The following is a 130,445-nucleotide window of genomic DNA, read 5'->3' as shown; positions in this document are numbered from 1 at the left end:
CCAGCAGTCACAGTGATTCTTCTAGAACATAAGTCAAATCCCGTCATGCTTCAGCTTAAAACCCTCACTCAGAGAAAAAGCCAGTTTCCTGCTGAGGCATACAAGGCCCTAAGTGATCAATCAGCCCCTGCCACCTCTGTGGCTTTCTCTAACATCTCCCCTCACTCTGCAATAGCCCCCTTGGTCTTGGTTCTCTTCCTGATACGTGCCAAACATAACACCTCAGGGCCTTTGCACTTGCTCTTCGCACTGCTTGCAATGCCTTTTCTCCCAGTTATTTTTATGGGCTGCCCCCTCGTTTTGGTAATGGCTCAAATGCCATTAAAGAAGCCTTCCCGGGGCTTCCCTGGTGGCGCAGTGGTTGAGAATCTGCCTGCCAATGCAGGAGACACGGGTTCGAGCCCTGGTCTGGGAAGATCCCACATGCCGCGGAGCAACTAGGCCCGTGAGCCACAACTACTGAGCCTGCGCGTCTGGAGCCTGTGCTCCGCAACAAGAGATAAATAAATAAATATTTTTAAAAAAAAGAATAAGGCCAGCCCTTTCTCTATTCTCTGGGTATAACTTGCTTAAAATGGGGAGGAGATCGGGGGTGGTAGAATGAATGGGTTCCACAGAGGTGGATATGGATTTTTTTTTTTTAAAGAATTTTATAGTAATCTTTTTTCTTTTAATTTTATTTATGTATTTATTTATTTTTGTATTTATTTTTGGCTGTGTTGGGTCTTCGTGTCTGTGCGAGGGCTTTCCCTAGTTGCGGGAAGCGGGGGCCACTCTTCATCGCGGTGCGCGGGCCTCTCACTATCGCGGCCTCTCTTGTTGCGGGGCACAGGCTCCAGACGCGCAGGCTCAGTAGTTGTGGCTCACGGGCCTAGTTGCTCCGCGGCATGTGGGATCTTCCCAGACCAGGGCTCGAACCCGTGTCCCCTGCATTAGCAGGCAGATTCTCAACCACTGCGCCACCAGGGAAGCCCGGATGTTTTTCGAACAAATATCATCTTTGGGAAGAGCAATCTTGCAAAAGCCGGTTTTACCATTTGAATTTTCCAGATACCTGCCCGGGCTTCGTTATTGGTGCTGATTAATGCCTGGCCATTAGTATGAAGATCTTATAGAGCAGCTGTTCCTCTAATATAACGCCTTTCCTGCTATTCTAGCCAATACCCACTACACAGACCGGAAGTCCAGGCAGCAGGTCAGGAGGAGGAAACTCCGCTATGGACTCGGCTCCATGTGCCTGCTATCTGCCAGCAGGTGTCAGCAGAGGCTGCTGGGCCTCAGAGCCACCGGGGCAGAGAGGGCTGAGGCGTCCGTCAATGACTGTGCTTAGTGGGGAGGTTTGTACACCTGTTGAGTCGGCCCTGCAGTCCATCAGCTGAAAGTCAGAGCCTTCGACCAATAAATGACATGTTGTACTCACGGACAAAGCGATTGTATGGTTTCTACTGCCTAAAATTTTGATTTGTTTCAAAAACCAGTACCTAATTATTTCAAAGCCAATGCCTTACTTTTAGTCGGCTATACCTTTATAATCTTGTTTATTTCTACAACGAATACCAATAATGTGTTAACGCTTCAGAAAATGCTCCTACTTATTTGTTGAGGAGGATTATTTTTTAAAGCTAAGGACTGAAAGGCGGCAAGCAAGTTTTAATAGAGGCTTTGTTAAAAGCTTCCAAGTACGGCAAGTCCCTCACATGCGAACGAGTTCCATTCCGAGAGCACGTTCGTAAGTCCAATTTGTTCTTAAGTCCGACAAAGTTAGCCTAGGTACCCAACTAACACAATCGGCTATATAGTACTGTACTGTAATAGGTTTATAATACTTTTCACACAAATAATACATGAAAAACAAACACAAAAAATAAAAACATTTTTCATCTTACAGTACAGTACCTTGAAAAGTACAGTAGTACAGTAGGACAGCTGGCATCCAGGGGCTGGCATCCAGTGAACAGGCCAGAAAAGTTACTGACTGGAGGAGGGAGAGGAGGTGGGAGATGGTAGAGCTGAAGGGTCATCAGCAATAGGAGACGGAGGGCAAGCTGCAATGTCACTCACGCCTGATGTTGATGGCACAGGTTCTGGTTCCTTGCTGGATTCAATTCTATCTACCCTCTTGAAAAAACGATCCAGTGATGCCTGGGTAGTAGCTCTTTTCTTCTCGGCATCGATGACACGGTAGCACTGGATTGCATTCTGAACGGCTGCTGCATCCTTCGTGTACCGTTCTACGTTCGGGTCCTGTGCCTCAAAAACTAACAGTGCCTCCTCAAATAAAGAAAATCCCCTTGCCATTTCCTGCGTCGTGAATCTCTTCGGTTCTTCAGTTACTTCTTCTTCCTCTTGTCTCTCTTCGTCCTTTCTCTGGGCCTCCAATTCCTGGCCCTTCTTAGCAGTACCAGCTACATCACTGCTGCTTTTACGCTTGCTTCAGGACATCCTGGGCTTGAAATAAAGATACTGTACTACTGTACTCTATACAGTACTGTACAGTAAAGTACACAAAAGCACAACCACTTGTAGAGGATGCACGCACGTGACAATGTACGCCAGACATGTTATCTAACTTACGTGATTTGACAAGCGAACGCATGTTCGCATCTTTGAAAGTTTGCAACTTGGAGGTTCGTATGTAGGGGACTTACTGTATACGGCATTATATACAACTTCCTTTGTTTGGCTGAGGTGAGATACTTGAACCAATTCCTTCCCAAACCAGTGATGTTTTTGCATACATTCCACTTGGTGGAAGGCCTTGGAAGCTCTCTTTTTGCGAGCTTTAAAGCAGTGCCCACAGCTCTGGGAGCAAAGACTCCCACCTCAAGGACACAGGAATTACTTTGCACGAGGGAGGTGGTGTCTCTCTTCCCTTCTGAAGGCTGGATGTTCTCACACGTGATTAGGCAATGCCATTAACCCTGAATAGTTTACAAAAAACCCTGTGGTTTTTTTCTGAATTATTTAAAAAACTTTAAAACCTCACTTTAAGTTAGTGAACAGAATTAAAATCCAATCTGCCGTGGTGCAGAATTGCCTCCGTGGGTTCTCTTCATGGTTTAGCTTCAATCTGGCTATTAGAAGAAAACTTTTTGGGCAGACAGAGGGCTGAGGTGGTGCGAGGAGTGGGGCCTGAGAGTAGGTTTGAGGTAGCAGGGTCTCTTTACAGCTTTGGGGACTCTGTTGATGTCTAATTTCAGCCCCAGTGCTGTCAATGCCACTCAGCTCTTTAATGCATGTACCACAGCTGGTAGATGCTTCCAGACTAAGATGCTGATGAAAGACCTGGTCAAGTGTAAGATGAAGCACAGAGGCTGGAAAGGAGGAGAAGATTTGATGTAGGAGCTAGTCCAACCCTTCCCCAGCTCTCCCTTTTCCAAATTCTTACAGCCCTGGGCTGAATGGGACTCCCCTGACCCAGTGAGCATTCTGTAGTCTTAGGTCTCCCATATTTGATGGAAATGTGTTGGGACCTGTTGTGCAAAGGCATGGTGACTAGCCTTCCTCAGAGTCTCCAGCTCAAGAGGACAGAGTAGTATAGAGACAGGGATTTGTGTGTGGTCCTCTGTATCCTCCCCTCCGCTCATTCCAAGGTCGTCAGACTCTTTGGTGTCCTAGCCCAGGGTGCTTGAAGGGTTGAAAGCAGAAGCAACTTGAAGATAAATTCTTTAAGTCTTTCCTGAAAGCCTTAGCTGGTCAGGCAGATTTTGGAAGGGAGGGTGGGTGAGACTGGGGAGCTGGAGTGATTCCCCAAGGCAGGCGAGGATGGAGGCCTGTGGGTTCTACCATAAGCAGGTGTCTGCATTCTCGTGGGGGTCTGGCCTCAGAGGCAAAGAGCTAGCCCTAAGCAGGGGGAGCACTCCACCTCCACCCAAGACCCCGGGCCTCCACTCTTCCTGTGAGCAGCCAAGTTGCTCAGCCTCTCAGAACCACAGGGATTGAGACAACAGGCATTTCTGGGAAAGCCACTGTGAACTGAAGACTAAGAGTCCCTGGAATGCGTTGCCCCAGGACCTTTGCATACCCTCAGGCAGAGAATAAGGAAGCTCAATAATGACTGAGGTTGAATTTCAAGCCAGATAGGGACTTGGAATCGGACTTCAGAAAATCAAAAAAACATGAAATTTCTTTTACACATATGTTTGCAATTGCAGATTCATACCCACTATACCAAGTTGACCCAACCTAATATTTAAGGAAGGGCAACATAGCCTCTTCGTTACCAACCAAAAGGATAATTTAATAAAAAATGGAGTACAGAATTAAATTCTACTCCTAAATTATCAAAAGAAACATCTCTCTTTTGGAGAATTAAAAAATATATTTATTTTATTTTTACCAATTTAAAAAAATGTCCAATGGTACTGAAAGCATTATACTAGCTTCCTGACCTAACTCCTCTCCCTAGTCTCAAAACCCAAGAGCAACTATTTTAAACTCTTATATTAGTTCCTTCTGCTATCTGTCTCCACAGTTCATCTTATATGCTCCTGTTCCTTTCCTTGATTTGTCCATTTGTGGAAGAATCTATTGACTTCCTATTATAGAAGGGAATTGACTCACCTATTACAGGTAGGTGAGGATTTAACTCTTTTATGCTACTTTCACATTTCTGCCCCCTGTTTTCACACTGTATTTGAACAGTTTTTAGTTAGATCAACATTCAGTGTTTACACTGTTATGGCTGTATACCATGATTGTGCCTTTTCTTGGGAATTTGTAAATGCTTTCCACCTTCACATGTGTAGTTGTCTGTATACATATACATACGTTTCCCCATCAGATTGGTCTAAGCCTCTTGTAGTTTTTCCCAACTATTGAAGCACATCAGATAACCTCTTCTCCCTGGCCTGCTGCTTTCTGAGACCTGTGTCCTGCTCCAACCAGGATGGGCTGCTCCTTGGGTCTGCTGTAAAAATATTACAGGGGGCTTCCCACTGTCATCATCTGGGACTCCCCTCCCTTGCTTTCCTGTCCTCTTTGTTCCCTGAATACTTTACTGTTTTCTTGTCTCACTTGTTGTGCTGTAGCACAGCTTCTAGTAGTTTCCTAAAAATGAGCACACAGAAGGTCCATGTTTTGAAATGTTTGAAAATGTCTTTGTTTTTCTCTCAGACACTGTTGGTGGGTATTGAAATCTAGGCTGAAATATCGATGCTCAGAATTTTGAAGGCACCGTCCCATCGCTTTTAGCTTATAGCAAGCCGTTGAGAGGACCCGTGCCATTCTAAGCCTTATTTTTTTGTAGGCAAACCATTTTTTTCTCTCTAAAAGCTTTTAGAACATTCTCTTTATCCCAGGTGTGATAAAATCTCACAACCTGGTGCTTGTGTTTTAAGGCTTTGGGTTGGGCATTTGGTGGACCATTTTAATCTAGAAACTTGTGTCTTTCAGTTTGGGGAAGTTTTCTTGTATAGGTTGATGATTTCTTTTTTTCCTCTGTTGTTTTCTCTGCTTCCTGGATTTCTCCTCTAAAGCCTTTATCTTTTGTCTTCTGGTTTGCCTTTCTGGGAAATTTATGAAGTTTTATCTTCCTACTTTTCTATTGATTTTTAAAGATTTCTGCTCTCATATTTTTGATTTTCAATTTTTAATTCTCTATTTCCTTTCTATAGTGTCCTTTTCTTATTTTATGGGTGCAGTATCTTCTCTTTTCTCTCTAAAGATGTTAGGTGTAGTTTTATTGAAATGTTTTATTCTTTTCCTTACATTGTTTCTGTTTCCTCTGGGTTCCTTTTCCCAGTTTGCTTTAGTTTCTTTCTTGTGTGGTAGAGGTATTCCTCAGATGACTGTCCATTTATCTTAAGCTTGATGTGCTAAACAGCTTCTTAAAAGTGCTCTGTGGGTGGATGGGACCTGCTGAATGGTGCTGCAGGTCCCAGAGTCCAGAGGATAAATGTCCAGTCTCCTGCCTGGGAACAGCCCGAGGTTCCCAGGGTCCAGAAGGGTGAGTCAGCCAGCTTCTTAGCACTTGCTGTGAGCACTTTACTCGGAGCTCCTTCATTCTGGCAATTCCTACTCCTCTATTAACTGTCCATCTTCAAAAGTTGGATGAACTTTCTTAATCTCTTTGTCTTCATGGGCTTATACCTCTGCTACTCCTTTATCCTCATTTTATTGGCGTTTCCAGAGGAGATGATATAATGAATATGGTCGGTCTATCATGTTTAACTGGAAATCTGCTTGCATGCTCTTTCCCTGTTTCCTTTTTAAAAATTGAAGTATAATTTACGTATAGTAAAATGCAAAGACCTTAAATGTACAGTTCCATGAGGTGTGACAAATGTGCAATCTACATCCCTACCTGTATCTTTACAGAACGTGCCCATGCCCCAGCAATTTCCTTCATGCCCCTTTTCAGTTCCCTCCCTGCCTTTCCACCATGAAAAGCCACTGTTCTGATTTCTGTCACTATAGATAAGTTTGGGATCCTCATGTTTGAATGTTTGAGGGAAGTATTTATATGGTACAAATCACTCTCCCAACTTATCTAACTGAAGAACAACTCTATTATTATAAGAAATCGAAATTTAAGTGAGAGCAATTCTGTTTTATTAAAAAAAAAAAAAAAAAAGCACAGAATTTTGTCCAAATCTTGCATCCTTCTTCGGGAGTGAAGAGAGATTTATTGTTACCTAGAAAGGCTTTTGAGGAAATCAGTTTCCTCCATAACCACCAGAACTTCACATCACATGTTTAGTTTAAAACTCAAGTAGTCAAAAACGATCCTTAATATCTTTGAACAAACATCACGCCCTCTTTCCAGATCTTCAAGGTCACACTCCCCTTTGTTCTTCTAAACAAAAACCAAGATTCCCCTTGTTTTCAAATGGATATCTGACCTCTTATCAAAACATATATGATGAGCCATCCTTTCAAATACCTTCTGAAGTGTGTGCACTTGTGGCACAAGGCCCTCAAGGCAGGGGTGGCAGGGAGGGTGGATCCTGGATGGTGCCGTGTGTGTAGAGGGGACCTGTGATAAGGACTAGGGTGTTCTAATTGCCTAGCTTCTGCCTGGGGGTTGTTCGCTTCATGTAGACCTTCCACGAATGACAAAAGCCATATTTTAAAATGCTAAGTCTGAGTGTCTTTCCCACAACAAGAGTCAGAGACCTCTGTAGGACAAGCTAGGCCATCAGAAGAGAGACCCAGCAGGTCCAAGAGCAGCTAGCACTTAGTGAGTGCTACTAGATTTACGCACTTAGTTACCCTGCTAGTAAGTGATGTAGCTGGGGTGTAGAGCCTGCTCACGAGCAGCTATCACACTGTCTTTGTAAGGAAGCCAGGAGGGACTCTAAGGGTAAAAGAGAGGTTCCTTAGACTCACCAGCTGTACTAGAAAAAATTTCCTAATTGTAGCTGGAGTGAATGATATCCTTCTTTGCCTTTCACTGCTTTCTGATACCTCCTCAAGATGAGTCAGCTCAGAACTCCCGGAATTAACATTTCACGAGACCGCCCTCCCCTTCTCTTTCCACTTCCACTGCCCTGCTTTGGGCCCTGGTCATTTTTATCTTGACCATAGAGACACTCCTGTCTGGTGTCCCTACCTGCAGACTCTTGTGCATCGAGTCCATCTGTCATGTGTGCTACCAGAGTAATCTCTTAAAAATGTAAGTCTGACTATGTCCAAGTCCACACTCTAGTGTGGCGCTGGGGACTTCTTGGTTTAATCTCGTGGCACATCTCTAGAGCCCGCATGCCACAACTACTGAAACCCATGCACCCAGAGCCCGTGCTCCACAACAAGACAAGCCACTGCAATGAGAAGCCCGCGTACCACAACAAAGAGTAGCCCCCACTCGCCGCAACTAGAGGAAGCCAGCACGCAGCAATGAAGACCCAACACAGCCAAAGATAAATAAATAAATAAATAAATAAATAAATAAATAAATAAATAAATTTATTAAAAAAAAAATAAAAATAAGAAAAAGGGAGACAGGACAGAGCCTGTGGGGAAAAAGCCCCATTAAAGCCAATTACTAAGACGTTCCTCCAAAGTCCCCAAAGATGTCTGCACATAGCCACAAAGAATCCATTCTGAGTTGCATGCCCCTGATGAGGGTCTTCCCTCATCATATGACTTGTTGCAATAAGAATAAGGAAGGAACTTTGAAGCAGTTAAGGTCACTTTGTACTGAGACTATGGCACTCTATCATGTTAAATCAAAGGTCATTTGACAGTTATTGTGTCATTCTTTTCGAATGATTTTATGCCCAGTAGATGGTTTTATTATATATGTATATATAGGTGAATTGGATTTGACTATTGATTTTTAAGAATTTCATAAGAATATGCAAACAAATGTGTATATCTTATTTAAAGAGACCCAAGAAGGAAATTACAAGAGTACTGATGTTTAGTGAAGACTGTGATGGGTATTTTGGATATGAATAACCTTACTTGATCTTCTCCACAATCCTGGGACAATGATATTAAATCCCTTCCTTACAGAATAAAAAACCGAAGCTCATTAATTTGCTGGAGGTCTCTACAGCCACTAACACACACCACCTATAGACAGTTAAATCTAAATTCATTCATGTGAAATTCTGGGTTAAATTCTTTAGAAAATTGTCAGCCATAAGATTCTGTTGGCAAATACAGTATATTTATTTTTATTTTTTATCCATGTATATGTTTTCTAAATTTAATTTAAAAAAATTTTATACGATTTTTACAGGTCACTTTCCATTTACAGTTATTACAAAACATTGGCTATCTGCCCTGTGTTGTACAATACATCCTTTCCATGTATATGTTTTTAAGTTTCAAACATGAAAAATGTTTTAGCCATTAGGCTTCAAAAAAAAATGCATAGTATAGAAAATGAATGTGGGCTGATGTACATCAGTATTTCCATATGGTAAAAGCCTGAGAAAACCTGGAGCAGTATTTTTGGGGTGGAGGTAATTTGACAATGTATACCTAAATCAATGTTACACAAACCCAATGACCCATTGAGGCCTCTTTGGCGATTCTATGTGACACAGTGACACAATAGTTAAGATCAGAGGCTCTGGGGTCCATATGACTCTGGGAAATTTACTTTGAGCCCCATTTTCCTCATCTGTAAAATTAGGCTAATGGTGCCTACTGCATGGGCTGTCATCAAGATTAAATATCAGCTGTCTGTCCAGTGCTTAGCACGGTGTCTCTTAGTGGTATGGCTCGGCAAGCGGTAGGTAGCTCTTGTCATTGGCTGGAGATGCACTCTCCTTCACATCGGTTAGCAAGGTGCACTCTTCTGGCTCTGCAGATTGCGAGGGTATGCAGAAACTGAGGTTGCTGCTGGGTAATTATGGAAGGCTTCTAGGAACTCTAGGAGGGAGCAAAGATGTCACTTAGAGGAGGGGTGAGCATGAAGTCTGAAACCATTTTCATATTATGGGTGAGCAGAAAGGCCAGATTCTACCAAGAAGCCAATACTGGATGTCTTAGTTGTGCTCCCAAATGTCTGTGGTCATTTCACTGTGTAAATAGGGCTTGTATTCTGGACTTCCTGGGACGTCTCAGTTTCCAAGAGTTTCAGTCCTATCGTCAAAGGCCAATTTCTGAATTTTTGGTTTTGATAATATGGAACCTAGAAGTGGAAAAATCCTCCAATGTCAGTCTTTCAATACTGTAAATTAGATTTGGGACATGGAAAAGAGAAAGGGGAGCAGGTGGGAGGGGTACAGGAAGGACAGAGGGAGGAGAAAGGCAGGACCAGGGCAAATCCTGGGCTGGACACCCAGGAATGTTGGGAGAGTGGGTTGCTGCACTGGGGTCGGGTGAGCACATTACATAAACCAGAGACCGGGAGGGCAGGGTGATGCAAGCAGAGACTGCTGAGTGCTGACCCTTGTACCATCCACTTGCCCCTGCTGCCCCTTGGTGCCTCCAGGGGCATCCAGCCTGCAGCCTCGAGGGAGGAGGTCACCAGCAGCTCTCTGGAGCCCTGGCCTCCTGCCAAGGGCCCTGTGGAGAGATTTCCCAGGTTGGGAGGTGGGCCTATTAGGGCCTCACTCAACTGTGAATGCCCCGTTAATTATTGGAGACACTCACCTAAGGTGGCCAGCTTTCTACCCCCTCCTGTGCTCATTCACAAAGAGAGAACCTCCGAAGTGGACACTCTTTCCGAGGGACTTGGAAGAATTCTCCCAAGGGCAGGAATGCCATCTCCTACCTCAGCCTTGATGTTTTAAAAGAGTGAAAGGAGAGCATTTTGTGATTCTGGGCTTCATGCTTTTACCCTATTCCCCATTTCATCACACCGCTCAGTGCTATGAAATTTGGACTATTTTTTAATCTTCCTTTCCCATTGTTGCTGTTTTGGTGTTGAACTGATTATGCAGAGCTGCGTGTGGATGTCTCTTAGCACCTTGCCTCCAGGGATGGAGCTCTGCTTTCTAAACATCACCTTTAATCCTTTTATGGAGGGAGCCTGTCCAAGGTGCTCCTCGCCCCATCCATCAGGGCCCATTGAGACTGACACTTCACAGGCCTTTGTAACCTGGCCTACACAGAACAGGAGGTTCGGAGGTGCCAAGATCCCAAATCTATTGCTGCCCCTCTAGCCATCCATCTCAGGTGACACTGGTGCTTAAAAGAATAAATACATGGAAATTAAGCCTGCTGTGCCTGCAAAAGAGAAGAGAAGGCAAGTTGGCTGTAGGCTGTCACCTGGCATCACCTACTGAGAAGTGCTGAGTCACCTCAAGACTAAGGATGGAGAGGAGGCTTGAGTGACAGTCCCACTGGCGGCACCTTGTACAAAGAAGCTTCAGTTCAAAGTGAAAACAGATTCTCTGCACTGGAGCCAACCTACCAGTGTAAAATGTTTTACTCTCAATACGGGGATGTTTGTGATAAATAGATCGACACGGGAATGCCTGCTTTCATTTTTCATTTCTATGTTCTCCTCAGGGCACCTCTCACTTTCCATCTTAACGGCCTTTCCAGAACTTTCCAGAGCATATACAGCCTATTCCTGGTGCGTCTGGGGATGATTTCTGGTCATGGCACAGTGAGAAATTTACTCTTGTTTCACTTCCCCTCCTGGTCGTCTGCTGGAGTGGAGAGGAGGCCTCACTCTGGTGCTGGGATGTCCTTAAGATTTCCCTCGCCTCATCCCCTCCTGTCTGTTTTATATTTTTAAAGATACGAAGGCCACCCCACTAAGCATTGTAGCAGGTAGATATCTAGCTAGACTTCAGTAAACCTATTTTGTTTTTAAGGTTTTATTTGTTTTAAGATTTTATGGCGGGTAATACTGGTTTTCCGTTTACATTAGAGGCGTTTATTTAGCAGACACTCATATAGCACTTACTGTGTGGAAGGCCTTTTTCAAACACTTTACAAAGAGACAGTCCTATGATTCTCACAACTTGATTGTAAACCTGTGTGATAAGAACTGTAATCACCCTCATCTTACAGATGGGGAAACCGAGGAACAAGAGGGTTCAATCAGGTTAGGCAGTGGGGGAAGCAGTGTTGAAACCAGGGCAGCTTGGCACCAGACTTTGTGTTCGGCTGACTAAGCACAGGACCTCAGACACAGACACTGCACACTGACCCAAAGGATCCCTGGAGCTGCAGATAAAACTTCTTGCAGGTTGATTCTGTACTAGAGATGTCCTGCTGCGGCAGAGGATGTATTTGTAATAATACGTATATACATCCACAGATACACGCACATACGCATGCACACGTACATGCAGATGCACGCTGCTGCTTTCACTGCCGTTATGTACCAGGAATGGAGCCCCACAGCTTTATCAGCACCATTCTTTCTTTTCTTTTCTAATTGAAGTATAGTTGATTTACAGTGTTGTGTTACAAAGACAAACAAAACAAAACAAACAAAAAATACAGTGTTGTGTTAGTTTCTGGTATACAGCAAAGTGATTCAGTTATATATATATAGATAGATAGATAGATATACACATATATATGTATATATATATATTCTTTTTCAGATTCTTTTCCATTACAGGTTATTACAAGACATTGAATATAGCTCCCTGTGCTACACAGTAGGTCCTTGTTGTTTATTTTATATATAGTAGTGTGTATATGTTAATCCAAAACTCCCAATTTATCCCTCCCCACCCCTTTCCCCTTTGGTAACCAGAAGTTTGTTTTCTTTGTGACTCTGTTTCTGTTTTATAAATAAGTTCATTTGTATCGTTTTTTAGATTCCACATATAAGTGGTATCATATGATATTTGTCTTTCTCTGTCTGACTAACTTCACTTAGTATGATAATCTCTATTATCCATGTTGCTGCAAATGGCAAGATTTCATTCTTTTTAATGGCTGAGTAGTATTCCATTGTATATGTACCACATCTTCTTTATCCATTCATCTCCTTGTTTTCTTTAACCCATGTTATCCCTTTAAATTTTCATGACAGCCTCTGTGGTGGTTTTCATGCCCACCCCAGGATGAGGAAGCTGAGCCTGGGATATGCTGTGGAACTTGTCCGGGCCACTCTGCCAACAGGAGTGGAGCTGGCCTGGGAGGCCAGGCCAGGCCACTTCTGACACCCAGCAAGGTCTCAGCCACGGCATTACACTCTCAGTTACTTGTTAGTGCAAGCTGAGCTCAGTCTTCCTACATTCTCTTCCAAAAAAAGTTGGGTCCGAACATAACTCTTGACCACAAGTCTCAGACTCTGGCATTTAAATAATAAATAACTTAAATCTTAGAGGTTGATTTGGCTTTGCCAGCTCTTTATTTCACCAAGTAAACATATTACTTCCCTAAGTAGTAGCAAAATCCAACAATCATTCTTTATCATTGTCAATAAATGATAAAGAATGAAAGGAGATCCTGATCCAGAAACATAGGGAGGACATAAGCTCAGAATAATCTCTGTGTGTGTGTGTGTGTGTGTGTGTGTGTGCAAGTGCATGTGCATATATGTGTGTGTATGCAAGCATGTATACATATGTATAGTGTATTTTTAAGACAAATGAAAACTTCTTCATGGAAGCAAATTGGCAGTGTTGGGGAACCACTGTCTTGGGGTGCCTCTCTGCTCTTTCTGCTGGCTTCTGTGGGCTGCTTAATTAGAAAAAAATTTTTTTTAAATTGAAGTATAGTTGATTTACAATGTTGTGTTGGTTTCAGGTATACAGCAAAGTGATTGGGTTATACATGTGTATGTATATTTATTCTTTTTCAGATTCTTTTCCATTAGAGGTTATTACAATATATTAAATATAGTTCCCTATAAAGTAGGACCTTGTTGTTTATTTTATATACAGTAGTGTGTATATGTTAATCCCATACTCCCAATTTATCCCTCCCCACCCCTTTCCCCTTTGGTAACCATAAGTTTGTTTTCTATGTCTGTGAGTCTATTTCTGTTTTATAAGTAAGTTCATTTGTATCATTTTTTTAGATTCCACAAATAAGTGATATCATATGATATTTGTCTTTGTCTGACTTACTTCACTCAGTATGATAATCTCTAGGTCCCTCCATGTTACTGCAAAAGGCATTATTTCATTCCTTTTTATGGCTGAGTAATATTCCACTGTATATGTATATCACATATTCTTTATCCATTCATCTGTTGATGGACACTTAGGTTGCTGCCATGTCCTGGCTATTGTAAATAGTGCTGCAATGAACATTGGGGTGCATGTATCTTTTCGAATTAGAGTTTTCATCTTTTCCAGATATATTGGCAGCTTAATTTTAAAATGACCTCCTTCAAGTGATGCTAAGAAAGTATCTCCCAGTTATCCTGAAATTGATTGTTCTGAGGTTGTCCTGGCTGTTAGTTCTGTAGATTTTTAAAAAGCTGCTTCACACTCAGCACCATCTCCAGTGACGTGATAAGTCCTAGGAAGTTGTGAGCTGCAAGAGGAGAACAGCAGTATCTGTTTTGTTCACTGCACTGTCCTAGAACTTAGCACAGTGCCTGGCATAGAGTAGGTGCACAGGAACCGTTTGTTGAGTAACTGAGTGAATGAACAAATGGTGGATGAAAGGGAGAATTACATTTTTAATTTTTTATTCTTTGTGTGCGGATCTGATAAACACTTCATATAAACATATTTGTAAATTAAGAAACAGTAGTGGGAAGTACACTGTTAACCCACTACATAGCTTCGGAAAAAAGCTTGTGGATACCTTCCCATCACTTCCCTCTAAATAAAAACCACCCTGAATTTTGTGTTTCTCATTCCCTTGCTTTTTAAAAGAGTAGTTTAAAAAAAAATCACATATGTATGTATTCCATCCTAAATCTTATGTTTACCACCCTTACTTCCTTAAAATAGTTTTTCAAATCACATATGTATGTATCCCTAAACAGTGTATTGTTTAGTTTTTGCTTGGTTTCTGAAGTTTATAAAAATGATATCATACAGCTTATTGTTTTTTGCTACTTGCTTTTTCACTCCACATTATGTTTCTAAGTTTCACTGGAGCAATAGGTGGTTTATTTTCATTGCTGAATAATAAATAGGACATCATCTGAATAGTACAATTTTTTCATGCAGTCCCCCGTCAATGGAATTTAGGTTGTTTCTAGTTTGGGGCAATTATGAACAATACAGCTATGAACATTCTTAAAACATTTTTTTGAACTGTTAAAATAACATTATACACACATACATATAGCATAAAAAATGAAAAGTTCATGAATTAAAAAGCAAGCCCCTCTAAATACCACATGGCAAGGAGACTTGACTCTGACTGCAAAGGCAGCAGTGCTCACATGCCCTCCCTCCTCCAGCCTGACTTTTGTGCTAATCAGCGCTTCACTTTTCTCTGTTGTACTGTCGCCATTCCTAAACACTACAATTTAGCTTTGCTTGTTTTGTTTTTCTTTCTGCAGATGTCTCTTTTAGATCTCCTTTAATCTGTAGGCCCCCCCTTCCATCTCCTCTTCTTCCTCTTGCCATTTTGAAATATTAGGCTATTGTTTTCATCTGTGCATTTCATCTGGCATGCTTTGATTATCTGCTGGGATGTTATTCTGCTCCTTATTTTTTCTTTAAATAACTGCATGGGATTTGACTTCAATCCTTTTCTGTTACTTATGCGTACATAACATTAGATTTCCCTAACTTACAGAAAGGAGGTATAATTTAAGAGTTGTTCTACTTTTACAGCTTTAGAATATCCTCTTCTGTGGTTGTTGTTAAGTATTGAAGAACTATGGCACCTCACTTCCTGAGATCTCCTGACTACTTTTAACAGGATCCACTTTATCTTCCCCCCTTTTCTCTAGTTTCCTGACCTGCTCCCTTTGTATTCTATTCCTGGCAGTCCCTCCTCAGTTGGGATTTGTCCTGATGGGAGCCTGAGCTGGTCAGCTCTGAGTGTTTCTCAGGTCCAGTCTCCACTGGTCCCTTCAGACTCCGCCCTTGTACCACTGCTCTGGGGGTAAGCAGACCCCCTCCCTGCATCTAGTGCCCTTCTACAGTTGGCCTGCTGGATTACTTATTCGAGGTTCTTAGGTCTGTCACATGCTCTGTTGCTTCCTCTGACACAGCTGCTGTGATGTGCAGGTCTTGTAGGTGTGTCTCCAACCAGTCAGGTTTTAGGGTTTGTGGCTTCTGTGTCATTTAGTTTGTAGTAGTGATTGCCCTTGGGTTTTCAGTTTTGCCAATCCTGGCTGCTCTGTGTATCCTTATGGAGAATTTGAAGAGATTAAACAGTTACACTACCAAGGTTACTGCCTTCCCAGAATCCCCATGAATATTTTTATAGAGTTTATTGTTGTATACCTATAAGAATTTTTCTGAGTGTACTTATGGGAGAAATTACAGGTTCTTAGGGCAAATATTTGATATTACAAGGTAATTGTAAATTGTTTTCTAACGATGTTGTATCAATTTATGCTGTCATTGTCGGAATACAAAAGTCCCTGTTGATCCACATGCTAGCCAATACTTGGTATTGTCAGACTTCTTGATTTTCCATATCTGCTAGATGGAAATGGTTCATCTTCATTGGCATTTCCCTGAATCATAATGAGGTCAGACATCTTTTCGTATGTTTATTTATCCTGCATTCATTCTTTTAAATGAATTGCCTTTCATGTCTTTTGTCCAGTTTTCTTTTGGGTAGTCATGCTTTTAAATTAATTTTAGTTCTTAGAGAATATACTTTTCTCCGTTTATATTTCACATATTTATGGTGCCTTTTTGATAAGAGTTCTTGATATTTTACTCGGGTAAAACTCATATAACATAAAATTCACCATTTCAACATGTGCAATGCAGTGACTTTAAAAATTTTACTATATTTGAATATATCACTATTTTCTATTATGCTTAGTGCCTTTTGTGTCTTGTTAAAAGAATCTTTCTCTGCCCCTTTGTCGTAAAGATGTTCTGTACTTTCTCCTTTGAAACTTGAGTCTTTATCTGGAATTGTTTTTAGTAAGTAGTGTGAGGTGGGATTCGATTTTTCCCTATATGTGTAACCAATTATCCCAGCACCATTTATTGATAATTACCTTCTTTTTTCCAGTAACCTGTGATGCTACTTCTGTCATACCATATTTCACTGACTCTAAGAAGCTATCCATGTAAGATGTAACATTATTTTGGTGCAGCTAAAAAAGAAAAATTGCTGTCAATTAAAAGATGACATAATGCTTTCTTATCACTTAACATGGTTTATTTTATACTTTTTTGAAAAGCATTTTTATCATCTATCACTCTTTTGAATCCACATAAGTAAAATATATGTGAATTAAATTGGTTAAAGTAGTCCTAAAATTTATTCACATTTACTTCTGAATCACTTTCTTTTAATTGGGACATAATTCACACACCATAAAATTTACCCCTTAAAGGGAACAACCCAGTGGTCTTTCAGCACATCATAAGGTTGTATGACCATCACTAACATCCAATTCTAGAACATTTCCATCACCCTGAAAAGAAACCTTGTACCTATTTGCAGTCATTCCCCATTCCCACTCCCTTCAGCCTAGATTTCCATTCTGGACACATAATATAAAAGGAATCATGTGGTATGTGGCATTTTGTGTCTGGCTTCTTTCACTCAGTATAATGTTTTTTAAGGTTCATCCATGTTGTAGCATGTACCAGTACTTCATTCTTTCTTATGGTTGAATAATATTCCATTGTATGGTTATACCACATTTTTGTTTATTTAGTCCATTTGATGGACATTTTGGGTGATTTCCACTTTTTTGCTATTATAATGCTGCTATGAGCATTCATATACAAATTTTTGTATAAACATGTGTTTTCAATTTTGGGGGGTGTATACCTAGGAGTGGAATTGCTGGGTCACATGGTAACTCTGTGTTTAACTTTTTGAAGTACTGCCAAACCGTTTTCTAGATATCTAGGTCTTTTACCTATTTAGATCCAAAAAATTGGGTTATTTGTCTTTTTATTGGTCAGTTGAAAGAGCTCTTTATAGGGGGCTTCCCTCGTGGTCCAGTGGGTAAGACACCACACTCCCAGTGCAGGGGCCTGGGTTCGATCCCTGGTCGGGGAACTAGATCCCGCATGCATGCCGCAACTAAGAGTTCGCATGCCGCAACTAAGAGTCTGCACGCTGCAACTAAGAAACCTGTATGCCACAACTAAAGATACCGCGTGCCGCAACTAAGACCCAGGGCAGCCAAAATAAATATAAATAAATATTTATAAAAAAAGAGTTTTTTATGTATTCTGGATATAAGTTCCACATCAGTTAAATTACTTGCAAATATTATCGCCCATACTGTGGATTGTTTTTTCACTTCTTGGTGATGTCCTTTGAAGTACAGAAGTTTTTAATTTCAATTCATCTATTCTCTTGTGTTGCTGTGCTTTGCATGCCATATCAAAGAAACCATTGCCTAATCCATGGTCATGAAGATTCACATGTATGTTTTGTTCTCAGAATTTTATCGTTTAGCTCTTTTCTTTAGGTCTTTGATCTGTTTGAGTTAATTTTTATCTGTGATGTGAGGTAAAGGTCTAATTTCTTTCTTTTGTGTGTGACTATCCAGTTGTCCCAGCACCATTTGTTGAAAAGACTATTCTTTCACCATTCAATAGGCACCCTTGTTTCAAATCAATTGACCGTAGGTGTATGGGTTTATTTCTGGATTCTAAATTCTATTTCACTGATCTATATGTCTATCTTTATGCCAGTCTTGTTTACTGTAGCTTTGTAGTAAGTTTTCGAAAGTCCTCCGACTTAGTTCTTTTCAAAATTGTTTTGGCTATTCTGTGCTCTTTGCATTTGCATATGAATTTTAGGATCTGCTTGTCGATTTCTGCAAAAAAAAAAAGCTGGATGGAATTTTGATAGGGATTGCATTGAATCTATAGATCAATTTGGGGAATACTGTCATCTTAAAAACGTTAAAGTCTTCTAATCCATGAAGATGGGGCGTCTTTCTGCTTATTTAGGTCTTCTTTAATTTCTTTCAGTAATGTTTTATAGTTTTCAGTGTACTTAAGTGTACTCACACCTTTTCGCTAAATTTATTCTTAAGTATTTTAGTCTTTTTGGTGGTATTATTAATGGAATTGTTTAATTTTTGTATTGTTCATTGCTAGGACATAGAAGTACAACTGATTTTCACATATTGATCTTATATCCTGTAACTTTGCTGAATTCATTTATTAGCTCTAATTTTTTAGTGGATTCCTTAGGATTTCCTATATACAAGATCATGTCATCTGTAAACAGAGGTAGTTTTACTTCTTCCTTTCTAATCTGGATGCCTTCTATTTCTCTTCTTGCCTAATTGCCCTGGAGAGAACTCCAATACAATGCTGGTAAGAGTGAACATCCTTGTTTTCTTTTTTTTTTTTTTAATAAAGGATTTTTTTTTCCCAAAGGAATTCCTTTATTATTTATTTATTTATTTATTTATTTATTTTTGGCTGTGTTGGGTCTTCGTTTCTGTGCAAGGGCTTTCTCTAGTTGCGGCAAGCGGGGGCCACTCTTCATCGTGGTGCGTGGGCCTCTCACTATCACGGCCTCTCTTGTTGCAGAGCACAAGCTCCAGACGCGCAGGCTCAGTAGTTGTGGCTCACAGGACTAGTTGCTCTGCGGCATGTGGGATCCTCCCAGACCAGGGCTCGAACCCGAGTCCCCTGCATTGGCAGGCAGATTCTCAACCACTGCGCCACCAGGAAGCCCAACATCCTTGTTTTCTTCCTGATCTTAGGAGAAAATCAAGTAGTCTTTCATCACTGTGTTAGCTATGGGTTTTTCATAGATTCCCTCTGTCAGGTTGAGGAAGTTCCCTTCTATTCCTAATCAGTTGTGTGTTTTTATCATGAAAGGATGTTGGGTTTTGTCATATGCTTTTTCTTTTTTTTAAATCTAGTGAGATAATTATGTGATCTTTGCCCTTTATTAATATGGTGTATTACACTGCTTTTCCACTTGGTCATGATCTATAACTCTTTTTTATATGTTACTAGATTCAATTTTCTAGTATTTTACTGAGGATTTTTTGTGTCTATATTCATAGAAAGGATACTGGTCTGTAGTTTTCTTGTGATATCTTTATATGGTTTTGGTATCATGGTCATACTGGCTTCACAGAATGTGTTGGGAAATATCTAAGTTTGCTAGAGCTGCTGTAACGAAGTACTACCAACTGGGTGGCTTAAACAATAGAAATTTATTGTCTTATAATTCTGGAGGTAGAAGTCCAAAATCAAGGTGGCAGCAGTGTTGGTTCCTTCTGAGGGCTCTGAGGGATGGGTCTATACTAGGCCTATTCTTTGGCTTGTAGATGACCATCTTCTCCCTATGCCTCTTCATATTATCTTGCTCCTGTGTGTATAACTGTGTCCGAATTTCCCCTTTTTATAAGGACACAATGATATGTTACATACAACTATAATATGTAATCCACACATATTGGATTAGGGCCCACCCTAATGACCTCACTTTAACTTATTACCTCTGTAAAGACACTATATCCTAATAAGGTCATATTCTGAGGTCCTAGGGGCTTAGAAATTCAACATGTGAATTCTGGGGGGACACAGTTCAACCCATAATAGGAAGCGTTCACATATTTTTTATATCTGGGAAGAGTTTGTGAAGGATTATTGTTAATTTTCTTTAAACATTAGGTAGAATCCACTAATGAAGCCTCCTTGTCAGGGGCTTTTTAAAAAAAATATTTATTTATTTATTTATTTGGCTGCATCAGGTCTTAGTTGCGGCGTGCAGGATCTTCTGTTGCGGTGTGCGGGCCCTTCATTGCGGTGTGCGGGCTTCTCTCCAGTTGTGGCGTGCAGGCTCCAGAGTGCGTGGGCTCAGTAGTTTCAGTGTGTGGGCTCTCTAGTTGTGGCGCAGGCTGTAGAGCACATGGGCTTAGTTGCCCCACGGCATGTGGGATCCTAGTTCCCTGACCAGGGATTGAATCCATCCGCGTCCCTTGCATTGGAAGGCGGATTCTTAACCACCGGAACACCAGGGAAGTTCCAGGGGCTTTTCTTTTTTTTTTTGTAGGAAGTTGTTTTGATTACGAATTCAATCTTTTTACTTGTTACAGGTCTGTTCAGATTTTGTTTCTTCTTGACTCGGTGTCAGTAGTTTGTGACTTTCTAGGAATTTGTCCTCGAAGGCTATCTAATTTGTTGGCATACAGTTGCTCATAGTATTCCCTTATAATTTGTTTTATTTCTGTAAGATCAGTAGTAATGTCCCTGCTTTCATTTGTGATTTTAATAATTTAAGGCTTCTGTGTTTTTTTTTGATCAGTCTATGTTTGTCAATTTTGTTGACCTTTTCAAAGAGCCGATTTTTTGGTTTTGAGGATTCTATTGTTTTTCTATTCTCTATTTCATTTATTTCCACTCTAGTCTTTATTTTTCCTTCCTTCTGCTTTTTTGGAGTTTTGTTTGCTCTTGGTTTTCTTGTTTATTCAGATTATTGATTTGAGAACTTCTTTTTAAATATAAGTATTTACAGCTATAATTTTCCTCTGAGCACTGCTTTAGCTACATCCTATAAGCTTTGGTATGTTATGTTTCTATTTTCATTCATCTCAAAATATTTTCTAATTTCCTGTGTTTTTGTTATTGATTTCTAATTTCTTTCCATTGTGGTTGGAGAACATACTTTGTATAATTTTAGTCTTTTAAAATCTATTGGAACTGGTTTTATAGTCTAATGTGTAGTCTGTCCTGGAGAATATTCCCTGTGTACTTGAGAAGAAGGTGTACACTGCTGTTGTTGGAGTGTTCTATAGCTACGTGTTAAGTCTAGTTGGTTTATAGTGTTCAAATCTTGGATTTTCTTATTGCTCTTTTGTCAAGTTTTCTGTGGGCTATTGAAGTCTCCAACTATTATTTTTGAATTATCTATTTTTCTCTTCAATTCTGACAGCTTTTACTTCATGTATTTGAGGGGTTGTTAGGTGCATATATGTTTATAACTGTTATATATTTTCAGTATATTGACTCTTTTATTGTTTTAAAATGTTGTCTCCATTAACTAATTTTGTCTTAAATCTATTTGTCTTTTTCCAGAGAGTCATGCTAGTTCACTTTTGGTTACTGTTTGCATAGAATATCTTTTTCTATCCTTTTACTTTCAACCTATCTGTGGTTTTGAATCTAAAGTATTTCTGTTGCAGCCAACAGATAGTTGGGTCATGTAAAGAAAATCCCTTCTGCCTTTTAATTGGAGTGTTCAGTCTTTTTACATATAATGTAATTATTGATAAGGTAGGATTTATGTCTCCATCTGGCCATTTGTTTTCTGTATATCTTCTTTTTGGTGCCTCAATTTCAGCATTATTTCTTTGTTTTGTGTTAAATAGACCTTTTCTAGTGTACCATTTTAATTCCCTTGTCATTTCTTTTACTATGTATTATTTTCTTACTGGTTGTTTTTAGAATTGTGATTAACATATTAACTTACAACAGTTTAGTTTGGGTTAATACCAACTTAATTTCAGTATTATACAAAACTTTGCCCCTATATGCTCCTTTCCATCCCCCCTCCTTTGTGCTGTTATTGTTGTATAAATTACATCATTATACACTGTGTGCCCATCAACTCAGATGATAGTTATTGCTTTACACGTTGTCTTTTAAATCAGATGGGAGAAAATTACAAATAAAAAATACATTTATATATTTACCTCTGTAGTTACCTTTATTGGTGTTCTTTATTTTTCATCTGGGTTTGAGTTACTGTCTAGTGTCCTTTCAGTTCAGCCTGAAAAACTTTAGTATATCTTGTAGGGCTGGTCAGCTAGTGATGAATTATCTCAGTTTTTATTACCTGTGAATGTCTTCTTTTTTCCTTCATATTTGAACATATTTATAATAGGTATTTTGAGGTCTTTTCTGTAAAATCTGATATCCAGTTGTTTCCAGAGGCAGCTTTTGTTGCTTTTTTCCCATGGTGGATGGGTTACATTTTCCTGTTTCTTGCATGCCTCATCACTTTTTGTTGGAAACTGGACATTTTAGATAATATATTGTAGCAACTCTGGGTTCTGGTCTCCCCCTTTCCTCCACCAAGATTTGCTATTTTTGTTTGTTTTTTAGTGACTGGATTATTTTAGTGACATTTGTTTTCTCCCTCCCATAAAGTGTGAAGCCTCTGACGTTGCTCCTCAGGCAGTGAAACCGAGCAGGACCCTGCAGGGCTCCTGGGCACAGAAGCCTTTCTGTGTCCCCCATTCCTTGTTTGTAGGGAACAGCCTCCAGCCTCCATGACCTTCCCTGAGTCCCAAAGGGCAGATTCAAACAGTTGCTAATCAGGGAAGGGAGGGGATGCAGAAACAAGGGAGGAACAGACAAGAAACAATAGTGCAGCCTAGGGGCAGGGTCCTCAAGAGATACACATAGCAATATCTTTATAGAACTGAAACCCCCAACAAATGGAAGATGTCAGCATTCTTCATTCCAGAGAAGACCACCTGAGGCCAGATTAAAGGAACCAGAGAAGCTCATCAAGAGATTACCTGAGACCAGATTAAAGGAGGGCAGGCCCTGCAGACACCCTAATCTTGTCAGGAACCCCACCCTTGAACTATTTCTATAACACCCCTCACCAAATCCTCCCAGGTTGGGACACAGAGTTTTCGAGGGCAGGAGCCCCCTGCGTCCCCCTTTGCCTGGCAAAGCAATAAAGCTATTCTTTTCTACTTCACCCAAAACTCTGTCTCCAAGATTCAGTTAGGCACTGGTGCACAGAGGCTGAGTTTTCGGCATCAGGAGGCCCAATTTGGGTATTCCCACAGTCACCTTGGGATGATAGTGGTATTGGTAGGGTTCTCCTTCTCTCTTTCCCTGACCACACCCAGTTGTTAAACCCCACTAATTGCTAGCTTATTGATCTATTGTTTCCAATAATGCCCCAGGGCATAAAGGTTCTACAAACGAATCCAATCAAAGTGTGGCTCCTTTGAAAAAATAGTTCCTGAGGTCTGTGTTTGATATTTGTTCTGACTCCAAGAGGGTTCCTCCCAGCAGTCTTATTCCATAGTTCCCTCATAAACTAGCCACCCTACAGTCTAGGTTGTGTTTTCTTTTAATTTTTTAAAAATATTTATTTATTTATTTGGCTGTACTGACTCTTAGTTGTGGCATGCGGCATCTTTTTTTTTTTTTTTAGTTGTGGCATGCGAGCTCTTTAGTTGTGGCACGTGGGATCTTTTTAGTTGCAGATCTAGTTCCCTGACCAGGGATTGAACCCAGGCCCCCTGCATTGGGAGCACAGAGTTTTAGCCACTGGACCACCAACGAGGTCCCTAGGTTGTGTTTTCTTAAAAATCCATGAATCTCTCCCTCTTTGCATTTCACCTAAACCTTCACTGTTCTTGACAGTGCTCTTAGGTTTGAAGTTTTCCATGCTCTGTTGAAAATAAAATCAGTCCCTTTGGGAAGAGATTCAGAGCTACCTATTTTACAGCCTGCTTCTCCACCCAGGCAAAATCTCTGAGCCAGGGCTCTAGAGCTGCAGGTGGGGGTGATGACAAGCTTCTCTTTGATCATACCCCTTCTCTAGGAGCTGAGCGATCACTGGAATGTGATGGTGGCAGCCTGAAGTCCCTTTGTCTTGTCTCTCCTGGCATGAAGCCACCCACCTCATCAGTTGGGGCAAGAGCAATTGGGCCCCAGTGTTCTCAGCATGCCACATCCAAGGTACAACCTCTATTCTATAAGTGGGGGCTGAACAGAAGAAGGGAGCTCCCACCTCTCAACGACACTTGCTTGGAATTAGCCTCAGCAATAGGCAGCTGGGGATAGGCGGAGAAACACTGAAGTTCCTTCAACTGAGCTTGAGGAGAGGGAGCCCTGTGTCCTTGGCTGCAGGAGTCTGGAGTCTTTACCTCACTGAGCTGGGAGAGGGAGGGAGGGAGTGGTCTTTGTTCAAGGACTGCACATTCTTGCCTTTCTTACCAACTTTGGGGGGAAGGTTTTCTTAAACATATGCTTCTCCATTTGCTATTTGCCTTTAGGACCATTTCCAGAGGCTTTACATGCTTGTTTAAATAATTTTCACAGTTTCACTGGGGAGTGGGAGCTCCTCACACTGATGCTGGAAGTTGATCTCCTTCATTTTTCAAGGGTAGTTTTATTGGATTTAGGATTCTTGGTTGACTGTCTTTATCTTCTAGCAATTTAAATATATCATCTTTCTGCCTTCTTGCCTCCGTGGTTATCTCAGTAAGGTCAGGCTTCCATAACGAATACCATAGACTGGGTAGCATAAACAACAGAAGCTAATTTTCTCATAGTTCTGGAGGCTGGAAAGTCCAAGATCAAAGTCCAGTATGGTCATTTTCTACCTCTTTGTTGATACTATTTGGTGAGATACAATTCTCATGCTTTCTTTTAGTTATTTAGACATAGTTTCCCATTAAAAGAGAGTTAGCTATTTAAAAATAGCTAAATTCTCTTATTATAATTTGTAGATTCTTTTGGGTTTCCAGTATATGCAATTATATTATCTGTAAATAATGACAGTTTTGTGTCTTCCTTTCCTGTTCTATATGCCATTTATTTCTTTTATTATTTTCTTCTTTTGCACTGGCTAGTACCTCTGGTACACTCTTAAATAGGAGTGGTGATAGTGGACATCCTTACTTCTGATTTTAAGTGAACTGCTACTAACATTTCACCATTAAGAATGATATTTGCTATAAGTTTTAAATAGATTACATTTATCAGGTTAAGGAAGTTCCCTTCTATTCCTATTTTGCTAAGAAGTTTTTTTTTTTAAAAATTAAATCATGAATAGGTATTGAATTTTATCTTTTTCTGTATCTATGGAGATGATAAAAATTTTAATGCAGTGAATGATATTTATAGAATTTATATTAAACTATACTTGTATTCCTGGAAAAAGTCAAACTTAGTCATGATGTATGACCTTATTATATATCACAAGGTTAAGTTTGCTAATATTTTAATTTAGGAGTTTTGCATTTATGTTTAGGAGTGAGACTGACCTATAATTTTTCTTTCTTATATAATTCTTGTCTATTTTTATTACTACTCATTCCCTCTTAGAATAAGTTGGGGAGTAGTTTATCTATTTATAATATTTGGGAGGGTTTATATAAGATGGAATTATTTGTTCCTTGAAAGTTTAGTAGAATTTTGCTGATAGATCATCCGGGCCTTGGGTTTTTTGAGGGGGTCTTTTGGTGTGGAAAATTTTAAACTACTGATATGAATTCTTTAATGGCTTTAGGAATATTCAGACTTTCTTCTTTTGGTAAGTTATATTTTGTCCATTCTAAGTTGTCCAATTTAATCACATAAACTCTGTAGTATTCTTTTATCATCTCTTAAATTTCTGTTTCATTTATAGTTTTGTCTTTTTATACCTAAAATTATTCCTTTGAGGCTTTTCTGGTTTCTTTTTTTCCATGACCAGCCTTATCAAAGATTTATCTGTTTGATTAGTTTTATCAAAAAATCAACGTTTGGCTTTGTCAGTCCTCTTTAATGATCTTTTTTTTTTCTATTTCACCAGTTTCAGCTCTTATATGTAGTATATTTTTCTTTTTACTTTTTCTGGGTTGGATTCTTAGGGCATTATTTCCTACTGAGATTACTGATTTCCTTCTAAGTAATATTTTTTGCTGCATCCTCAAATTTTTGGTATGGAGATATTTAATTACCGTTTAGTTTTAAATTTTTGAAAAATTTCCATTATAATCTCCTCTTTGATTAATGATTTATTTAGAAATGTAATTTCAAAATGTGTGGGTATTTAAAATATAGCCTTTATTCTTGATTTCTAACTTTTTTGCACAATGTTTAGAGAATGTAGTCTATATGATATTTATTCTTTGAAATTTATTGAGATTTGCTCAGGTCTAATATGTTTTCAATTTGTTTTCTTGAGGGGAATATAAGTTCCCTATTTTTTATATGAAGCTTGTTGTGTTGTACACACACGTACACACATAATTTTTTGTATGATGATGGATTTGTCCACAGCGTTTTTCTTCTTTATGATTTTGAAGCTATATTATTAAATGCATACAATTATAAAATATTTAATTCTTCCTTTTATCATTCCATAGTGACTCTTTCTATCCCTAATAATGTCCTTTGTCATAAAGTATACTTTATGTGATAATAACCTAGCTACCTCAACTTTCCTTTAGTTTGCTTTTGCCTAACATCTCTTTTATTATGCCTTTATCTTTACCTAAAGATAAAAATAAATAGCATATAACTATATTGAAAATCCAATCTAGTCATCTCTATCTTTTAATTCAAGGGTTTAATTCATTTATATTTATTGTGATTATTGATATATATGTGGATTTGTTTCTAACATCTACTTTTTGATTTCAACATGTCCTGCCTTTTCTATGCTATTTTTCTCTTTTCTTGATCTTCAAGAATTGATTTTTTGCTTTCTTATTTCATTTTTCCCCTCTTAAGGTTTTGGATGTTATATTTTTAGCTTTTTAGTGATTTCCCCTGACATTTTTCCAGGCTTATTGAACAAAATCTAAATTAGTCCATAATTTGCCCCTGCTCCCAAATACAAGGGTCTCAGAACATTTTAACTCAATCCTTTACTCAATCAACTTACACGTCATTTTTATCTGTCTTTTAGTGTGCCCTTAAAAAAAAACTACATAAATAAACATTATATAATTTAAATAGATAAAGCTTATTTATATTTACCTTCACAGTCACCATGTCTTTACTCGTCATACCATCTTGCTTTTCAGATTCCCCCTTTGGGATCATTTTCCTTCTACATGAAATGTACTTTTTAGAAGTTCTTTAGATAAGAACTATTGGTAAACTCTCTAAATTTTTGTATTTTTCCTTCTTTCTTGAAAATCAGTTTTTCTAGATTTACAATTTTGACAATTATTTCTTCTCTGGACTTCCAAGATATTAGATTGCTATTTTCTGATTTCCATTAATTTGTTAAGAAGTCTGTTACAATTTCACAATTTTAAATGATCTGTCATTCTTCTCTGGCTGCTTTTGAGGGCTTCTTAGTGTGTCTAAGTGTGGTTTTATTTTTAAAGTTTGCTTTCCTGCTTGGTGGTATGCATTGTTTTTCCTGGTTTTTTTGGATTTCAGTCTTTATTACTTTTGGAAAATCCTTAGCCTTTATTTTTTAAAATTTGCCTCTCCTCCATTCTTTCTTTCTGGAGCTCCAGTTATTTTCATGTTAGTCTTTTTTATTTTAACCTCTGTCTTTTAACCTTTTATATTTTTTAATCCATTTGTCTCTTCTTTTGCAATCTGGGTAACTTCTTCAGCTCCGTTTTAGAATTCATTAGTTTTCTTTAGTCTGTTGTTAAATCCCTCAAATTAGGTTTGTTTCCAACAGTTTTTCATTTCTGAAGGTTCTATTTTTCATCATGCCTGGTCCTTTCATAGTGTCTCATTGCTTACTTATTTTCATGACTCTACTTTTTAATTCCTTAGATATTTAGTATATCATTTTTCTATTTTGATAATTCTATTCCTTGGAGCTGTGTTTCTGCTGATTCTCCCCTGTGGTTTGTTGATCTTAGATATTGAGTTCCTATTTGGTTAATCTGAACTGAGTTTGCTTTTCTCCAGGACTTAAGTTTGCTTCTGGCAGTAGCCATGGAGAGCATTGTTTTGTTCATTTATTTGCATGTGCGTGTGTATTCCCATTTATTTTCTGCCTGGTGATTTCCCTTACCTCCTGAGAGTTCAGCAGTGTATTAAAAAGTATGTTGTTTTTTTTTTTTTTTTTGTCCAGGAACTAGTTGCTTTATAACAGATAGACTCTTCAGGAAGTTAAGCCCTAATAAATTCTTTAGTTGGGGAAAAGTTTCAACTGTTGGGTAAAATTAGATTTTCAAGAGTAGGCTCTGCATATGATGGATATTATAGAAATAAGCTAGGTTTCTGATCCAATAAATAAAATCAACACTCAATAAACAAGGGGTTGATTATTCACTTTATGGGAGGATTGGCAGTGGAAGCTTTTGGTTGCCAGGCGCATCAAAGGTTCCATTTATGACTGTTCATTTCTGAACAGAGAAAACAAAAATGAAGCCAAAGCATTTTGAGTAACTACTGGAGATCAAAGTGAACTAAGATAAACTGTCTGGAACTATTACAGAAATTGGTGGGGGAAAATAGAATTTAACTGAACAAAAATTCTACTTTGCACACTCTCCAGGAAACACAATTAGTATGTTTCATCTTAGACAAAAACTGTTCTAAACAAGGTGTTTTGTTTTAGGTTAATCCTACCATGTTTCTCTGGTCAGGTCCTCTTTCACTTTTTCCAACAACTACTTTTAAACTTCTCCTCCCTCTTCAACCCTCAGGGCCAAAACAACTTCCTTCCCTGTCACTCTCAACAGATGGCATTGACTACTTTTCTACGAAGGGTATAGACATCATCAGAAGAGAACTTCCACACCTTACATCGCCAGGAGTAAATCCTCCCCTCATTGGCCCCTATTCTTTTCTCCTAATTTTAAAAGACAAGTTGGCACTCCTCCTCGCTAAAGCCACCTGTTCTCTGGACCTCATCTCTTCCCGTACCTTCTACGACTTTGATCTTTCTCTCTCTCTCTCATCTTCAACCACTCCAGTTCATCTTGTTCTTTTCCAGAAACATTTAAAACAGGTTCAGGTCAGAACCATGGGAAAAAAATAACCAGCTCTCCTTCTAACCCCCTATATCTACAATCCTCTCTTCCCCCACTTCACAGCCAAATCTCAAAAGAGTATCTAGAACTAGCCTCCATTTCCTTACTTCTCACTCATTCCCAATCTTGATTTTATGCCCAACATTCCACTGAAATTCTTACCCTAAAGTTTCCGTATTTCCAAATTCTGTGGACTTTTACCGGTCTTCACCCTACTTGACTTCTCCATAGGATCCAACGCTGTTTCACACACTCACGTGAGCACACACACAGTCTCTTACACTTCTTTAGCCTTTATTTTAAAATGTCAATTATAAAGAGGGTCAACAGTGTTTAGTTGAATATCGTTGTATTTCTCTCAATACCAACTTATTTACTGTAAGATTATTACTTATAATAATTACTACTCATTATTAGTATTATATGCACGTTAGTGTAAATTAGACTTTGGATTTATTTATGCTTTATATTTGAATCAAGACCTTACATTGATTAAAAGAACTACACACATAAGTAGGTTATATTATTTCTGAATTTCATCTTAGGTTAGTAGAAAGGAATTTTCAACATATTTGTTAGAAAAAGTTGGTGCTAGTCTGGTGGGATTGAGAGTTTCTGCTCTAGTGATGCCAACTTCTTCTTTCTAAAGAGATCCAGGGCAAGTGGGCTTCTGTACTTCCAAGGGTCCCCCTTCATCGCTTTTGAAGCAGATGCAGCTTTTCAAGTAGCTGAATGATCATTCTTCTCTTTAACTAATATGAGTTATTTTGGTTGCTCTTAGTTCTTATGTGAACTACCAAAATAATGGATACTTTGTCATTGATTTTAGCACTTCTTTTTAAACTTAACTCTCCCAGCATTATGCGTGGGAGGATGCAGAGTAGAAAAACAAACCTTCAAGCACAAGATTTTTTTTTTCTTTTTGAAAACTATTTGTTGTGAAGTTTTTTTTCTGGCCATGTTTCTTATTTTGGAAAACTCCTTTCATGGGCTCAGAATGGTTATTGTTCCCAAGAAATGGTTTTTAGTCACTAGACTGCTTTCTGCATGGAGGTTTCCTTTTCATTTCCCAGTACAGTAAGACATTTCTGGTTGCTTCAGTAGCAAAGCTTGACTGCATGACAGGGGGTTGTTCTGTGAAGAGTTCCTGTTTTCCTGATGGACCCAGGGCTGATGTGTGGGACTACCTGGAGGCGTCCTGCACGGAGCACGCAGAGTGCAAGGCTGTGGCTCTGGTGGAGTGTCTTCTCCCTCTGCCTTTAAGAGAACAAGGGGCTTGCAGCAGCACCAGCAGTATACAGAGGCATATCTCACCAGGGCAGCCAGGGCACCAGAGTCCAGAGGAAGCTTAATGCGGCAGAGATGCACTGGTCTGTGGGCCATAGACTATAGCACAGCAGAGACAAAGGAAGCTGTCTAAGCCCTTGTTACTCTGTCTGAGGATCAATACCATGTGTGTAACCTGGGAACTTTATTAGAGATGCACAGTCTCGGGCCTCACCCCTGACCCACGAATCCAAACCTGTGTTTGAACAAGACCCTTATGCAACTCCTGTGCGCGTGATAGTTTGAGAGGCACTGCTGCTCTAACCTACATTAAAGCCACAGCGTTCAGACCACAGCACAGACGCTGCTCCCTCCAGGAAGCCTTCCTGGTACTCCTTTCACATACCCTGGCACTTTGTCACCTGGATCTCGTCCATATCCTTACTGGCCTTGTCACTGCAGGTCTGCAGGTCCCTTCCTCAGAGGTGAGCTCTAGCCCAGATCATTCTGTGCTCACTTTGCACGCTGCCTGACTCAGAGCAAACTCCAATCGGAAGGCTCACCAGGCCAATGAACGAATGATCATTGCAGGTGATCAGTGCAACAGAAATAAAAGCCTGAAATTCACGGGAAGTTAGGTGTTTATTTTTGCTGCTTCTCAGACAAGCTCTACAAGGTAAAAACAAAATACACACACAGTTCCAATAGCATAGATTTTAAACATTCAACCTCAGACCATGGCATTTAGGGTTTCCAGAGCACTTTGGTTCAGGCACTTTTGTACCCAGAGGCACATAGAATTTCCCAGGCTGTAAGGGAGAGACTTGCTCTCACGGGGGTGCTGTTGCCAGCTGCCTGATGAGGTAGGGAAGGGCAGCAGCAGACACCAGGTCAAGGCCAAGCACACAGCCCACCCTGCCTCTCATGAGCTGATTGTCCAGTTTGGGCGTGGCCAGCTCCTCTGCTGCACCTGTCCCCTCCTGGGTGGGGAAGGGGAGGGAGCACATTAAACTTGGCTCTGGGTCAGCATCTTTGGTAGAAGGAAACATCCTGGGCCTGGGGAGGGCCAGAGAAAAAGGGCAGCCAATACTGACCGGGGTTGATAATCCTTGGTGGGTTCCAGCTGCCCATGTTCTCCCTGCTTCCTATCAGCAGGAAATTGATGGGCCCTCATTTTGTCAAGCAAATGCCGACATGTCTGCTTTGCCTGCCTCCTTTCCAGCAAGCCTCTCTGAGGCCAAGGCTGCCACTCCATCAGGGCCCATCTGGGAGGCAAGCTTGTGCTGCTCAGCCTTTGAGCTGCAGATGGAAAACATCTGCAGGAAGCAGGCAGCTTTGCCTGCACTGCCTTCCCTCCATCGGTCACTGGCCCAATGAGATATGCTTGCACTTGGCTCTTTTTTCCCTTTTCGCTAAAGGACCCTACTGTGCTTCACAGCCATGAGCCAGCGCAGTCTCTGTGGGGAGGCGGGACCATCCGCTCCTGTGGCGCTCTTGGGTCAGCTTTTGCCAGCTGACTCTATTCCATCCTAAGATGCCCTCTGGCCCAGGAGACCTAAGAATATGACCGTGACCAACACCCCCATCCTGGGTACGCCTCACTGATGTCCTCCATCAGGACCGCATCCCTCTGTGTTCAAAGATGGCACATCGATCATCCTGATTCTGCCCTGGGTTGGGGGCTCAGCCGAGAACAGCTGATTCTCTCTACAGGGGAAATGAAAACAGTTTCAGTATGAATCAGTGTGGGATGGCGTGTGATTCAAGGATACACGCCCTGCAGCCTCTTGTGCTTTGGAGCAGCAGTGTTTCAAATTTGTGGCTTTGGAGGAAAAGACCCTTCCAGCTATTTTGAAACATAACCCTGCATTAGGAGGAACCTGGAGCCAGTGTGGTTTTCGGGGTGCTTGGAAGGCAGGTTCTCTGCCCGGTAGCAGCAGAAGATATTTGAAGAGGTCCCCGGTGTCCTTCCGCAGAACCAGCTCAGTGAGGACAATCCATCCTTCAGCCCGCTGGATGGGGTCCCAAGAAAGGCGGGGCTGTCACGCTGAGCGCTCTGGGTCTTGTGTTCCCTTCCCCCTGAACCAACTTTTAAAGGGTCTGCTCTAGGCCTTCCTGGGAGACATTCAAACTAATGATTTACAAGGTGAGAAGGCACAGCGGTTTAAAGAACGGTCATCACCAACTTAAAGGAAGGAAAGAAATTACACTTGTTCTCAAGACAGGGTTCATTAGTGGTTCTGGCAAGGAGATGACTTCACACTCCCACAGGAGGATCAATTTGCAGCTGCCGTGGTGACTTCTGACTTTCAGGAAAAGATCTCCCAGCTCAGGGAGAATTAGGGGGAGCAGGCTTAGCTCCAGTCCCTCCCCCTTCCCACCCCCCAACCTGGCAAAGGATGGACCTTCAGGTGGCACCCAGGACAGACACAAGCTCACCCCCAGTGCCCTCAATCCCGCCTGGCCTCCTGCTGCAGCCAAAGACGGAGCTGCACGCCCTGCTCACTGGAGACTTGTCAGCCCTGTGCACCCAAACTGGGCTCCAGGCAGAGCTCTTGTCTGTCCTGCCACCTTGGAGCCCCAGTTCTGCAAAAGCCTTGGGGAAGTAGCAAAAAGGGGCGGGCGGGGAGGTGCACAAATGGATGGAATCCACCAAAGTGCAAGCCTCTCACTGCCTTTTCTGTGCAAAAAGTCTGTGCATCTCTCTGTAAATGTCACAATAGTGTGAGCTGCTGCTCTCCTAACATCTGACACTTGCTTTTAAATCTACAGGCTGAAATCTCAGGGACTCAACTTTTTAGCTAAGTAAGTATAATTGCAAATCCTGTTATATATATGAAATACATATGGACATACATATCACACACAGGTGTGTCATTCTGAATATTACCACACACGTCCCAGGAATTCAGACCTCAACCCACCAATCTGTGTGTCATTCTGTTGTCCTGCATGATCAAGGCGAGAAGTCCTGAGAGACTCTGGGCACTGTCCTGCCTGTGTCTGGCTTCCGGAGCCGGGTGCAGGCACCTCACATGTGGCTTGTCTTCTGGGCCAGGGCGCGGTCCACTGGCAGCGTGAACTTGACGGCGCCATCCTTCTCCCAGCCCCTCCGGATCTTGGAGAGTCTGCGGCTGAAGCAGGGCAGGAGAAAGAGGCCTTTGGCCAGGATGACCACACAGGGCACCAGCAGGGTGAGTGTGAAGGTGGGGGGCAGGTAGAACTTGTAGCGACTCTCCTCGAAGGCGCGGGTCCAGCCGTAGGTGAGGGTATGCACGGTGCTCAGCACCAGGCCCACAAAGCCCAGAGTGGACTGCCGGAGAGAAGAAGGCTAGAATGAGGGTCAGGGTGAGGATGGACACAGAGATCCTACCAATGGCTTGTCTGCTTACTTGGCAGAGGGGAAGGAAGGAGGGCAGCTTTAGCAGGGCTCTGGGTTCAAATCCCAGCCCCGTCACTCACTCTCTGTGCGATCTTATTACTATCTAAACTCTTCTGAGCCTCAGTTTCCCCAAGAGAACAATGCTCGTACGTCAAAGTATATAAGGATTCGTTGATTCATAAGGATTCTATAAAATAACAATGCTTGGGGACTTCCCTGGTGGTGCAGAATCCGCCTGCGAATGCAGCGAACACGGGTTCGCGCCCTGGTCCGGGAGGATCCCACATGCCACGGAGCAACTGAGCCTGTGTGCCACAACTACTGAGCCTGTGCTCTAGAGCCCGCGAGCCACAACTACTGAGCCCACGAGCCACAACTACTGAAGCCCGCGTGTCTAGAGCCCGTGCTCCGCAACAAGAGAAGCCACCGCAACGAGAAGCCCACACACCGCAACGAAGAGCAGGCCCCGCTCGCTGCAACTAGAGAAAGCCCGCGCGCAGCAACGAAGACCCAACGCAGCCAAAAATAAATAAATAAATAAATAAATAAATTTATTAAAAAACAAAAACAAAGAAACCCAATGCTTTTCCCCAAACTGTATTATTCTTACCTCTGGTGGCTGCCAGAGGACTTAAGATGGAATTAAATTTAAAGAAGTTTAAAAACATGTTACTAGTTTTGTGTATCTTTTCATGTGTACAGAGTAATGTGTCTGTTAGCATATCAAAATCATAATTTCACAGATAATATTTGGCATAAGATACGGCCAGGTAAAAGGTGAGTGGATTTCAAGTTGATTTAAAGATAAACACAGGGGGCTTCCCTGGTGGCGCAGTGGTTGAGAATTTGCCTGCCAATGCAGGGGACACGGGTTCGAGCCCTGGTCTGGGTAGATCCCACATGCCGCGGATCAACTAAGCCCGTGTGCCACAACTACTGAGCCTGCGCGTCTGGAGCCTGTGCTCCGCAAGAAGAGAGGCCGCAATAGTGAGAGGCCTGCGCACCGCGATGAAGAGTGGCCCCCACTTGCCACAACTGGAGAAAGCCCTCGCACAGAAACGAAGGCCCAACACAGCCATAAATAAATAAAAATAAAAATTAAAAAAATATTAAAAAAAAAGAAAAGGTAAACACAAAGGAAAAATTTACTTGGCACATGGATTTGGCACCAATAGTGAAGGTGACTCACAGGGGCTTGCAGGCTAGTTGTCCTGACACTGTATAGAAAGCCCACAACATCACATAGATGCTTTCTGTGGGTGCTGGTCCCTCACCTCCTGCCCATGCTCTGAGCTATGAACACGCCAGGTGCAAACCCCACCAGGATTACTCTCCTGCCTGGAAGGAGATTAGTGATGCTGGGGAGATCAAGACCATCACAGATGCAAATGGAAATGGTCCGAGCCGTCGTACAGCAGAGCATCTTGCCCCTTGAGCCAGGTGTGGGCTTTCGTGGGTCACTTCCAGCCGTGAGCAGTTCCTCGTCACCCCAAGTGCTATACAATCATGACTTTCTATGGGAAGTGTGATGTGAAAATAGCCAGGAAGTGACGATCTGTACCTCTAGCCTCTGGGAATCTTTTGCACGTAGGGTTTCTTGCAAACTACAAATGATGCCTTCCGGATTCTACTGTCGGTGCTAGTCTCAACTGACACTGTGACCCTCGGCAAGTTGCTTAATTAGCCTCAGTGAGAAGGAGGTGATTACAAAAGTGAAGTCAGAACTGTAGGGAAAGTGCTGTATAGCTGCAGCATTCTCCAGCCCCCAGGCCTGGCAGGCAGTGATGCAGAGCAGAGAGCACCCGGGGTTAGGACTTCGTGGAGGTTCGGGAGGAGGGGCACAGGGCACAGGGCACCAAGAGGTTCCGGGCGGGAGAGACCCGTGTTAATTACACAAGGAATGAAGACAGCAGTGGCCCATCGAGCAGTGAACACATTTGCATTTTCTCCAACGAGACACTGCAAGGGTTTAATTGAAATGTGGCAGCATGACGATACCTCAGCGTGCTTTTTACAGGTTGGTTTTGAGCTTTCCACAGAGAAAGTGTAATCAGGCCTCCTGGATTTCCTTCCAGCCCAGCCTGTCAGCATCAATCCAGGGGCTTGGCTGAGGGACGCTGTCTTGTTTGCACTCCCCCCAGACACGGCGCTAAGTGGGTCTGATTCTGCCACCGTGCCTCATTCTCGCTCCTCCCTAGCATGGGGGGCGCTTTGCTTATACCTTCTCCAGTATAAACACCAGGATGGTGAACCTCAGCAAGTGGAAGAACATGGTTCAGAAGAATTGTTTGTAATGCTTTTACTAAAAATAGTAATAGTATATATTTTCTAATGGCTATACATACAAGTTCATAGACAGGTTCACAAGTGTAACATTTTTGACCCTAAACAAAATACTAGCTGCCAGAAGATCCCCAGTCTCTATCCTTCCTAGCCATCTCTGGTTCTCTTTGGCTTTGTGACCACTTCGAGGATCTTTTTATTACATCCTTAACAACTTCCTGGCTCAGCACAGCCTGTAGGGAAAGGCCATGGTTGGCTCTATGCTACTACCCACAGCTACTTCACGTGTCATGTGCAAACGGTCAGCCCCCAAATGGAAGCCTCTTTGACTGTGAGTCACGTGTAACCAAATCCTTGTCACCTCCAGACGTGTCTATCAAGATTCCAAATCTCGTAGCAACTTCTGAACCACACCAACTTTTTCCAAGTTCTGATCTATTGATAACGAAGACGGGGGTTAAAAAAGTCCCCAGCACTGAGAAAATATTTGGGATTAATATCCAGACTATATAGAGAACTCTTAAACTCAACAACAACAAAAACAAACAACCCAATTCAAAAATAGGCAAAGGACTTGAACAGAAATTTCTCCAAAGAAGATACATGAATGGCCAATAAACACATGAAGAGATGCTCAACGTCGCTCATCATGAGGGAAATGCAAATCAAAATCACTTCACACCCATTAGGATGGCTACTATTAAGAAAAAAAGAAAACAAGAAAACAAGTGTTGGCGCGGAGGTGGAGAAATTAAAACCCTTATGCACTGCTAGTGGGAAGGTAAAAGGGTGCAGCTACTGTGGAAAATGGTATGCAGGATCCTCAGTGAATTAAAAATACAATCACCGTGTGCTCCAGCAATTCCACTTCTGGTATATACCCAAAATAACTGAAAGTAGGGTCTTGAAGAGTTATTTATACACCAGGATTATTCACAATAGCTCAAATGTAGAAGCAACCCCAGTGTCCACTGACAGACAGATAAGCAAAATGTAGTATCTCTGTACAATGGAATACTATTCAGCCTTAAATAAGAATACAATTCTGTCACATGCTACAATATGGATGAACCTTGAGGACATCATGCTAAGTGAAATAAGCCAGTCACAAAAAGACAAGTACTGGAGAATTCCACTTATATAAGGTGCCTGTATGAGGTAGTAAAAATCACTGGGCCAGAAATGTAGAATGGTAATTGCCAGAGGCTGGGAGAAGAGAGGAATGGGGAGTTAGTGTTTAACGGGGACAGAGTTTCAGTTCTGCAAGGTGAAAAGAGCTCTGGAGATAGATGGTGGTGATGATTGCACAACAATGTGAATATACTTAATATTACTGAACTGCGCACTTCAAAACGGTTAAGGTGATAACTTTTGTTATGTTACTTTACCACAATAAAAAAAAATTGGGGGCAGGAAAGGTCCCAGCACTGACCATCAGGAATAAATCTTGAACTAGCCTGACAACCACCTTGTTATTCCCCAACCAGCTTCCACGTCCCAAACTGTTGCTCCCCTTACTCAGGCGAATTTACTGGGCTTTGCTGAGACGTCTGGGACGTGCCTTTTTACCCCTGAGACTTTAGCGGCCTGAGGCGTGGTTTTCAAATCTGGCTACATGGTCAATGGGGAAAATCTTAATGCCCAAGCGCCAGTCCCAGAAAATCGGATTAAATTGGACAGGGGTGGAGCTCAGGCATGGTAGCCTTTATCAGAGATTATGCTGACATGCAGACAGGACTAAGAACCACTAACTTAGGAGACTCTGATCACCTGAGCCCTTCTAACTTCAGGTTGAGAAGTCTTCAAGGTCCCTCTGCCTAGGCTATTTGATTGGGGTGGACCCGGTCCTTTCTGTTCCTTAGACAAAGACCCATCAAGGGCCTGAATGGGCTCACACGCTGCATCGTGAAGCTCTCCCAGATGCTGCAGCAGCGAGAAGCCACCCAGACCTGGGGACTGAGTCCTGGTGGCCCCAGAAAGGCCTCAGCACCTCCCTCGGTGACGTGCCCTGGGGCTCCAGTGTTTGGCCCGTGTTCACCACTGTCCCCTGCCCTAATCTGGAGAGTGATGGGCTGTGCTGGGCAAACAAGACATGCCCTGGGAGAGTATGAAGACCCGCTTCTGCTCATATATCCTCTTCCCTTTGCCATCCAGAATCCCACGGTGACAGATGGCAGGAGGCCCCAAAGACCAGTCAGTAACAAAGGGCCTTTTGACTTTCCAATTCCAATGGGAAGCCTGGATGATTCCAGCAAGTTTGTTTCCCTAAAACTCTCTCTCCTTGGGAACAATTTAAAAAATCCCAGAACAGTCAAAGGAAGCCAGAAGAAAGGGAGGCATCATCATGGGGCAATTAATAACGCCCACCACAAGCTAGGGCCATTTTTATTCTACGTAAGCTTGTTAGCAGACAAGACACAGCTAGGTTGCTGGTGGCTCCTGCTGGCGCTCAATCACTGTGGCGGGAGGGCCTTTGGACAATTGCTCACAAAGCTGGGGTCAGGACGGGGCTCTGTTATTATCTCAGGCAGGTGGCTGGAGTGGGCAAGGCCACAGGGAGCTCCCCTAACGATGGGGCAGAGCCAAGGTGCTAAGAGCCGAACACTCATTTCTCTGTCCAGGGGCAGCTGCCCCGACCTGGGTATTTGGCAATCTAACAACAATGTTTAACTGGCTTAATTCGGAGCAGTTAGCACAGCCCAAAACAAACCAAACCAAAACAATAGCAACAAAAACACCCAGACAAACAAAACCCCAAATTAAAAACTTCGAAAACAGCCTCAGGAACAAAAGGATACACGTAAGCACGAGTCACCTCTGTGGAATCCACACCCTGTTTTGATGGCTTTCTAGCTCAATAAATCATTACAGACCCAGGGGTCAGGCCAGGCCCACTGAGAACCACGGTGTCTCCACAGCCACTTTCTAAGCCCTGGTGACCTGTTGCAGTCGTTCGTGGCTGGGAAAGGAAATGGGGTCCGGGTAGCTCCTCGTTGTAAAGCAGCGCTCACCTTACAGGAGGAGGTTGCAGCTCACCTCAAAAACTGCACAGCCTCTACTGGGTACATGCATCATGCGCTATACACGTCCTCCACACAAATCCTCCCAATGACTACAGTAGGTGGACGCAGACAGGTCAGGACGCAGACGCTTGAGAGGCTAAGGAACTGTCTAGTGGTGCAGGGCTGCTAAGTGGTGGTCTTGGGACTGAAACCCAGGTCTGCTGCCTCCACAGCCTGTGTCCCCCACCCCGGAGACTGTCACACACTGCATCACGTGCACTTACTAAGTCACCCAAGGAGCCTATAAAAACGGACTCCAGAGCCAACCCCGGGCATCTGAGTCCACAGGTCAAGGGTAGTCCTGGGTATCTGCATTGCTCCAAGAGCCCCGTGACTTCAAACTTTTTGATGGCAGCTCACATTAAGAATCACATTTTCATTACTGCCCAGTACACAATGACGTATGCCCACATATGTGTATGTAACTACTGAATTGATACCACTGAAAAAATGTCTGTGCTTAGAACATGTAAAAAGAACTCTGACATTTTTGGAGACGTTCTACTCTATTTCATGTTTAAAAAGCTTGCTGTGGTCCACAAAATTGATTTCATGACCCACCGACAAGCGTCAACTGCAGTTTGCAAACACTGCCCCGGACCATTCTGCAACTCTGGGTGGGAGTCTCTTGCCTGTCTCTTGCTGCCTCCTACTGAACTCAGAAATGGGTGGCTTAGTCAGAGATCATGGAAATGTGGCTACATGCCCCGAGAATCACAGCAAATTGCTTTGTATTTTTCTTTTACACGTAATCTTGCACAGTGGCTCACAACACGTCTGTAGGGAACTAACTGACTCCATTTTACAAGTGTGTAAAGTGAGGCTCGGGGAGCGCACGTGATCTGCTAATGGTTACAGAGCTGCGATGTGCCGGTCCCTCCTCTGTGTCAGCACTCCGGGGAGATAGAGCATTTGTGGACAGAATGTGGGCATTTGATTTCCTCACGTAAAACCCTGTCCTTCTACCCGTCTCTCGGCTTTGCACCCCCCTCTTCTTGCAGCAGCATAAGGACTTTCCTGTTTGTACTTCGACTCTTCAGTATGTAAAGTAGAACAGCTGCTGAGTCCCAGTCAGCTTTTGCTAACAAAACCAAATCCCCCGGCTTTCTCTGGCAGCTGGAGCTGGGCCTTGTAATCTACAGCTGCTTAAGGGAGCAACTTTCCGGTGAGGGGAGCGAACTGCAGTCTGTTTTAATTGTGAATAAACTAGGCACCTCAGCATACACCAGGCAGGAACACGAAAATCCCAGATTTGGGTGTGCGACACGTGAGGATTAGTGGCAGATAAATAAAATTCTTTCTTTCCCCTTTTGCCGGCATGTGTCAGGCCTGAGCACGCCTCCAGAGACCTTCCGAGATGAGCAGAGCCAGTGAGATTCAGAAACAGACACACTTAAAAAACCCCCAAAAAACCCACTACTCTGTTTTGTTCTAGGGTATGCATGCATCCCCAATGAGGGATAATTAATATGGATTACATAAGAGCACTGCCCTGTTGGTGTCCCTCTTGGAATCCCGTACTGTGTCCTCACTGCACAGAGAAGATATGGGACAGATTTTTTGTTGACATCGGGGGTGGGTGTGATGTCTCTTCCCTGCCCTGATACCATATCGATGGCAGAACCCAGTCTTAGTCAGCGCCCATCACTGGAGGGGATGAGTTAATCTGCCAGCACTTGGGGGCTGACCACGTGCTCTGTATGGAGAACAGTGGGAGATGCCAAAGGAATGTAAAAAATGTCCCTGTCCCAGTGGTCCTTAGAATTAAAACGTGGCTATACCTGTCTCGTTCCCTCTTGCATCCCAGGTCTAGCATGATGCTGGGCATGCAGTAGGTGTTCAATAAACATTGAGTGAATAAATGCATAAAGAACCTTTGCCACTAGTAGCATCTTCCAAAGTGTGTTCTGTGGAGTGTAGACAGTGAAAGAAAAACGTGGGGCGGGGGGGAGGGAGGACGCTAATATTGAAATAAGTCTGCTTAACAAGGTTTGCTTGTTGTAGACAGTACTTGATGTGCCAAAGTGCATTGTGACTCGCTGAGCGGGAAGCAAATCTCTTCCCAGATTTATTTGACTCTACATGTCCTTTTACATAGGAATGGTGTCCTTTGGGAAATGCTGTGTTTTATTTCCTATAAACTGAAGGTCCTACTCTCACCTCCCATCCACCCTGCATGAATCAAGAGGTTAAAGGAAACAACAGGGCCGGGTTCAGCTGAGGGTGCTGGCTGGGCAGTTTGGCTCACCCAAGGGCTCACTGACGACCCAGCCAGATCAGTGACACGTCCAGTGACTGCGTATTATGGGATTTTGTTTGGGAAGCCCAAGAACTGTAGATACTGAGAATGTGTAGTCCAGGGTTCAGCATTCTGCTGTCTGATTTTTACACATGCCTAAATCTGGCATCCCCAGGTGCCACGAGGCTGAGCTTGTCCCAGGCAGCCCCTTTATCAGGAGACTTGGATGAGCCTGCCAGGCTTGGGGAGGCCTGGGCATCTGACTGAGAGGTTCTGTAGCACAGATTACGAAAGCCCAGGCAGCGCGTGGATGGCAAGGTGCTTGCACAGGAGAGGCAGGGCCAGGGCCACGCCGAGGCTCACCAGCAGAGGCAGAACTACTTTACCTGAACAAAGCTGAACTCCCTCCAGTTGAGGGAGTTTGCGATGGATGGCAGTGAGGTGACAGCCAGCAGGGACAGCGTGCCCAGGGCCAGCACTCCCAGGGACAGGTAGATCTCCATCCGCCAGACTTCCTCCTCGATCCAGAGGTGACTTTTATTGGTCAAGACCTGGTGTGGATGGAAAGGAAACCATGAACACTGTGGCCAAGGTCGATGCCCTGGGATTTGGGCGAGCAAGGAATTTAGGACGGGAAAAACGCAGTAACGACCAACATTCCCACTTTCCACTCCACGTAACATGTGTCTGGCTCTGTTTTAAGCGCTCCTCAGGTATCAGCTCACCTGATCCTTACAGCAACCCCGTGAGGCAGAGGTCACTGTTGTCCCCATTTTCCAGATGAGGGAAATGAGGCACAGAGATCAAGTGACCTTTCCATGGTCACACACAGCTTAGCAGATGGCAGAGCTGAGATCAGGACCCAGGCAGCTGGCTCGGAAGGCATGGCTCCTCCCTCCCCACGGCTTTCACAAATCTGGGGCCGGTCGACCAGAACAGTCACATAAGCCAAGAGTAAGGAGCCAGAGAATTTGACAGGACATAAAGAACCTCCAACTATGACCATCTCACAAGGTTTTCTGGTGCCCAAATCCCCAGCAGGACGGAGGCGCTCTCTTAACTCAGAATCCCTTCAGCCAGACAGGCTGCTGCCTCTGCTGGCTACCTTCCTTCCCAGCCTGTCTCACCCTGGATCCTTGGTCCCCCAAGCTGCCCCTGTCACTGGCTCATATTCCAGACACACACACACATACACCAAACCCCTCAACTAGCCCCCAGCTCCCATCTTCCCACCCAGCTCCCCATTTCTGTCTGAGGAATGTAGCTTTGAGTCAACCACTGCCAGGCAACAGAGGCCGACATCCATTCACCAAGCGGGCCCGTGAGCACTTATGAAGCACCTAGCACACAGTAGGTGCTTATGAAGCACCTACTGTGTGCTAGGCGCTGGGCTGCAGAGAGCAAAGATACCTGCCCTCACAGAGTTCTGGGATCCCCCAGTGAGCCCCAGGCACACACCAATGGGAGAGCCCCTGCAGGCCCAGAGGTTTCTACCCCCTCCCTCCCCACTCAGAGACCCCTTGCACCTCAGCCCCACCCTTTCCCGCCAGCCTGGCCGACGCTCACTCGTACCGTGCACACGAGGAAGAGCTTTTATCAAGATCCTTCTAACAGAACCATCATTTCCGAACTAGACCGCGTTGCAGAGTTCCTGGAAGTCAAGATGTTTTCTGAGAAACACCAGGAAACGCTGCTGCTTCAATTCTACCCGCACAACAAGGAACAGCATTTCCATTAGGAAATGTGACTAGGCTTTAGTAGGTAGGTCTCTGCTTCGCAAAACAGAGTGACTCATACAGGTTTTTGAGAAACTATTTCAGCAGGAAAAAAAGAACCCAAGTGCAGTTAGAAGATATAATATTAAACATGAATCTAGTGGTCTGAGCAAAAATGCTTGAAAAGCTTACGAGAGAACGTTGAAAGAAACTGAGAGAAGGCCATCCACTGGGTACTTCTGCAATTTGAGAGAAACGAGGCCCTCTGTTCTATTTCAGGGCAGGCTGGCTCTCCCTGGTGCCTTTAAGCCACAAAAGGACCAGGAGTCTGGGGACCCAGGTTCTCACCCTGACCATGAGTTCTGTGAGACTCCGGGCAACTCCATCTCTGGGGCTCCGTTTCTCCACTGACAGAGCTGGAAGAGGTCACGTCTAAAATCCTGTGATTTTGCTGTGTGCCAAACGAACGTCAGCGCTGGCGAGAAAGGCGGGGCCGACGGTACCCTGCAGAGGGCAGGGAGGTCTCCCACGTAACTGAGCCCAGAGAAGGCTAACTCATACCTTCCCTGCACTAACGACTGCCGCTCAGCGGGTCATCCCCGAGTTGTAAGTTGTTTGTTCTTCAAATATACTTTATTAGTCACTCCTTTCTGCATTTTGGTAAGATCGGGCAGTTAATGTCACAAGTCAGAGCTTGGATGATTACATACACCACATCTGCTTGCAAAATGTCTTGTTTCTTCCTCTAATAGTTCCACCCAGCCGCGACACTGGGAAGGGGTGGGGTGAGGCACCTGCATAGGCATCTGGCTCCCGGCCACCTTCAGTAGCCTGTGGGAGCCTCACCCAGCTGACTGAACTACAGTGCTGTTCCCAGGGCTCCCCAGCGACCAGTGTCACAGACGGCAAACTGGGACACAGGTTAAACAGCTCTCCACTCCCCTAGTGATTCTCTCACGTTCGGAGCTAATCAAGCCGGCCACCTTGAGCACGACCAGGATAGCGTTCGTCAACAAGAGATGGAACGCTGCCATCCACGTGTGGGGTTTCCTTTCCCCGCAGGTTGCAAGTTAGAAGCCGAAGGGCCCAGGGGCAGGAGACTCAGATCTGAGATTTAGACAGTTCTCTCTGACAGCCTGGACTAGATTTGGGGTGATAGGGCGGAGAAAACAGTGTGTGGGTAAAACATTTTCTTCGATCTTTATCTTGATTTTGGATTTTGATCTTGACATGCGTTTCTAAGGCACCACTGATTTACTTTTTGGCTGCCCACCCCTCTTCTGGGCTGCTCTGCTCTGTTAATCCCTCCCCCCCCATTTCCACTCCCGTCCCTGAGAAGCCACATCAGCCCTGGCTCTGCCCTCCAGAACTCTGCAGAACAAGGTTCAGCCCCTTTGCCTGACAGGCCTTGCTGTCTGTCTCTGATCCTGTCCTGTGGGAGTGATGGTTGCCTGGCAACCGCCACGGGGGCCTGCAGCCTTAAAGGGCTTTGGAACTCAGGGAAAATTACCTCACACGGGCCCCTCTGTGCCCTGGTATTTGCATCATGGCAAAACTATATAAACGTAATATCAAGGAGAGCCTTGGCAGGGTGGAGAATTTGGAGAATGGCAGTCAGAGGGTGGGCAGCGGAAGGAGCGGGCAGGGGTTTTGCCTTGTGCTCTAGTGGGGAGGGGGCGTTACCTTCTTCCCCATCCACTGCCTGGAACACCTGCCACCTCCTGGGCAGCAAACATTGTTCCACTCTCCGAGGAGCCACGCAGAGCTTCCTGCCCAGCGGGCTGACTCTTCTTAGAAGTAAGAAAATATCATCAAGGAGCATCAAAAACGTTAGCACTGGGTGAGACCTCCATCTACATCAGGAAACATTAGCACTGGGTGAGACCTCCATCTGCATCAGGGCCCTGAGGACCAAAGAGGGGCTGTGACTTGCTCAAGGTCAAGATCTTTGTTCCAGTCAGTGATGCTGGAGGACAAGAGTCTAGGGCTCTGGCCTGCAGGCCTCCACGCCACCCCACGCCAGCTAAGGTGAGGGACGAGACCGTCTTATTTCATCCTGTGGCCTCAGGGCCCGGTACAGTAGAACTCAGTGAATGAATGAGTTCTGGGATCATTTATTCAACTGTTAATTTGGACTTGTTTTCCCTGTAGAAGGCAGTATGGGCATGAACACGGATCTGGAGGAGATTGGCTGGATCTGGATCCCAGCTCAGCCACTTACTGGCTGAGTGACTTTGACCAAGTTACTTAAACTCTCTGTGCCTCAGTTTTATCATCTGTAAAATAAGGGTAGTACAGCACCCGCCTTATAGGGATAAGAGTTCAATGAATTCACACTGGGTATGTAAAGCTCTTAGATGGTACCTGGAACACAGTAAGCTCTTTTTAAGCGTTAGTGACTATTATTTTCTCCCTTCCTCTCTCATTTCCAGCAGGTGTCTTGCTTCTTTGCCTGAAGTCTGGGGTTCCTCTTTTCTCTTATGAAAGCCCAAGCCTACAGATGAAATGGTGCCAGGTGTCCGTGGGTGGGGAATGACGAGGGCATTTGAGAAGCTGCCAGCAGGGAAGCAGGAACTAGAGTGAATAGGGGCTGAGGTCTGTGGTTCCCAGGGAGCGGCCCAGCCTTGCCTCCTGGTCCTGCTCTGGGAAGTGGTCAGGCCTCCGAGGGGACGGCCGCATGGTGGGTGAACCTGGGGAGGGCCCAGCCTCAGTAAGATCCCTGCTTCCCAAGCAAGAACAAAACTGCAGCTGGAACCAGGGGTAGAAGAGAAGTGTCTCATTGGGTGACTAAGGGTCCTGGAGTGGGTAGGACCCACGCTCCAGGCCAGAGGCTGAGGACTAGAGGTGGAATTAAGCAGGTTGGGGAAAATAAAGAAAGGCAGCGTTGCTTGCAGACCTGAGCCTGAGACTCAGGATCAGGCCCCGTGAGCTTGGAAACCCGGAGGAAGCATCTGGGGGGGGACTGTTTCTGTGGGTACAGGTGCCAGGGGATGCTGCCTGTGACACCACCTGGCTTGGCCCGAAGGCCCTCCATTCCCAGGAATCCTGCTGGCAAAAGATCACCGTACGGCTTTCCTAAATGAATAATTACTGTGCCCTGCCCCTCCCTCAAAAACACATGCTCCTGCAGCCTTTCCCGTCTCCGGTGATGGCGACTCCAGCCCTCCAAGTGCTCAGGCTGAAAACCCAGAGCCGTCCTCAAACACCTCATGAATCCCATGTCTGTTACAGCAGTTCTGCGCACTCTGGCTTCAGAACATGCCTTCAGCACCTTCTCGCCTCTCTGCCGCTCCCACCCCACTCCGAGCCCCCACCGCCTCTCCTCTGGGTTCCTGCACAGCCTAACTGGTTTCCCAGCGTGTGCGTTTGCGCTTTGATTGTCTGTTCTCCACCTGGCAGCAGAGGGAGCCAGTTAAAACCCCAGACAGATCATCACTCCTCTACTCAACACCTTTCCTTGGCTTCAAGTCTAAGGTCAAAGCCCTTCCTCAGCCTTTAAGGCCGCTCTCGTGTGGCTTCCGCCTCCCAGGCCCCGTCCCTTGGCTCCACCAAGAGGGCCTCCTTGCCGATCCTCAAAGGTGCCAGGCAGCTCCTGCCCTTCCGGCCTGGGCTCACATGTCCCCCGCTCAGCCAGGCCTCCCTCACCGCCCCTTAATACCGCACCCCACCCCCTCCTCTGCTTGACTTCCCTCCTGAGCACCTCACTACCCTCTGTAACTCACAGCTGCGCTTTACGTCTCCCTGGCTTGGGAGCATAGGGCTTTCCATGTTTTGTTCGCTGATACGCCCAACCTCGGACAGCAGGATGTGGGCGGGACCCAGTCCAGGCAGGATCGGCCGATGACAACGGCGGGCTGCACCCACCGGCACCCCCGGCCCTGTGCTTGGCGGGAGGCAGGCGAGCGCCGTACCTGCTTGACGGCCAGGTTGACCAGCTCGTAGCGGTGCGAGCGGCGCAGCGGCAGGCAGAAGCTGTAGAGCGCGTGCAGGGCGGCGCAGAAGAAGCTGAGCAGGCCGATCTGCTTGCGGTGCTGCAGCCAGTGGCCCAGCCAGTCGGGGAAGCGGCGGTACTTGGTGCCGCGGCGCAGCTGCAGGGCCGCCGCCACCACGCCGGGCAGGTACACCAGCGACAGCAGCACGTAGGCCACGCAGGGCAGCGTGGTGTTGACCACGGACACAGGCAGCTGGTAGAACTTGTTCTTGCCCTCCTGCAGGTAGGGCTGCAGCACATCGCGGATGAAGTTGTAGGTGTAGAAGAAGACGAAGAGCCCCAGGGCCAGGAGAGCAGGCACCTTCCAGCCTGGGAGGAGGCGCAGGGGCATGGCCTCCACCTCCCGGGCCGAGGCCAGGGACCCCATGTCCACGGGGGTGAAGCCCATGGCCTGCGCCAGCTCCAAGACGGTGCGTTTGGCTTCTGGCTGGTCACTGCAGATGGGCACCTGTGGGGAGGAAGGTGGGGGGGATCAGGTGGGGTCCCCGGAGGGTTGAGCGGGGCCTCGGAGAGGATCTTGGCCAAGCTCCTCACGGAGCAGCGGAGGAAACCGAGGCCCAGCGATCTGCCGGGTAAGGGTACGGCTGGAGCGGAAGGGGGCCCTGAATCCCAGCCCGGGGCCTTTCCTCGGCTCCCTGTGGGCCCCTAGCCTCTGGCCCAGCAATGCCCGCTACTCGAGGAAAACGGCCAACGCTCATCCAACAGTGAGCATGTCGCCCAGTTCATTGCCATCAGCATCCACAAGCAAAATGCCCATCTAGGCAGCCCCCGGGGGCCCTTGGAGTAGGTGCCTCAAAGGACTGTGGCCCGCCCTGGGGGTCGGTCAGCACCTGGGCTTTGCAGTATGGCCCAGAAAGTGCAACTGTGGCTGCAGCTCCATCCCTCAGTCCAGAAGTGTCCCCTTTGACCACGTCCTCTGGCCCCTTACAGCCCTCAGCCTCATACACAAGGCCTTCCACAAGCCAGCCCCAGCCTCATAGCCCACTGCTTCCCTCCATGAGCCCCAACGCAGGCCCACTGGTGTCCTCTGATCCCTGAACACCTCTTGGGTCTTCCTGACACCGCTGTGGTCAGGTGGTCTACCAACACTGACTTAGCACCCGCTATGTGCCAGGCGTTTCACATGTGATCCCTCAGCCTCGTCACAAGCCTGCAAGTAGGTACTATCGTCCCCATCTGGGAACATCGTTTGGAACACTGTTCCTCACCTCTGTGCCTCTGCGGGTTGTCCCCTCAGCTTGCAACGCCCTTCCTGTTCCCTGTGCCTGACGACGTGAGGTAGGGCAAAGGCCGAGGCCGATCTCGAAGTCTTCCCCAGCCAGCCTCTAGCTCTGCTCCCTCCCAGGCCCTGCTACCCTACACTCCCCCGCTGTTCCTTGCCTGTCCAAATATAGGAGTCCCAAGATGCAGGCTGCATGGAGGGCCCTCCAGTCAGGGGTGGCTGGGTACCTGTGGGCTCCCCACAGCCTGGCATGGAGCTGGGCAGAGAAGGCATCTGAGCTGGACTCATGGGTGGAAGTTCTCATACACATGTGGAGCCTGGCATGCTTCCCTGAGGCAAGTACAGGTTGCCTCTCGGCATTAAAAACCACCTTGTCTTGGTTAGATTTCCTCTTGCCAACAACAGTGTGCAGCAATGGCTGTTTTCTGGAGCCACTTTCCACCCTCAGAAAAACCTGCTGTTGACTATTCTGAGAAATCCACGCAGTTTTTGGAAGCCCTTGGAATAAATGAGATCAAGTTTGGGACATGCCTGCTTCCTTAGGACCTGGCACATGAGTGTGTTACCTTCTTCTTTCTAAGTCCAATCCTAAAAGCAAAATCTCTCCTCTTCTTGACTCCAAATAGTAAAAAGAAAGCCATCAACCTTTTCCTCCTTGTCTTCTTGGAAATCAAATTACCATAGAAGAAAGAACATGATTTCAGGTTCCTATGAACTGGGTTCAAATCCCAGCTCGCCAAGCTGTGGGACCTAGTGTAAGTAAGTTCATTAACATCTCTGAGCCTCAGTTTCCTGCTCTGTAAAATGGAACTTTGCAGAGCTGTGAGATGAGCTGAGATAATGTACGTAGAGAGCCTGGTACACCAAGGGCCCTCAATGAAAGTTAGCCGTTTACATTTATTGTTATGATGACTGGCATTCCTCCAGCACCTACCTGCCTGTTTCCATCCCTTGGGCCAGACTGCAGGGTCCAGGCAGAGATGACATTGAAGGCCTTGACCACTGTGCAGGCGGGGAAGAGGGAGGCCAGGTACTCAGCATTGGACTCATGGTGCCAAATGTGCTCCTGCTCTGTGGGGTTGCTCACGTCCACCAGGATCTTGCCGGCCAGCTGGTCACTGAGACCACATAGTGTGGAGTAGTGTTCCCGGAACATGGCCACGAAGATGACCTCTGGGGACCCCACTGCCTCCTCCTGGAAAGTCACTTGTGCTGCTGAGGGGAACAGCCCAGCCGTGCGTTTGGGGTTGCGGCTCCCCACCACCACGCTGAAGCCGGAGCCCACCAGGCGTGTGGCCAGGGAGCGGGCAAAGTCCCCGCTGCCCAGGATGCCCACTTTGGGAACCTCACTGGGGGCCTCAGCAAGGCTGCCATCACTGTCCACCAGGTGGCAGCTGATGAGTGGCTTGTCCATCTCTCCTGATGTTCTGGTGGCTAGAAGAGAACACAGGAACTTGATGAGTGGAGAGCTTTTGGACTGCCCCTCCTACCAGCTCCCTCTCTTGTGCACTGGAGCTGCACGGGGGTCCAACATTCACCCAACAGGGCTTTATGAGTATTAACATGTGCCAGCACGGGGGCACAAGCTGAACAAGACCCAACCCCTTCCTGAGGCGGACACAGCCTCCAGAAAAGGAGAGGAAAGGACCTCTGCCCTCCACACTCTGTCCTTTGTCCTGAGTTATTTCCTTGGCACAAATTTGCAAGAGTGAGAGTGCTGAGAGAGAAGGGTATGGAATTTCTATGATAAATGCTAGTGACCCAACCTCAGCATCACCGGGTTTATCTGATTACCAGGAAGGGTAGACACGTTCCTGTGCTTGTTTACATTTTGCATTTGGGGATGGTATCTCTGATGCTCTTCCTTAAGTAGATGATGAGCAGCTTAAAGGCAGGGACCTCATCTTATTTGACTTTGGATCTCACCATTTGTCCCAAGGCCTGGCACAGGGCTGGTGTTCAATGTTTGCTGAATGAATGAACACTGAAATCCTACTCTCTGAGGGTGGGATTGGAGTGCGACATGACAGTGAATGGGGCCCTAAGCTTGGGTGGGTGCCCTGGGAGCTCCTTTACTAAGTCTGAGATATGAGCGGACATGGAGGAAACCCTGGACTTGGGCCACGAATTTATAGTAAACTTGGGTGGGAAAATTATTTGTTTTAATGGTCACCAACTTCTAACTGAAAGTTGCTATTTTCTTCAAGTATGAATGTAAGCAGCAACACAGTAGTATTAGCCTACCTGTGAGTTTGTCACCAATAATGACCAATGTCACATCACAAATTTAATTGTCAAAGAACTCTCCAAATACAATTTAAACTCATCAATAATTTAAAATTATGGTAGGTAGAACACTTAAGTACATAAAGCAAATATTAACATATCTGAAGGGAAAATAGACAACATTATAAATAACAGTAGGGGACTTCACTACCACTTTCAACCATGGATGGATCAGACAAAAAAAAAATCAGTATGGAAACATTGAACTTGAACTATACTTTAGACCAAATGAACCTAACAGACATATAGAGAACGTTCTATCCAATAGCAGCACAATACACATTCTCCTCATGTGTCACAGAATATTCTCCAGGACAGAGCATATGTTAGGTCATAAAACACGTCTTAACAATTTTAAAAAGACTGAAATCATATCAGGTATTTTTTCTGACCACAATGGTATGAAACTAGAAATCAATAACAGGAGGAAAATTAGATAATTCACAAATATGTGGAAATTAGTACACTCCTGAACAACCAATGAGCCAAAGAAGAAATCAAAAGGGAAATTAAAAAAAAACTACCTGAAACAAGCAAAAACTGAAGTACAACATACCAAAAAGTATGGGATGAAGCAAAAGCAGCTCTAAAAGGAAAGTTTATAGCTTAATGCCAAAATGAAGAAAAAAGAAAGATCTCAAACGACTTAACTTTACACCTCAAGGAACTAGGAAAAGAACAACAAACTAAGTCCAAAGTTAACAGAAGGAAGGATATAACAAAGATCAGAGTGGAAACAATTGAAATAAAGGCTAGAAACACAACAGAAAAAAAAAAAATCAATAAAACTAAGAACTGGTTTTTTGAAAAGATAAAACTGACAAACCTTCAGCTAGATTCACAAAGAAAAAAAAAAAGACTCAAATAAGATAAAAAAAGAGAGACATTACAACTGATAACACCAGAAATACAAAAGATCATGAGACTATTATGAACAATTATATGACAACAAACTGGACAACCCAGAAGAGATGGATACATTCCTAAAAACATACAATCTACCAAGACTGACTCATGAAGAAATAAAAAATCTGAACAGGCCAGTAATGAGTAAGGAGATTGAATCAGTGATGTAAAAAACTCCCCCAACAAAGAAAGGCCTAGGACTGGGGGGCTTCACTGGTGAATTCTTCCAAACATTTCATGAAGAGTTAATGCTAATCCTTCTCCCACTCTTCCAAAAAACTGAAGAGGAGGGAACACTTCCAAGCTCATTTTCTGAGGCCATCATTACTCTGATACCAAAGACAGATAAGGACACTACAAGAAAAGCAAATTACAGGCCAATATCCCTGATGAACATAGATGCAAAAATCCTCAATGAAACACTAGCAAACTGAATTCAACAGCACATTAAAAGGATCAGACACCATGATCAAAGTGGGGTTTATCTCTGAGATGCAAGGATGGTTCAACATAAGCAAACCATTAAATGTGATACATCACATTAACAGAAGAGGGACGAAAATAATATGATCATCTCAATAGATGCAGAAAAAAACATTTACCAGAACTGAACATTCTTTCATGATAAAAACTCTCAACAAATCAGATACAGAACTAGGAATGTACTTCAGTATAACAAAGGCCATATATGACAAGCTCACACCTAACGTCATACTCAATGATGAGAAGCTGAAAGCTTTTTCCTCTAAGATCAGGAACAACACAAGGGTGCCCACTCTTGCCGCTTCTATTCAACATAGTACTGGAAGACCTAGCTTGAGCAATCAGACAAGAAAAAGAACAAAGGCATCCAAATTGGTAAGGAAGAAATAAAATTATCTTTGTTTGCAGTTGGTGTGATCTTATATATAGAAAACTCTAAAGACTCCACCAAAAAACTGTTACAACTAAGAAATTAATCCAGTAAAGTTGCAGGATACAAAATCAACATACAGGGCTTCCCTGGTGGCGCAGTGGTTAAGAATCTGCCTGCCAATGCAGGGGACACGGGTTCGAGCCCTGGTCCAGGAAGATCCCACATGCCGCGGAGCACCGAAGCCCGTGCGCCACAACTACTGAGCCTGCGATCTAGAGCCTGCGAGCCACAACTACTGAAGCCCTCACGCCTAGAGCCCGTGCTCCGCAACAAGAGAAGCCACTGCAATGAGAAGCCAGCACACAGCAAGGAAGAGTAGCCCCCGCTCACCGCAACTAGAGAAAGCCCGTGCCCAGCAACAAAGACCCAATGCAGCCAAAAAAAAAAAAAAAAAAAAAAAAAATCAACATACAAAAATCGGCTGTGTTTCTATATACCAACAATTAACTATCTGAAAAAGAAATTAATAAAACAATCCCATTTACGATACCACCAAAAAGAATAAAATACTTAGGAATAAATTTAACCAAGGAGGTGAAAGAGCTGTACACTTAAAACTATGGAACATTGATGAAAGAAATTGAAGAAGACACAAATAAATGGAAAGACATTCAGATTCAAAGCAAGCTATATAAAAATTCCAATGGCATTTTTCACAGATATAGAAAAAAAATCCTAAGATTTGTATAGAAACCACAAAAGACCCCAAAGAGCTGAAGCAATCTTGAGCAAGAAGAACAAAGCTGGAAGCATCACACTTCCTAATTTCAAATTGTATTACAAAGCTTTAGTAATCAAAGCAATATGGTACTGACATAAAAACAGACATAAACCAATGCAACAGAATAGAGAGCCCAGAAATAAACCCATGCATATACGGTCAGTTAATCTTCAGCACAGGTGCCAAGAATACACAATGGGGAAATGACAGTGTCTTCAATAAATGGCATTGGGAAAACTGGACATCCTCATGGAAAAGAATGAAACTGGACCCACATCTCATACCATACACAAAAATCAACTCAAAATGGATTGAAGACTTAAACTCAAAAAAAAGAAAAAGTAAGACCTGAAACTGTATTACTGTCTTAGAAGAAAACACTGGTCTTGTCAATGACTTGTTTTGGATTTGACACCAAAAGTACAGGCAACAAAAGTAAAAGCAAACAAGTCTAGTCTGACTAAGTCAAACTAAAACGTTTTTGCACAGCAAAGGAAATAATCAACAACATGAAAAGGTAACCTATGGAATGGGAGAAAATATTTGTAAACCATATATCCAATAAGGGGTTAATTTCCAAAATATATAAGGAAATTATACAACTCAATAGTTAAAAACCCAACTAATCCAATTAAAAATGCAAAGGAACTGAACAGGCATTTTTCTAAGGAAGACATACAAATGGTCAACAAGTATTATAAAAAGATGCTTAACATCAGTAATCATTAGGAAAATGTAAATCAAAACCTCACACCTTTTAGGATGACTAGTGTCAAAAAGTCAAAAGATAATAAGTGTTGGCACACATGTAGAGAAAAGGGAACCCTTGTGCACTGCTGGTGGGAATGTCAATTTGTACAGCCATTATGGAAAAGAGCATGGCGGCTCCTCAAAAATATCAAAAATAGAACTACCATATGATTCAGCAATCCACTACTGGGTATTTACCCAAAGGAAATAAAATCACTATCTTGAAGAGATCTGCACCCCATGTTTATTGCAGCATAATTCATAGTAGACAAGATATGGAAACAACCTCAGTGTCTGTCGACGGATGACTGGGTAATGAAAATGTGGTGCATACGTACAATGAAATATTATTCAACCTTAAAGAAGAAGGAAATCCTGACATTTGCATCAACATAATGAACCTGGAGGACATTACACTAAGTGGAGTAAGCCAAACACAGAGAGACAAATACTGCATGATCCCACTTACATGTGGTTCTGAAAAAGTCAAACTTAGAAGCAGAGAGTAGAAAGAATGGTGACCAGGAGAAATGGGGAGATGTTGGTCAAAGGGTACAAACTTTCAGTTATGAGAGATCTAATGAATATTATGGTGGCTACAGTTGATAATACTGTATTACATACTTGAAATTTTCTAAGAGAGTAGTTCTCAACTGTTCCCAACACACACAAAAATGGAAACTATGTGAGGTGACGGATATGCTAATTAGCTTTATTGTGGTAGTGATTTCACAATGTATATGTATATCAAAATATCACATTGTATACCTTAAATATACACAATTTTATTTGTCTTTCATAACTCAATAAGGGTGGGGGGGAAATTAAAAACTAAAATTATAGTAAGTATTAGATTTTGTCACTGGATCTTGTTACTTAACATAAAGAATCGTGCATGTTACTATTACACGTCTTTTAAAAATATATTTTAGGGACTGTGTTTCAATATAGTAGGTATTCTTTGTAACCCTATGTAATTTTATGTATGTAAGAAGAGCATTATTCTGAGCAGAAGTTTAGGGGCTTCACCAGCCTATGAGTTCATGGGGGTCCTCGGCATACGAGGGTTGTTAAGAACCCCTGCCTGGAACCAGTGGAGCTGCAGGGATGGCTTTTTAACACCCTCTTCCCACTTTCCACAGAAGCCTCCTGGTGTGTGCTACACACCGGGTGAGGTGGGAGGCACAAGATCTAACACAAGGGGGCACAGGGGAACCAGGAGGCTGCGTCCTGGCTCTCCCACGAACCAGCTGTGTGTCCTTGGACAAGCCCCTGTGCCTCTCTGGGCCCCAGCTTCCACCTTTGTAAATGGAGGTCACAATCTCTGCTCCGAGATGGCAGACAATACAATCTTAAAAGGCTTTGAAAACTGACCGGGACATTTTACAAGGGGGCAGCAGCAGCTCCTAGCTATGGGACGGCCGCCATGTGCCAGACGCTGCTCTAAGGTGATGTATGATGCGTGACGAGTTCAGGTGGCACAGAGGGGAAGCGAGGGAAGGAAGAATGGGACGCAGGTCTGTTGGCCTCTGTAGTCTGAACTTCCCCAAGAGTCTTACTGCCCAGATGGAGGACAGTGACCTCCAGCAAGTGACAGAGCTGGGACCACGCTGGCTGAGAAGAGAGGGTCAGCACGGAAGCGGACGCAGTGACCGAGAGTCAGGGACACGTGTTGCTGGCCTGCGTCCGCCAAATACAGGCCACTCCCCTAGCCTCTCGCGCCTCTGAAGTGGTTTCAGAGCATCGCCCTGTCTCTATCACAGACACCAGGGACCGGCTGAGCTAAGCCCCTTCAGGGTCAGTTTTGGGGGACGCACAAATGGAGGGGCCATGACCACACGGACATACAAGCCCAGCCGGGGCCTCCACGCTGCTCGGGCCAGGTTGACTGTGGGCTCAGACGGGGATTGCCACTCCCTGAAAAATGGGAAAGAGCGTTTTCTGCCTGGCCTGGGTACAGGATATTTTTCCAAGTGGTGATGATCTGTGCTTTGTAGATGCAAATGGGCCTCCCGAGGATCCCCAGAGCCCAGGCTTAGTGTCATGTGTCCGTGGGCTGCTTTAGCACCCGACTTACAGTTGCCTGCGTGGAGAGCCAGCTCCGGAGTCCGTCTGCCTGGGTTCTAATTCTCACTCTGCCACCTTGGGCCTGTCAGTGCCTCAGTTCCCCAGCTATAAACGGGAGAGATCACAGTTCCTTCCTGACGGGGAGGTTGTAGGAATGAAGCCAATGTGGGTAAAGCACTCGGGACAGTGCTCTCTCGGTACGTAGTAAGTACTGGGTGGGCGGCTGGCAGTGATGAAGCAGACACTGGCTGCCAGCACTGTCCCAGCAGCGGGGATGCGGCAAAGGAAGGATGGAGAGACCCTGTCAGCACCTCTGCAGCCCCGGGGGAAGGGGGGCGAGCGGTGACAGGGGCTTTGCAGGTGGCCTCAGACTCCCAGGCCAGCGCCGGGGGGGATTTGGGCCAAGGTAGCTGTAAATCCCTCCCTGGGGACTCCCGCCTTCCCTATGGGTCAGTCATGCCTGGGACAGATACACCCCAGGGCTTTCCCCAGTCCCTGCCTCAGCCACCTGGAGACACCAGTGCTGGGGCGGGTTTTGTCCCCACGGGGAGGGACAGTCACCACGCTGAGGCCTTCAGGTCGTCTTCACATTTGCTAGCAATTTGGAGGATCCCAGGCAGATCCCCTCCTGGACGGAAGCCTCTCCTCCGGCTTTGCTGTCTCTCTCCTCCCTCCCATCTCCTGGGCAACTACCACGTGCTGAACACTCTTAGCAGCATACGGGTGAGCAAGACGTGCTCCCCACTTCCGGATGGCTTATAATCGTGTGCGTGTTGGGTGGCGTGTCCACCGTGAGTGGATGCAGGGAAGGAAGGGATGGGGCTGCCAAAGGGGCAGCCAGGGAGGGCTTCACGGCACACCCAGCATCTGCTGGTCCTTGCAGAGCCCCGAATGATTTACAGCCTCCCAGCAAACCTGAACCAGCCCAAAGAGAAAGTCAATGAGACCTGGACTTTGCAGCCTGTCCTTGTTTATCTCGAGACTTAGCATCACGACGGGGGGAGGAAGTGTTCGGGGCTGGCACTCAAGGCTCACTGCTGAGAACCTCATTCGGTCCCCTTTGGGGGACCCCAGACGAGGCAGCTGCAGCAGAGGGAAGCCAAGGGCACGGGCCTGGTGGCCTGGGGCTGGTCCCAGCTTTGCCCCAAACTGGCCCTGGGACATGGGAGCCTCTGGGGACCTATCAAACATCCCAGACTTACGGTCCTAAGGGGCCCTGCTTTTAGCCGCAGGGTAAATGGAAGTTAAACGTAAAGCACCTCTAAAGTGCTCTTGCCACCAAAATTCGATCCTTGGTACAGGAAAACGCCAGGTTGTAATGCATCCTTCCCCTCCAGCTCTGACGCAGGGACACAGCCCCCTGGGCAGAGGTGCTGGGTTCTAATCATAGCCACGCCCATCACTCACTACCCAGGTGCCTCTGCACCTTAGTCCCCTCACGTTTAAAATGGGGACACGAATTGTACCTCTTCCATGCCTTGTTGTGAGGATGAAACTAGTTAACGAGAGCTCAGAGCCACCTTTTCTGGCTGGTGCTCTGTGTACACGTGCATGCGTGTGTGTGTGTGTGCGTGCGTGCATGCGTGTGTGCGTGCGTGTGTGTATGTGTGTGTGCGCGCGTGTGTATTCTCTGAAGTGCTTCACAGGCCTTTCAGAATTCCTCCACGCTCCCGGTGCCCAGCACAAGGCCTGCTGCTGGCGTGATGCTGGCGAGGGTAGGACAGGTGGTAGAGTCCTGGAGGCCCCAAAGATCCAGCAGAGCCCCTGTTGCCTGTCTATGTGGCCCAAAGGTGAGAGTGCCTAATCCTGACCGGGCCCTGGCTCGCTGGCTGTTCTATTTACAGATCTGGGGGTGGGGGGAGGGATCCAACAGCCGCTGGGCCGGGGGTGCCTGCGGCCTGCACACACAGACCTGCCCGTTGCCCCCTCCCAGGTTGCAGACAGAGCAGCACGGAGGCCCGGGTGTGCAGGCGCCGGCACCAGCTACGGTTCCCAGCCCCTCTGGGTCTCTGCCCGGCCTGCCCGGTCTCGCCTCCTTCCCGGCAGGGCCCCGACATGGGCTGTTTGGGGCTGGGAGCCACACCTGGCCCACAGGCCTACCTGCCAGCTCCCGTCCGCTCTTGGGCAGGCCGGCGGGCCAGGCGTGGCCCCCAGGCACGTGGGCAGGCAGGGCGTGGACAAGCCCGCAGCCTGTTCTGCAAGGGCAGCGCGCAGCCCCTCAGACCCCAGTGGCCGGAGCAGGCCGCGGCCGGGAAGGGGTCACCGTGGAGGTGGGTGTGGGTGGGTGGCGGTGGGGTGACCAGCTGGGCACCCGGCGGCCGGATGGTCTACAAGCCAGCTGGGGTGCCGCCCACGCCCTCCCAGCCAGAGGCTGACTTCGCACTTCTGGCCTCGGAGACTGAGAGGGGAATATGGCACAGTTCTTGTCTCAAGCAGCCCACAGTTACCTTCAAACTTTAGTTTTAAATTTTAACATTAAATCTGGGGGGACACATTCCTACTACTGCTCTATTTATTTATAAATATATTTAAATATGACTGGTGCACTATAATGTTATATACAGAATAAATCATATATAAACAAATATAAATGTAAAGAGATAAGGCTAAAATTTAAACACAGATAGAAGCTCTGAGTTTTCTTCCTGCTCCCAGGGATGATCCCTTACCACCCCTGGGGAGGTCCACACCCTCCTAGACACCTGGGTCCCCGCGGAGTGACAGGCGCAAGACGCAATTGAACAAGGTCTCCTGAGAGAGGACGCTGCCTTCAGGCAGGGCAGCTGGGCGGCTTCCTGCAGGAGGTGGGCCTGAGCTGAGCCTTGAAGGATGTGAGAGTGAGCCTGGAAAAGCCTTCTAGAAAGAAGAGCCTGTGTGAGCAAAGGCCCAGGGGCCAAACAGCAGGTGTCCACGGACAGCTTGCGGCCCCGGGGGGCAAACTGGAGTGCGCCTACAGCCAGCACCCGGGAGTTGGCAAGCCATAAATGAAAACACAAATTCTTGCCCAGAACATTTTTTTAAACCTAAAAATTATAGGGATGAAAAGAGTATGGATCCGAGAGGCTGAAACTCTGGGTTCCGTCCCGACGATTTCCTCACCAGTAGACACGGGACAAGTTACATCTTCCCTCTAGCTTCATCTGTAAAATGACCGAGGGCTGCCCGGCTTCGCTCAGTGGGCATGGGGTAGTTAAGGGTCTGGGGCTTTGCCTGTGGTTGGGGGCTTCCCCGGGTCCTTTGCCTGTTGGCTTCTCTGTGCACCCCTGCGCCGCCCCACTCCCAGTCAGCTTTGGGAGGGTAGATAGAGATCGCCATGCTTGTTCCATGGCCCGACTCGAAAACCCAGCTCTGTGCCTGGCACATTGCAGAAGTTCCATGCATATTTGTGACCAGAGATACACATCACGGGAGCTTACATCTTCAAAACTTACTCTATTTTGTCTTTTGGGGGCAGAAATCCTTCCAAAATGCAGTGCATATTTCAAGAGAAGGCAGTCAGGTCCTCTCCCAGAACCCAGAGATCAACCCGAGCTGCAAGAAGGGATGTTCTTGAGTCTCGTCTTGTTTTTATAGGACTGTTTTATAGCCTTATATCCTCCCTCATTGTCAGGATATTTATCACAGCTGTCAGCCTGCTTGCCTCTTAATTAAAGCCCTCCCAGGTCCTGCTCATCTGCTGGGGACAAGAAATACAGATAACACACTATCAAGAGAGCGAAAAGACAACCCACCGAACGAGAGACCGATTTTGCAAATCATACATCTGATAAGGGACTTGTTTCTAAATATATAAAGAACTCTTACAACTCAATATTAAGAAGAGAACCTATATAAAAATGGGCAAAGGATTTGAGTAGACATTTCTCCAAAGATATACTAGCTGTCAATAAGCACATAAAAAGATGTGCAACATAATAGCCCCCAGGGAAATGCAAATTAAAACCATGAGATACCTCTTCACACCCACTAGGATGGCTTAATCAAAACAAGACAGAGGAAATAAGTGTTGGTGAGGATGTAGAGAAATCAGAACCCTCATCCACTGCTAGTGGGAAAGTAAAATGGTGTAGCCACTAGGGAAAAAGAGTCTGGAAGTTCCTCAAAAAGTTAAATACAGAGTTTCTATATGCCCCAGCAATCCCACTCCTAGGAACATATATAACTTAGAGAAATGAAAGCATATGTACACACAAAAATATGTGCACCAATGTTCCTAGTAGCACATTCACAATACCCAAAGAGTGGAAACAACACGATGACCATCAACGGACGGATGCCTAAACAAAATGTGGTTTATGCACACAATAGAATAATATTCAGTAATGAAAAGGAATGAGGTACTGATACATGCTACAACATGATGAAGCCTGAAAATATTATGTTAAATGAAAGGAGCCAGTCACAAAAGGTCACATATTGTATGATTCCATTTATATGAAATGCCTAGAAATAGGCAAATCTATAGAGACAGAAAGTAGATGAGAGGCTGCCAGGGCCTAAGGGGAGGAGTGGGTGGGGAAAATGGTACAGGGTTTCTTTTTTGGCATGACGAAAATGTTCTAAAATTGACTGTAGTGATGGTTGTACAGCTCTGTGCATACACTAAAAACCACTGGTTGTTTACTTTAAATGGATGAATTATATAGTATGTGAATTATAGCTCAATAATGTTGTTACAAGAAAGCTGAGATACCACACAGCCTGTTATGACTGTGTGTAAACTAAGAATAAACGTGCTTTGGTGAGAGTTTAAGGACTCTTCAATGAACTTAATGCGTGAATTTTGTGACATCAATGCTGGTGATTCTGCAACCTTCCAAAGTTATTTCCTAGCTGTTTTCCAAAATCTGAGGTTTCTAAGCCCCAGGACCTCTAGCAAAGTGAGGCTTATGTTGGTGTAGGGGAGATGGTACCATGGGCTAAACAGCCCTCTTGGCTACTGAGTGGGCCCTGCAGCAGCTTTTGCCCACACAGCTACTTCTCTGCACTCCACCCCATGCCAGCAGACAGCTGTTCCAGAGCCACACTGGACGGCATGCGAGGAAGGGTACTGAGGCCTGAGGCCCACCCTCCCAGCTCCCAGGGTGGGTCAGTGAATAGGACAGATGTGTTCCGGTGACAGAGGACTGGGAGGAATCATCTGCTACTCATCCAAGTGGCTGAGGGTTTATATAAAGACATACGGCTGGAAGCTGGCACACAACGGCAAATCTGCTTGCATTAGGTCCAATCCATTCGTCTTCCCCCACCAAACTCATTCCCTCCTTAATTAGGCAGAAGATCAGCCGCCGAGAGCCATCATTGGTCATTGGGAGCTTGCCCAGCAGAATGTGGTCTCAGGAAAACATCTGGATGTTGTGGATTTACTCAGGATCAGACGTCTTCGTAAACTGCGAGATAGGCCAGCAAGAACACAGGCAGCTGTGGGGTCATATTTCAGCTGCGCCACTTATTAGCTGGGTGGCTTTGGCAAGTCACTTTACCTCTCTGAGCCTCAGTTTCCTCATCTGTACAATGGAGTGATGTTTGTTACTTGAATGAAATGTAGTAAGGATTATATGAGATAAGTCAAGTGCCACGGTCTGAGCCTGTTAAAGTCACACAATCTTCATGATGTTCCTTTCTGCCTAGGATTTTTAAAAACCTTTGGTCTGTGTAAAGCATAAATAGAAGCACCTGAATCAATACAGGGTGTTCTCTGCTGAATGGAAAAATTTACTCTAAAATTTTCTAAAAATAAGCTCTGAGATAATGGTCTGGAGATCTGCACACATTTCTCACCAAGACTCTTTGGGACTCAGGAAGAGGTAAGAAGAGGGGGGCAGTAGAGCAGGGAGGGGTAGAGTAGGGAGAGGCTGGCGGTCAGGGGCAGGGCACAGGGCGGTCTGGGACCGGGCAGTGAGCCCTCTAGGGCCTGCTAGTCCCAACATCGGGCCCCCTGCCAGGGATGGCCCTCATGCCATGGCGGTCCCCAGGCCACCCTCCCTCACCAGCATCCCCAGCTCCTGGATCAAACCCTACTAGCTGCCTCTCTGCCTTCACACCCCTTGAGAACAGCCCTTTCCCACTGACGGTACTTCTCTCTTTCCTGCCTGTCTCCTTCCCAAGTTCCTTGAGGGCGAGAACAGAGTGAAACTCACTTCTGTAAGCCCAGCACTTAGTCCAGTGCCATTAGGTCAAGCCTGAGCTACACTGGAGTCAGCTGGAGGGCCTGTTAAAACATGCTGCTGGGCTGCATCTCCAGGATTTCTGATGCTGCCGGTCATAGGACCCCCGGCTGAAAATCACTGCAGTAGTTGCTCACAAAAGGTCTATGTGAGGGGTGAGTGAGTTAATGAATCACTTGCATGTAAGAACCACTCCAGATCTGACTTTTCCCTTGAATTCTTATAGTCGGGCCCAGCTCTCCATAAAGCCCTCCCTGACCCACAGGGCCCCTGGTATCTCTCCTTATGTTCCTCTTGGTCTTGAGGGTCAGGTGTGTGTGCCCCATTCCTGCACGCCCCTTGGCCTCCCAAAGCTGGCTCCTTCTGGTAAGGAGAAGGTGGTCCAGGCCATGGCGGCATTGCCCACTCAGCCAATGAGGCAAACCCTCCAGGAGAACCGCTCCCACGGTCCCCTCCCCTCCTGTACGTGGGTCACCAGGCCCACTGCAGGCTGAGGGTGAAGAGAGTAGTGGAACTGGGAGACCACACAGATCCTGGGGACCCAGGAGCCCCCAACACAACAACTGGGGTGATCTTCCCAGAGTACGAGTTTCCTAGATGACCTAGAATTCAGAAGGCCTGACACCATATTCATGACTTTCTTTCACTAAGAGTTAATAGCCAGGCCTGGAGCAAGTCTCACCGGCACAGTTCGTTACTACCCACCATCAGCACAGAGGCAGGAGGGGGGTCAGTGCCGGTTGCGAGGGGGAGGGAGTCGGTGGTCAGCGCCCAGACCAGGGGCGCAAAGCGGGAAGATGCTAGGGTCCCCAGGCTGCACAACCCCAGGGGCGTGATTTACATCGTGATCCGTGTGAACAGGGCCCTCTGGAGTGGTACAGTGCACAGCCTGCACGGTTTTATGCAAAGCTTGGTCCTGCCAATTCTCGTCTGAAAAATGTCCTCATTTGTTATTCCCTGAGTCCCCACTGTGTACCCAGCAGGTGTTCTGGCAGGTGGCTAGAAGACGGCTTGTCCTCTTGGGGCTCTTTGGGGAAAGGCCAGCTACACCCCGCAGCCAAGAGAAAAGTGCTCGAAAGAGGGCGTGCCCAGCTCTGTGGCAGCCAGGGAGGAATGCCTGTCTCTGCCCAGGGAGGTCAGGGCGCTGGCATGTGGAGGCAGCCAGCTCCCTATGGACCCCTTAATCCCTCCAGGCTAGAGGCTATCGGCAGTGGCAGCTGAATCTGCAGCCTCAGCACCTGGGCTTGGGTGGCTTCTTGCTTTCCAGGGACACCTGCTGCTGCAACCCCTGGGGCCAGATGGGTCTTGTGGGCTGTTGGCTGTCCCCACCTTCCCCCTTGCCGCGGTGTAAATCTGCGGATTCAGCAAGGGGCCCCCTGCTCCTGGGGAGGCTGGAGGACGGGAAAGGGGCAGAGGCAGGCGGCCAAGCCAGAGAGGCAGCTCCCGGGGCTCCTGCCAAGGAGCTCAGCCCGCCTCACGCGGCCAGTTTCTTGGGTTGGGGTGCATGCTTCCCAGCTTTGCCCCGCTGATGGGCCACCTCGGGGGCACCCTCCCAACACTCCGTGGCCTCTTCCTGCGCACTCCTGTCACATTACCATCGACTGCGCACACCGGTTCACTCATCTGTCACCCCACCAGGCTGGGGGCCACTTCCAACTCATTTCTGTGTCTCTAGCATCCAGCCCGGGGCCTGGCACCATGTAGGTGCTCAATTAATGCTTGTGGCTTGAATGACTTAACTGCTAGATTCCGTGCCTGAGGGCAGAGTGTGCTTGAGTGCGTCTGTTCTCCCCAGAACCTAGCTGGAGCCCTCCTGCACCCAGTGGGGATTCAATCATACAGTGCGTTTCGAACCCCTCCGGTAGCCTGGCCATACTGTTAGAACTGGCCAGACATTTCGCTATTTGATGAACTTTGTAACACAGAAGACCAATGCGCAGCTGTGCTTAAACACTGCAAATAAACAGAATAACACAAATGCAGCTTAGTTCGTGCAACTCTGGCCAAAGTTGGAAATCAAACCCCATATCTGAGGCACATCAGGGGGCAGCCTGGTAGGTGCATACCCAGGGAAGGAGGCTTCAGGTATGCTCGGTCGATGGCTCCAGGGCCCATGAGCCTCTGAGCCAGGGGGTAGAGCGGTCTGCCCAGTCTCCATCAGGGAGAAGCGTCTGGGGCAGGTGAGGCCCAGCTGCGGCTTCTGGCAGATGGCCTCCGTGGCTTTTCCCAGTCAAGCCCCACCTGATCTATAGTCTCGACTCTGGCTCTCCCACCTTATGCTTTTTTCCGGCTCAAGTCATAGATTTAATCTCTGTGCCTGGAAAGTCCTTTTCCTCCGAAGGACAAAATTCAAGGTGCAGCAGAAAGGCCACTCCTCTGTGAAGTCCTTACCCTACCTCCTCTTCGAGGCAGGATGAATGCCCCTCCCCTAGTCCCCTTGGCTCTCTGCAGCACAGGTAACAGGATGGAACCAGCACACAATGGTAGGTACTTTCCTTAATACCTACTTGGACTTAGAGGTCCAAGGGGTGGATGGCGGTGGGGTCCCTAGCCCCCTTTAATCTCCGTCACCCCTCCCCATGTGCTAATGTTAGTATGAAAACTAATACCCTTGGTATGAATAATTCACATTTCCCAGTCAGGTAAAGTGAATAACACCTCCTACAAAATCGTTCCCATTTTACAGATCTGAAACAAACAATCCAAGTAAAAAGCGGGCTACTTGCTATGCAAATAGAAGCAGCTTTCAGGGAAGTCCCCTAGTTCCCCCTTCCCTCCACATGACTGCCCCTGAAGCCACATCATGTAGAAATCCCGGGCCTCCCCGGGGCTGTGAGGTCCGTCCGCCCTCCCCTACCGGGATGCAGCCGGGAGGTCACATCCCAGCACCCAGCAAGTGCCTGGCACCTGCCACATCAACAACGATCAAGAGTCAAAGAAGAGAACGTACTGTGAGGCGAGGCCCGACTCAAATGGTGGGGAGACTGACTGTGGACTTGTACACTCAGGGTATCATTACTTCCATTTTACAGATGAGAAAACTGAGGTTGAGGCCCCACAGTTGGCTCTTGCCCTAGTCCAGTCCCTGCATTCAAGCTGCCTCCAGGGCAGTGAGGCTGGGCAGCTCGTGGCCGTGGGCATAAGTCATAGCCGGTTACCTGGTCTACATGGGGCTCTGAGGTGGTCTTGGCTTCCTCTCGGCTCTGCCTCTGCCCTGCTGAGCTGCCCAAACTCATACTTTCCAGCCTCTCGTTCTCAGGCTGTTCCTGCAAATCTGGGGCTGCCCTCTTCTCCTAGATTCTAAACCACGGCAGCGCAGGCCCTCCCTCGCAGATCTCAGGTTAATGGGTCCAGGGGGCAAGAAGGAGGTGCTACCTGAGTCCAGGTGCCCCTCACACCCCCCGCCCCGACAGTTGACTTGAGGGGAGACAGCAGAGAAGATGCCAGTCTCAGATCCAGGTTTAAAAGCTGGGTCAAAGCCACGCACATCTTAATTGGTGCGTTTCTGTTTTCTCTGTGGGCATTTTGCCTTTCTGACGGACTCTTACAAACATTTTACTGTTACATTTCTTGTAATACTGCCTGGAATCGTTATTCAGACATCATTAAAAAATCATTATCGTTTTAAAAGGAAGGCTGACAAGCTCCTACAAAAGAGAATACAAAAAGCACGGGTGCGTGCACACACACTCATACAAGCCTGTACACACACAAATAACACACATGTGCAAGTTTGGTTGGACAGAAAAGAGAGGTTTATCACCACACCGCTTGTAAAATAGAAGTGGATGAATAATTTATAGGGCTTTTTCAATAATTTTTCTTTGTCTTTAATTTTTGCCACTTTGATTACTATGTGTCTCGGCGTGTTTCTCCTTGGGTTTATTCTGTATGGGACTCTCTGCGCTTCCTGGACTTGGGTGGCTATTTCCTTTCCCATGTTAGGGAAGTTTTCGACTATAATCTCTTCAAATATTTTCTCTGGTCCTTTCTCTCTCTCTTCTCCTTCTGGGACCCCTATAATGCGAATGTTGTTGCGTTTAATGTTGTCCCAGAGGTCTCTTAGTCTGTCTTCATTTCTTTTCATTCTTTTTTCTTTAGTCTGTTCCGCAGCAGTGAATTCCACCATTCTGTCTTCCAGGTCACTTATCCGTTCTTCTGCCTCAGTTATTCTGCTATTGATTCCTTCTAGTGTAGTTTTCATTTCAGTTATTGTATTGTTCATCTCTGTTTGTTTGTTCTTTAATTCTTCTAGGTCTTTGTTAATCATTTCTTGCATCTTCTCAATCTTTGCCTCCATTCTTATTCCGAGGTCCTGGATCATCTTCACTATCATTATTCTGAATTCTTTTTCTGGAAGGTTGCCTATCTCCACTTCATTTAGTTGTTTTTCTGGGGTTTTTTCTTGTTCCTTCATCTGGTACATAGCCCTCTGCCTTTTCATCTTCTCTATCTTTCTGTAACTGTGGTTTTTGGTCCACAGGCTGCAGGATTGTAGTTTTTCTTGCTTCTGTTGTCTGCCCTCTGGTGGTTGAGGCTATCTAAGAGGCTTGATGGGAGGCTCTGGTGGTGGGTAGAACTGACTGTTGCTGTGGCGGTCAGAGCTCAGTAAAACCTTAATCCACTTGGCTGTTGATGGGTGGGGCTGGGTTCCCTCCCTGTTGCTGTGGCGGTCAGAGCTCAGTAAAACCTTAATCCACTTGACTGTTGATGGGTGGGGCTGGGTTCCCTCCCTGTTGGTTGTTTTGCCTGAGGCAACCCAACACTGGAGCCTACCCGTGCTCTTCGGTGGGGTTAATGGCAGACTCTGGGAGGGCTCACGCCAAGGAGAACTTCCCAGAACCTCTGCTGCCAGTGTCCTTATCCCCACAGTGAAACAGAGCCACCACTCGCCTCTGCAGGAGACCCCCCAACACCAGCGGGTAGGTCTGGTTCAGTCTCCCCCAGGGTCACTGCTCCTTCCCCTGGGTCCCGATGCGCACACTACTTTGTGTGTGCCCTCCAAGGGTGGGGTCTCTGTTTCCCCCAGTCCTGTCAAAGTCCTGCAATCAATTCCCACTAGGCTTCAAAGTCTGATTCTCTAGGAATTCCTCCTCCCGTAGCCAGACCCCCAGGTTGGGAAGCCTGACGTGGGGCTCAGAACCTTCACTCCAGTGGGTGGACTTCTGTGGTATAAGTGTTCGCCAGTCTGTGAGCCACCCACCCAGTAGTTATGGGATTTGATTTTACTCTGATTGCGCCCCTCCTACCGTCTCGCTGTGGCTTCTCCTCTGTCCTTGGACGTGGGGTATCCTCCTTGGTGAAGTCAGGGTCTTCCTGTCAATGATTGTCCAGCAGCCAGTTGTGATTCTGGTGCTCTCGCAAGAGGGAGTGAGAGCACGTCCTTCTACTCCGCCATCTTGGTTAATCTCCTATAGGGCTTTTTACAGACATTTAGAGTTTTGAAACATTCTAGAAAAATCCAGTTTGATTACTTAACACCAGTCGATCTCTGATAAACCAACCCAGAAGTGGTTACCAATAAGTAAAATTTACGGTTCCCAAATGGACCTGCCTTCCACAGAAACACATCATAAACATTAACCCTTTTTTTTTTTTGTAACACACCAGAACCCGCAAAGCTGTTGCTCTCATTAACTGAAGGCACTGTGTGTGATAAATCCTTAAACCCCTTATTTTGAAAAGGTTCCTGACTTAATGTGCAGATGAGAAGATTCCCCATTTTGGCAAGAGCTTCACCAGACTGTGCTCTTTGGTGCCAGTTGCCAAACGGGGGCTCCCTGCGGTGCCGGGGTACACTTCAGCAGGCCAGGGGTTCGTGGGGCTGGAGGGAGGAGCCCACACACTGCCCAGGCCACCTTGGCTCTAACCAGACTCACCAACGACAGGCTGATGTGAGGGGCTGAAGCACGGGTCCCTTGACAGCCCCACTGTGATCTGGCCACCCGTTCTTGCTGGGGTCTCCCTCTGACCTGCGAGCAGCCTGACTTTGGTTTTGAAGACAGGCAGACGCTCAGAACCAGATGCGTGGGACCTGCCACGGGCGTGGGACCTGCCACGGGCCAGGCCGCCGGCCCCCTCAGCCTGCACTCCAGTTCCTGGCTGCGGGGAGTGGACGGGGTCGTGACTGATGCCCGGTTTCAGAGTGCACTGCGGGAGAGTGGCTCTGTCTTGATACTTCCTGTTTAGGGAGGAAACCTCACTGGTGGTAATTAGTGGCTCAGAGTCAAGTCTCTTTGCTACAGGAACTGAGGCAGGACAGCCAGCAGAACCCAGGATACATAAAATGAATAAACTTCATCCACTGCAGGGCAGACTGCCTCACCACAGGGCTGTGTGTATGTGTGTGTGTGAGAGAGAGAGAGAGAGGGAAGGAGAAAGAGAAAGAGAGGGACACCTTTACTTCTCGGATACAAAGCCAAACGTAATGGCTGCAGAAAATGGCAATTTACCAGTTGCTGGGTGGGTAATGCATTGCAATCACTGTGGCTGTCATTGGCTTAGTGATAATTCTCGTTACATTTTGTGCCAACAAAGGCTTCACAGTCGTCTTTACTTGCTAGTCAGCGCCCACGGTGGGGAGAAAGACAGACAGACAGAAGGACCCACAGAAAGACAACCCTGTTGGGAGGGCAAAGCACGGATGGGGCGGGCCTGCCGGTGCCGGTGACCCTGCTCTGCCAGCGACCCTGGAGGCCACACCAACAGCACAGAGGGAGGCCAGAGGTTTGGAGGCTTTCGTATCATTGAAGTAAATCATGCCAAGTTCAGACTTACAACAGGTGTATTTGATTGTTTTCAACTTGTTGGAAAACTGGCGATCTTGGGAAACTAGCTCTGAGCAACCCTGGGCATCTGGGCCTTTGGTGACCACAATACATCACCCTGGGCTCCTGACAGCTTTACTCTTATTACCAGCAACGGATCAGGGCCTGCACGGTTCTCTGCTGTGGCTCCTATGTCTTGTCACTTCTACTCGAGCGCACCCGCCTGCGGACAGGGGCATTCTGGCATCTTCTGTAGTCCAGCCTAGGCCAGCACGCGCGGACTGACTTTCCCCTACTCAGCCCACCTGCCTCCTTTCAGTCCCCGCTGCTCCCCACTTCGGCCGGTGCTGCCACCTCCACCTGAAGTCTTGACAGCCTCCTGGCCATCCAAACGCCCACTCCCTAAAGACCCAGCCTGAGCCCTTGGGCCTGCCAGGTACCTCCCAGCCCCCCAGAGCCCTGCAACCATCTCCCCCGCTCTGAATACAGAGGCAGCTGTTCAGGTGGGAGATCTAGTTAGACAGACCTAGGTGTGAATTCAGGTTTGGCCATGTACCAGCAGTGTGACCTTGGGCAGGCTGTTTTCCTCTTCTGTTCTGATGGTTAAGTGAAACAGTGAACATGAAAGCCCCAAACCCACATCTTAGCATTGCTCTTACTTACGCATGTCCTGCGTTCCACCGTGGGCCACCGGCCACAGGCAGCCCTGGCCTCTTCTCCCTCTGCCGCCTGGTAGCATTTTGTACCCTCACTCAGCTTCCCAATTGACTACAAGCTCCCTGAGGGCTCTCCACTCCTGTGTACCTACCCAGCCCCACGCATCGTGCTCTGCTCAGTGAGGCTGGTGGATGCCTGGGGGCTGGGGGCGCTCAGGCAGTGCTCCCGAACAGTGAACACCAAATCGCCCAGGAGTTTCGGCAGTGGGCTTCTGGGCAGCTCCATGCATGGAGCCGCTGCCTGATGCAGTAGTTGGGGTGGGCTCAGCACGCTCTGTTCCCATCAGAGCTACCGGGTGGTCTCCTATCCCCCTGGAGAAGCTGCACAGTCAGGAAACCGCACTTCCTTCTGAAAGCAAACCCGCCAGGTATGAGCAGACAGGAAGTCCAGGCACACCCCCATGGCTCCAGCTGTGATGCCCTGTCCCCTGGGGTTCTCCCTGAGCTCCCCCCAATCTTGGGATGCCCCCTCTCCCCTCGCTTGCCACACACAGCCACGCCAGATCAGAATGTTCAAGAAGAGTTGTTGCCAAAGTTACAGGAGGACAGAAGGCAGCCAAGCCAGAACTTACAGAGCAGTCAGGTCTCCAGCCTCCAGCCTTCTAATACAGCAACCCCAGGAGGGCAGGGCTTTCCCGGATGGAGTGCCCTGAACCCCCATCACAACCCTCGGCCACCTGGCCCGGCACGTCTGGCTTTCTTCCCTTCCAGTTCCAGGCGCCACCTGACTTCTGGCCAGAGCGGAGCCATCTCCGCAGACCAGCCGCAAAGGGCGTGCTCTGACCTCCAGCGGCGGCGGCTCAGGCCCACACCCACTTCGGGGCTGGTTCGCTGGACCCTGCCCCACCGCGTCCAGTGCATTACCGACCCATGTACACGTCCGACTGGGCACCCGGGCGCAGCACAGGCCCCTTGGATCCCAAAAGGCCCGTCTGGGTGGCCCCACAGGCTCTGTGTTTGGCCATCCTGTCTTTGCGCAGTCTCCCCCTGGAGGGCCCGCCTCACAGGGCCACCCGAAGCCCCCTAACAGCCTCAGCTGCGAGCCCTGAGTCATTCAGCTTCAGAGAGACCTTCACCCCGACTGCAGGGCATGCTGTCACCCTCCCAAGCCCGCCAGTCAAATCACAGGCCTACCCTTCCCACAGGCTGACGGCCACCATAAGCATCGGATGCTACAGTAACGGGAACGGTCTTCCCGTCACAGACCCGGCACACCGGCTCCGGGAAGCCAGCTGTCTACACATGAACCGAGAAAGCTTAGGCCCACTCCCCATGGAAAGCTTAGGAAGCCCACTCACCAGTCCCTAAATTCCTCTACATCTACCTGTGACTGATTTGATAGTCTTGGGGCTGCATTTTTCACAGTTTGATCTCCTAATCGGAGAGCTCCAAAAGGCTTAAAAATGTGCTGTGCTCCGACCCCACCTGGCTCTCATTAAGCAGAAGAGGGAGCAAGGAGTAAGTTACTGCCTGATTGCAGGACAATTAGCGCTCACCCGCTGCACGTTCTGCCCGGTGACTATGGTGACTGATGAGGACAGACTGATTGGAAAGAGTAATTCTCTAGTGACAGTGTTCCACACCTGAGGAGGAGGGAAACAGTTTGCTCTGGGTTGAAGTGACAAGGCAGGGGTTTAGGATCCTGCATAAATTAGCAGCCGCCGATCCCACCCTGACAGCAGGCACAGTGGTCAATACCTCCAAGCTAGGCGGGAGCCGTCTCCGCTTTGGAATCCTGACTTGCATTAGCTGTGGGACCTGGGCCTCAGCTGCCCCACTTGTATTCAGAAATAAGTGGAGGGTGTGGGTTTTCGTGGGATGATAAATGACAACCGACACTCATCCTGCCAGAAGTGGGACTCAGCCAGGTCCTGAGTGCCCGGCACCAAGTTAGTGCTCAGTAAATGTTGAAAGAATAAACGATGAGGCCGAATTTGGACAAGCATAGAGTTCGTGGTTAGGAGCACAAATTTGGGCTCAAAAGAATGGAGTCTCCTGTGCTCTTGGGAGAGTTACGTGGCTGGGAGAACAGCACTGTCTACTTCATAAGAGAGCCGGAAGGTTTGAGTGTGCTCACACACATAACACGCTTGGCACGTGGGAAGCTGGACATTCAGTGATAATGACAATTGCCATTTGAGGTGTGAAGGAAGAGGTGCTCGTGGCACGCCAAGGATGTGAAGGGCTGACATGCGGAGGTCTGGGACCAGCGGGTCAGGTTGGACGGGTAGGTGGGTCCAGCTGCAGGGAGCAGACAGGAGGAAGTGACACTTGCAAATCACCTAGAGTGCCCTGTCCCCCCAACCCTTGCCTCCCCACCTCCAAGTTCTGTAATCTCCACAGCTCCTAAATTGAGGCCTGGGCCCCGAGGTCAGGCCTGCAACAGAGAAGGGGAGCATGGAGGCCACGCTCTCGTGAGCCGAGGGATTCAGAGTGGAAGAGCGATGAGCCTGGAAGGTCCCCAGCTGACTTTAACACAAACTCTGGGGGGAGGGGGAGGGACCTGATATTTACTGCACTCCTAAAACCCAGCACTTCACACAGTCACATCCACCCCCACCCCCGGCAGGCATTATGGTTCCTGTTTTACAGGAAGATTATGTCCCAAGCCCTTAGCAAGGTGTTATAGACGAAGCAGGTTCAGAGAACTGAGGACTTGGCCAAGGCCACATGGTAAAGAGCTGTGATTCAGACTTGGGGGTCCACCTGACTGCAGAGCCAGGTGCCCTCCCCTGCAGTCAGCCTCTCCACTGCTCAGGTGTGCAGCTTGGGCTTCAGTCCTTAAATTTCCCTTTTTAACTACCTGAAGCCCTGCCCAATACTCTGAGACGTCCAGCGAGGGAAGGGCCCTGAGTTAAGGACAGGAAACTTGAAGGGGAGAGGAATTTACCCGTTTAGCATCTCTAGGCTGGAGAGGGCACACCTGTGGTCCCAGTGTGGCCAGGCCTGGTCCTGGGGAGCTCAGCAGGCTTGGGGCTGGCTGTCCAACTCTCTAGTGAACAGGTGGCCTGGCCTGAGCTCCCTGCGAGCTCTGAGGCCAGGGTCGCCCCATGCCAACTCCAGGCCTTCCTCCCCCAGGCCTGGCTGAGGCTACCTGTCTGCCATTCAAGGCCTCCTTCGGGAAAACTTTTCTACCCCAGTGATAGCCCCTGCCCCACTACGTCCATTCATCCATCAGACATTGATTAAACATCTGCTCCCAGGTGACCCCTCTGCCGGCCACTGGGGATAGAGTGGGAATAGAGATGAGTTAGATACAGTCCCAGCCCTCCAGGCACTCCTGACCGGATGCAGGAGGGGTTCACTCTGCAGAACTGGATTCAGCCAGCTGTGGGTAGGACCTAGGCATCTGTTTTTTTTTGTTTTTTTTTTTTTTTAAGAAACCATGCGGGGCTTCCCTGGTGGCGCAGTGGTTGAGAATCTGCCTGTCCATGCAGGGGACACGGGTTCGAGCCCTGGTCTGGGAAGATCCCACATGCCGCGGAGCAACTGGGCCCGTGAGCCACAAGTACTGAGCCTGCGCGTCTGGAGCCTGTGCCCCACAACAAGAGAGGCCGCGACAGTGAGAGGCCCGCGCACCGCGATGAAGAGTGGCCCCCGCTTGCCGCAACTAGAGAAAGCCCTCGCACAGAAACGAAGACCCAACACAGCCAAAAATAAATAAATCAAAAAAAAAAAAAAAAAAAAGAAACCATGCGGGTGACTGAAGGGGCACACCCAGGTGAGACTCTTTGGTCCTGTGGATATTCTGGCCCCCAGTACTACATTCTTCAGGCTGCCACAATCCTCTGAGAACACGGCCTGTCTCTTCTCCCACTAGTAGGCTCCTCTGGGCTCTCAAGTCAGATAAATCTGTGTACAAATCCTACTTTTGCAACCTGCTACCTGTGTATCCTTGCAAAATACCCATGCTCTCTGAGGCTCAGTTTCCCCGTCTTAAATGAGATAATTGGTGCCTTCCTATGCTGAGGATTAACTGGGATATTGTGTGCAAAGCAAGATGCCTGGCACAGATAAATGCACAATAAATGTCTGCTATTAATTATATCATCACTGCACTCTGATGGACAGAAATATTTCCCTGTGGGTATCTCCAGAATCCCTACTCCTGGAGCCTGAGAGGCGGCCCTGGAAACCTGCGAGGCCTCTCCGCGGAGTCCTCTGCCAGGGCTCCCAACGAGACCTGTCTGCATTTTCCCCGTGGACCCAGCCTCCTGGCCCTCAAAGGAAATATTAGCTTGTCGTACCCTCCCCTTCATCTATCCAGAGTGAACAAAGTTCCAACCACACCTCTCTGGGCAGCCTGCCCCCAATTTCGGGGAAACGGGCAAGGCAAATGGGTTAAGTTTGCCAGGCGGGAGCTCCGCGGGCAGAGGACACTGGTGAGCCCAGCCTCTTCCCGATCAAGGTCGGGAGCCCCCGCCCCTGCCGCCTGCCTCGCCCGGGCTGCGACGGGCTGCGAGAAGAGCCCGCCCACCGCTCCCGCCCTGCCCGGAGACCGCGGGCCCGGAGCTGCGGGGAACCGGGGGCCGGAGGACTCGGCGGGCGCGCGAGGTGGGTCGCGAGAGGCAGCAGCCCCGGGGCTTAGCGCGGCCCCTGCAGTCCCGCCCCCGGCGCAGGGCGCGTCCGGCCTGCCCGGCCGGAGTGGCGCCTGAGGTTTGCGTCCCTGGGGCAGGAAGGCGCCCACGGCGTGGGGCACCCAGGACCCAGGGTCGCTGCCGCCGGGCACACGTGGCTCGGTCCCAGCGGCCCAGGCCTCCAGCACGCGTGCGGCGGCGCGCGGCGAGGGCGAGCTCGGGGGCGGGCTCCGGGGCGGGGGGCGAGCGGGCGGGGGGGTCACTCACCTCTCAGGCCCGCCGCGCGGAGCAGCGGCGGCGGCAGACGGTCCGCGGCGGAGGCGGCGGCCCGGCCCGGAGGCTCCTCCTCTCCCCCCGCCCCGCCTGCCCGCGGGGCCGGACCTGCGGGGGGAGGTGGCCGCCCGCCAGCCCGCTGCTGCTTATCCGGCTCGGCCGCCTCCCCCGTGGCCACAATCGGAGAGCCGCAGGGTCCTCGGGCGGCAGGCACCAACGATCCTCCGCCCCTCAGCCCCTGGCCTGAGCTTCGGACACGTGTTGATCGGCGCCCCCTTCCCCGATTTAAAGGGTGCAGAACTCCGGGACCAACTCTTAACCGGGACAAGGGGGGCGTGTGGAGGCCGGGGTAACTTCCGGGACCCACTCGCTCCCTTCACCTGAGGGACATCTCAAATCCACGTCCATTTTATAACCGAGGTTGAGTGGCAGGCCAAGTTCACACAGGTGGAAAGAGGCCAGGGCACCAGGTTCAACCGGGCTTCCTTCCTGCCTGCCTGCCAGGGGAGCAGGCAGTACAGGCCCTTCCTGGAGGAGGCTGCATCCCGGCCTTTGGTTCCTTGTTTCTCCTCTGTCCCTTGTCTACCCCTAGGGCAGACCTCTGACCCTCTAAATAGTCCTCAGTTTCAGGTTTTGGGAGCTGGTGGAGGGCCCTTGGGAGCTTGTCTGTCTGTCTAGACTTCCTGGGCTTCAAACCACCCTTCTGCCCCCGAGAAAGATGGCCTCCAGCCCTGGGCCCTGTCCTCCCCTCCCCCACGCTAGTGGCATCCCACACAGCAGGGAGTCAGGTGTAAGTTAAGGATATCTTTTGGGTACCTTTCTAGAGGTGTGTGCCTTCACCGGAAGCCCTTTCTCACCTACAACCTCACATCATGTGCTGCTGACAGTTATACCTCCCCCTTTTACAGGTGAGGACATGGGGACGCTGATGGTTGTCGGGCACCAATGTCACTCATCTTCTGGGAGGCTGACTGGGGGTCACCTGACCCCTGGGACTCTTTCTGGATTATTCCTGTAGTACATACTCTGCCAGCCCTTGATAAAGAGCTTCAAATTACTCCAGGATAACAACCTGTTCTGGAGAGATAAGTCCTAGGGAGGGGTTATCTGATCCCTGAGACCTGAGAGGCAGGGGGCTGGGCCTCAGGAATGGCCCCAGAGCTAGACCCCAGCGAGCACTATGGGGGGAGGGGCAGACCTGGCCGGGTGGTGGGGTGAGGGGCCTCTCCTCCATCCTCCAACCCTGTCGAGACCCACCCATGAGCGTCTTGTGCTTCCTCACTTCCGTAGGTTTCCTCCTGCCTAAAATACCCTCCTTCCCCAGCTCGCTGCTCCGCCAGGCCCCAAGGCCCAGGTCCTCTCCCACCTCCTTCGGTGACCCTCCTGCCCCACCCTGCCCTAGGACCTCTCTGAGCTCCTGTGGCAGTTCTCATAGGTCTTCATGCATTCCACACTCAGGGAACCCCACCATACCAGTGTTCCAGGTGCCGGGGACACAGGTGCCCCATGCCTGGTCCTGGCCCTTGGATAGCAAGTTGCCTCTGCAGTGGGTTGTAGACTTTGGGGAGACAAGAATGAGCACCTAGCCCTCTTTGGTGCCCCTAGCATGGTGCCCTGCGCATAGTAGGTACTCTTTAAGGATCTGCTCTGGCTGATGGGGGGGTCTCTGAGCACCCTTCCTGCAACTCCGAAGGGAGGCACAAGAAGATGAAGCTTGGGAAATGGAGACACTGAGAGGTCTTCCAGCCTTCTCAAAGGATCTGTCCAGAATCCTTCCAAAGAGACCTGGTGGGCCGCTGAGGGGCTCCCAATGAGTTGGGGAGCGAGCTGAAGGCTGGAGTGGCAGAGGTGCACAGAGGAATGTCCTAGTAGAGCATGAACTTCTGCAAGAGAACAATCAGGGGCCTGAAAGGCACAGGGAGGGAGGGAGGTAAACACCCTGCTGAGGCCAAGCACCTTGGTGGACATAGCACCACCCACGCCGTCGGGCTTTGGTGCTTTGCCCGTCTGTCTCCCTATCTCGCCTGGCATGGGGCCTGGTGAGGGTGAGAGCTCAATACATGTTTCCTGGGGCCAAACTCCCGGAAGCAGACAAGCCCTCTCCTGAGCAGGGAGGGAGCGTGGCACTGATATTGTTTGAGCACTTCCTCTGTGCCAGAGTCCTTGGCCAGGCCAAGGGCAGGGCAGTTGGAGCCATCTTTTTGAGACATTTGTCAGATCATGTTACTCCTCGGCTCAAAACCTTCCCTGGCTCCCTGGTCTCTCGGAGTCAAAGCAAAGTCCTTGTAATGGTGACCAGGCCCAGTGGGACCTTGTCTCCGGTTCCCCTCTCTCTGCTCTCTCAGCCCTGCCAAGCTGGCCTTCTCCCTCCCTCCTCTGGAGCCTTGCAGAATAATATCACCTCCACGAGACCCATCCCCCCCATCATCCCCATCCCTCATCTGTGTACCCTGCCCTATTTCTTTTCTTTTCACTTAGCCTTTTTTCCTTCTAACACACTATAAAACACATCTTCTCTGTTTGCTGTTTATTAACTGTCTGCTCCCACAGAAATGTGAGCCCCCCCAGGGAAGGGAGTTTTATCTGCCTTCCTAACTTCTGTGTTCCCAGCCCATGGATCAGAGCCTGGCACATAGTCGGTGCTCTGTAAATAGTTGTTGAATGAATGCACTGCCATTCTCAACCTTCTGCATCTCCCAGCATCTCTGGGAAGTTTCCCCAGGGCTCCTGCCCACCTTTGGTCTCCCCCCCTTGCTTGCCCCAGAGCTAGCACACTGCAGGCACACAGGAGGCGCTCAGTACACGCACTGGTGGATATCTGGACCTGGAGCCCCTGGGTGTCAGTCTCCTGAGATTGCCCTTCTTCCTGAAGACAAGGCTACTCCTTTGGCTAAGAAAATGAGAGTATTCAGGAAGAGAATCTAGATTCATCTCCTACTTGGGCCAGAGAGAAGGACGTAGTTCACGCTCCGCTTCTTGGATTGATCCCGCACTTATAAGCTCAGACAGAGCACATCCATTTCACAAAATAAATACTCTAAATGACTACTCAATCAAGACGGTCACAAGAACCCGTGTGCCGGATGTATTCTGACAGGCTGGCTGGGAGCCAGGCCACCTCTGCCCAGGCCGGGCTGTGTCCCCAGGGAAGGTGCCCTGGCCTCCATTGCCCAGCCCAGGCCAGGTAAGACTCCTCCAACCAAGCCTCTGGGCACAGGGAGCTGCTTCTTCCTGTGAAGGACGGAGAGGGGCTACGGCTTGGGGTAGGGATTCTGAGGGAAAATGGAGGGGTTGTCTCTTCCTCCATGAAGACCCAGTGGATGAAGCCATGTCTAAACCTCCCAGAGGTGAGGCAGGGCAGCGGGCGATGGGCATGGTCTGTGAGGCGCAGGCACCGGATGGGGAGGCAAGCTGCGAAAGTGTGCTCAGGGCCTGGCGTTTAAGCTTAGACTCTTTCACGTGGCAGTTTATTTCGAGCCAATATTGTAAGGCGTTATAAGGCATGGCTAACAGAGCACCGGGCACCGCCCCTGTTCCTGCGCCCCAGGGCTTGGTACTCTGCTTTTGCATAAGGCTCGCCCTCCTAGTTCTCTATTGAAACATGAGCTCTCTCCAGAAGAAAAGCTCTCTGAGCTCAGTGGGATGAGAAACTGCGTATCCACAAGAGATTTAACTGTGGCAGCACAAGAGTGTGGACAAGTTTCGAAAGGCAGATGCTTTCAGGGGAAGGAGTGGGCAGATAAAGGACTAGGGGAGGGGTGGGCTGGAGCAACCATTTTGCTAAGGAAGCTCCGGTGCATGGCATGTACTTAATCTCTGCGTGAGACCAGGCATCTTGGCTCGTGACTGGACATCCGTGGCCAGCGGGAACTACGGTAGCACTGCGTTGCCTTCAGTTGGGGGAGATTGCACAGGTGCACAGCTAGAGAAGTCTGGGCTTTAGCCCCTTGCTCCAAGGGTGGTGCACGTGGTGGCCTGGGAGGTTTTTAGAATGGCAGAGTCTCAGACCCACCCCAGATCCGAATCAGAAATGCATTTTCACAAGACCCGCCGGAGATGGTATGCACGTGAAAGTTTGTGAAACGCTGGTTTACAGCACAGATGAGAAAATGGACAACTCCCTGAACACCTGGGCCAGGGCAGATCATCAGAAACCTGTACTGGGCTGCCTTCGCCCTCACTGGGTGGTTCTTTAATACTGTCCCCTTTGCTTTCTCAAAGGTCCTTGTGAACCAAATAACCTGATTTCATGTGCTTCTGAATTTTTATAAATATGAAGTAAATGACCTGTCCTTCGCGATACTCAATGCCTATTATACAAAGCTCTGAGAAAAAAATATAACACTAGTATGCTTATTCCTTTCCAATTGCTGATCTCATTTCCCTTTTTACCGTGGCGACTAGGATACTCAGACCCATATTCATGACTATATGATCCTTACTAAATGTATTTAAGTTCTACTTTATTTTCCCCCAGCCCATGATTTTCTGTGTCTAGTTAACTATTAACTGTATCGTGAAGCTTTTCGTTATAAGGTGTTCTAAGTTGCTTTTGGAAAAAGCCAATTGTTTAAGCAAAATAAATAGGTAACATCTGTGTGCTACAGTGGCAAATTCTTTTTCCCCTGGGTGGCCGTTCCCCTTTCATGGCAAGAACAGGGTCATTCCCATCCTCTGCTGGATTTTTGAGAAGAGGACGGAGGGCTTGGGAGAAGGATGAGTCCGTGGACTTCTGCCCAAAGTTACCGAGAAAAGAAAGCCCAGAAAGCTGGGCGACACTGGGGAGGTGGCGGTGGGGTATTGTGACACTCACCCTGTGCTCCTACCTGCTCTCTCCCTGCCAGTCGGTTCCCAGCTCACCTGATTGGGGGTGCAAGGTGCTGTCCTCCATGTCAGGCGACTTTTCCCAGCCCGGGGCAGGGGCCCTGCTCACCAGGGACCCCAGCGGCAGGCTCTCCATGTGCTGCTCTTCTGCTGCTAGGCCCCCTACTGGGTGGCCAGCGCCCACTCAGCATGGCGTGGGTGGGGCGTGGGGAGAGTCAGCTGAGGCTGCTCAAGGGCAGGAGGGTCAGAGCCGGGCCCAGCCCAGATGGGCGTCACTGACCTCAGGGTTATCTGCAAACACACTGTGGTCAGCAGCCGAGATAAGCCCTCCCTCCAGCCCTGGGGATGTTTTCAACCCGCTTAATTCTCCGCTTCCTGGATCCTGGCTCCCAAGGGGAGGAGAGAAGTGACATTTTTGAAGACCCACCTTGAGACAAGGACTGTGCCACATTTAAATCACCTGCTTTAAGCCCCATCCAGACGTTGTGAGGTGAATGGAATCAGCCCCATTTTCAGATGAGGAAAGCGTCCTGCAGTGGGGAGATGGTAGAGCTGGGACTCGAAACAGGTCTGCCTCACGAGGTGGACGGCTCCTGTGGGCAGTGGCCAGCACACCTTGTGCCAAGGACTGGGGCCAGCTCAGTGCGGGGGAAGATCAGGGGTGGTCCATGCAGCGTGACCAAAGGGGAGACGAACCTGGGTCACTCCCAAACGCTTGCAGCCCTGCCCCACCTAGGTGAGAGCCTATGAGCCACCCCCCGGCCTCTCAGAGGTGACGGCTCCACCAGTGTGTCTACCTGAGATTTGCACAGCCTGGAAGCCGGTCTGTGGAATGTGAGGTAGGATTTCAAGAGTCTGGTTCTTTCCAGTGTACTGCCTGATTTCATTGACGTGCACAAGCAGGCCATCATCCTCCGAGTCATGTGTAGATGTTTGCTGGTCCCTGGCAGCATGTGAGAAGCCAGGTCCCTGCAGGACAAATAAAGGAGATAGTGGGCCAAATCTGGTACATGTGCCAAGGGCCACAGCCACAGGCAGCCAGGTACTGGGGCCTCCAGGGAGGAGAGGGACCAGGCCTTGGTCTTTGGAGGCATCTGCAGGGCAAAGCAGCACATTGACCTGGGTCCAAACGTGGTCTCTCCACTGAACCTTGGTTTCCTCAACTGCAAGAGGAGAGTATATACCTCCTCAGGTGGCTGTGAGAATGAGGAGATAAATTGCCAGGAAAGTACCTGGAGCTTAGCAGGTGCTCAATAAAAGTAGTCAGCCATTAAGAGGAAGAGGAAGAGTGAGAAGGGCAGACGGCTGAAAGAGCCATTTCCATAAGAACTGCGCTTATTGTCAGGCCCCTCTCTTCCCCCTTCGAAAAGTCTTCTCCCTTCTGTGTCCTGATCTAAACTCTCCCTGCCTCTGAGAAGCCCTCAGGGAACTGGCTCTCCTCTGACCCCATGTCAAGGACCCCCAGGGGGGCAATGAATGCCAGCTACCCCTCTACTCTCTGCCCGCCCCGTCCCCGTGGTCAGCGGGCACTGTGGGCCCCCTAGTCAGCCTCCGGGCCGACTGTAGGATCTTCTTCCTGGGTCTTCCTCTCCTGCCAGCTCGAGGTGTCTGAAAACTTAGTGTCTGAAACTCCCCCCACTGCCTTGAGAGTCCTGTGAACAGGCCCTGCCCTGTGCATGATCTGGTGGTCTCTGAATGGTGCTGCAGCACATGGGGCTGGGGACGAAGGGGACAGATGAAGAGAGGCCTGGTTTGCCTTTGGGTGAAAATCGAGGCTTTATCCTGCTGGCCCTGGGGGCCAGGAAGATTTGAAGAGGCATGAGTGTGTGTGATAATAATAGCTAACAGTTTTTGAGGCATGCTGTATACCAGGCACTGTTCTAAGCATGTTATCTGTATTAACTCATTTAATCCTTGTATGGTCAGGCCATTCAAGATGGCTGTTCTCTTGTTCTCTGTATATCCCCTCCTCAGCCAGGCCCTGCTCCACTCACATGACTACCTAATCCTTTTAATTATGGGGCTTAATTAGCCCCTGGTAACAGATAAGCCCACCTGACTTCAATTCCCCTATAAATGGTAGCCTCCTTCTCCCCTTAGTAGCAAAGACTGTCGTCATGTCCCACCCACCATCTGCCACATGTGGTGGGGTGTCACTCCAGGACCCTTTGTGTAAGATCCCCCTGTCCAATAAAGTATTTTATTTTATTTATTTATTTATTTAATGTATTTATTTTTTTGGCTGCATTGGGTCTTAGTTGCAGCACATGGGGTCTTCGTTGAGGCGTGCGGTTTCTTTCATTGCGGCATGGACTCTTCCTTGTGGCGCGTAGGCTTCTCTCTAGTTGTGGCGTGTGGATTTCCTCTCTCTAGTTGTGGCACATGGGCTCCAGGGCACGTGGGCTCTGTAGTTGAGGCGCTCGAGCTCAGTAGTTATGGCACGCAGTCTTAGTTGCCCTGCAGCATGTGGGATCTTAGTTCCCCGACCAGAGATCGAACCCGCATCCCCTTCGTTGGAAGGCGGATTCTTTACCACTGGACCACCATGGAAGTCCCTGTCCAATAAACTATTGATATCTCTGTTGCTGTCCCTGGGCTCTTTCTTTGGTCTCGAGGCTGGGCAGCTGCAAGGCTTGCAGGCCTGCAGGGTGCAGCCCAACAGTCTTCATGGTACATTTTCCCCATTTTCAAATGAGGAAACAGGTATGGGGAGGTTAAGTCACCTGCTTAATGGGAAGTAGATAGTGGTAGAGCTGGGACTGAAACGCCATGGATGTGTTTTGGTGCCCACCCCCTACCACTACCTTCCTGTTGTCCAGAGGCTGTTCATTTCCAAAGCTCCTCTCTCTCTGGCAGCCATGGGGCTGGATCATAAGAGGCACATGAGAGGCTGGGAGAGGCTGTGTTTTTTGTGTTTTTTTTTTTAAAGATTTATTTATTGATTGATTGATTGCTATGTTGGGTCTTCGTTTCTGTACTAGGGCTTTCTCTAGTTGCGGCAAGCGGGGGCCACTCTTCATCACAGTGCGCGGGCCTCTCACCGTCGTGGCCTCTCCTGTTGCAGAGCACAGGCTCCAGACGCGCAGGCTCAGTAGTTGTGGCTCACGGGTCTAGCTGCTCTGCGGCATGTGGGATCCTCCCAGACCAGGGTGCGAACCCGTGTCCCCTGCATTGGCAGGCAGATTCTCAACAACTGCGCCCCCAGGGAAGCCCCGAGGCTGTGTTTTGAAGTCTACTTAGGGGACACAATAAGTCTAGTAAATCTTGTGTGTTGGGAGCTCCTCATCCAGGCCTAAGGGCTGCACATTTAATCAGAGTTCAAAGCAACTGCCCAAGTAGGCCTCTGGCCAGGGGTAAAAAGGGGGTTCAGAAAGGTCATTTAGCCAAGGTCAAATCTCTTGCCTTCAGGAGTCCAGGAAGGGAAGTGACTGCAGGACCCGTGGCCCACCTGCTGACTTTGATACCTGGTGAGAACAAGGCTTTTGAAGTGACAAGGACCTAGGTGTGACTCCTGAGCCTCAGTTTTCTTATCTGTAAAATGGAGATGATGACAGCAGGGGAGTAAACCAAGTGCAGGTGGTACAATTAGGCTTGAACACAGGTTAATTCCCCACCTCCCCTCACCTATACTCCTTGGTTCCTTATTCTCCTCTGCCTCAATCAATCCCCTGGATTCCAGTGCCTGAGCGGATGGAAGGAGGATGCTAGGACCCAGGGTACGCTCTGTCCCTTGGCCCTGGCCCAGTCCTGGCTGGAAGGCCTGAACTGGGTGGCTGCAAGGCCCAGTCTTCCCTCAGCTCTCCCCTCGCAATCTTTCCTGAAGTTCCAGGAACCCTCATTCTCCAAGGGTGGGAAGCAGGGAGGGACCCGTCTTTCCCCTTTCTGCTGCAGGCTCATCTGGCTACTCTGTTTCTGGAACTGCTCTGTGAAGCCTGGAGCCTCCTGGGCATGTTCTCCAGCTCTGCTGGAGTTGTTGAACCCAAGTTCATGTGCCCGACACACAGTGAGGCCAAGCAAATCAAAACGTTGGAGTTTGGAGCAGAGAGAGGTTTATTGCAGGGCCGAGCAAGGAGAATGGGCAGCTCATGCTCAAAAGACCTGAACTCCTTGATTGTTTTCAGGGAATAGTTTTTATAGGCAACACTGGGGTGAGGGCTGCAGGGTGCATGACTTTCTTCTGATTGATTGGCGGTGAGGTAGCAGGGTGGTGTTCCAGAATCTTGGGCTCAGCATGGAGTCACCATCCTCCACATGGAGGGGGTGAGAGCTTAGTTCCTGTAGAACACTCAAAGATGTGTATCGGATTGTTATCCCTTGAGGAGGAACTAGGGCTCTGCTTTATCACTGCACTGTTGTTTCTTGACTGCTTTTCCTCTGATTCTGCATTCCCTTACTTCCCTAATTAGTAACTGTTTGAATCTGCCCTTTGGAACTCACAGAAGGTCTAGAAGGCTGAAGCCTTTTTCTACAAATAAGAAATGGAGGACACGGAAAGGCTTTTGCATGCGGGAGGGCCCTGCAGGGTCCTGCTCAGTTTCAATCCTCCCTTTTCTTTGATACTCCTCCATCTTGAGGAGAACATGTGCAAGACAAGAAAGGGAATAAAGTCTTGGATCGAGAGGTTAATCATGAACTTGGTAGAGGAACTGGGCTTTAGGGGGACTCAGTTTCAATGGGACCACAGGCACGCCAGCTCCTCTGGTTCTGGTTCCAGCTCTGCTGCAGCCATTGTGACCTTGGCTGAGACCCTTCCCCTCCTTGGGCCTCTGTTTGCCCAGATATGAAATGAGGGTGGGTTTCAAATGCTCTGAGGAGCCTGAAGTCCCTGCAGATGCCTCTGCGGGGTGAGAGACTAGTCCAAGGGTGGGACTCCAGGCTGCGCCCACCCCTCTTCTAGAGCAGGGCTACCATTACCTGTCTCTGTGTGAAATCAAGTTGAATGCCCTTGGATTAGACATCCGGAAAGTCCCCTCCACAATTAAGATTCTAATCTGGTTAAATTAGGGCTGCTGAGGAGTGGGGAATGATTGGAGTTGCCAAGACCTGCCTTTCCCAGGTACTGGGAACTTCGGTGGTCACAGCTAAAGGCAGTGGATAGTAGGCCCTGATGGGGGTTTGGGGCAGCAGGTAGGTGAGGGGGAGAAGGTAGTGCAGGCCCGTGGGAGACATTTTCTGCTGGAGGTGGGGCAGAGGCTCTGGGTGCCCTCTTGACATGAAGCCCAGGGGGGGCCACACCTCTGCTGGTGCCCTTTCCTGGAAAGCAGAGATGCAGGAATGAAATAATTGGCTACAAGGCACAGGATATGGTGCTTACGCAAATTTATGCAAATAACACGCATATGAAGCTGGCCTTAGGCTGGCTTCCCTGGGATGGCAGCTGGTCTGGGATGGGATGCCTCCCCTTTGCTTCTGACTTTGCCTTAGGCCTCTGAGGACTTCACAGGGAGAGGCCCATAGCCTTCCCTTTGTACAATCTCTCTTCTCAGGGAGCTTACGCCAAAGACAAACAACTCTGGAGTGCCTACCATGAGTAGGTCCCATTGTGTAGGAAGGCACCAGGGCCACCAAGGGGGCACCAGAGAGGAAGATTCCAGACAGTCTGATTCGGGACAATGTCTTCATTCCATAGAGAAGGACAGTGAGGCTTGGAGAGGTGAGGTGAATTTCCCCATCACCCAGCTAGAAGTGACAGAACTGGAATTCAGTCCAAGCCTGCCTGGTTCTGATTCCATGCCCCTTCACCGTGACCGCAGTCTACAGTGCTGTGCTACCTGACAACTAAACACTGTTCCATGTGTGCATACATGTGGGAATGGGGTCGCATAGAGCCTCCAGATCCCTGTACTGGGACCCAGGCCTGCCTAACGTGGTAGCCCTGGGCCACGTCCCCATTCCCAGACTCAGTGCCTAGAGCTTGGTAGGTGCTCGGTTAATGTTTTCAGGAATGCCTGAAAGCTCATCTTTAATGTAGGTACTTAAAGTCTATTTCAGCTACTCAAGGTATTTGTTGCTCTTAAGTCAGCCTGGTCCAGGCCTGGCCATATTATGAGGATAGCTGGGGGTGGGGTTTTCTTGCTGCAGAGAATGGATTTCTATTAGCTGGTCAGGTCATGGGCAAAGCAGCTGTGGGAAAGTAGGGGGCTTTAGAATTGGGCAAAGGAGGTCCGCCCCGGGGGCTGGAGAGTGTTGACCTGAATGCTCAGAGAAGGAGGGGCAAGGGTTCCAGCCAGTGGGCGTTGAGTGGCAACTTCCCTCGTCCCCTCTCCAGCCCCTCCCCATTCCAACTTCAGTTCTAGGGGATCACACGGACATGGGCAAGAATTGAGTGGAGTTATAAGGTCAGTAAATTGTAAGGTTATGAACTGAGTGTGAGTTGTAAGATCTGTGTGAGCTAAGAGTGCCGGACTTGGGTTAACTCCAAACTTTGAGGGATGTTTTGCTCAGAGTCATGGCTGGGCCTAGTTGTGCTGTGGGCAATCAGGGATCCCATTCCTTCTCCCAAGCCAGTGGGGTCATCAGTGGTCCCCAGTGAGACAGCTGCGCCCACACAAGTGCACAGATGGCCATCTCATATTGTCATTTGCAACGTGGTGGTCAGACCAGAGGCTGGAGGAAGGGCTTCATGCAGGAGCCCTTGGAGGCAGCTTTCTGGGAAATACTCAGAAATAATGGGGGGGGCGACGGCAGGTATACTTTGAGAGGGGATAACTTTCTGGGTAGATGATGGTAGGGACTTGTGGTACAAAGACTTCAGCCTAAAAAGCAAGGGTATTTTCTTTTTGGGATCACAGGCTGATGGGCTCAGAAACCCTGTGGACTGGTCAGGCACAGCATGGAAAAACACCCACGGGGGTGTGCCAGTGTGATGATGGCAGACGGAATGGCCAGAGCTGGCAGGGGCTGGGGAGTCCAGGCAGAACTGGTGGCAGGTGTGGGATCCCTGGGCCCAGCATCCAGCCCCCTTTTACTGCCAACCTCTGAGTACTGGGATCTCCTCCCAAGCAGCATTTACTTCAGAATTTGACTGGCTCCCAAAGTGAAATAAGACACAGCTTTTCACTTTCCCAGGGACCAGGTAAATTACTGGTAAAATAAGATGCCAAACCCCAAAGCAGGGGCTCAAGTCCTTGGCAGAGGGCAAACGGCAGTGGCTGGCAGTGTGGTGAGCCTGGCTTGGGGACAGCGCTGGGCTTCTTGCCCACGCAGGGCAGAGGTGGGGTGCCTGAGCACTTAGGTAGGGCTGGAGGCCCAACCCGTTTCCCAGACCATTAGCAAGGCGAGCAACTGTTGAAAAATTAACCACAGGCCTAGGTAATGCACTTTGCAGAGGAACATCCCCTTAGGGGCTCAAATGCACCATGTGGGCCCGAGAGGCGGGCCGGTGATGGGCAGGGCTTTTGGAAAAGAAGAGACCGTGGAAAGACATGGAGCTTGCCGCGTGGAGCCTTCCCCAGGAGTGTGGTTGAGGCAGTGACCCTGAGGGCTAGGGCATCTCTTTCATGGTCCCCGCTTAAGACTCAGGTCTGGGGAGCCATCCTTGACCCTCCAAGGCTCTGCTCTCTCACCTCGAGGGCGTTCCCCCGCGGTACACACTCTTAAGCGGGCCCACATTCCCCAGTCAGCCCCCAAAGGTGCTTTCTTAAGGCGGAAGTCCAGTCGGTTGGAGACACTCCCGGGCAGAGATCCTACCTGAGCGGGGGCAGGAGAGCGCCGGGGGGAAAGGCCAGGAGGCCCTGGTGCTCCCTCTGCCTGGCGCTGGGTCCCCTCACCTGCCAGCCAGCTCACCGGTGCGTGCGCTGGCCGCTCCACTTTCATTATCTCTAACGTCTTCAGCACCCTTCTAGGCCGGCCCTCAGCATCTGCCCATTTCTCAGGCAAGAATACTGATCCTCCAGCAGTGAGAGCTGAAGCAGCCACGTGGCGGATGGTGCTACAAACAGTCAGGCTCAGCGCAGCACTGAGCGAGAATCTGGCCTCAACCCTCTCCTTGCCGAGGGAGACAGCACCTGAGACCCGGGGTTTCTCCCAGGCTCAAGCTCTCCCCTTTCAGTTGGCAGATTTCATATTGGAAAGCTTTTGATGGGTGGTTGGTTTGTCAAATGGGTACAAGGCGATGACTTTCAGGCTCTTTCACAGGGTCATAGAATCCACCCAGTACATATATACTCAAATATAGGTTATAGATCCACACCTGAAACAAAAGTGTTAGCAGACAGGGCTTCCCTGGTGGCACAGTGGTTGGGAGTCCGCCTGCCAGGGTGGGGGACGCGGGTTCGATCCCCGGTCCGGGAGGCTCCCACGTGCCTCGGAGCAGCTGGGCCCCATGCGCCGCAGCTGCTGAGCCTGCGCTCTGGCGCCCCCCTGCGGCAACTGCCGAAGCCCGCACGCCTGGATGCCCGCGCTCCGCACACAGGGGAGGCCACTGCAGGGAGAAGACCGCGCGCCCCGGCGAGGAGTGCCCCCCGCTCGCTGCAACTGGAGAGGGCCCGCGCGCAGCAGCGAAGACCCAACGCAGCCAAAATGAATAAACAGATAATTTAATTAATTAATTTTAAAAAAAGTGTTAGGAGGCAAAACTTAGCCTCACCACGTGGGATAAGATCTGATATTTAAACTTTTATTCTCTTCCACTTCATTAAAGAAAAAGCTTGTTGTGCTTTGTGACCACCTAGAGGGGTGGGGCAGGGAGGGTGGGAGGGAGCTGCAAGAGGGAGGAGATATGGGGATGTATGTATATGTAGAGCTGAGTCACTTTGTTACACAGCAGAAACTAACACACCATTGTAAAGCAATTATACTCCAATAAAGATGTTAAAAAAAATTTTTTTAAATAAAAAATAAATAAAAAGCTTGTTGACCCAACCCTCTAATAAAGATGTAGACTGAAATTTGCAAACACCGGCAGGCAGACACATGCCCCTGGTCAGGAAGTGGTGCCGCCAGCACGCTGTGGTCGCTGTGGTGGCGGGTTGTGGCATTTCGGGATCCGTACGCTGGGGCCTGTGTAAGTGAGAAACAGGTGGAAGACTGTCCTAGCCACGTGACTCTCGAGCCTGTACCAGGGGGTGCCTGGAGTCTGAGGTATCTACTCTGCATCTTGCAGGGACCCAGCTTCCCTAACCTGCCTGGGTGCCTTTGACTTAGTCACTCTCTCTGTTCTCAGTTTCTTATCAGGGCACTGAGACAGCTGTAGCTGATAACACCCATGGGCTGTTCCAGCTTGGATGTTCTGGGATTGCTCCAACTTGAACTTGACTTTCTAGGCTGTAAAGTCCTACCTAGTTAGAGGCTGGAGGCACTGAGGGAAGAGCCACCAGGGGCCGAGTGGGGCTGGCAGCACTGCAGGGGCAGTTGGGCAAAGGTGGAGGATGGGGAAGGGGGTAGGCCTGAGGGGGGCGGCGCTGGCAGCCAGGTCTGAGGCCTCCTGTTGTTGTTCTGGGCACTCAGGAAGCATCGCAGGTGGGGAGTCAGGCTGCCTGATATGCCCCTCTTTTCTGGGCCTCCTCCAGCCCTTCAGATGTCAGCATCCAGAATGCAGGGACGTAGTCACGCTTACACACCCAGACGCCACAGCCAAGCTTCAGACCCGCTCCCCCTGTCCTCAGAGCCCTTCACCACTTAGTGGGCAATTCCATCTCTTTTGTATTGGAACAGGTGGATGTTTCTTTAATATGGAGAAAAAGTATATTATTTTTAAAGACAGGCTACAATTTGAGTGCCCTGGGCTAGGAGGAAGGCAGAATTCCTCTCAGGGAGGGAAAGAGAGAGGTCCGCTCCTTTGGGATGCCACCTTTGCCATGAAAGGGAAACTCCTCTCTAACCTTTCACCTCGCACCTGGGCGCAGAGGGACCAGACTCATGGGAGATACATTTTCTTGTATTTTAAATAACAGGAATTTTGCCTTTCGGGCAACCTGGGAGAGAGGGAGAGGAGCCAGAGCTCAAAGTCAGCCAGAAGGGACACCTAGAGAGAAAAGGGTCCCTGAAACAGGGTGGAATCTAGGCGCTTCTTTCTAGAAACTGTGCTGTGGGGCATTCCGCTCAAAGTTTTCCACGGCCTGTGTTCTGAGACTTCGGTGAGCTCCTGTCTTGAACACCTGTGTGTAGTTAGCAAGCTCTGGGGACTGAGGAAAGGGGAGCAGGCTATGTCCCTGCCAGGCGCCTGGGATGTGGAGCCAGAGCTGTGGAAGCCCTGCTGATGGCGGGGAGCAGGCCGCTGTGCCGACTGGCCAGGACACCATGAGCCCCTGAACATTCGAGATGCTCTGGTCCCGGAACGTTTGGGTTTCATGGCCGTCTCTCCAGCCAGCCCTGCAGAATGGTCATGCCTCGTGCAGCCCCCCACAGACTAGCCTGCCACTGTACTTTGCTGAGTGTTTGCTAACTCTGACTACATATTTTTCTTTAAGCTGGGAAATCAGTAAGGAAAAGCCAAGATCCCCTAAAGGAATCACTTACTGTCCTATTTTGCCTTTAGGCTCACTTCTTCTTAAGAGACAAGTAATGAGAGGTCACATTCACACAACCCTTACAGGTGCCAGACTCTGTCATACGTACGTCCTGACATACATTATTTCATCAGGTCTTATGGGCAACCCATGAACTGGGCTCCATGACCATCACCCTCATTTTATAGATGAGGAAACTGAGGCACTCCCCGGTGCCATAGACGTAACCACTCTCTCTAGTGAATAGCTCTCAAACTGGAGTACGTTTCTTGAATCATTTCTGATTAACTCAGTGGTTCTCATCTGGGCCAAGTTTACTCCCTCCCCCTCCTCCCCCAGGGAACACTTGGCAATGTCTGGAGACATCTTTGGCTGTCATGGCTGGGAGGGTGCTACTGGCATCTAGTGGATAGAGGCCAGAGAGAGGCTGCAGTGCATAGGGAAGCCACTCCGCAGCAAAACACTGTCTAGCCCAAGAAGTCAAGAAATTGAAAAACCCTGGATTAACCAAAGGCCCTCTGAACCTGTCTGAGGAATCCTCTTGTTTGGTTGTTTTTGTCTTGGTGTTTCTCCTCCTTCCTCGTGTCCCATCGCCTCTCTCCTGCCCAAGATCCTACGCCACATCCAGGAAGCCCTCACTGGCTGCAGCCCACAGCCCTCCTGCTCTCTGGCTCTGGCTCAGATCCCTGGGGCATGTCTCAGCCTGGAGTGCCACCCAGGGCAGAGCCTCAGGCCAGTGTGCACGTGGTGTATTTGGGGAGAGAGCTCAGGGAGCAGAGTGAGGGGCTGAAATGGAGAAGGAGGAAAAGCCAAGTCAAGGGTACGTTGTTGGACGTGCTCTCCATCCTGCTGGAAGCTTCTGGGGAGTTTATGTTCTTCTGCAGACGCCCCAGCCTCATGGCCACTGAGAGCTGTTCCAAGGATCCTTAGCTGTCCTGCACTTCTGAGCTGGGGGCAGACTGGGCACTGCTGTGGTCAGAGGGGAGGTTAAGGGAGTGTGAGATGGGGCACTAGAGGTACAGCAAGGGACAGACGCAGTGGGCCAGCACTGAGACCCCCATCACACCACCCACAGACACTGACACACATACCTGGTGAGTGTGGGCACAGGCCCTGCCTTCAGGCTCATCGTTGTCTGGCTGGGGACGAAAGACAGGATCCTTCCAAACAGCTGGTGAGGCCAGGACTTTACATAATCCAGTTGCACAACGAGTGAGCGACAGATGACAAGGTCAGAACTGGAAAGAGCTTCAAAGAGCCCCTTGTTAATTCTAGTTCAACCTTCTCACTTACAGGGAAAATTGAGGTTCATGTATTCGTTTGTTCAACAACTATGCCCATTTTATTACAGTAAAATGAGAGCGAAGTTAACGTGTCTTCAGAAGGCAGCCTATGCATTGAGGGATTCACCATGAAGTCCTAGAGAGCTGGGCGGGGTGGGGGGTAGGGGCTGAGGGTGGGCAGGCCCAGCGCGGAGTGCCTCTACTGACTTACTACACCACCCGGAGGGTGAGTCCCCGTTATTTTGGACACATCAAGGGGAAGACCTGGCCTTTGCTGGAGTCTTGGCCCATCTCCCCCAGTTGTTAATGGGTATTGATCTGCAAACAAAGTCTTAAGTGCAAGAGATGAGGGCGGGCATCTGTTTAAAGAGCGAGCATCAGTTATAGAATTTGGAGTCCTACAGTCATATGCATTCTCCTTTCTGTGTCTGTACTTCTGGTTCTGTTTAACCTTGGGCAATTCATCTTTCCTCTCTCTGAGCCTAAATTTCCCCATGTTTTTAACCCAGAAGAGCTTTTCCAGAAAGGCATGCTTTGTTGAATGCATGAACCAACCCATAAAACAATCAGTGGAAGCAGCCTTGGAGATAATCTTACCCCATCTCTTGTTTAAAGATAGGGAAACTAAGGAGACCTTCAAGATGGCAGAGGAGTAAGATGCAGAGATCACCTTCCTCCCCACAAATACATCAAAAATACATCTACACATGGAACAACTCTTACAGAACACCTACTGAATGCTGGCAGAGACCTCAGACTTCCCAAAAGGCAAGAAACTCCCCACGTACCTGGGTAGTTCAAAAGGAAAAAAAGAGACAAAGGAATAAGCATGGGTCCTGCACCTCTGGGAGGGAGCTGTGAAGGAGGAAAATTTCCACACACTAGGAAACCCCTTCACTGGCAGAGACAGGGGGTGGGGAGCTTCGGAGCCACGGAGGAGAGCACAGCAACAGGGGAGTGGAGGGCAAAGTGGAGAGATTCCTGCACAGAGGATCGGTGCCAACCAGCACTCACCAGCCCGAGAGGCTTGTCTGCTCACCCGCTGGGGCGGGTGGGGGGCTGGGAGCTGAGGCTCGGGCTTTGGAGGTCAGACCCCAGGGAGAGGACCGGAGTTGGCGGTTTGAAGACAGCCTGAAGGGGGCTAGTGTGCCACAGCTAGCTGGGAGGGAGTCTGGGAAAAAGTCTGGAGCTGCTGGAGAGACAAGAGGCCATTGTTTCAGGGTACACGAGGAGAAGGGCTTCCTGTTCCGTGTGCCCACAGACGGCAGAGCACCACCTAAGCAAGCTCCAGAGATGGCTGTGAGCCACGGCTATCGTCTCGGACACTAGAGGCGGGCACAGACTGCTGCTGGTGCCACCGCTGCCAACAAGAGTCCTGTGTGCAAATGCAGGTCGCTACCCACACCCTCCCGGGAGCCTGTGCCACTCACCACTGCCAGGGTCCCATGATCCAGGGCCAACTTCCCCCGCAGAACACACGGCGTGTCTCAGGCTGTTGCAACTACACACTGACCTCTGCTGATGCAGGCGTTCCCCCCCGCAGACCAATTATGACTACTCTACCCCTCCCTCTCCCCGGCCTGAGTGAGCAAGAGAGCCCTAATCAGCCGCTGCTTTAACCCCCTCCTGTCTGGGAGGAGAACAGATGCCTGAGGGTGGCCTACAAGCAGAGGTGGGGCCAAAACCGAAGCTGAACCCCAGGAGCCGTGCGAACAAAGAAGAGAAAGGGAAATCTCTCCATGCAGCCTCAGGAGCAGTGGATTAAATCCCCGCAACGGGCTTGGCAAACCCTGCATCTGTGAAATACCTGAATAGAAAACAAGTGTTCCCAAAACTGAGACGGTGGACTTTGGGGGCAACTTTGGACTTGGGGTTTGCTTTCTGCATTTGATTTGGTTTTGGTTTTATTTTAATCTTAGTTTAGTTGTTTTTTTTTTTTAATTTATTTATTTTTGGCTCTGTTGGGTCTTCATTGCCGCACACGGGCTTTCTCTAGTTGCGGTGAGCAGGGCTAGTCTTCATTATGGTGTGTGGGCTTTTCATTGTGGTGGCTTCTCTTGTTGTGGAGCATGGGCTCTAGGCACACAGGCTTCAGTAGCTGTGGCACATGTGCTCAGTAGTTGTGGCTTGTGGGCTCCAGAGCGCAGGCTCGGTAGTTGTGGTGCATGGGCTTAGTCGCTCCGTGGCATGTGGGATCTTCCCAGACCAGGGATCGAACCCGTGTCCCCTGCATTGGCAGGCGGATTCTTAACCACTGTGCCACCAGGGAAGTCCTTAGTTTAGTTTTTAGTGTTTGTTTTCATTTGTGGGTTTGTTTATTGGTATGGTTACTCTCTTCCTTTTTTTTTTTCCTCTTTTTGTGAGTGTGTGTATGTTTCTTTGTGTGACTTTGTTTGGTTTTGCTTTTATCATTTGTCTTGAGGTTCTGTCGGTTTTGTTTGTTTTGTTTGGTGTTTTTTTGTTTGTTTGTTTGTTTTTCCTTTTCTTCCATGCCACACTGATGGCAGGATCTTGGTGTTCCAGCCGGGTGTCGGGCCTGAGCCTCCGAGGTGGGAAAGCCGAGTTCAGGATGCTGGACCACCAGAGACCTCCTGACCCCATGTAATATTAATCAGCAAGAGCTCTCCCAGAGATCTTGGTCTCAACACTAAGACTCAGCTCCACCCAACGGCCAGCAAGCTCCAGTGCTAGACACCCCATGTCAAACAACTAGCAAGACAAGAACACAACCCCACACATTAGCAGACAGGCTGCCTAAAGTCATACTAAGTTCACAGACACGCCAAAACACCCCACTGGACACAGCCCTGCCCACCAGAGGGACAAGATCCAGCCCCACCCACAAGAACACAGGCACCAGTCCCCCCAACCAGGAAGCCTACACAAGCCACTGAACCAACCTCATCCACTGGGGGCAGACACCAGAACTAAGAGGAACTACGAACCTGCAGTCTGCAAAAGGAGACCCTAAACACAGTAAGTTCGACAAGATGAGAAGACAGAGAAATATGCAGCAGATGAAGGAGCAAGGTAAAAACCCACCAGACCAAACAAATGAAGAGGAAATAAGCAGTCTACCTGGAAAAGAATTCAGAGTAATGATAGTAAAGATGATCCAAAATCTTGGAAATAGAATGGAGAAAATACAAGAAATGTGTAACAAGGACCTAGAAGAATTAAAGAGCAAACAAACAATGATGAACAACACAATAAATGAAATTAAAAATACTCTAGAAGGAATCAATAGCACAATAACTGAGGCAGAAGAATGGATAAGTGACCTGGAAGATAAAATAGTGGAAATAACTACCACAGAGCAGAATAAAGAAAAAAGAAGGAAAAGAACTGAGGAAGACTCAGAGACCTCTGGGACAACATTTAGTGCACCAATATTCGAATTATAGAGGTCCCAGAAGAAGAAGAGAAAAAGAAAGGGACTGAGAAAATATTTGAGGAGATTATAGTCAAAAACTTCCCTAACATGGGAAAGGAAATTGTCAATCAAGTCCAGGAAATGCAGAGAGTCCCATACAGGATAAATCCAAGGAGAAACACATCAAGACATGTATTAATCAAACTATCAAAAATTAAATACAAAGAAAAAATGTTAAAAGCAGCAAGGGAAAAGCAAAAAATATCATGAAAGAGAATCCCCATAAGGTTAACAGCTGATTTTCAACAGAAACTCTGCAAGCCAGAAGAGAGTGGCAGGACATATTTAAAGTGATAAAAGGGAAAAACCTACAACCAAGATTACTCTACCCAGCAAGGATCTCATTCAGATTTGATGGAGAAATTAAAACCTTTACAGACAAGCAAAAGATAAGAGAATTCAACACCACCAAACCAGCTTTACAACAAATGCTAAAGGAACTTCTCAAGGCAGGAAACGCAAGAGAAGGAAAAGACCTACAAAAACAAGCCCAAAACAATTAAGAAAATGGTAATAGGAACATATATATTGATAATTACCTTAAATGTAAATGGATTAAATGCTTCAACCAAAAGACACAGACTGGCTGAATGGATACAAAACCAAGACCCATATATATGCTGTCTACAAGAGACCCACTTCAGACCTAGGGACATACAGAGACTGAAATTGAGGAGATGGAAAAAGATATTCCATGCAAATGGAAATCAAAAGAAAGCTGGAGTAGCAATACTCATATAAGACAAGATAGACTTTAAAATAAAGACTATTACAAGAGACAAAGAAAGGCACTACATAGTGATCAATGGATCAATCTAAGAAGAAGACATAACAATTGTAAATATTTATGCACCCAACATAGGAGCACCTCAATACATAAGACAAATACTAACAGCCATAAAGGGGAAATTGACAGTAACACAATAATAGTGGGGGACTTTAACACCCCACTTACACCAATGGACAGATCATCCGAAATGAAAATAAATAAAGAAACACAAGCTTGAAATGACACGTCAGACCAGATGGATTTAATTGATACTTATAGGATATTCCATCCAAAAACAGCAGAATACACTTTCTTCTCAAGTGCTCATGGTACATTCTCCAGGATACATCATATCTTGGGTCAGAAATCAAGCCTCGGTAAATTTAAGAATATTGAAATCATATCAAGTATCTTTTCCAACCACAATGCTATGAGACTAGGTATCAATTACAGGAAAAAAAACTGTAAAAAATACAAACACATGGAGGCTAAACAATACACTACTTAATAACCAAGATATCACTGAAGAAATCAAAGAGGAAATCAAAAAACACCTAGAAACAAATGACAATGAAAACACGACAACCCAAAATCTATGGGATGCAGCAAAATCAGTTCTAAGAGGGAAGTTTATAGCAGTACAATCCTACCTCAAGAAACAAGAAAAATCTCAAATAAACAACCTGGCCCTACACCTAAAGCAATTAGAGAAAGAAGAACAAAAAACCCCCAAAGTTAGCAGAAGGAAAGAAATCATAAAGATCAGAGCAGAAATAAATGAAAAAGAAATGAAGGAAACGATAGCAAAGATCAATAAAACTAAAAGCTGGTTCTTTGAGAAGATAAACAAAATTGATAAACCATTAGCCAGACTCATCAAGAAAAAAAAGGAGAAGACTCAAATCAATTGAATGAGAAATGAAAAAGAAGTAACAACTGACACTGCAGAAATACAAAGGATCATGAGAGATTACTACAAGCAACTATATGCCAATAAAATGGACAGACAACCTGGAAGAAATGGACAAATTCTTAGAAAAGCACAACACTCTGAAACTGAACCAGGAAGAAATAGAAAATATAAACAGACCAATCACAAGCACTGAAATTGAGACTGTGATAAAAAATGTTCCAACAAACAAAAGCCCAGGACCAGATGTCTTCACAGGCAAATTCTATCAAACATTTAGAGAAGAGATAACACCTATCCTTCTGAAACTCTTCCAAAATATAACAGAGGGAGGAACACTCCCAAACTCATTCTACGAGGCCACCATTACCCTGATACCAAAACCAGACAAAGATGTCACAAAAAGAGAAAACTACAGGCCAATATCGTAGATGCAAAAATCCTCAACAAAATACTAGCAAACAGAATCCAACAGCACATTAAAATGATCATACACAATGATCAAGTGCGGTTTATCCCAGGAATGCAAGCATTCTTCAATATACACAAGTCAATCAATGTGATAAACCATATTAACAAACTGAAGGAGAAAAACCATATGATCATCTCAATAGATGCAGAAAAAGCTTTCGACAAAATTCAGCACCCATTTATGATAAAAAAACCCTCCATAAAGTAGGCATAGAGGGAACTTACCTCAACATAATAAAGGCCATATATGACAAACCCACAACCAATATCATTCTCAATGGTGAAAAACTGAAACCATTTCCACTAAGATCAGGAACAAGACAAGTTTGCCCACTCTCAGCACTATTATTCAACATACTTTTGGAAGTTTTAGCCACAGCAATCAGAGAAGAAAAAGAAATAAAAGGAATTCAAATTGGAAAAGAAGAAGTAAAATTGTCACTGTTTGCAGATGACATCCTAAAGATGTTACCAGAAAACTACTAGAGCTCATCAATAAATTTGGTAAAGTAGCAGTATCCAAAATTAATACACAGAAATCTCTTGCATCCCTATACACTAACAATGAAAAATCTGAAAGAGAAATTCAGGAAACACTCCCATTTACCATTGCAACAAAAAGAATAAAATACCTAGGGATAAACCTACCTAAGGAGACAAAAGACCTGTATGTAGAAAACTATAAGACACCGATGAAAGAAATTAAAGGTGATACAAACAGATGGAGAGATATACCATGTTCTTGGATTGGAAGAATCAACATTGTGAAAATGACTATACTACCCAAAGCAATCTACATAGTCAGTACAATCCCTATCCAACTACCAAGGGCATTTTTCACAGAACTAGAACAAGAAATTGCACAATTTGTATGGAAACACAAAAGACCCCAAATAGCCAAAGCAATCTTGAGAAAGAAAAACAGAGCTGGAGGAATCAGGCTCCCTGACTTCAGACTATACTACAAAGCTACAGTCATCGAGACAGTATGGTACTGGCACAAAAACAGAAATATAGATCAATGAAACAGGATAGAAAGCCCAGAGATAAAGCTGTGCACATATGTTCACCTCATCTTTGATAAAGGAAGCAAGAATATACAATGGAGAAAAGACAGCCTCTTCAAGAAGTGGTGCTGGGAAAACTGGAGAGCTACATGTAAAAGAATGAAATTAGAGCACTGCCTAACACCATACACAAAAATAAACTCAAAATGGATTAAAGACCTAAATGTAAGTCCAGACACTATAAAACTCTGAGAGGAAAATGTAGGTAGAACACTCTATGACATAAATCACAGCAAGATCCTTTTTGACCTACCTGCTAGAGAAATGGAAATAAAAACAAAAATTAACAAATGGGATCTAATGAAACTTAAAAGCTTTTGCATAGCAAAGGAAACCATAAACAAGATGAAAAGACAACCCTCAGCATGAGAGAAAATATTTGCAAATGAAGCAACTGACAAAGGATAAATTTCCAAAATATACAAGCAGCTCATGCAGCTCAATATCAAAAAACCAAACAACCCAATCCACAAATGGGCAGAGACCTAAATAGACATTTCTCCAAAGAAGATATACAGATAGTCAACAAACACATGAAAGGATGCCCAACTTCACAAATCATTAGAGAAATGCAAATCAAAACTACTGTGAGGTATCACCTCAAACCAGTCAGAATGGCCATCATCAAAAAATCTACAAACAATAAATGTTGGCAAGGGTGTGGAGAAAAGGGAACCCTCCTATACTGTTGGTGGGAATGTAAATTGATACAGCCACTATGGAGAACAGTATGGAGGTTCCTTAAAAAGCTAAAAATAGAACTACCATATGATCCAGCAATCCCACTACTAGGCGTATACTTTGAGAAAACCATAATTCAAAAAGAGTCATGTACTACAATGTTCATTGCAGCTCTATTTACAATAGCCAGGACATGGAAACAACCTAAGTGTCCATCGACAGATGAATGGATAAAGAAGATGTGGCACATATATACAATGGAATATTACTCAGCCATAAAAAAGAAACGAGGGCTTCCCTGGTGGCGCAGTGGTTGAGAATCTGCCTGCCAATGCAGGGGACACGGGTTCGAGCCCTGGTCTGGGAAGATCCCACATGCCACGGAGCAACTGGGCCCGTGAGCCACAGTTACTGAGCCTGCGCGTCTGGAGCCTGTGCTCCGCAACAAGAGAGGCCGCGATGGTGAGAGGCCCGCGCACTGCGATGAAGAGTGGTCCCCACTTGCCGCAACTAGAGAAAGCCCTCACACAGAAACGAAGACTCAACACAGTCATAAATAAATAAATAAAAAAGAACGTGAATTTCTAAAAAAAAAAAAAAAAGAAAAAAAGAAACGAAATTGAGTTATTTGTAGTGAGGTGGATGGACCTAGAGTCTGTCATATGGAGTGAAGTAAGTCAGAAAGAGAAAAACAAATACCGTATGCTAACACATATGTATGGATTCTAAAAAAAAAACCACAAATGGTTCTGAAGAACCTATGGGCAGGACAGGAATAAAGACACAAACGTAGAGAATGGACTTAAGGACACAGGGAAGGGGAAGGGTAAGCTGGGATGAAGTGAGAGAGTGGCATGAACATATATACACTACCAAATGTAAAATAGATAGCTAGTGGGAAGCAGCCACATGGCACAGGGAGGTCAGTTCGGTGCTTTGTGTCCACCAAGAAGGGTGGGATAGGGAGGGAGACACAAGAGGGAGGAGATATGGGGATATATGTATATGTATAGTTGATTCACTTTATTATACAGCAGAAAGTAACACAACATTGTAAAGCAATTATACTCTCATAAAGATGTAAAAATAAATAAATAAATACATACATACATACATACATGGAAACTGAGTCCCAGGGAGAGAAAGTTTCAATTGCCCTCCAATCACCTATAAGCAAATGAAGGAGGCAGATGTGTAACTAGTACTAGGTGACAAGCATTAGAGCAGGGGTATGTGCCGGGAACCCACGCACAGTGAGAGGGCTGATGAAGTCTCTTTAGGCTTCTGGGGGATGGGCTGGACAAAGCCTTAAATTCCCCCAGATGCCACAGAGGGGTCTGCTAGCATCATATTCTTTCTTCCCTCCCTCTCTGTCTATGTCCCTCCCTCCCCTTCTGTGACCATGAGGGCTCCGTGTTGCCCACAACAGACCTGGGCTCTGACTCTCTGGAGGAAGATGTGAGCCCTCACAGAATCTAGGGAGGCACAAGGGAAATGAGCTGGAACCACAGCTGCCAGAAAGACAGCTGAGGTCATGTGACAGGACACTGTGGCCATCAGTGTGGACACCAGTTGTCACTACTGGCCCTGCTTCTTCTGCAGCTGGGGGCGGCACTGCCACCTTGGCCAGCAGTACTTCTTTTTTAAAAAAATTTATTTATTTTATTTATTTTATTTTTGTCTGCGGTGGGTCTTCTCTGCTGCGCGCGGGCTTTCTCTAGTTGCGGCAAGCGGGGGCTACTCTTTGTTGTGGTGCACGGGCTTCTCATTGCGGTGGCTTCTCTTGTTGCGGAGCACAGGCTCTAGGTGCACAGGCTCAGTAGTTGTGGTGCACGGGCTTAGTTGCTCCACAGCATGTGGGATCTTCCAGGACCAGGGCTCGAACCCATGTCCCCTGCATTGGCATACAGATTCTTAACCACTGTGCCACCAGCAAAGCCCCAGCCGTACTTGTGACCTGCCCTGCTTCTAGGTGTCACTCACTCTAGCCTAAATCCCTGATGGGGGAATCCCATCGTCTGAACTTCAGGCACCTGCTGTCGTTGGCTGCCCAGGCTAAAGAGAGCAAGTCAGGGCCTTTTAAGCTTTCCTGGAGCAGGCAGGGCTAACCTTCTCCAAGACTCACTCAACAGCCCATTCCTGAAACATGGGGAAGTGGTCCAGATATTGGGTCCCTCCTACTCTGTGTTCTGTACTCTCCTGGCCTCTCTGTACGCACCCTGTGTAGGATGTGGTCCAGGCCTCAAAGAGCTCATGGTCCATGAGAAGGCAGCTTGAGACTGAGTCTCCACAACACCCCAGCCTGGGCCCAGGGCTGGCCTCTTGCATTCCAGGAGTGCCGGAAAGGCGAGTCTGGCTCAGTACAGCCCAACATCTCCAGAGACCATTTTAGTGGGCATTCTGACCTTTGTGCTCTGAGGCATCCCACAGATGTCAGGACCAAAAAGATCTTGATCAGGAGAGAAGGGCACTTCTGCAAAGTGGCAGGTGCTCTCTCCACCCCCAGACTCTGCAGTGAGCAGCTAAGGATCCCAAGGCTACAAGAGGACCTGAATTAGTGCACTGTCCCCCCTTTCCTCTCCCTGCATAAGCTGTACTCAAGAAGTGACAACACAAGGCATCCCCTCCGTTCCCTCTATCCTAGATAAGACCATCACACAAAAATAGTGATGCACACAGAACTGCACTTTGCCTTTCCCTCCTTAGCAATATACCCTGGAGCTTGCTTCATAGCAAGCGTGTAGAAGTCTCATTGTGATGGCTGCAGAATATGCCTTATTTATTTACCCAGTCCCCATTGGATGGAGACTTTGATGGTTTCCCAGCTTTGCTTTTGCAGTGTTTTGTTTGTTTGTTTGTTTGTGTTTTTTGTTGTGTGTGTGTATGTGACTGTATTTACAGGACATATTCCTAGGAGTAGAATGCCTAGATTAAATAGTATGCACATTGAAAATGTTATCAGATATTGCCAAATTGCTGTTGAGTAGAGGCTGTATCAAAGTGCATTCCCAAGAGCAATGTATGAAAATGGGTGCTGGTTCCACACCTTGGGGTATCTGGAATGTGGGGAGGTAGGAAATGCCACATGAGTTTGCCAGTGCTTGTCAGAACCCAAGATGGCTTTGCCCAGTTCTTGGCTGGGAAGATACTTTCGTAGTTCTCTGGCTGTGTTATAAACGTTAATTTTCTGAATGCAAAGCGTTTTGTCAGGGCTTTTCCTTTCTGACGGCGGAATTGGTCTCAAGGACCTCTGTTAGCCTTCAGGGCGATGGCTGTCAGGGTGAAGGAGAGACAGCAGAACTTTCCTCTGGCCATGCACTCCCTTGCATTTCAAGCTGATTGCCCCTGTGGCATGTTCATTGCTCAGCCAAGAGGAAATGGCTGTGTCCCAAATAGATCACTCTGCAGCAAGCATTCCTTCACTTTCTCACTAGCCCCATCTGTCAGTCCTTCCATCTGTCCATCCACCCATCTATTCATCCATCCATCCGTCCATCCATCCCTTCTTTAGGCAGAGCAGGCACTCATTTATGAGTACAGGCACTTAGTTAGTGCCTACTCTGTTCTATGTGCTTGGAGAGCTACGAGGTGTTGGGAAGGGGGAAGGGATGTAGAAATGCAAACGACCGACAATACTGTGATGTCTTCTGTGCTGAGGTAGAGGAAGGTTGGTTACAATAGATCCCACTTATGGCAGAGCCATACTATGCTGGGCCCTTGTACCTGGGATGCAGAAATGGTGGGAAAACCATCAACTCTCCCCTGAGGAAATTAGGGTCTCCTAGGGAGGAGGAAGGACAGTCACACAAAGAAGTATCAGGGAAATGCACGCCATGTGTAGGAGCATTGAAGAAGGGATTTGTTCTTGCTGGGGGTGAAAGAATGTCACATTATTTTATTTGCTTCAAATCAAGTTAAACTGGCTGCAAGCCCCCATTTGTCAAGGTAGATGAGAAATCCATATCCGTCATGTTCCGGGCAGGCCTCACCCAGGGTGAACATTCAGGGAAACCCCCTGGTCTTCTGCTGTCGCTGGTCACTCTAAGTTCCCACCCCAGCAGGTGTGGCTTCTCTGCCTCTATGTGGGCTGAAGCTGGAGATCTTTACTAGGTGGGAATCTCAGGATTTAAGGTCAGCTTCCTTAGGCACCTCCTCTGTGAGGTCTGCTATCTGCTTGGGAAGGTGTTCAGGTGAAGGCATGGGTTCCTGCCGTCTCAGAGACCCCGCTTCCAGGGTTTTTAAATTTCGATTCTGTGGTCTTGGGGAAGACTAAATCCTTCTTTCTCCCTGGATTCCAACCTTGCCAAACTTTGGTGTCCCTTCCTCCTAGGAAAATCAGTTCTATCAACTTTCTGAGCACAGACTTTGAAAACAAAAGCCTACTGGGCATTGTCTCCCTGGGTGCCTGGGCGGCTTCTGATCTCAGCTGGCTGAGCAACACAGAACAGGGAATGACCCAGGGAATCAGAGGCCTGGTCCCTGCTCTGCGTGGGGAGGCGAACATCCCTATAACAGTGTAGAGGCCGCTGCTCTGATCCCCTCGGGCCTGTTTACTTGTGTCTGTGCGCCCATCCCCCAGGGTCTGAGGGCATGTCGTCTAATGCCCTGCACCTGCGACTCTCTTTAGCCTTTGGGCTGCTGGAGCCACCTCGCCTGCACATGTGCACAGACGCCTAGGTGCCAGGCTAGTGCTGGGCCGTGAAAACCCAGCCACCCTGCCTCAAGTGGTATAATTGACATTGAGCTGAGGCTAGGATTTTGCCCATAGCACAATCTTCTTCTCTTTTTCTCTTCTGCTTCCCCCATTCCCTTACTGGTTTCTCTCTTCACCAGTTGCATGAACCCCCATCTCAGGGTCTTCTTCTGAAGAACGGACCAATGACAACCAGTGAGGACAAAACACAAATACGGTCTGTTCCTGATGCCCCCCTCATGAACGCAGTGAAGGTGTTGGTTCAAAGCAGAGTTTCACAGCACAAGGGACCCCTGAACCCACTCAGTCTCCCTTGTCTCAGTTGGGTGGACCGAATGACCAGCACAGGCTGAGGAGAGGTGGCTTTCTAGGGCACAGGTAAGAACAACCTAATGCTTTATTGCTGACCACAGGCTCAGGCCCCAGTGCAGCTCAGCTGCCCTGGATTAATGAGCCATCCTGGGGGTGGGGTGTCAGCAAAGCCAGGGTCCAGAATAAAGGAGGTGAAATCCCACTTAAACCGGCAAGGCCACAGGGCTGGATGGAACCTCCTAGATGACTCGTCCTTGATGGTGAAGGGGCTGGAAACCAAGGTGTGTGGCTCCAGAGCAGCTTACACTCTGCAGGCTGGGTGCAAGGACCTGATCTTCCTAAGAGGAATGAAGAAGGCTTGATAGAGCAAGTGGGGATTGAGCTTTGAAGGATGAAAGAAGGTCACTAGTGAGAAAGGCAGAGGGAGCCCTCTCTTACTTACTGTGTGACCTTGGGCAAGTCATTTTACCTCTCTAAGCCTGGCTTTCCTTTTGTGTAGGATGAGGGTGGCAGCAGTTCTTAATTTGCAGAGTACTGTGAAGATTAACTAAGCTGTGCAGGTGAAGAGCTTAGCACAGGGCCTGACACATAGCAAATGCAGAGAAAGCATTAGCCATTATTGTCATGTTTATATGAGGAAGAGCTGTTGGAACTGAAGATGTTTGGATTGTCTGCTTGACAAAGACTTATATGTGTATTTCAAGACACAGACCAAATGGGAAGATCTCCTACTGTCCTCTTATTCCTTCTCCTTTCAACTTAGAATTGGCCATCCCCTCCTTAGGTATCCTTGTGTGTGCCCTGGAGTGGATGTTGTGCTGTGTTACCCAGACCTTACTTCTGGACAAGGCACTTGTTTTCCCAGATGCCTGGAGTACTGGCTGCAATGGCAGGATGGCTGCAGCCCTTTCTGGGAATTGTCTTCAGCTGGAGGCAGATGCCCTGTCCAAGCCCACATCCTTGCTGGGAGCAGCCTACACTCTAGGGGCTGGGAGCAGGGTAAAGGCCAGTCTTCTTGCCTCAATTTGAGACAACTCTGAAGGGCCATCCAGCTCAGAGTTCCTCATAGGATTGGCTGAGGACTATTGTGACTGCAGCTCAGTGTGTCTGTCCCCTGTCCAGTCTTGCTTCTGTCGTTCCCTCACAAGTGTTGACCTCCTGCACGCAAACCTAAGACACACCTTGTGCATTTTCTTTATGTCTGTTTGTTTCCTCCAATAATACTGGGGCCATTTGTTCTCCTTACCAGGGTCCCCAGCACCTAGCACAGAAAAACCATGTATTAAGGTTTGCCCAGGTGCTATCAGAGTCCAGAGGGGAAAGTGCCCAGTTAAGCGGGGTGGCTTCCAGGTGGAGGTGACTTCTGAGCCAAGTCCAGTGCTAGCCCTGTGTGTGCCAACTTGACAGGCAAGAAAGGCACAGAGGTCTCGGCTCAGATGAGGGGTTCCAGGACTGGTACCCATCAGTAGACTGCAGGGTCCTGAAGAGGGTGGAGATTACAAGCTCCCCATGGCTTCCAAGGGACCCCTAAGCTGCAGGATGAAGGATGAGAATTCACAGGGAGAGAAATGTGGGCAGCCAATTTCATTAGTGCAGAGTACGGCAAGATGGAGGGAGGCAAAGCTGACCCTGGAGTCTCAAGCCCACGTGGGCAGGAAGAAGGGGACCCAGGTATCTCTGACACAGCTTCTGGCAAAGAGAGTATGGGGAGGAAGGGTGAATCCTTTGCAAACGCACGTATAGAGCTGAGAAGTTTGGGGAGAGCTCTTCACACAGATTGGACAGGCATTTGATAGAGATAAGAGTTGGAACTCGGAGCCACCTGGGTAAAGTAGAGGGAGAAGAGAAGAAGGCTAAAGATCTGACCTGGGGGGAGGGAAGGGATGGGGCACTGATGGCCAAGAGGGGAGGGTTGAGGGGAAGAGACACAGAGGAGGACAGCAAAGGAGATCTCAGAAGTCAGAGGAGTCAAATGTTACTCGAATGTCAAGGAGGCTGAGGCCAAGGGGAGCCACAGGTTGGTTTGGCGAGGCCCCTGGTGGCCTTTGGGGGCCCGGTTAGGGCACTGATTGAGAGCACAGGTTTTAGAATCAGAGCTGGGTTCAGGTTGTAGCTCTTTTACTTCCTGCCTGTGTGACCTTGGGCAAATCGCTTAACATCTCTGGTCTCTGTATCTAGATCTGTAAAATGTGGTTGTCACAGGGACGAATGGACACAGTAGTTAGAAAAGCACTTGGCACAGTGCCTTGCCGTGGATAATGCCAGTCACCGGCAGCTTCTGTGGAAGGTGAGGGCAAGGAGGTGAGGATGCTTAAGAGAGAGCCAGGGTGAGAAGGGCTTTGTAAGGCTGGGGGTGGGGTTTGCTGCTTCGTGGACGGACCCAGGAATGGACAGAGCTGAAGCTTCAAATGTGGGCAGGCGTGGCAGGTGCACAGGTGCAGAGAAGGAGGAGAAGCAACCTTGCGTCCCTCCAGTCTCTGAGGAGGCAGGCCCCTCATTGGCAGTGACAGGAAGCCATTTCCCCTTATCATGGGTCTGCTCATGGCCATAAAAATATGAGATGACACTAGATTTGGTCATCAAGTAAACGGGATAAAGAAATAATTGGAAACTGGATCCCTGCCCAGAAGGAGTGGAATTTTTCCCTGCGCTGTTGTTGTCTGTGCCCTGCTCTCTGAGTGATCTGCAGAGCCAGGCAAGTAAGTATGTCAGGCTTAGGTGTGATGAGAAACTCTGCCTTCAAGAGAGCCTGAAATTACCCGTGACAGTGGAAGAGCCTTTGTCTCCTGAAGGGAAGGAGGAAGAAAGACCCTGAGTGTTCCCTGGGGGTGGGAGGGGAGGGAAGGAAGGAGCCCCTGAACGTTAAACGGGCACCATAGTGCCTTCCCTGGTCAGGCAGGGCTCACAGCCCCACTTGGGGAGGGGCCAGGGGGCTGGGATGGGGGGACGCTCAGGCTTGGCAGGGGAGGTGGAAGAGGTGGCCGCTATGAGGCGCACACACTTTTGCTTGCAGGTCAATTCATCCGTCTCTCGGCCCCTGCAATTTATGTCCTCATACTGGACCCTTGGCGCACGCCGCAACCCAAAGTTCTTCCTTGGGCTCTTGGGAGGTTAGAGAGGTGGGGTGACGATTATCCAAGACAGCCCTGGGAGGAAGAGCTGGCTTTCTAGTGGACGGGGTATGCGGAGGATAGGTGGGGACCCTCCCTTCCCATACCCCCAAATCTTTTACAAAGAACCCAAAGTGTTGTATGGAAATGCCACTCTGACGTGCCTCTCTGTGGCTTCAGACCTGGTCTCCAGCCGTCCCTCATCCCGCCACACCCAGGGGCTCACAGCCCAGACTCCCACTCACCCCTCCCACGGTCCATTGTTAAAGGCACTTAAGTAGAAACCAGGCTTTCTTCTTCTGTTGTGCCTTCTCGGCAGCAAGCGCTGTATTAGGCACCACTGGTGTTTAAACCATTTTCTCTTCCTGCCTCCAAAAACGAGTCAGGAGCAGCCCCACACAGAGCTTCCCCACTTCAGTCAAACACACGGGACAGGACCTCAGTTTTTCCATCTCTAGATGGGAACAGTGTGCCCCACAGGCTGGTGGACGTCGATAGCATCAGTCTCACTTCCGGCACTTGTTCAAAATACAGAGTCCTGGGCCTCGCTCCAGAGCCACAGAGCCAGAACCCCAGAATCAGAAAACCCAGATACTTGACATGAAGGAAAAAGTCTCTACTTAGAGTGTCATATTCCCAGCTAAAGATAGATTGCCTTACATGAAATGGTCACATGCCAAAAAGTCACAAAACAGTCCTTGGCTTTACAAAAAATGGAAAACATTGAAGTTCTCCAAATAAGATACACAAGGATTTGTTGCTGCTAAACATGGAGAGCAAAAAAAATTTACTAGAAGATGAAGATAAAAGTAGAATGAGCAATTCGGTAACGAAGCAAGGAGGGATTTTTACGAAATCCATTTTTCATCTCCATTTGATGTCCATGAAAACGAATCATTGGCCATGTAGCAAAAAATAAAAATGCAATACGCTTGTGCACATGCATTAGTGGCTTTATGTGCGATAAAGGAAATGGAAGGGGAGAGAAAACTGGGTTAGAGTCATCAGGATGTGGTAGGTCCCTCCTGCCTGCTGCTAGAGCACGTAATTCTATGTCCATCCTCCCTCGACAATTGTGCGAGCTGGGTCTCTTTTGCTGGCATTGCCCATCGAGTTTGCATCTGTGCTCATGAAAGGTTTTACTGAGTAACACGTGCCTCTTCATTGAAAATCTCACCATAGGAGCATCCCATCCTGCCCTCGTCACATTAATGTGAAAGTTGTTCTCAGCCCGGACCCCATCCTTTGGCTTCTCAGGGCACATGGCCAGTTTGGGGACCTCCTCAACTGCCCTCACAAAAGAGGTACCCACTTTGCACCTGGGAGCACGTGGGCAGTACTGGCAGGGATCTGTCGGTCTAATGCATTCTCCAAATGATTGCCATACACATCGAGTGGGGGAAGGCATGGACGAGGTGTCTGAGATCTGTGGCAGTCTTTTAGTTGCCATTGCCTTGCTGGCTGGAGCCCTTATGGGTCCTGCCACCTGTTCCTTGCCCATCCCTAGCCCTCTCCCCAGTGCACCTGCGAGGGCTGTTCCATCACATTATCTCTAACCATCCCTCTAACCCCAGTTCGAAATCCAGCTACAGCTGTGACCCAGCCCCTGCCCCACTGCAGCCAGGTTCCATATTCCCTTTTTGAAATTACAGGAAAATGCACACTTTATTGGTGTCTGAATTTTAACAAATGCATGTAGTCATGTAATCATCCCATAATCAACGTACTGAACAGTTCCAATTCACCCCAGGATGACCTCGTGCTGTCCCTTTGTAGTCATTTTCTCCCTTAGCCTCTAGCCCCTGACAACTGCTGATTTGTTCCTATAATGTGGCCTTTTCAGAATGTCATAAATGTCTATGACATTTTCCAAACTGTCATAGCATCATACAATGTGTACCCCTTTGAGTCTGGCTTCTTTTCCTCAGCATAAGGCATTGAATTTCGTCATGCTGTTGAATCTATCAGTCGTTCATTTCTCTTTATCGCTGAGTAGTATTTCTCTGTGTGGATGCACCCCAAGGTGCTCATTCCTTCATCAGACGAAAGACATGTTGGGTTGTTTCCAGTTTGGGGTGATTATACATAAAGCCACTATAAACAATTGTGTGTAAGGTTTTGTGTTCCATTTCATATGTTACCTAGGAGTGGGATTGCTGAGTCATGTGATAAGTCTGTGTTTAATTTTCTAACAAACTGCCAATTTCTTTTCCAAAGTGGCTGTACCGTTTTGTAGGTATGTACACATAAGCAACATGTGAGAGTTTGTATGCATGTATGTATGTATACATACACATATAGGTTTGTATTTGTATATATACACACACACAAAGCAATGAGAGAATCATTTTGTTTGCATGTGTGTGTGTATACGTAAGTATTTATGTATATAACACATGTTTGTACTCGTGTGTTTGTACACACAGCAATGTACCAGAGTTGCAGTTCCTCCCCAGCAGTTGTATTTTTTTTTTTTTAAGTCATTCTATTAGGGCACAGTCATCTTTCATTGTGCTCTTGGTCTTGCATTTACCTAAGGACTAATGATGTTAAGCATCTTTTCATATGCTTACTTGCCATCCATATATTTTCTTTCACGAAGTATCCAAATCTTTCGTCTATATAAAATTGGATTGTTTGCTTTCTTACACTGAGTTTTGAGTTCTTTTTTTTTTTTTTTTTTTTATAAATTTATTTATTTATTTATTTATTATTTATTTTTGGCTGTTTTGGGTCTTCGTTTCTGTGCGAGGGCTTTCTCCAGTTGTGGCAAGTGGGGGCCACTCTTCATCGCGGTGCGCGGGCCTCTCACTGTCGCGACCTCTCCCGTTGCGGAGCACAGGCTCCAGACGCGCAGGCTCAGTAGTTGTGGCACACGGGCTTAGTTGCTCTGCGGCATGTGGGATCTTCCCAGACCAGGGCTCGAACCCGTGTTCCCTGCACTGGCAGGCGGACTCTTAACCACTGCGCCACCAGGGAAGCCCTTGAGTTCTTTTTATATTCTGAAACAAAAGGTTTTTCAGAAATGTGTTTTGCAACCATTTTCTCATATTCTAGATTTGTTCTTTCATTCTCTGAACAATGTCTTTCACTAAGCAGAGGTTCTTAATTTTAATGATGTCCGATTCATCAAAAACAAATTTTTTTTGCTGAATCATGTTTTGGTTGTCATATTAAGAAATCTTCGCTAACCCAGGGTCACGAATATTTTCTCTTATGTTTTCTTCTAGAAATTTTATAGTTTTAGTTATTATATTTAGGCCTCTGTTTCACTTTCCTTGAGATTTTCTATGTAGACAATCATGTCATCTGACAATAAGACTGTAAGACAGTAAGTTCTCTTTCAACTTTTCCAATCTCTATGCCTTTTATCTCTTTATCTCACCTTATTGCACTGGCTAGGAACTCCAAACAATGTTAAGTAAGAGTGGTGAGGGTAGACATCTTTTCTTTGTTATTAATCTCAGAGGAAAGCTTCCCACTTTTCACCTTTAAGCAAGATGTTTGTTTTTTGTAGATGTCCTTAATCAGGTTAAGGATGTCCCTTTCTGTTCCTAGTTTGCTGAGAGTTTTCTTTTTATTATGAATGGATATTGAAATTTGTTACACGCTTGTCCTGCATCTATTTTGATTATCATACTTGTTTTCTTCTTTAGTCTCTTGATTTAGTGAATCACTTTGATTGATTTTTTGAATATTGAACAAACCTTGCATTCCTGGGATAAATCCCAAATGGTTACAATATAGTATCCTTTTAATATTGTGTTGAATTCACTTTGTTATTGGAGGATTTTTGCATCTATGCTCATTTTTTCATTCCTGATATTGGAAATTTCTGTCTTTTATTCTCTTGGTCAGTTTGGCTAGAGATTTATCAATTTTATCGATCTTCTCAAAGAAATAGCTTTTGGTCTAATCAATTCCATTATTTTCAATTTGTTGTTTCAGTGAAACAATTTGATTGTTTTCTGATTTTATCTTTATTATTTTCTTCCTTCTACTTGCTATGGGTTTAATTTGCTCCAATTTTTCTAGGTTCTTTTTTTTTTTTTAATAAATTTTAATTTAATTTTATTTCTTTTTAATTTCGTTGCTGCATGCAGGCTTTCTCTAGTTGCGGCGATTGGGGGCTACTCTTCATAGCGGTGCACGGGCTTCTTACTGCGGTGGCTTCTCTAGTTGCGGAGCACGGGCTCTAGGTGTGCGGGCTTCAGTAGTTGTGGCACGCGGGCTCAGTCGTTGTGGCTTGTGGGCTTAGTTGCTTTGCGGCATGTGGGATCTTCCCAGACCAGGGCTCGAACCCGTGTCCCCTGCATTAGCAGGCAGATTCTCAACCACTGCGCCACCAGGGAAGTCCTTTTCTAGGTTCTTAAGGTGGAAGCTTAGATTATTTATTTGAGACTTTTTTTTTTCTAATATAACCATTTAATACTATAAATTTCCCTAGAAAGGTTACTTTTGCTGCATCTCATAAGTTTTGATATATTATGTTTTCATGAAATTAAAAATCTTTTCAAATTTCCTTAGTGATATCATCTATGACCTATAAATTGCTTTAGAAGTACATTGTTTAATTTCCAAATATTTAGGGTTTTCCTAGATATTTTTCTGTTATTGATTTCTAATTTAATTTTGTTAGGACAGAGAAAATACTTTGTACAATTTCAATTCTTTTAAAAATCTTAAGCTTTTTTCCTCCCAAATAGTCCAGAATATGTTTTATTGTGATAAGTGTTCCATGTGCAAACAAAAAGAATGTATATTATGCTGTTGTTGGGTCAATTAAGTCAAGTTTTTTAATAGTGTTATTCAGGTCTTCCATGTCCTTACTAATTTTCTATCCACTTTTTCTATTAATTACTGTGAGAGCAGTGTGAAGTCTTCAAGTATAATTGTGTATTTCTCTGTTCAGTCCAATCAGTTTTCCTTGCATGTGTTTTGAAGCTTTGTTGTTAGGTACATACATATTTAAGGTTTAATTGATCCTTTTATCATTATATTATGTCATGCTTTATGCATGATAATATTCCTTGTTCTGAAGAACTTTGATATTAATGTAATCATTCTAGTTTTCTTTTGATTAATATTTGCATGGCATATCTTTTTCCATTCTTTTACTTTCAACATACTTATGTCTTTTACCTAAAGTATTTTTTTTCTTGAAGACAGTATATGGTTGGGTCTTTAAAAAAAATTCAATCTGACAACCTCTGCTATTTAATTGGGATTTAGATCATTCATATTTAGTGTCACTCTTGACATGGTCAGATTTAGTTCTACCGTTTTATTATTTGTTTTCTGTTTGTTTCTCTTTGTCCCTTCCCTACTTTCTGCTTTTTGCATTCTTTTGATTATTTGAATATTTTTTAGTATTCAATTTTAACATATTGGCTTTTTACCTATATCTGTATTTTTTTTCTCTTCTTTTGGTGGTTGCTCTAGAGAATATAATGCACATAACTCTATTAGTTTCCTGGGGCTGCTGTAACAAATTACCGCAATCTGGGTAGCTTTAACAACAGAGATTTATTTTCCCACAGTTCTGAAGGCTTGAGGTCCAAGATCAAGGTGTTGGCAGGGCCATGCTCCCTCTGAAAGCAGTATGAAAGGATCTGTTCCAGCCTCTCTCTTAGCTTGGTGGTTCCTGGGCTCTAGGCAGCGCAACTCTGATCTTTACATGGCATTCTCCCTGTGTCTGTCTTTGTGTCCAAATTTCTACTTTTTTTTTAAGGACACAGTCATATCAGATTAGGGCCCACCCTAATGCCCTCATTTTAACTTGATTACCTCTATAAAGATCTTATCTTTAAATAGGGTCACATCTGAGGACTTCATACAAATTCTAGGGAGACACAGTTCAACCCACAACAATCACTAACCTTTTGTAGTTTATTGAGAGTTAATATTTTACCACTTCAAACAAAATGTAGAAGTAACTATACAGGTCATTTACCCTCCCCCACTGGCCTTCATGTTATAGCTGTCATATGTTTTACATGTCTTACATGAAAACTACTCCAGATACCATTGTATTTTTTGCTTTGAGCAGTCATAAATATTTTAAAGAATTTAAGAGGGGAAAATATTTTATATTTATACAGATATTTGCATTTTTTTGCTCTTCCTTCATTCCTGAAGTCCCCAGTTTCCCTTTGGTATCATCTCCCTTCAGCCCAAAGAACTTCCTTTATCATTTCCTTTAAAGCAGGGCTGCTGACAGAACAAGTTGGTCTGAATTCCACGGGAGAAATTTACATCCTGGATGTTGGGGACCAGACATGAATGAAAGAGATAATTGTAGCTTCAACATCAAATTAAAAATCAGTTTAAAGACAGGCGAATAGGTTAGGGAGATGAAACATGCAGAAATAAGACTGGAGATAGATTAACCAAGATGGCGGAGTAGAAGGACGTGCTCTCACTCCCTCTTGCGAGAGCACCAGAATCACAACTGGCTGCTGGACAATTATTGACAGGAAGACCCTGGACTTCACCAAGGAGGATACCCCACATCCAAGGACAGAGGAGAAGCCACAGTGAGACGGTAGGAGGGGCGCAATCAGAGTAAAATCAAATCCCATAACTGCTGGGTGGGTGACTCACAGACTGGCGAACACTCATACCACAGAAGTCCACCCACCGGAGTGAAGGTTCTGAGCCCCACGTCAGGCTTCCCAACCTAGGGGTCCGGCAACGGGAGGAGGAATTCCTAGAGAATCAGACTTTGAAGCCTAGTACGAATTGATTGCAGGACTTTGACAGGACTGGGGGAAACAGAGACCCCACTCTTGGAGGGCACACACAAAGTAGTGTGCGCATCGGGACCCAGGGGAAGGAGCAGTGACCCTGGGGGAGACTGAACCAGACCTACCCGCTGGTGTTGGGGGGTCTCCTGCAGAGGCGGGTGGTGGCTCTGTTTCACCGTGGGGATAAGGACACTGGCAGCAGAGGTTCTGGGAAGTTCTCCTTGGCGTGAGCCCTCCCAGAGTCTGCCATTAACCCCACCAAAGAGCACGGGTAGGCTCCAGTGTTGGGTTGCCTCAGGCAAAACAACCAACAGGGAGGGAACCCAGCCCCACCCATCAACAGTCAAGTGGATTAAGGTTTTACTGAGCTCTGTCCGCCACAGCAACAGGGAGGGAACCCAGCCCCACACATCAACAGTCAAGTGGATTAAGGTTTTACTGAGCTCTGACCACCACAGCAACAGTCAGCTCTACCCACCACCAGAGCCTCCCATCAAGCCTCTTAGATAGCCTCAACCACCAGAGGGCAGACAACAGAAGCAAGAAAAACTACAATCCTGCAGCCTGTGGACCAAAAACCACAGTTACAGAAAGATAGAGAAGATGAAAAGGCAGAGGGCTATGTACCAGATGAAGGAACAAGAAAAAACCCCAGAAAAACAACTAAATGAAGTGGAGATAGGCAACCTTCCAGAAAAAGAATTCAGAATAATGATAGTGAAGATGATCCAGGACCTCGGAATAAGAATGGAGGCAAAGATTGAGAAGATGCAAGAAATGATTAACAAAGACCTAGAAGAATTAAAGAACAAACAAACAGAGATGACCAATACAATAACTGAAATGAAAACTACACTAGAAGGAATCAATAGCAGAATAACTGAGGCAGAAGAACGGATAAGTGACCTGGAAGACAGAATGGTGGAATTCACTGCTGCGGAACAGACTAAAGAAAAAAGAATGAAAAGAAATGAAGACAGCCTAAGAGACCTCTGGGACAACATTAAACGCAACAACATTCGCATTATAGGGGTCCCAGAAGGAGAAGAGAGAGAGAAAAGACCAGAGAAAATATTTGAAGATATTATAGTCGAAAACTTCCCTAACATGGGAAAGGAAATAACCACCCAAGTCCAGGAAGCGCAGAGAGTCCCATACAGGATAAACCCAAGGAGAAACATGCCGAGACACATAGTAATCAAAGTGGCAAAAATTAAAGACAAAGAAAAATTATTGAAAGCAGCAAGGGAAAAACGACAAATAACATACAAGGGAACTCCCATAAAGTCAACAGCTGATTTCTCAGCAGAAACTCTGCAAGCCAGAAGGGAGTGGCATGATATACTTAAAGTGATGAAAGGGAAGAACCTACAACCAAGATTACTCTACCCGGCAAGGATCTCATTTAGATTTGATGGAGAAATCAAAAGCTTTACAGACAAGCAAAAGCTAAGAGAATTCAGCACCACCAAACCAGCTCTACAACAAATGCTAAAGGAACTTCTCTAAGTGGGAAACACAAGAGAAGAAAAGGACCTACAAAAACAAACCCAAAACAATTAAGAAAATGGTCATAGGAACATACATATCGATAATTACCTTAAACGTGAATGGATTAAATGCCCCAACCAAAAGACATAGACTGGCTGAATGGATACAAAAACAAGACCCATATATATGCTGTCTACAAGAGACCCACTTTAGACCTAGGGACACATACAGACTGAAAGTGAGGGGATGGAAAACGATATTCCATGCAAATGGAAATCAAAAGAAAGCTGGAGTAACTATACTCATATCAGATAAAATAGACTTTAAAATAAAGAATGTTACAAGAGACAAGGAAGGACACTACATAATGATCCAGGGATCAATCCAAGAAGAAGATATAACAATTATAAATATATATGCACCCAACATAGGAGCACCTCAATACATAAGGCAACTGCTAACAGCTCTAAAAGAGGAAATCGACAGTAACACAGTAATAGTGGGGGACTTTAACACCTCACTTACACCAATGGACAGATCATCCAAAATGAAAATAAATAAGGAAACAGAAGCTTTAAATGACACAATAGACCAGATAGATTTAATTGATATATATAGGACATTCCATCCAAAAACAGCAGATTACACGTTCTTCTCAAGTGCGCACGGAACATTCTCCAGGATAGATCACATCTTGGGTCACAAATCAAGCCTCAGTAAATTTAAGAAAATTGAAATCATATCAAGCATCTTTTCTGACCACAACGCTATGAGATTAGAAATGAATTACACGGAAAAAAACGTAAAAAAGACAAACACATGGAGGCTAAACAATATGTTACTAAATAACCAAGAGATCACTGAAGAAATCAAAGAGGAAATCAAAAAATACCTAGAGACAAATGACAATGAAAACACGACGACCCAAAACCTATGGGATGCAGCAAAAGCAGTTCTAAGAGGGAAGTTTATAGCTATACAAGCCTACCTAAAGAAACAAGAAAAATCTCAAGTAAACAATCTAACCTTACACCTAAAGAAACTAGAGAAAGAAGAACAAACAAAACCCAAAGTTAGCAGAAGGAAAGAAATCATAAAGATCAGAGCAGAAATAAATGAAATAGAAACAAAGAAAACAATAGCAAAGATCAATAAAACTAAAAGTTGGTTCTTTGAGAAGATAAACAAAATTGATAAGCCATTAGCCAGACTCATCAAGAAAAAGAGGGAGAGGACTCAAATCAATAAAATCAGAAATGAAAAAGGAGAAGTTACAACAGACACCGCAGAAATACAAAGCATCCTAAGAGACTACTACAAGCAACTTTATGCCAATAAAATGGACAACCTGGAAGAAATGGACAAATTCTTAGAAAGGTATAACCTTCCAAGACTGAAACAGGAAGAAACAGAAAATATGAACAGACCAATCACAAGTAATGAAATTGAAACTGTGATTAAAAATCTTCCAACAAACAAAAGTCCAGGACCAGATGGCTTCACAGGTGAATTCTATCAAACATTTAGAGAAGAGCTAACACCCATCCTTCTGAAACTCTTCCAAAAAATTGCAGAGGAAGGAACACTCCCAAACTCATTCTATGAGGCCACCATCACCCTGATACCAAACCCAGACAAAGACACTACAAAAAAAGAAAATTACAGACCAATATCACTGATGAATATAGATGCAAAAATCCTCAACAAAATACTAGCAAACAGAATCCAACAACACGTTAAAAGGATCAGACACCACGATCAAGTGGGATTTATCCCAGGGATGCAAGGATTCTTCAATATATGCAAATCAATCAGTGTGATACACCATATTAACAAATTGAAGAATAAAAACCATATGATCATCTCAATAGATGCAGAAAAAGCTTTTGACAAAATTCAACATCCATTTATGATAAAAACTCTCCAGAAAGTGGGCATAGAGGGAACCTACCTCAACATAATAAAGGCCATATATGACAAACCCACAGCCAACATCATTCTCAATGGTGAAAAACTGAAAGCATTTCCTCTAAGGTCAGGAACGAGACAAGGATGTCCACTCTCACCACTATTATTCAACATAGTTCTGGAAGTCCTAGCCACGGCAATCAGAGAAGAAAAAGAAATAAAAGGAATACAAATTGGAAAAGAAGAAGTAAAACTGTCACTGTTTGCGGATGACATGATACTATACATAGAGAATCCTAAAACTGCCACCAGAAAACTGCTAGAGCTAATTAATGAATATGGTAAAGTTGCAGGATACAAAATTAATGCACAGAAATCTCTTGCATTCCTATACACTAATGATGAAAAATCTGAAAGAGAAATTATGGAAACACTCCCATTTACCATTGCAACAAAAAGAATAAAATACCTAGGAATAAACCTACCTAGGGAGACAAAAGACCTGTATGCAGAAAACTATAAGACACTGATGAAAGAAATTAAAGATGATACCAACAGATGGAGAGATATACCATGTTCTTGGATTGGAAGAATCAACATTGTGAAAATGAATATACTACCCAAAGCAATCTACAGATTCAATGCAATCCCTATCAAACTACCAATGGCATTTTTTACGGAGCTAGAACAAATCATCTTAAAATTTGTATGGAGACACAAAAGACCCCGAATAGCCAAAGCAGTCTTAAGGGGAAAAAATGGAGCTGGAGGAATCAGACTCCCTGACTTCAGACTATACTACAAAGCTACAGTAATCAAGACAATATGGTACTGGCACAAAAACAGAAACATAGATCAATGGAACAAGATAGAAAGCCCAGAGATTATCCCACGCACCTATGGTCAACTAATCTATGACAAAGGAGGCAAAGATATACAATGGAGAAAAGACAGTCTCTTCAATAAGTGGTGCTGGGAAAACTGGACAGCTACACGTAAAAGAATGAAGTTAGAACACTCCCTAACACCATACACAAAAATAAACTCAAAATGGATTAGAGACCTAAATATAAGACTGGACACTATAAAACTCTTAGAGGAAAACATAGGAAGAACACTCTTTGACATAAATCACAGCAAGATCTTTTTTGATCCACCTCCTAGAGTAATGGAAATAAAAACAAAAATAAACAAGTGGGACCTAATGAAACTTCAAAGCTTTTGCACAGCAAAGGAAACCATAAACAAGACGAAAAGACAACCCTCAGAATGGGAGAAAATATTTGCAAATGAATCAACGGACAAAGGATTAATCTCCAAATTATATAAGCACCTCATTCAGCTCAATATTAAAGAAACAAACACCCCAATCCAAAAGTGGGCAGAAGACCTAAATAGACATTTCTCCAAAGAAGACATACAGACGGCCACGAAGCACATGAAAAGATGCTCAACATCACTAATTATTAGAGAAATACAAATCAAAACTACAATGAGGTATCACCTCACTCCTGTTAGAATGGGCATCATCAGAACGTCTACAAACAACAAATGCTGGAGAGGGTGTGGAGAAAAGGGAAACCTCTTGCACTGTTGGTGGGAATGTAAATTGATACAGCCACTATGGAGAACAATATGGAGGTTCCTTAAAAAACTAAAAATAGAATTACCATATGACCCAGCAATCCCACTACTGGGCATATACCCAGAGAAAACCGTAATTCAAAAAGACACATGCACCCGAATGTTCATTGCAGCACTATTTACAATAGCCAGGTCATGGAAGCAACCTAAATGCCCATCAACAGACGAATGGATAAAGAAGATGTGGTACATATATACAATGGAATATTACTCAGCCATAAAAAGGAACGAAATTGAGTCATTTGTTGAGACGTGGATGGATCTAGAGACTGTCATACAGAGTGAAGTAAGTCAGAAAGAGAAAAACAAATATCGTGTATTAATGCATGTATGTGGAACCTAGAAAAATGGTACAGATGAGCCAGTTTGCAGGGCAGAAGTTGAGACACAGATGTAGAGAATGGACATATGGACACCAAGGGGGGAAAACTGCGGTGGGGTGGGGATGGTGGTGTGCTGAATTGGGCGATTGGGATTGACATGTATACACTGATGTGTATAAAATTGATGCCTAATAAGAACCTGCAGTATAAAAAAACAAACAAAACAACTAATACTAAACTTTCATTGGGTTATTTGTATGGAAATATGTTAACATAAATGTTTCAGACATTACATGAAATTTCTAAAAATCTTATATGTTCTGGTATAATGTTATAAGTAATAATCCTAGTTATTACTTTAAAATGTATATCTCAGAAATAACTAATTTTCTTGTCAACTGCATTATTATGAACTTTCATCAAATCTTTAACTGTGGTCATTTTTAAGTCTTTTGTCATTTACAGACAGTTCTGGGTGTACTCTGATGATTTTGCAAATATGTTCCTATAAAAGGGTTTCATCTTCAAGAAATTCATGGAAAAGACTCTGACAAGTACAGGTTTCTGGTAACTGACTGTACTGCTGAACTGAATGAATAAGCATTTTCAGAACTCTAATGAAAAACTGATGAACTCATAAAAGTGCTAACAAAAGATCAAGATGAAAAAAAAAAATTAATTACATGGGACTGAGTGAACTGATGAGGATGAGTATAATTTTTGTGACTTTCTGTCTGAATTAAAAAAAAAAAATCCCACAAGGACTCAGAGGCAAAGAATATACAAATCAATTTTCACTGCAAAGTAAAGGAGCTGTTACAGTGGAGGATTACTGGACTGAATGTCAATATTATGACATAGTATGAGTGTGTTTCATGTTTGGTAATTGCAATAATTGTTGCTTTTGTTGTGGTCATCCATGTACAATGCTTGGTGTCAGTCTATTTATCTCTTGTAAAAATAAAATACAGTGTGTGTGTGTGGAAAAAAATAAATAAATAAATAAAGCAGGGCTGCTGGTGATAAATTAGTTTTCCATTATCTGAGAATATCTTTATTTTGCCTTCATTCGTTAAGGGTATTTTCACTGAATATAGAATTCCGGGTTGGAAGGTCTTTGCACTTTAAAGATGTTGTCTTACTGTCCTTTGACTTCTGTGATCATTCAAATCATTGTTCTCCTGTAAATAATGTGTAAGTTTTTCCTGACTACTTTCAAGATTTTTTCTTAGTCTTTGACTTTTAGTAGTTTTGGTTTGATGTGTCTGGGATGGTTTTCTTTGAGTTTATCCAGTTTATGTGCTTCTTTTCATTTATGTCTTTTCCCAATTTGAGACATTTTGACCATCATTCCTTTAAATTTGTTGTGCACTAATATGTTTCTCCTCTTCTTCTAGGACTTCAATGACACAAACATTAGATCTTTAATATTGTTCCTCAGGTCCTTAAGGTTTTGTTTATCTTTTCAATCTTTTTTCCCCCTTTCTGTTCTTCAGATAGTATAATTTTTATTGACATTTTCAAGTTCATTAACTTCTTCCTCTCTCACTTCCATCTTGCTTATTGAAATTTGTCCAGTGAATGTTTTACGTCTGATATCACATTTTAATTTTTTATAGTCTCTATATCTCTGATGAGCATTTTTCCATTAATTTTAAGTGTGTTTACCACTCAGTGTTGTTATTATACTTGCTTTAATATCTTTGCCTGATAATCCAATATGTGCATCATCTGTTGCCTCACTCCAGATAGGGCAGCATGGAACTCACCTCATTATCCTCACCATCCCCAATTCCAGAAGTTTTCCAGTCTTTAGAAAAGGTTTTAGCAGCCCAAGTCTCAGCCCCAGTCAAAGAGGTCCTATCAACATCTTCCCACAGAGCTGACTCAATGCCCCTTACAGTCATCGTCTGGCCCTTAGGTCTGTAAATACTGTTGTCCAGGAAGGCTCTGTTCTTGTTCTCAAGTTCCTGTTCTAACTTCTCCATATTCTGGGCCTTCCTCAAGGTCTGAGAGAGTCTTACCAAGACGGCCAGTGGCTAGGTGGAGACCGGTTCTGCCTGGCATCAGGGCGCACGAGAGACTTCTCCTGGCAGTGTGGGCCGGACGACCTCAGGCAGCCGCATCCTGTGCAGCCCTGGCCTGTCACCCTTCGCTTTCTGAGAGTCCAGCCCCCCAAGTTCAGGCCCCACTTCAGCCAGATCCGTTTCTTTTTTTCCACATCATCCTCAGCCTCTTTCCTGGCAGCTTCTGCTTTCCTCACAACAGTCAGGGAGGCTGCCGCCTCCCATTTTAACTTGCAGAGAGACCACAGCCCTTGCCCTGAATCCTCGCTCTGGGAAGCCAGGAGATCCGGCTCTCTGCCCTCTCTGGAACTCAGTCCCAGCTTGGTTAGACCGTATCTCAGCGGCCGAGGAGACTGTGAAACTTTCTTCCTTTCTTTCTATGCCTGTGAGAGCCCAGCAGAGAGGAAAGGGGCTGCTGAGGAGCCAGGTGAGAGACGGATCTAGGTCTAGTGGGCTTGGCTCTGGGAAATCTGCTCACCCCCTTCTTCAATGGCAACTGCGCTCTTGTGAGCAGAGAGCCATATGCTGGCACATCCACGAGGAAAGCCAAGCGAGTCATGTGGACTTATCCACAACACCCTGACTCTCTGAGGACCCCAAGACCCTCACCTTCTGAGTCACCCTTCTGCTGCTGTTTATCTTCTGTTTTCCAGGGTAAGGCAGGAGGTAGCAGGTGGCTTCTTCCTTGAGCTGCTTTCTGAAACCTGAGATATTTGTCAGAGATTTTTTTGGGGAGTCAAAGCAATGTCTTGTGGTGAGCTCTGTGTAGAGGCCACCCACCTGGGACCCTCTCCCTCCCGGCAGCCCGTTCCCAGCCTTTTCAATGCCCGGTTGCTGCTTACTTCCCATGCCAATTCAGTCCCGTACTCACACGGCAGCTTCAGGGCCAGGCCCTTGGTGCAGAGGGCAATCAGTCTTGGTCCCTGCCCTCCGGGAGCACACACCCTGACTCACTTTGGTGATGGTCCTCAGGTGGTTCTGTGCTTCCAGCTTTCTGTCTGGAGCAGTGGTTCTCAGAGTGTTCTCCCAGGACCAGCGGTATCTGCATCATCTGGACACTTGTCAGAAATGCAAATTCTTGGGCCCGACCCCAGACCTAGGAATAAGGAAGTCAGGGGGCAGAGCCCAGCAAGCTGTGTTTTAACAAGCCCTCCAGGTGAACCACTGCTCAAGGACTGAAGAGAAGGTGAAGGGACAGAACTAGGAGATGGCTGGGGCAGAGGCATCAGGGCAAAGTGTGTCAACTGGAAGGGCTCCATCTCATGATGCCATCCTGTGTCTCTGCACATGAACTACTGCACAGCTAAGGTACATTTACTACAGGTCCCCTCTGGAGCCTCGTCTCCCTGCCTATAGCCTGGGTCTAGGGGCAGATCAGGACTTCTATGCTCCATGTACTGCACTTCTCACCTCTGAAGCCCAGATCTGTTCCCCATGGCCTGTCAGGTACGAGAGACCCAGATCTCCTGGTCCAAACATCCGGAGAAGGAAAGGCAGTTAGTCCTGGCCTCACAGCAGTTTCATGATTCAGCTGCCTAGAGAGTCCTAATCTTCTCTCTTGTCTCGAACTCACCCTCTTAAGTGAGGACATCCTGGAGCCTCTGGATCCAAGTCCTTCTGCATAATCTGGGTGTTGAGAATCTAGGCAAGGAGAGTGAATGGGGGTGGGGAGGGTTGGTGAGAAGGAAGACAGGGGAGGTGACATGGGGGGAACTTATAATCACTTGGCCAGCCCCGCCCTGGGACCATCTCAGTCAGTGTGGATAGTCCAGCCTCGAGGCTCAGAGAGCAGGTTAAGGTAAAATCTGATGCAACCTGGAGTCCAAAGCCTGCCAGGGAGTCTCAGTGGCTTAGGCCGTGATTGGATGATGTCTTGGAGAAACCTGGGCAGACTGAAGACAGCTTGAGAGGTTAGAACCTACAAAGGATTGGGAGAATCATCAAATCTAAGCACAGAGAACTGAAGGGCAGATCCCACAGAGCAGAAATGTGGGGGGGTCAGAGAGGAAGGATTCCTGGGTCCTGAGTCCCAGAGCTCCTCTGCTAGAAGTTGAGCAGCTTGCTGAGGCTGTTGAGCTGGAAGTTGGCCATCCTGTCTTGTCCCGGATCCATGGCACCCTGTGTCCATCAGGAGCATAGCCACCTACACAGACAGCTAGGAACTATGCTTGAACTCTGATTCAAATACAGCCAATCAGCGGCTCTGATCATCATTACATAGCTGTGTTATTTCCCAGAATTGATACATTATCAGACAACAATAAAGAACTTGAACTTTGGTTAACTTTGAGAACTTATTGTGGACACGGTCTCCATTTAGCTTCCTGAAAGGTTGAAAATAACCTGTGGACATTCCCTCACTGGCGTCTCAGAGCTATAAGTACTGGAAACTATTACAATAAGGGAGAAGTCAGGAATGACTCTAAGATTCCTAGTCTGGAAGACAGACTCGTGCCCTGAGAGACGGGTGTAGGGCACAAACAGGACTGGGGAAGTGTTGAGTTTAGCTTTAGACATGGAAAAGTAGAGATGAAGGAGGAACCTTCAGAAGGAAGCCTACAGGAGGCAATTGGGAAAGATTTTTATCTTCTAAAATCTAAGTGGCTAGGTTTGTGAGGTGATATCAGGCCGGGAAATAGAGATTATGGAGTCATTGCGTGCAGGTGGAGCCCTTAAAAATGGGTGAATTCCCCAGGGCAGTTTGGGAAGCCTTCTAGGAATTGGTGGTGGTAGTGGCAGGGGGATGCCAATGTTGAAAATGAAAGAGTTGTTCGTTTCCTCAGTCCAGGCCTCCATCTAAATTCACCTGGTGGTAGCAATCTGGGTGCCAAGAAGATGAATATTTAAAAATTTGGAGAGTGTTATGGGTTGAATCGTATTCCCTCAAAAGATACATTAAAGTCATAAACACTGGTACCTGTTAATGTGACCTTATTTGAAAATAGGATCTTTTGTAGATGAAATCAAGTTCAGATGAGATCATTAGAATGGGTCCTAATCCAACATTACTGGTGTCCTTGAAAGAAGAGAGAAATTTGGGGAGTCCCCTGGTGGTCAAGTGGGTAAGACGCGGAGCTCCCAATGCAGGGGGCCTGGGTTGGGGAACTAGATCCTACATGCATGCCACAGCTAAGAGTTTGCATGCTGCAACTAAGAGTCCACATGCCGCAACTAAGCAGCCTGCACGCTGCAACGAAAGATCCCGCATGCTGCAACTAAGACCAGGCGCAGCCAAAATAAATAAATAAATAAATATTAAAAAAAAAAGGAAGAAGAGAGCAATTTGGACACAGATACACAGGGAGAATGCCATGTAACGATGGAGGCAGAGATTGAAGTGATGCCGCAAGCCAAGAAACGACAACCAGCAAGAACTAGGAAGAAGCAAAGAAGAATTCTCCCCTACAGGTTTCAGATGGAGTATGCCCTTGCCAACACTTTGATTTTGGACTTCTAGCCTCCAGAACTGTGAGATAATAAATTTCTGTTGGTTTAAGCCACCCAGTTTGTGGTACTTGGTTATGATAGCCTTAAAAATCTAATATAGAAGGAGGGACTTCCTTTTTCTGAAAAGTGCTCTAGTCTGCCCCCGTGCAGAGTGAAATAACAATGGCTAACATTTATTGATCAGTTAGAATGTACTAGGCACTGTCCTGAGCATTTCACATGATTAACTCAATCCTATGATGAGACTATTCTTATTATCCCCACTTTACAGATGTTAAATGTAAGTGGCTTGCCTAAGATCACCCAGCTAATACCTGGAAGAGCTGGAGTTTGAACTTAGTTCCCTGTGGTTCCAAAACCCTTGTTGTTTCTAGACCAGACTGGCTTTCCATTAGGCTCAGCCTGCCTTTAATCCCTGGACATTATGCTTGACCCCGTATCAGCTCAGTTCCAGCAAGCAGGATAGTAAAAGCCAGAGGAAAGATGCAAGATAGAAGTAAAGGGAAGATGAAGGAGGAAGGAGAGGGAAGAAAGAGAGGGGGAAACAGAACCTCTCACCCGGCTTCCTCAGAATCAGAAAAAAACCCATCAGGGAGTGGTTGGAGACTGACTCGGAAAAACAAAACCAAGGGGGCATGGTGGAACACATCTGTGAATCCTGAAGCAGGGATAGGGAGAAGAGCTGAGCAGAGAAGGACCAGCTCAGCAGGAGAGGACACAGGAAGAAGAAAGGCCTTAGGTGATGCAGAGAAGGGCGAGAACTGTCCCCAAGCCATCATTCTCTCTAGATAGTTTGAAGTCTATCTCAGTCTTTACAGGCGGCAAGCTATCTTCTCTACAAAGTCCAATAAACATTCATTGATTTATTCAACAAACACCTGCATTTGTTGTTCCTGAGACCTGGCTGATGAAGTAAGAACAGATCTCACGTTGGTCCCTTCAGGTTTCTCTAGAGTAGGAGTCTCCAAGGGGTAGACTGTGTCTGGGACAGCTCCCTATATGCCTGTTACTTCTTTCCTCTTTTTTTTTTTTTAATTTTATTTATTTATTTATTTATTTATGGCTGTGTTGGGTCTTCGTTTCTGTGCGAGGGCTTTCTCTAGTTGCGGCGAGCGGGGGCCACTCTTCATCGCGGCGCGCGAGCCTCTCACTATCGCGGCCTCTCTTGTTGCGGAGCACAGACTCCAGACGCGCAGGCTCAGCAGTCATGGCTCACGGGCCCAGTTGCTCCGCGGCATGTGGGATCTTCCCAGACCAGGGCTCGAACCCGTGTCCCCTGAATTGGCAGGCAGATTCTCAACCACTGCGCCACCAGGGAAGCCCACTTCTTTCCTCTTTAGTTCCAGGCTGCTGCGGCAATGGTCCCAGTGTTGCTCAGAATAAATCTCTGCTTCTCGATCTACTGAAGCCACCTCTCGCTGGAAGTGTGCTGTTGGCACTAGGAACTCCAGTGGCCAAGTTAAAGGCATTCAGTTCTCCACTGCCTGGACCACCATTGCTTCCAGTCAGGGTAATAATATCCTCTATCACTACTATGAATGAATATTGTTCAAATAATGCAATAAGACACAGAATAAAGGAATACAAGAATAAAGAAATTAAAAAAGACAAAGAATTATAATCTATAGGTGATATTATCATCTTCACAAAATTCACAACAAATATAGGGTTTAAGACTAACAGAATGACCAGATATAAAATCAACATACAAAAACCAATAGCGTTTCTATATACCAACAATAATCAGTTAATAATACAATAGGAAAGAAGACAATCAAAACTATAGTAAAAAAAAAAAAAAAGCAAACAGCAAATAACAAACAAAACTATAATGTATCTTGGAGTTAACCTAGCCAAAAATGTATAATAAACTTATGTAAAAAATTTCAAAAATTGAAGAAATTGAAAGAAGATTCAAATAAATGAATTAGCCCAATATTGTAAAAAATAATTATTATTCCCAAATTAATATATAAATTCAATGTAATCCTAATGAGATTGCCAACAAAATTTTTAATGCAACTTGGCAAACTGATATTAAAATTAATCTGGAAGGCTAAGTGAGTAAGAAGCATTAAGATAATTCTGAAAAATAAGAATAATGAGGAACAATAACTGTATCAGATAAGAAGACATGTTACAAAGTTATTTCACTCTAAAAGTACAGTATTGAGCAGATTTTGGTAAATGGATAAATGGAATAGGATAGAGAACATATGTATACATGGGAATTTATTATATGTTGGAGCTTGGCATCATAAATCAATGAGGTAAAGATAGACTCCTAATAAATGATATTGGGATAATTGACTAGCCATATGGAAAAAAATTAAATTAGATTTTAACTTCATACTGTAAACAAACAAAACATTCCAAGTAGATTAAGGACTTAGTTGTAAAATAATAATATTAATTAGAAATGGTGGAATGGGTAAAGGGAGTCAAAAGGTATAAACTTCCAGTTATAAAATAAATAAGTCATGGGGATGTAATGTACAGCATGGCAAATATATAATAATACTGTATTGCATATTTGATAGTTGCTAATAGAGTAGATCTTGAAAGTTCTCATCACAATAAAAAAATTCTGTAACTATGTATGGTGATGGTGATGGATGTTTACTAGACATTATGGTAATCATTTTGCAATATATGCAAATACCAAATCATTATATTATACACTTGAAACTAATAAAATGTTATATGTCAATTATACTGCAATAAAAAATATTAGAAAATAATACAGGAAAATATTTTTATGGTTTAGGGCAGGGGTCCCCAACCCCCAGCCCACAGACTGGTACTGGTCCGTGGCCTGTTAGGAACCGGGCCGCACAGCAGGAGGTGAGCGGCAGGTGAAGGAGAGAAGCTTCCTCTGTATTTACAGCTGCTCCCCATCGCTCACATTACCGCCTGAGCTCCGTCTCCTGTCAGATCAGCGGTGGCATTAGATTCTCACAGCAGCGCGAACCCCACTGTGAACTGCACACGCGAGGGATCCAGGTTGCGCGCTCCTTATGAGACTCTAATGCCTGATGATCTGAGGTGGAGCTGAGGCGGTGATGCTAGTGCTGGGGATTGGCTGCAAATACACATTATCATTAGCAGAGAGGTTTGACTGCACAGAGACCATAATAAATCAGTTGCTTGCAGACTCATATCAAAACCCTATCAGTGAGCAGCAAGTGACAATTAAGCTGCATCTTACGGAGTAGACTGGACATAAGCCACACACTTTGGATGTCACTGTCTCCCATCACCCCCGGATGGGACCATCTAGCTGCAGGGAAACAAGCTCAGGGCTCCCACTGATTCTGCATTATGGTGAGTTGTATAATTATTTCATTATAAATTACAATGTAATAATAATAGAAATAAAGTGCACAATAAATGTAACGTTCTTGAATCATCCTGAAACCATCCCCCCAGCCCCGGTCTGTGGAAAAATTGTCTTCCACAAAACAGGTCCCTGGTGCCAAAAAGGTTGGGGACCGCTGGTTTAGGGGTGGGAAAGACTTTTAAACAAAACACATGAAGAAAAATTTACAGGAATAAACTGATAAATTTGACATGAAAACGAACAACTTTGCCATGCCAGAAGAAAACATAAAGTTAAAAGACGTGTAACGAAATGAAAAAGCATATTGGAAACAGATGTAACAAAGATTTAATACACAAAATATATGGAGGACTCCCACAAACCAAGAAGAAAAAGGGCACAATTCAATAGAAAAATGAGCATTGGATACAAACAAGCAATAATAAAATAGAAAGTACGAATGGCCAATCATCATATAAAAAGATGACCAACCTCACTAGCAATCAGGGAAATCGAAAGAAAAATAACGGTGAGAGAAATTTTCAACCATTGTATTGGTTAAAATCAAAGTTGGACAGTATAAGTGTTAGTGAAAGAGGGTATGAAGAAATGGGTTCTTTGTATACTGATACAGGAAACAAATTGTACAGGCAAGTACAGAAGACAATTTCACTTTTATAACTAAAAGTGCTCATATCTGTGACTCTGCATTCTATTTCTAGGGCTCTACCATAGAGGAACATGCACAAGGAATACCCATGCACAAGGAGCAGCTCCAGAGGTGTTTATACAGCATTCTTGGTGACAGAAGAAAACTGAAGTAGCCTAACTGTTCATCAGGAAGAGAATGTATAAAGTCAATAGGGCACATACACTAGCAGAATGCATTCATTGGACTTAGAAGTTAGAAGCAGTGAAGTAGATCAGTGGGTCTCAAAATTCTGGGCTCAGGACCCCTTTGCCATTTTAAAAATTATTGAGAACCTCAAAAAGCTTTTGTTTATGTGGGTTATATCTACTAATATTTACAACATTGGAAATTACAAGGCTGAGAAATTTTTAAAATATTTATATATCAATTCATTAAAAAATAAACCCATTACATGTTAACATAATACTTGTAATAATATAAACAACATTTTAGTGAAAAATAGTTATATTTCCCAAAACAAAAAAACTTAATGAGAAGAATGAAATGGGGAAGCAGGAAAGCCAATACAGGGGTGTGTTATTAAGCCAATGACTGCTTTGGGCAATTGGGGCTCAGGTTAATTGGGGACCCCCTGAGAAACCACGTAGAATATACCATAAAATCGTGTGCTGGAGACCTGCAAGTGTGGAATATTGATCCACTGGCTCCCATCTCCCACTGGTCAAGGATTGCCCCGGGGAGGGTTAACTCCTTGGCGCTTCCGGGTTTACCAGCACACCAGAATGCCTGGGGCAGAAAGGAAGACATGTGAGGTGCAACTGAGGCAAAGCTGTCAGGCTACACCTGGGAGCTGCTGGTTGCCACAGCAACTGTTGTGCAGAATGCTGGCCAAGACAATGTGAGACGGGGCCTCAAAGACTCAAAGACGTCCAACACATTGCGTGGAAAACCAGGCTGCAGAATAATGCATACAGCAAGATACCATTTCTATAAATAACAAAACCACCAAAATAATAGTATATATTTTCTGGGGATATAACATATTCTTTAAAATAGATTTACACATATATGAGTGTATGTGCATATTTGTGTATGTTACATACATATATATAAGTGTAAGACTACTAAAAAGTGTTGGATTTATATGTACCTGCTTCCGAGGGAAGAGATCTGGATTGGAGATGGGATTGTCTAAGAGAATGTTACATTTTTCTGTAATTTGCTAACCTTTCTTTCTCCCCCAAGCTTTAAACACAGAAGATTAGAAGCTTAAAAAGAGTTAATGCATGGAATTTGTCTGCCACTTTTCTCCCTGTGGGACAAGATTAGGGGTTCACGTCCAAGCCAAGCAAAGGGGCTCCAAGAGGACAGTTCATGGAGTTTGGGGTGCTTACAAGGAGAGAATGGCATTTATCCTTTAGCTGAATACTCATCATCTCAGAGCACCAGAGTGACTGGCCAATGAGAAATTTCCAGGAAGGCATGGCAAGGGTCTCTGAAAGTTTGGGATGAAAGCTGAGTAGAGGACTCTTGCTTCCTGTGTGGAGAATTCTTAAGGTGGGAGACTGCCTTGGAGGAGCTGTGGTGGCAGGTGAGCAGAGAAAGCCAGTGTTTGGAAGCTACACTTCTACTCTCGGGCAAGGCAAAGACATGCTGTTTCTCAGGAACTAAATGGGTCGCCTGGAAGCTGGGCTAAGCTGCCTTCAAAGAAGCCCACTTGTGAGTAAGGCCTGCTGGGTGGAGGGGCTCCCCAGGAAAAGGCTGTGAGAGTGAACCAAAGATCAGCCAGAGAGCACATCACTCACATTGATGAACTTCTTCTGGAGGGCTCACACCCCATGGGGAGGGGGCTCCTCAAAACCAGCTTGGAGGTCCAAGACTGAATTGATAGGGGGACAGATCACCCCCCACCAGTCCTTCAAGACTGCCCCCTCCCTCTCACCTCCTTCTCCCTGACCCTGAACTTGGAAGAGTGAGACTCAGGAAGGAAGGGAGATAGAGAGGGTGTGAGAGAGCAGGTCCACCCCTCCCCCTGCACCACAGGGGTGGTCTGAGCTGGGGGAGGGGAGAAACTGATGCCAGACTGAGTCCTAATGTAGACAAGGCTGTGCTTTCCATGCTTCAAAACACTACACCAGTTATGATAGCTTGACATGACTGAAAAGCCGTGGAACTGCCCGAGCTGTCATCCTGGGACTAGGAAAGTCGTGCTGACAGAGCAGAAAAATAGCAATGGGAGAAAAAATAAAGTCGTTTCTTGTCTATGCCCATTGAGCTCTGCCAATTCAGTAAATCAGATATTCTTCTTTGTATTAAAAAAATATGTATATATGGTCAATGCTGGAAGCAATTATGTCCAAATATTACCTGTGATTAGCAGACTACTGATTACCTGCTCAACCTGCAGTCACTTTCTGTGTTTCCTACAGATCCCCAATTTTGTT

General features: G+C 46.5%; 1 protein-coding gene across 3 annotated transcripts; it reads right to left on the bottom strand.

The window, feature by feature from the left end:
- Positions 1-9,157: 9,157 nt before the first annotated feature.
- On the bottom strand, positions 9,158-74,481 carry STEAP3 (STEAP3 metalloreductase). 3 transcript variants are annotated; one of them, XM_068545269.1, is made up of 5 exons: positions 74,399-74,481; positions 49,193-49,692; positions 46,957-47,484; positions 41,717-41,881; positions 9,158-9,324 (listed from the first exon to the last, which is right to left on the bottom strand). In XM_068545269.1, exons 2-5 carry the CDS (start codon positions 49,670-49,672, stop codon positions 9,316-9,318), a joined length of 1,182 nt encoding a protein of 393 aa, XP_068401370.1. In that variant the 5' UTR covers positions 49,673-49,692; positions 74,399-74,481; the 3' UTR covers positions 9,158-9,315. The 3 variants fall into 3 exon arrangements, with proteins under 3 accessions (XP_068401370.1, XP_068401367.1, XP_068401368.1); XM_068545266.1 differs by lacking the exon at positions 9,158-9,324 and adding an exon at positions 30,988-33,677; XM_068545267.1 differs by lacking the exons at positions 9,158-9,324; positions 74,399-74,481 and adding exons at positions 30,988-33,677; positions 59,336-59,431.
- Between the last annotated feature and the right edge of the window lie 55,964 nt (positions 74,482-130,445).

Source organism: Eschrichtius robustus, chromosome 5, assembly GCF_028021215.1.
Source record: "Eschrichtius robustus isolate mEscRob2 chromosome 5, mEscRob2.pri, whole genome shotgun sequence".
Taxonomy (NCBI): Eukaryota; Metazoa; Chordata; class Mammalia; order Artiodactyla; family Eschrichtiidae; genus Eschrichtius; species Eschrichtius robustus.
This window is presented reverse-complemented; position numbering and strand designations above follow the sequence as displayed.

Coding starts and splice junctions, on each gene's coding strand:
- STEAP3 (XM_068545266.1), bottom strand. CDS start 49,672: ATGGACAAGCCACTCATCAGCTGCCACCTGGTGGACAGTGATGGCAGC. Junction 47,485..49,192: donor CAAGGGATGGAAACAGGCAG/GTAGGTGCTGGA, acceptor TCCTCCCCACAG/GTGCCCATCTGCAGTGACCA. Junction 33,678..41,716: donor GGGAGTTCAGCTTTGTTCAG/GTAAAGTAGTTC, acceptor TCTCTCCGGCAG/TCCACTCTGGGCTTTGTGGG.